The sequence below is a fragment of the Schistocerca americana genome, chromosome 6 (genome assembly GCF_021461395.2).
Source record: "Schistocerca americana isolate TAMUIC-IGC-003095 chromosome 6, iqSchAmer2.1, whole genome shotgun sequence".
Taxonomy (NCBI): domain Eukaryota; kingdom Metazoa; phylum Arthropoda; class Insecta; order Orthoptera; family Acrididae; genus Schistocerca; species Schistocerca americana.
Genome location: NC_060124.1, coordinates 331667970 through 331812148, shown reverse-complemented (window position 1 = coordinate 331812148; position 144179 = coordinate 331667970). Strand labels below are relative to the sequence as shown.

The window sequence follows — 144179 nt, the reverse complement described above, 5'->3', positions numbered from 1 at the left end:
TGGTAAGACAGAGATTTAGGAACCAGGTATTAAATTGTACGACATTTCCAGGGGCAGATGTGGACTCTGAGCACAATCTATTGGTTATGAACAGTAGATTAAAACTGAAGAAACTGCAAAAAGTTGGGAATTTAAGGAGATGGGACCTGGATAAACTTAAAGAACCAGAGGTTGTACAGAGTTTCAGGGAGAGCATAAGGGAACAATTGACAGGAATGGGGGAAAGAAGTACAGTAGAAGAAGAATGGGTAGCTCTGAGGGATGAAGTAGTGAAGGCAGCAGAGGATCAAGTAGGTAAAAGACGAGGGCTAGTAGAAATCTTTGGGTAACAGAAGAAATATTGAACTTAATTGACGAAAGGCGAAAATATAAAAATACAGTAAATGAAGCAGGCAAAAAGGAATACAGACGTCTCAAAAATGAGATCGACAGGAAGTGCAAAATGGCTAAGCAGGGATGGCTAGAGGACAGTTGTAAGGATGTAGAGGCTTATCTCACTAGGGGTAAGATAGATACTGCCTACAGGAAAATTAAAGAGACCTTCGGAGAAAAGAGAACCACTTGTATGAATATCAAGAGCTCAGATGGAAACCCAGTTCTAAGCAAAGAAGGGAAAGCAGAAAGGTGGAAGGAGTATATAGAGGGTCTATACAAGGGCGATGTACCTGAGGACAATGTTATGGAAATGGAAGAGGATGTAGATGAATATGAAATGGGAGATACGATACTGCGTGAAGAGTTTGACAGAGCACTGAAAGACCTGAGTCGAAACAAGGCCCCGGGAGTAGACAACATTCCATTAGAACTACTGACGGCCTTGGGAGAGCCAGTACTGACAAAACTCTACCATCTGGTGAGCAAGATATACGAGACAGGCGAAATACCCTCAGACTTCAAGAAGAATATAATAATTCCAATCCCAAAGAAAGCAGGTGTTGACAGATGTGAAAATTACCGAAGTATCAGTTTAATAAGTCACAGCTGCAAAATACTAACGCGAATTCTTTACAGACGAATGCAAAAACTAGTAGAAGCCGATCTCGGGGAAGATCAATTTGGATTCCGTAGAAATATTGGAACACGTGAGGCAATACTGACCTTACGACTTATCTTAGAAGAAAGATTAAGGAAAGGCAAACCTACATTTCTAGCATTTGTAGACTTAGAGAAAGCTTTTGACAATGTTAACTGGAATAGTCTCTTTCAAATTCTAAAGATGGCAGGGGTAAAATACAGGGAGCGAAAGGCTATTTACAACTTGTAGAGAAACCAGATGGCAGTTATAAGAGTCGAGGGGTATGAAAGGGAAGCAGTGGTTGGGAAGGGAGTGAGACAGGGTTGTACCCTATCCCCGATGTTATCCAATCTGTATATTGAGCAAGCAGTAAAGGAAACAAAAGAAAAATTCGGAGTAGGTATTAAAATCCACGGAGAAGAAATAAAAACTCTGAGGTCCGCCGATGACATTGTAATTCTATCAGAGACAGCAAAGGACTTGGAACAGCAGTTGAACAGAATGGACAGTGTCTTGAAAGGAGGATATAAGATGAACATCAACAAAATCAAAACGAGGATAATGGAATGTAGTCGAATTAAGTCGGGTGATGCTGAGGCAATTAGATTAGGAAATGAGACACTTAAAGTAGTAAAGGAGTTTTGCTATTTGGGGAGCAAAATAACTGATGATGTTCGAAGTAGAGAGGATATAAAATGTAGACTGGCAATGGCAAGGAAAGCGTTTCTGAAGAAGAGAAATTTGTTAACATCCAGTATTGATTTAAGTGTCAGGAAGTCGTTTCTGAAACTATTTGTATGGAGTATAGCCATGTATGGAAGTGAAACATGGACGATAAATAGTTTGGACAAGAAGAGAATAGAAGCTTTCGAAATGTGGTGCTACAGAAGAATGCTGAAGATTAAATGGGTAGATCACATAACTAATGATGAAGTATTGAATAGAATTGGGGATTGGGGAGGAGTATGTGGCACAACTTGACAAAAAGAAGGGACCGGTTAGTAGGACATGTTCTGAGGCATCAAGGGATCACAAATTTAGCATTGGAGGGCAGCGTGGAGGGTAAAAATCGTAGAGGGAGACCAAGAGATGAATACACTAAGCAGATTCAGAAGGATGTGGGTTGTAGTAAGTACTGGGAGATGAAGAAGCTTGCACAGGATAGGGTAGCATGGAGAGCTGCATCAAACCAGTCTCAGGACTGAAGACCACAACAACAACAACAACGCTTCCAATCGTGACACCAGCAGTATAGCGGAGAGAACCAGTTTAGGGATTTTATAGCGCTTTAAAAAGAAATATAAACTTAGTAGACCTGTAGTGGTTGGAAATTCAGTAATTGTGACGGTATAATTTCATGTCGAAATTTGAAATACCAACTACGATTTTATATATCACCGCTTCCAATCGTGACTTAAAATAGCAATAGGTTTGGATTATTTAATAAAATTTCTCGTCAAAAACGTAGTACTGTTGTTTATGCCCGCAAACTAATGTGCAGTGTCAGTCTTTTCTATGTTGACTAGTGTAAAACTGTGTGAAGCAAATTGTTTGAATGCCTACATTAGCGATTTAATTAATATTTCCTGTGGCACATCTTCTGAAGCAACATTTGTGACATCTTTAAGATGAGATATTCCGCACCAGATTTAATATCTTATGAAGCAGTTGGTGAAGTGTACTACAAGAAAGTGCAGCAGGAAGACTGGGACAGTTTAGAGTCCATGGCGGAATGAAATATCCCATGCTAGTTCCCATGTCATCCGAAAAGCAAACTACAGCTCTTTCTCTCTCTCTTTCTTTGTGTGCGGCGATCTTTTTTTTTTATATATATTTCTAGCCAGTCTGCTACTAGTTTTGTGACATCACCAATTTGTGCGTCCGCCTTATATTTCCTACATCACGATCATGTGACCGAAAATTAATTGTTTAGTAACTTCAGCAGTCTTTCAGGATAGATACCAGTCAGGTGTTTGCTTTGGAAGGAAGTCATCTCTCACGAGTGCTGGTATCCGACAGGTTCATTCATGCATGCAGAAACAGGAAGTGACCACTTGGGATGGCAGCCGACAACCGATAGCAGTGCGGAGAGCCCGACGCTGCTTCCAAGTCGCTCCAGCACATCCTGACTTGGGCAGCCTACGTGGATGGCGATACGCGAGAAAGTTTTTTTAGATATGTTTAAGGGATCTGAGACGGCGTAAATATGTGCTTCCTTACACGATCGCAATGTAAAAGCGCCATAATTGTTTAAATATTTTATACACCACCTTGTATCCCGTAAATTTTTTAAATAAACAATATTCCACACATACTCTAAATTGTTTAAACAACATTCCATATACTGCAGACGATTCCCAGACAAATTCTTTAAATAAATAATAAATTACACTGAAGAGCCAAAGAAACTGGTACACCTGCCTAATATCATGTAGGGCTCCCGTGAGCACGCAGAAGTGTCGCAACACAATGTGACATGGACGCGACTAATGTCTGAAGTAGTGATGGAGGGAACTGACACCACGAATCCTGCAGGGCTGTCCATAAATCCGCGAGAGTACGAGGGTTGGAGATCTCATCTGAACAGCACGTTGCGAGGCAGCCCAGATACGCTCAATAATGTTCATGTCTGGAGAGTTTGGTGGCCAGCGGAAGTGTTTAAACTCAGAAGAGTCTCCCTGGAGCCCTCTGTAGCAATTCTGGACGTGTGGGCTGTCGTATTATCCTGCCGGAATTGCCCAAGTCCATCGGAATGCACAATGGACAAGAATGGATGTAGGTCATCAGACAGGATCCTTATGTACGTACGTGTCACCTGTCAGAGTAGTATATAGATGTATCAGGGGTCCCTTATCACTCCAACTGCAGACGTCCCACACCTTGACAGAGCCTCCACCAGCTTGAACATGATCTCTCTGTTGACAGATGGTGGGTCATGGATTCATGAGGTTGTCACCATACCCATACACATCAATACGCACAATACGTTTTGAAACGAGACTCGTCTGACCAGGCAACATGTTTCCGATCATCAACAGTCCAATGTCGGTGTTGATGGGCCCAGTGCCGCGCGGGATTAGCCAAGCGGTCTAGGGCGCTGCAGTCATAGACTGTGCAGCTGGTCCCGGCGGAGATTCGAGTCCTCCCTCGGGCATAGGTGTGTGTGTTTGTCCTTAGGATAATTTAGGTGAAGTAGTGTGTACGCTTAGGGACTGATGACCTTAGCAGTTAAGTCCTATAAGATTTCACGGGCCCAGTCGCGTCGCAAAGCTCTGTGACATGCAGACATCAACGGTACATGAGTAGGCCTTCAGCTCCAGAAGCCCATATTGAAGATGTTTCGTTGAATGGTTTATATGCCGACACTTGTTGAAACCTGCAGCAATTTGCGGAAGGGTTGCACTTCTGTCACATTAAACGATTCTCTTCAGTCGTCGTTGGTCCCGTTCTTGTAGGATCTTTTTCGGGCCGCTGCGATGTCGGAGATTTGATGTTTTTCCGGATTCCTGATATTCACAGTACACTCGTGAATTGGTCGTACGGGAAAATCCACGTTTCATTGCTACCTCAGAGATGCAGCGCCCCATCGCTCTTGCGGCGAAGTTCAAACTAATTTAAGTCTTGATAACCTGCCAATGTAGCAGCAGTAACCGATCTAACAATTGCACCAGACACTTGTTGTGTTATATGTGCATTGCCGACTGCAGCACCGTGTTCTGCCTGTTTACATATCTCTGTATTTGAATACGCATACCTATACCAGTTTCCTTGGGCTTCAGTGTATATTCCATACACTGCCTTGTATCTCATAAACTGTTTAAATAAACAATATTTTACACATTGTCTAAATTATTTAAACAATATTCCATATACTGCAATCGATTTCCCACCAAGTTCTTTAAATAAATAAATGAATCATCTATATTTCATATACCACCTCGTACTTTATAAATTGGTTAAATAAACAATATTCCATACATTGTCTAAATTGTTTAAACAATAATCCATAGACTGCAATCGATTTCCCGCCAAATGGCCAATCAACTGAGCCATTTTCTCTCTAATTTCCAGGTGGGTGAGGGGAGAGGAAGGGCTGGGGATTTTCCACAGGATGAGGGGTTAACGAATTGGTCGATTTAACTAATTAGTCAATCAAACTGATATCAAAAGTGTGCTTTTATCGGCGACGGGAGTTCCCAGAGGTGTAGGGGGGTCGAGGTGGAGCATTAGGTGTTTCGTGGAAAACCACGTAATTGAACAATAGGTTAAGGACCTGTTAATCAAAAAGGGCAGATTAGCCTAAGGGGGTCATGATCTTATTAGCACAACGATACGTCAAGAACCTGTCAATCGAAAACAGAACTACAGGTATACTCTGAATGTATACTTTCCCTTGATAAAGCAACCCGTATTGTGGGGTCATATCCCCCTTACGCTACCATTCGTGGTCCCATATAAGTAGCCGCCCTTTCGGATAAGCAATCGCCGATAAGGCCTTATAATGGCACGCTCACCGTTCGTGACACGTTTCTCTCTCTCACTGCCCCACTATCTGTCAACAACCTGCCTCCAACCCTCTGTAACCAAAGAGTCAACTACCAGGAGACCAAAGTGGAAAACAGATTGCGCCTGTAAGCAAAGATATAACAGCTCGGAATACGAGCCAATACAGCTCAACACCAAAGTAAAATAGCACTCTAAAGATACAAAAAAATCTGTATTATTTATCAAAATACGTAAAGGTTTGTTCTATAACGGTACAAAAGACACACAGCTCATTATTAGTAATACTATTCTAACTTACAGGTTTACATACACTTGAGAACAGTTGCAGTTCAGTCTCTCTACCCACTTGGTGCAAGGCACAATGGACCACAGAATTAAATGTACAGTTTTTTCCAATATTCAAATTGTATATATTCTGTAACAGCACTTATCACAAGTACCTCATGCGAGATGCAAAATGAAGGTTCCTACGCTTGCAACAACCCACTTTCAATTACATTTCAGGGCCTTCCAACTACCCACTTTTAACTGCTATTAAAAATACACAAATCGAAAGCAAATAAATAACTGTTTTCTGGATGTAATTCATATGCAAAAATTTAGTACAAGAACATTTTTTTCTTTTTCGCTACCCTGACAAAAATACTAAAAAAGTCTCATACTTTTGATAATCTCTGTGTATCTTTTGGATGGTTATTCTGAAAATTATTTGAAAGTAGATAGTTGAGTAACCAACTCTAGTTTCTTCCAGGTTACCAGAGAGTTAGAACGGGCTCCTACATGAACCTCTATTTGTTGGTACAGTCCCAACCGCGATGCACTGTTCACTTGATAAAATATGCTGGTACAAAGTACAAATTGGTGCAGAACTTAGGAAAACCGCTGTCAGAACGTGTCCATTGAGTCATCACTCATGTAGAATAGAATGCCTGACAAAACTGCAGCCGGCCGGAGTGGCCGTGCGGTTCTAGGCGCTACAGTCTGCAGCCGATCGACCGCTACGGTCGCAGGTTCGAATCCTGCCTCGGGCATGGATGTGTGTGATGTCCTTAGGTTAGTTAGGTTTAATTAGTTCTAAGCTCTAGGCGACTGATGACCTCAGAAGTTAAGTCGCAAAAGTCGGAGCCATTTGAACCATTTGAACAAAACTGCAAGTGTTTCGATGGCAGAAGGATTTATCGGAAGGCTGGGATGCCGGCGATGGTGAAGTTTGCTTTGGACGTCCTTCAGCATCTTGGATGAAGACAGTGTGACTTGTGAACATGAACTTTGGAACACAGACGGTAGAATGAATGTTCGATTTACAACTCATACTCCATTGTCCACAAGGCTGTAACCAACAACTGCAGAAAAAAACGTGTTAGCAGATCTGGACCGAAAATTTTAACTGACGACCACAAATCCCACCAAATTCTGGTTGCGTAGAACTACTGAAACTGCATATAAATGATGCTACATTTCTATCAATGTTGTGGCAGGAGATGAGTCGTAGGTTTTAGAATTTGGACCTGAAATGATGAGACAAAGCTTCAGGTGGCATACCTCGTAGTCACCTTACCTCAAGAAGACACATGTGAGCAAATCCAAAGTGAAAGCAATACTCACTGCCGTTTTAGATGCTAGTGGTATGGTCCATAATTGAGTTTTCACCTACTGGACAGACTGTCAATGATACATTTTAAGTGGAAATGGTCAAAAGGCTGGAAGAAAAGGGTTGCAGACTTTTAGATCTCACAGCGCCATTTCCTAGAAGCTCCACCAAAACGTGAGCCCAGCCACACTTCCTCCTTAGTGAAGGATTATATTATAAAAGATAACTTGGCAATGCTGCCCCAGGCTACCCCCTCCCCCCTTTCCCCCCACCGCCCTCCGCAGTCTCGACCTTTTCGCAACAAACGTCTGTTTCTGTTCCCCTACTTGGGACATCCTTAAAACCATCGACAAATATATTGGCTAGCAGGAGGGTCCTATTCTGCAGAATTTTGATGTATTGTACTGTCCTGACCAGTAAATAATTTTTCTGGACTTACTGACATCACTTTCTGGACCAGCTTCGTATAAACGATAGGGTTCTTATTGGGGAATGTAATGTTGCTATATATCACAGAAGCTTGTGAGATCCAGGCGATCCATAGCACAAGGTCAGAATAACTCGACGTTACAGCTGGAGAACTGAGGAAAAAGAGAAATCCAATTCCAGAATGAGATTTTCACTCTGCAGCGGAGTGTGCGCTAATATGAAACTTCCTGGCAGATTAAAACTGTGCGCCCGACCGAGACTCGAACTCGGGACCATGCCTTTCGCGGGCAAGTGCTCTACCATATGAGCTTCGGTAGCTCAGATGGTTGAGCACTTGCCCGCGAAAGGCAAGGTCCCGAGTTCGAGTCTCGGTCGGGCACACAGTTTTAATCTGCCAGGAAGTTTCAGAAATCCAATTACTTACTGCCTTCAGGCGGGAATGGACTAAGGATAGGAGGACACATGCTCATTTATATGGTCGAAATCGGTAACAATTATTTAAGACTAAAGTAACTGACTCCAGTTACCAAGAATCATAGTGTAACTTCTAGCTTTTCATCAGCTGATACTGCTCTAGTTCGTATCCTGCTTTTAATTTATTTTCTCAGTTGTAGTGAGCAGCCAGAGAAAATGGTCTGCATACATTTTTGTTAGTTACTTAGTTTCATATTCCATGAATCATTTGTATGACTAATTGTAACGATGTGGAACAAGTCATCTCACAACTGCTTTAAAACATTTTTTTAAATACGGATGCGAGCTAGTGATTGCTACCCACCACCTTTACAGCTTACAAAAACAGAAATTCTTCTATAGAATAGAAGGAGTTGTTAAGATGGAACTGATTCGGTTTGTTCTCAAATTTTGCCTTGCTGTCTGTCAGTCATTTTATATCACAGGGATCAAAAATTTGGTTAGCAGCAGTGTGCACCACTTTTGTGATAAACAAGACCCTAATGTGGACTTATTTTCTTCGTATAGTAATTATTCTGTCAGAAAAAAGCAATTAACCTAGAGTATTGAAATTTTGGGAATACATTTATCTAGGTAACATATTTAAGTCATTAACATAGCAATATCACAGATTAATGTAAGTGCGAGATACGTCATTACAAATGTGAAATGCTGGCACACTGATAACCGCCAAAAGTTGAATGATAGCATTCAAACGTGCATGCAATTGTGTTGTACAGGTGCCAGATGTCTGTTTGTGGGATGGACTTCCATGCCTGTTCCACTTGGTCGGTCAATACATGGACGGTTAACGCTGTTTGTGGATGATGCTGGAGTTGTCTTCCGATAATGTCCCGCATGTGTTCAATTGGAGACGGATCTGATGATCGAACAGGCCAAGGAAACATGTCGGCACTCTGTAGAGCACGTTGAGTTGCAACAGCGGTACGTGGGCAAGCGTTATTCTGTGGGCAAACACCCCCTGGAATGCTGTCATGAATATCAGCACAACAGGTCGAATCACCAGACTGATGTACAAATTCGGTGTCAGGGGGCTTTGACTAATCATTAGAGCGTTCCTGCTGTCGTACAAAATCGCACACCAGACCATAACTCCAGGTGTAGTTCCAGTGTGTCTAGCTCGCAGTGAGGTTGGTTCCAGGCCCTCAGCTGACTGTCTTTTAACTGTCAAAAGTCCATCACTGGCTCCAAGGCAGAACGAGCTTTCATTGGAAAACACAACAGACCTCCACTTCGCCCTCCAATGAGCTCTCACATGACACCACTCAAATCGCAAATGGTGGTAGTTTAGGGTCATCGGCATGCGCGCTACAGGGCGTCTGGCTCGGAACTTTCCTTGAAGTAACCGATTTTTTATAGTTCATTGTGTCACTGTGGTACCAACTGCTACTCAAAGTGCTGCTGCAGGTGCAGTATGTCACCCCAAAGCCATACGCCGAATATCATGGTCTTCCCTCTCGGTAGTGCCGCGTGATCACCGCTGCCAGCAGTTATGTACAGTGGCTGTATTACTACCATTTCTTTCTGCAGTATTGCAGAAGGAACATCCAGCTTCTCGTAGCCCTGTTACAGGACGTCATTCAACTCACAATCAGTAGGTACTGATAATGGCGTCTTCGTCGCCTTAAAGGCATTCTTGACTAACATCAGCTCATCACGTCCAATCTCAAGGTAACTAACACTCACGACCATTACTGCATGTATTTAAAGACAACGTCGTTTACATTCTCAAAGTAGCATTACTAGAGCCACTGTTATGCAAGTGGCGCGAAATATGAATAAACACCATTTTTCAGATGCGGAAACCCACCTATCAACTTTCGTTTATGTCACACACTCCTTCTTGGTGTTGCAATTTTTTTCCATCAGTGTATGTTCCTTATGACATCCAGTAGATTATTTACAACAAACTTCATGGAGGAATAAATATACTGTGAAGCAACGGTACAAATGTCTATCTCCTTACTAAATGTCTACAAGATGATTGTGGGTGAGCACACATATTATTTTTACAGCATGTTTTTTGGGCAATGAAGAATTTTTTCCTTATAGGTGAGTTACTCCAGAATGCTGAACGAAAATATGCAAAATATGTCAACTTACTAATTTGTCTCTCCCCAAGATTTTCAGTGGCTCATAGCATAAATGTGGCTGAACTAAGTTGTTATGGAAGTTCCAAAACATGTTATTTCCCAGTTTCCAGTTAAAATTTTATCAATGTGGACACCAAAGAATTTTGAGTTTTCCACCCTATTTATTACTTGCTTTCCATATTTGATACTTACCTTTGGTTTAGTACCTCTAGATGTATGGAACTGTATATGTTGTGTCTTTCTGCGACTGAGAGTGATGCCATTCACAGAAAACAGTGAATAATACTTTTAAGAACGTTATTTGCCATTTCTTGTATTGCTGTATGTATCTTTGACTTCATTACAATATGAGCCTCCTCTGCAAGAAGAATTAATTTGGCCTGTTGTGTATTGTTTAGACATATATATGAAGTAGTGGTGGATCTAAGATAGAGCCTTATGGAACCCTATAAGTTACTTTCTGCAGTGAAGAATCTTCCCTGTCTACATTGATTCAGTTATTAAGTACAACTTTCTGCTTTCTTTTGGCTTGATATGACATTATCGATCACACCTCCTCAGTCTCATTAAATGATTTGTATCAGTAGCACCTGAAAGAGGAATTGGTTAACACTTTGTGTTAGCATCTGCAGTTATTTCCCTCAGTAGTTACTTGTATGCTTTTTGTCTTGTAGACAATTGAACACTGTTGCAAAACACAAGTAATTGTTACTGTTATCTACAAGATAACTGTGTTTCATAATGATTCATCTGCATTGGAATCACTCAGAAAGCAGAGGATGTTAAAATACCACAAACTTGGCTATTATGTTTCATTCTCCCCAGCGCCAGATCGAATAGATTTCTTTACTTTGCTTAGCTTTTTGTGGTAAACAGTCTGCAACGAATTTATTTTTTATTACTATTCCCTGTTTGCTGTAAGGCCAACTGTTGTAACTCCTCTATTAAAGAAATATAAGCAGTTGCCTTCTTATCTCGGTTGCTGTATTCTTTGCTCTTAATTTTCCACAAACTTGCAAATCACATCCTTTTATTTCTGTTAAGATAACATTTCTGTTGTATGAGACGTCGTCTGGTGCAAGGTACTTCTTCACAAACTATAATGTTACAACAGAATATGGTATTACACATTTAACTTACATAGTTGTCCATTGACAGTTGTGTATTTTTCAGCTTATAATGCACAGCAGTTAGTTCACATTATAATTAATTATTAAATCGTTTACCCTATTACATATGAATTCCTCAATGTTATAGAAGCTCTTTCCTTTTAGTCATCATTCCAGAACCATTTGAAATTTATAGTGAGACAGTTCTTTAACACTTTGTGGTATCTTATTCAGGGACACCATGCCAATTTGTGAATATTTATTTTTAGTCTTGTACAGCCTAGTCCAGGAGAACTTATAAGGTTTATGTTCCTGGTTTCGTAAGTATGGACATACTTTTATATATGTCTGCATTCTCTTTGGCATAAATAAGACTCTGGAATACGTTCAAGCTGGGAACAGTAAGTATTTTGTATTCAGTGATGTATTGTTTGCATGATGTTGTGTTTTGCTGACCAAAATGCATATTATTACTTTCTTGTGCCAGAGGAAGACTTTCGTAGCTCAAGTTGGGTTTGCCCAAAGTATTAGCCCACAGTTCAAATGCATATGGAAAAATGCATAATACGTCATCAGGATGAGGCCTTGATTGACAAAGCTTTTCAATTTTGTTATCAAGTGTGCTGCTCTAGATAACTAACTGTAATTTTTTTCTATCTGGGCATTCCAATGTGTCTTATTATCGAGATGGATGCCTAACAATTTTACTGACTTTTCCCTGAGATTGTGCACATCAATATCAAGATTCCTGGGGGAGACTATAATTATATAGCCGGCCGGAGTGGCCGTGCGGTTCTGGGCGCTACAGTCTGGAACCGAGCGGCCGCTGCGGTCGCAGGTTCGAATCCTGCCTCGGGCATGGATGTGTGTGAAGTCCTTAGGTTAGTTAGGTTTAATTAGTTCTAAGTTCTAGGCGACTGATGACCTCAGAAGTTAAGTCACATAGTGCTCAGAACCATTTGAACCATTTTTATAATTATATAGAATTCATTTCAAAATCCATATTGGGCGCTGTTTCAGAAGTTTTTACTTTCAAAACATCATTCAGTTAAGAAACTTCCTGGCAGATTAAAACTGTGTGCCCGACCGAGACTCGAACTCGGGACCTTTGCCTTTCGCGGGCAAGTGCTCCCGAGTTCGAGTCTCGGTCGGGCACACAGTTTTAATCTGCCAGGAAGTTTCATATCAGCGCACACTCCGCTGCAGAGTGAAAATCTCATTCTGGAAACATCCCCCAGGCTGTGGCTAAGCCATGTCTCCGCAATATCCTTTCTTTCAGGAGTGCTAGTTCTGCAAGGTTCGCAGGAGAGCTTCTGTAAAGTTTGGAAGGTAGGAGACGAGATACTGGCAGAAGTAAAGCTGTGAGGACCGGGCGTGAGTCGTGCTTCGGTAGCTCAGATGGTAGAGCACTTGCCCGCGAAAGGCAAAGGTCCCGAGCTCGAGTCTCGGTCGGGCACGCAGTTTTAATCTGCCAGGAAGTTTCATATCAGCGCACACTCTGCTGGAGAGTGAAAATCTAATTCTGGAAACATCCCCCAGGCTGTGGCTAAGCCATGTCTCCGCAATATCCTTTCTTTCAGGAGTGCTAGTTCTGCAAGGTTCGCAGGAGAGCTTCTGTAAAGTTTGGAAGGTAGGAGACGAGATACTGGCAGAAGTAAAGCTGTGAGGACCGGGCGTGAGTCGTGCTTCGGTAGCTCAGATGGTAGAGCACTTGCCCGCGAAAGGCAAAGGTCCCGAGTTCGAACCTCGGTCGGGCACACAGTTTTAATCTGCCAGGAAGTTTCATATCAGCGCACACTCCGCTGCAGAGTGAAAATCTCATTCTGGAAACATCCCCCAGGCTGTGGCTAAGCCATGTCTCCGCAATATCCTTTCTTTCAGGAGTGCTAGTTCTGCAAGGTTCGCAGGAGAGCTTCTGTAAAGTTTGGAAGGTAGGAGACGAGATACTGGCAGAAGTAAAGCTGTGAGGACCGGGCGTGAGTCGTGCTTCGGTAGCTCAGATGGTAGAGCACTTGCCCGCGAAAGGCAAAGGTCCCGAGTTCGAGCCTCGGTCGGGCACACAGTTTTAATCTGCCAGGAAGTTTCATATCAGCGCACACTCCGCTGCTGAGTGAAAATCTCATTCTGGAATCGTTCAGTTAGTTTTTACTATGGCTTCAATAGCTTTAGATACTATTGGCATTATTGCAATAGGCCTACAGTTTTCAGTTGTTTCTGTCCCCTTTTCTTTATAAAGAGAAAATGTTGTGGTTAACTTCAATACATCTTTTTAGGACATGGTTGACAGATTGTATTTTTGATATTTTCAAGGATAGAGTTAGACAGCTCTTAGATATCTTCCCATTCTACAAATGTTGGCTCGGAGACTAAGGCTATTATATCCTTAGGGTACATAGTTTTCCATTGAAACGACTCTAAACCGATGTTAGCTCCATCTTTCTGAGAAACAAGCAGTCTGTTTGTGTTTATGTGTTTACTACTGGTCTTGACTTCATCTGTAATAAGAAATTACTTATGAAGTAATTATTAAGCTCATCTGAATTTGAGGGAGTGGGTAATTTTTCTTAGTGGCCCTAGTTTCTATTTTAATTACATTCCAAGCTGTATCTATTTGTCACTGGACTTAAGAACATAATAAATGATTGCCCTTTTCCTTAGCAACAATTAGCTCTCTCCTGCATCTTTTTTTGTTTGTTATAAGCAGATTTATAGTGAATATCTACGCAGGATTTCTTATATGCGCTCTTAGTAGGATCCCTAATCTATGGGACTAAGGTGTATACCAACTAAGGGAACCTTTTTTCTGCTTCTTTGTATATAACCAATTCGATTTTGTTTTGAGTGGTCAAAACTCAATAAATATATTTACAATAATGTATAGAAAGCACTCAAATGCCATAATAAGTGTGCCAATTTGCATCACAGTGGAATTCCAATCTGCACTCCTACTGCCATGTGTCACATTTATTACATATGTGTCATTTAGCTGCCTCATGCCCTGGGTTCTTTTCTTTCTTCAAGAACTTTACTGTGTCCATTTAGTTTTAGAAATATGCCATCATGGTCAGACAGAATGGGCTTCACAACATCCAAGGCAACATTCTTTCGCACAAACTTGTGATAACATTATCTATTCATGTTTTGTGTTTTGTGAATCTACTGTTGAAACAGAAGAAATTTTGCGATCTAACAGATGGTTAGTTTCAAAATCAAGGACATTTACATGTGTATCAATATAACTGAAAATAAGAATTTTATATGTATAGTATCTAAGTAAAAACATTAAAAATTTCTCTATATGGTCCACTGTAACTTTTGAGTCAGTACTGGAAGTGCAGTATATGGATACCACAATAACCAGACATTCAGGGAACTGAAAAACCGTAGCTTAAAATTCTCTTTCTTGAATTATCTCCTTAACATCTATTACATTTTAAGTTTTACACAGGCTTTCAGAAGTATACCTTTGACAAGTGCGCGTACACCTCCTTTCCTCACACAGGATCTAAAATAAGCAGTTGCTAATCTGTAGTCATCAGGAATGTACAACTGGCTTTCTTTTTTGTGAGCCAGTGTGCATTGAGGCACAGAACATCACAATGTAACTCTTCTAAAAACAGCTCCCATGCAGGCAATTTATTTAGTATTAAGTTTATGTATATGTGGAAGAAAGAAAGAAATTAATTATTCTTATCTGATATACTTATTTCAAATTTTGCATTACACAGTAGTAACTGCTCAAGATGTTTGCTTTCACAATTATCAGTTTTTGAATATTCTATTTCACACCTCAAAATACAGTCAGTATTTTGGAACAAATTCTGTGGCCTTTACAGTTCAGTAACTTTGGCAATGAACTCTCTATAGATCTGACATTTGAAACTTCACTGTGCACCAAAGACGAAAAACACTAGACTGATCAAACAGCTGACTCAAACTGCACAGATGTGGTTGATGCCCAAAGATTTGACGTATTTTGCTCAAATGTCCAACTCCAACGAGTGTAACTTTAAACTTCTTGTCCAACTCCAACTTCAAGGTTTATGCACGTCTTATCCGCGCAAATCTCCTGTTCAAGTGTAATGATCTGTTTGTGCAGACGTAATGTGCACAGAAATTTGAGCAGACAGATCGTTCTGTGTGTATGGACCGTGAGTGAACGTCAACTTCAAGCTGGTTTCACAAACACTTATAGTGTGACACCTCAGCTTGTGCCATTCTGCAGCAGTAGGGATGGGCAAAAAATTGCGCATCTGTTACAAACCACAGAAGTCACAACAGATATCACAATAACAACTTTACAGAATCTGGCTGTGATTACAGTCACAACTAAAAGTCGCAAATAGCAACTAAAAGTAGCATTTAACATACAACACCGTGCGCTGTCTGTTGGCTGAAGTTCATACTACTGTCTTTCATTGTGACACACTATCAAGTATAAACACTGCGATTTCTGTGACAAATTGCAACCATATACTAACATACTTATTGTTACCCACTGTGATAGCAGCACGCCAAGTGGTCAGCAAGTGACACTTCTGAAAATGTTATTGGATGGGAATGCATACTGTACACATGTTGAATAACCGATGTCTCCGCCAGATGTTCACGTCGTTCTCGCACGATATTTTTACGGCATAACTCGCTGTCTCCTTCAGGTGCTACCCAAGAATGGTCCTTGGGTGGATCGAGTTGAGTGTCTCGTCCTCGGTCCGCGCCCACCATGCGCGACTCCAATGGTCCTCTCTGGTCTCTGGTGTTCCGACCGCCGTACGCTCCCGGCTCGGCCGCTCTCTACGGTCGCATATCCCCACAGGCTATCGCCCACATCCCTTGCTTCGAGAGTGTGAACAAATACCACGTTCTCTGGGAAGTGGACGACGATGATGAGACGATCGTCACCCCAGGTGGCCAAATACTACAGCAACCGCCACCTGGCGATACACAACTGCACCCCCAAGTGATACAAACATCCACACACCAACAGACCAACAAAACTACCTGCAGGTCGGCGCACACGATGACAGCTCGACTCCCGACATCGAGGGCAACAATGGCACACCGGCGGTGAAGAAGACCGAATTAACCCTAATAGCGTACAACCCATAGTAGTGTATAAGCTAGACAGATACACAAAACTTAACAAAGCAATTAAAAGCAAAATAGCCGGACCACTAAAGGCCACCTCCAAGGGGATTCAGTAAAGTATCATTTTGCACCCCTGGAAGACTACTATGCCGCAGTAGCCTTCCTAAGAGAAAAGGATGTGCTGCATTTCCATCACCAACCTCTCGATAAAAGGGAACTAAATGTGGTCATTCATGGTGTCCCTACCGAGGTCCTGGAGGAGGTGCTGAAAGGGGCCCTCATAGAGGAAGGCTTTTGGTTGTCCTACATTCACTAGTTTAAAAAACGGGCGCCGAAGTGGGGAAGGCTCATAGGGGAACCAACATATAAAGTCACCCTCCCTGGAGGCTCGGGTGGAGAGAGGATATATAAACTGTGGTTCGTCCTTTGTACAGAAGTGATAGTGGAAAATTACAGATCCAAATCAGGTCAGCCACAGCGCCACTGCTGCCAGCACCTGACGCACACGGCAAGCTATTGCAACATGCCAGCCAGGTGCGTCAAATACGCGGGTGTCCACACCACAAAACACTGCAAAAAAAAAAACCTCCAAACGAGTCACCAAAACGCGTACTATGTGGAGAAGACCGTCTGGCATCCTGGAAGGGCTACCCAGAGCACCAAAAATACATCAATCAATCCAGACAGCCGACAGGGAGACATCTCCTACAGCATAAGCCGTCAAAGAACAAATCACAAAGACAAAACACACGGAAAGAGCGTAAAGTTGGCGAAACACGAGTGGGACAGAGCTACCACAAACTCCACCCAAGAACCCATGAACACGCTCGAAACACATCCAGATTACACACATGCAAACACAGACAAGCTGCTATATGCAAGAAACAATCCAAACAGCAGCAAAGATGGTGAGCAGGCAGGGTGGGGCAGAAAAGCCACCACCCGAGTAATGCACACCAGACACACACGAAAAAGAGGGCACACGCACTAAACACACAAGACCACAGTGTCTACTTTTCCTTCTGGGGCAACAGGTCCATCCAGACATTGCCGCAGCAAACACTAACACACCAACACCATGCTGCTGCTCCTCGTGGAGGCAAGTAGCACCACTATAGTGGCTGGCACGAAAATAGGGCTTTAAGGTCATCTCTCCATCTTACAGTTTTGCCAGTTTTTTTATAGTGATAATTTCAAATGTTCGTAAGAACTCAAAAACAAATATGAATTCCATTTTTAGTCTAGAATATGATGGAGTACTTTCCAAAAGAAAATTCTCACTAGCTGCCAGGAAAAAAAATGAAAACTAACGTTACAAGAAATTTTGGAGGAAATTAATTTTCTACTTCAACCTGTGGTAGTGGCAGATTCACTAATGTAATTGGATCGAAAAAAAAATATATGAACATCCTCGACGTTTACAGATGAATATACTGTGTCTTTTATTTCGGAAACGTAAAAGTATTCTGAGATAAAAAATAAAATATTATAAGAGGTGTGAAAAGGTGCCGACTGTGTAGCGAAGAATGTAGTCGCTGATGAATTTTCCTTATGTAGGACTGTGAAGAAACTTCTGCGAGAAAGTTGTTAAGAAAATTACAAAATTATTTTTGGTAACATTTCGAACATCATTATTGTATCGTATCAGGTACAGAGGCAAATTACTTCCACGATATTCCGTGCGCAGACCCGCGCAATTCGTTGTAGGCTGTCGCCAAGAGTTTTGCTCAGATGGCTTGCTTTAATTAATATGAGCGAGAATATTCCCTACTTCCCAAAAATATTTTACTGGCTACTAATACATATCCTTCGTCATTGCATCTATCACTCAAAACGCCAATATACTGTACGCTACGCAAAAGTAATCGTAGTTATTTTGAAGCCAATATTTTCACTGAATTCGAGCAAAATATATGTTCGAAAGGGTTTTGTGAAACCCAAGTTTTATCTAAATTTGCTGTAAGCCTATTATTCTCAGCAAGGAATATGTGCTTGGTACACAAATACCTCGTTCTTGCTACTGCAACGTCCTTGTCTTGTATTACAAATTTCGTCCATCATTACAGTTTCTTAATTAAAAACCAAGTGGGCGGAGAAGACACTGCATTGAAGTGACTGGCCAGGATAATCAATTTTATCACGGACATTACCCTGCATTTCTCTAGCCATCGGATATTATCCTTCGTCATAGTAAATACAATACAAATCTGCGTTTTAGCTTTTTGTAAAATATTTGACGATATCATGGATTTCTATGCTCTTCTGAGAGAATCGCAATAGGTGCTGGGACAGTTCTGATGTTACTGTACTGTTTATATATACAGTCGATACAGAAGCACCACAACATTTTGTCATTTTATGAACTGCATTGCCCTTACTACGAAACAGGCAGTAAATCCTTCTATGAAAATAGGAGTTAAATATCGATACAGATTTTTAGAAAAAACGGTTCTTAATTAATGCAGAATTGACAATATTACATTTTAATACTGGCAGCAGGCAGCGGCCGTGACCTTGAGGACTCTACTTTCGTGCCGGCCACTCTAGTCACAGAAAAAATAAAACCACCACAAACAAAAACCACCACAAACAAACATCACACATAACAATGTAAGACAGTCATACAGAAACGTTACATCGACGAGAGAAACAACACAAGAACACCCAGCCATAGAAAACAAAACCGACAAGGGGCTGCTCGTAGACGCCCTGCGGGAAACAATTAACATAATCCCTGCCCACGAGCAGGACTTAAATATAGCCTCAACAATACTGAAAACAGCAAGTGCTCTCCATCAGACGTCGGGTAAGACGGAAAAAGCACAAACCATACTACAGGGTCTGCTCAGAGCGTTCACATAAAGATGGAGCAACAAGGCAGAAAAATCACAGACACAACACTTTGCATAAGGAATGCAAGTGGTATAAAAAACATAAAGGTAGAGTTACAAACTTTCCTATCAGACGACAATGTGGACATTCTGTTAGTTTCCGAAAGACACCCCAGTCCTGTAATACTTTCAAACTGTGGAACATGACAGCATACTGAACCGGTAGGCAAAACCAAAGTGGAGGTGGTACAGCCGTGTTCCTAAAGCAAACAACACCGCACGATGTTGTGTTAGCGCCTCCAGTGCAGGACATTGAACTCAGAAAGAGGCAAACTGACGGTGGGGGCAGTATACCTAGCTCCAAACCGGCAGCTGCTGGAGGAACACCTGAGAGAAATCTTCGAAAGGGCTGCGCTCGGCGGGGATTTAAACGCGGAAAATCGCGCGTGAAATTCCCGCACGACAAATTCAAAGGCACAAAGCTGCTGCAGCTGGAGCACACCTTCCACTACATCGTCCATGGCCCTGACGACGCGACAAACATTCCGATCGCGGCAGCGCACAGACCGCATGTCCTGGACATGCTGCTGACCAAAAACATCGGAGATGACGTCACGCTAGACACGAACCAGGACATAACATATGATTACAAACCTGTACTTGTCAGGTTCCGCAGGATAAAATCCCTCTCAAAATTTACGATCAAAGACATCCAGATGGATGGGAACAATATCGCAGAATCCTAACAGACACAACTGACCCTACACAGGACCTTTTATCAGAGGAAAAGCTGGACGATGCTGTCGAATACCTCACAACAAAGATACAGGCGACTGTTAAACGCAACAAAATAACGACGGTTCTGTCGAACCGACGCGAATCTGAACTGCCCTCGCTACTGCGGGAACTCCAGTGCTAGAAAAACAGGCACAGAAGGCTGTGGCAGAGAAGTAGAGACCCGCATGCGTGGAGGGAGATGAACATACTCAACATGCTGGCAACACTGCGCCGACGCGGACTCTTCGAGTATTTGCTGCAATAAATAATTATAAAAGCGTTGTTATTAAGCTCTTTTAAACGTTTACAGTTGTTATAAATATAATCTAAGTGTTGTTAAATTTGAGGAAGTGTTAGTGAAGTATAAAATAAGATAAAACGGGGTAAGAAGCGTATTTTTCTTATCGCGCCTGTAGCATGAATCCTAGGTCTAATTACACGCGCCCGAATCGTTAAGTAAGCAGTGAATTAAACTTATAGGTAAACGTTTCCAGTTGGTATATGTTGTGTACATAGTTCCACGAAGTCAGCGCGTACACAACTTTCCCAATAGAGCGCGCCCCCCTAAGCACAACAGCGCAGGCGCAGCGTTCGTCCGTCTCCGCACTATGAGATGGCGCTATCTTAGAGACGGACCAAATTCTGCTTCCGCCGATCCGCGTATAAATATGTAACGCAGCCAATGAGATTGCTGCTAATGTAGAACCTTTTCTCCTCGCGGATCGCACTTGCGCGGTGGTACCTGAACGCTCGAGGTATTATAACGAATGTACAGACCTCCGATTAGTCAGTCTGCATTAGTCTGTAGTCAAGTTTCAGTCTGCACCTAATAAGATTACCATATTCCTATACACAGCCATGAAGATAAATGTATAGACACTTTTGTCGAGTATCAGAGATATGTGAGAATAAGATTAACGTACCAAGACCAAAGGAACTTCAGATTGTCAATTGTAAATAGCATCCAGAACCAAGTTAAGTTATTTCTATGCTTTTTATTATTTTAATAAATGTGTGTGAAAATTAATCAAGTTCTGTTTAAAGTTGGTCACCGTCAATCTGCTACTCTAAGCGTGCAAGTGGCATTTCTATCGTCTGACCTAACGGCAGAAGATAAACACGCCACGATAAGACCACGAGACATATTGCTGCACTCCCCTACTTCGTTAGAGTGACAAGTCAAATAATCTGATGGTGTGTGTACCGAAGGTCTTACAGTATGCACACCACAGTATAAATATAATATAAGTGTTGTTACATTAGTGGAAGTGTTAGTGAAGTGTTAAAGAAGATTGAACGGAGTAAGAAGTTTATTTTCCTTCTCGCACCTATAGCACGGTTTTCAGGCTTAATTTCACACACGTGTATCGTAAGTAAACAGTGACTTAAACTTATATGTAACCACCAGTTTTTTTTATTCAGTACTCTTTCAATTTATTTATATCTCCATGAATAGTTTCTAGGGTCCTTTGTTTACATTTTAGTCAGTACTTAAATTAGTTTATAAGATTTCTGTTTTTAGCATGAGTGAGAAGTGTGTGACATGCCATAGGATCGTTAGTTCCGGGGTGTGGTGCGATGGGTGCTGTAGTTTCTGTCATTGGGGCGAATGTAGTGGCGTGGGAAATGGGGACATAAATGAGGCTCACCAGTGGTATTGTAGGATTTGCAGTAGAGATAGGAAAATACTAGAACAGGAAGGGAAAATTGCAGCTCTTCAAGCTGGCTTAGACAAGGCAAGGGAGGATCTGGACAGGTTAAAGAGGGAGAAGGGTGAACAAAGGTGGGAAGTGGCAACAGGTAATAGGGTGAACAGGCAAAGGAGAGCATCAGACGGCTTTGGATTAAAACAGTTTTGATCTGCCAGGAAGTTTCATATCAGCGCACACTCCGCTGCAGAGTGAAAATCTCATTCTGGAAACATCCCCCAGGCTGTGGCTAAGCCATGTCTCCGCAATATCCTTTCTTTCAGGAGTGCTAGTTCTGCAAGGTTCGCAGGAGAGTTTCTGTAAAGTTTGGAAGGTAGGAGACGATATACTGGCTGAAGTAAAGCTGTGAGGACCGGGCGTGAGTCGTGCTTCGGTAGCTCAGATGGTAGAGCACTTGCCCGCGAAAGGCAAAGGTCCCGATTTCGAGTCTCGGTCGGGCACACAGTTTTAATCTGCCAGGAAGTTTCAGAATCAATAAATGTCTCAAATGGTTCAAATGGCTCTGAGCACTATGGGACTTAACTTCTAAGGTCATCAGTCCCCTAGAACTTAGAACTTCTTAAACCTAACTAACCTAAGGACATCACACACATCCATGCCCAAGGTAGGATTCGAACCTGCGACTGTAGCGGTCGCGCGGTTCCAGACTGTAGCGCCTGGTACCACCCGGCCACTCTGGCCGGCAATAAATGTCTCACAAACGACGAAACTATTAGACAGGTATAATTCGGGTTCCAGAAAATCTCTGCAGAGCTACAAATCCTACAACTCATTGAACACACAACACGCAACTTCAACTTCACAAACTCAACAGCAGCAGTTTTCCTCGAATAGGGAAAAGGCTAATGACAAGGTATGACATGAGAATTTAGTTTTCAAAATCAAACACCACACCACTATCCCCGATGTGTACACAAAACTGACAGACAGTTTTCTGACAGATCGGACATTCCTCATTGAGGTAGATGGAAAACGCTCCTCAATAAAGCCCCTGAGGGCTGTCATCCCCCAGGGGTCTATTTTATAACCCATCTTGTTCAACATTTACACAAATGACATTCCCTGTCGTCGCATGCCAGAATTGCCCAATTTGCGGACAACACAGCCTTCTACACCAGTGCAGTGTAAATGCACTGTATAAAAAACTAGAAATCATGCGAAATAACTGTAGACAGTTAAGAGGCATAAGTATAGTAAGACCTAGGACATGGCATAGACAGAGGGCGCCATGCCTCATTATTCAAAATCCAATAGATTAAGTTATTAAAGAACCATAAACAGATAGTTGTATAATATGTAAAATCAAAAATTGTCCAGCAACAAGTTCCATCCTGGAAGTGTAGATAAACCAAAGTGTGCAAAAGCAAAGTTTTCCCATGACTGTATATCTGCTCTTTCCCAAAAGGATACATCAACAATGACTGAAAGTGTCACCTGATGTTGATTTAGGGTAAATTCAGTTGTACCATGCACACCAGTGCGTCAAAACTAATGTTAAGGATCTGTGTTAGTATAGAGCAAAAGTGTAGTTAGTCTAGCCCTCCCCTGCCCCCTCTGTTGACTGTTCGGTCACACTAAATCAGATAGATTGAGATCTATAAATCTTAGAAAACTACAAGAAACTAAACAGGAATGAAAAAGGAGAGCATAGGTGCAGACCAGCTCTATGCCTATGCTTGTATGACGTCCGTTACCAGCAATGTGCCTCCTCCAGGTGGGACAAACAGCGCCTTGCCGACAGCTGTCAGTACGACAACGGCGGCTGTCCAGGTAACAGTGAGCAAAACGCACACCTGGCTACTGACTGGTGCAACAAAGTGAAACCAAGCAGTGGGCAATGGCATCCACAGCACCCACAGCACAGTACCTCACACCCCTTTCCCATGCCTCGTCAGTTGAGGATGGTTGGGAGCCGAAAGCCCTGATTGCTCCTACCACAGCCTCAAATTCCAACAATTTGTAAATAAAAACGAATCCCAGAGCAAAACAAATACAAGCGACACACAAATACACTTGGATTTGTCAAAGCTACACACCACGATACGGCAAAAAAAGGTTATTATCTGTGGTGTTTCAAAGCCAATGCGTAATGTCTGGTGCTCCGTCACGTGGCTGTTTACTTGGTCTCCACTTCTGTTTCTTGCTGGGCCTTCCGTACATGGTCCGTGTCGGATGTTCCGTCGCGGTCCGCGCCCCCAGGAGCGGCTCCAAAGGTGTTCTCTGGCCGCTGGTGTTCAACAGCCGTCTGTTCCCAGCTTGACCATCCTCTGGGGTTGTGGTCGTCATCTGAGGTGAGTCAAACCAGACCTTTATGTCTGGTGCTCCGTCTCATGACTGTTTTCTCGGTCTGCACTTCCGTTTCTTTCCAAAATCTCGCAGTGTCCTACATTGAGTTTTCAGAAGCTCAAACTCAGAGCTGAGCTGGAATCCAGTGTCAAAATTGATGAGATTCTCCGGGACATTTATCTCGATGGATTCTTTTATGACACTGTCCCAGTATCTTGGGGTCTGTTCGGTAATCTTGGTGTCCTTGTAGTTAATCGAGAGGTCAAGTTCTAGACTGTGCTCCACTATGGCTGATTTTGTTACCTGTCTGAGTCTGGTGTGCCTGTGGTGTTCTTTAAACCTGATGTCCACAGCCTTCGTGATCTGGCCGATGTATGACATACCACACTGGCCTGGGATGTTGTAAATACCTGGCTTGCGTAGCCCCAGGTCATCCTTTACATTCCCCATCATCGTCCCAATTTTAGTGGGTCGGCAGAATACGCAATCCATGACACGTTTCATGAGAATTCTGCTGATCATGGCAGAGATTGGTCCAGCATAGGACAGGTATGCCATCTTTGTCACTGCTTCTGGTTCTTCTTCAGGATCCTGTGGCTGACTGGCAGGTTGAAGAGCCTTCTGGATGTCTCTAGAGGAAAACCCATTTTTGCTGAACACCGATTATAAGTGTTCTATTTCCGTAGCCAAACTAGAGTTTTGAGCATTCCGTTCTTCTGTGCCCAATGGTGCCAGCTATCAGCTCGCCGGTATAAGCCAGTGTAAGTAGGTCTGTGATACACACTGTACTCAAATGTGCCATCTGCCTTCCTCTTGACTAGTACATCCAGGATTGGGAGTTGTCCATCTTTCTCCAGTTCCATAATGAATTTTATACTGAGATGGCTTGAGTTCAGATGTTCCAGAAAATCATCTAGCTTCTCCCTACCATGTAGCCAGATGACAAAGGTATCATAAAAATACCTGAAGAAGCACTTGGGTGGCTGATATGTGGTTGATGTAAGTGCCTCCTCTTCAAACCTTTTCATAAAGAGGTTCGCCACCACTGGTGATACAGGGCTACTCATCGCTCCCACCCCCATCCCCCCGTCCCTTTCCATTCGCACATAAAATTGACCTCAATGTAGGAAGTACGTCGAGGTTAGTACATGTCTGAAGAAGTCGAGGAAAGCCCCACCCAACTTCTCTCCCACAAGATGAAGTGAGTCATGTGGATGATACCTTTGTCATCTCGCCTGAGGTTATGCAAGCCAGGTATTTACCAATGTGGGATGTCATACATCGATCAGACCACCAGGACTGTGGATATCAGGTGTAAAAAACACCAGAGGCACACCAGACTCAGACAGACAACAAAATCAGCTATAGTGAAGCACTGTCTAGAACTTCGTCACTCGGTTAACTGCAGTGACACCAAGATTACTGCATAGACCCCAAGATACTGGGACACTGACATAAAACAATCCATCGAGATAGAGGTCAGAGAAAATCTCATCAACTGTGACACTGGATACCAACTCAGCACCGCCTGGGATCCAGTTCTTGAGCTTCTGAAAACTCAACGTAGGACACTTCGAGATTTCGAAAGAAACAGAAGTGCAGACCGAGGAAACAGACATGATAGAGAACACTAGATAGACATTACAGGTCGGATTTGACACACCTCAGATAACGAGAGTGACTCCAGAGGGCGGCCGAGCCGGAAGCGGACGGCAGTCGGAACACCGGCGACCAGAGAGGACCGTTTGAAGTGCCTGGCGGGCGCGGACCGCGGAAAGAGCACTTGACACGGCGCGGACCGATTACGGAGCATCCAGGCATAAATATTGAACTCTCGCCACCCAAGGACGATTCTTGGGTAGCAACTGAAGAAGACAGCGAGTTATGCCGTCGAAATATTGTGCGAGAACGACACGAACACCTGGCAGAGATCCCGATTATTCAACATGCCAACAGATCGCTGTGAAAGCCTGAAGAATCACATGAATACTGTAGTTTATATCGATTTGTAACATCGTTATTACAATAGATAGCGTAGGCAGTGCCGTAAAAATCGACAATAACTAAACAAAAGGCACCACATTTGTCATTCTCTAATTCCCTAATGACTTTGGGAGGGATAAAACGGTACCTTACAAGTCACTTTATTTTCGATTCTGTTTTAGCGCATAGATATTTACCGAAGGATGTCGTTTTCCTTTAATAGCCAAAATTTGCCAGTAAGAACCAGAAGACCTGATCCTTTGCAGAAAGACGCCATATATCTACCCAACAATGCAATGTTTTGTGCTCTACACTTTCTGCCAAATCTGTGAATGTGGAACGTAGGAAACCTGTATGGAATGTAATACCTGCACTGTCCATCGTGCCAAATCTGCCAAAACACCTGTAACTGAAGGGAAAACTATAGAGGCATGATAGAAAAGTGCCAAAGGAATAAGTTTATTTTCCAACACAGATGAAACCAAGTCCACAATTTTAATAAAATGGAATACCTGCAGCCATCCTTTCGATAGCTAACTGTTACAGTGATTCAATACAGCATCTTCAGGCCATAAATGATGCTGGGGGAGTGAACGCCAATCGTACACAAGATTCCATCAGTTCCCAATATCTGTGAACTGGTTTCCATAGACTACTATAACAAAAACTTTGTGTCTGCAACATCAACTTGTAAATAATGTGAAGAACACTGAAACAATTTAAAATCAGACATGGTAAATTAGTCTAAATTAAAACTGAGTGAAAGTCCAAATCAGCAACAGTTATTTATTGCCGTTTCACTGTATGACGACTGGTTTCATACCCTGGAGATATATCTTCAGGTCATATAAAACTAATATTTCATGTGCCACGAAAACAATAGATAGGAATGCTTCGGATCGAATGCCCATCTACCATTTCATCCAGAGTTTTACTGAGGAGTGACATGTTTTTGTGCCCATTTGTACCTTGGAATTCATAGCACATGAGGTATTAGTTTTATATGACCGGAAGATATACCTCCTGGGTATGAAACTGGTCGACATACAGTGCACATACAATGAACAGCTATTGCAGATTTGGACTTTAACTCAATTTTCATAAAAGTTTACCATCCTCAATTTTAAATTGTTTGATTGTCCTTCACATTATGTACAGTTCATAGATGTTGGCCACTGATGAAATCTTGTATACAATAGCGCACAACCCCTTTGCGTAATTTACAGCATGAAGATGTGCTAGATCACGGAAACTGGTAGCTATATAATAAATAACATCGAAGGGATGGCTGCAGGTGTGACATTTAGTTACGTAACTGAAGTCACTCAAAGCTTCAATCAGAAGGACTGACATACAAAAAAAATTCCAGAATTGTTGCTGCATCTGAATCACCAATGGCAAGAATCTTCAACATATTCCTTTTTGAAGTAAAGGTAATTACACTTACAAAAACATTCATGTATTAGAAACTCGAGTCTTGTGTAAGAATGGGCAAATCACAAAAAAAATTTTAAATATCAATAAAAGTACCAAGAATGGGCAAATCATCAGACTCCACAAAAAAATTTTAAATATCAATAAAAGTACCTATCGTGATAAGAACAGGCAACAACACTAGTATGTGCTCCTTATGCATGAAATATGTGTTTATATTGTTTTGTTCTCAGCGGAGCGAGCTGCAATTATATACATTTTCGAACTTTCGAATATGTTCATGAATAAGTTGTAGCTTATGTCATCGAATCAGTGAGATTCCGCTCTTTTTACATTTATTTCCCGATAATTCATGACTCTTGGTACTTTACTAATCCATGGTATGCAAATATATAACCACTATGTCATTAATTAAGTACATAAATAATTAAAAACAAAGTGTCCTTACAATGCAAATGGCTGCCTGCTTCCTCACCACTTGGAGCCATAATGTCACTTTAGCTGTCAAATGGTAAAAACTTTTTCTCCAGTGAGTGTCATGACTGTATGTATTAGAATGTGTTGCAACTAGAAGTCGCAAGTAACAACTAAAAACCGCAGTTAACATTCAGTACAATGTGCTTTCAGTTGAACGACGTTCGTAATTCATTCCTAGACCATTGTATCTCACAGTATGGATGTATAACTTCCTTATTGTCCAAGAAATGAACCTAGAAGCTAATTTACTCCAAGAAAAATTTTATACTTGTTTCAGAATTGGTGCAGCAAACGAATGTGAATGCCAAATAAAGGTTTTGCTAGTCCTAGAGAAAGCCTATGATCATGTATGACAATCCAGTCTCATTTTCAAATTTCTGACATATGCACTTCCAGTTAACTATGTCTACCTTATTGCCACCTTCCTATCTAATAGCCCACCCCCTGTCACTGTTAACAATACCAATTCCTGTACCTTCCATCGCTCTGCAGGAGTGCCCCAAGGCTCCATTCTCTCTCCTCCCCTTTATCTCCTCTGCACTGCCAATTTGCCCAACCCCCCCCCCCCAGTCCACTGCCTTCAGTATGCTGATGACACCACTTTCCTCACTCTCTACCCTAAATTCCTGAAGTCCCAACGATCCCTCCAAACCCGCCTCAACAATTTACCTCCTAGGTTAACCAGTGGCTCCTCAAAATCAACCCCTCCAAAACCCAGGCAATAATTCTAGGGTGAAGCACCATCTACTTCTTCCTCAATGACTTCTACCATCCCATTTATGACCATCCTATCCAGCTAACTAACACACTAAAGTATCTTGGACTAACCTCATCTACTAACTATCCAACAACATACTAAAACTACCAACAGACCAAACTTGGGGATTACACCCCTCTACTGTTCTCCACACTTAAAAATTCCTGATATGGCCCATCCTCTGCTGTTCAAATATTGTATGCACCAAAGTTCTATAAGTTCCTCCAAATCCTCAAACATCATGCACTCTGCCTTGCTTTCCACACCTGGATCCACTACGATCTCATCAAAGTCCCATCCCTTCTCACCCACATTGAACACTTCTACACCCCCTATACTGTTTGCAAACTAGATTCCAATCACCCCATTGTCTCCCCTCACATCACCAAACCTAATATGCTGCCAATCCATCACAAACATATCCCTATGTCCCTACACCTACAAACACTCCACATCATACCCAATGTAACTTTAACCAACTTCCTCTCCCAGAAAATGAGATTCACCACAATATTTATCCATCCTACCAATTTTAGCTGTTCCCCACCTATCCCATTCCTCATCAGGGCTCCCCCCCCCCCCCATCTATCCCCATTCCTTTCCTACTGAAAATAATGCCCTAAGCACACAATAAGCACACAACACACTACTCCTCACCCTCTGTCTTTCCCACCAACTGTATTTCTCACTATACACCTCAATTCCTACCTTTCATCTCCATTCTTCTTTCCTACCTATCAGACCCGTTTCTTTCTACCCACGCTCCTCAAACCTATGGAACTCGCTCTCTCCTCCAGTAATACTTATACCCCTTGTACAGGTCCTTCAGATATTCAGTGAACGTGCAGTGCTTCAGTGTTTTGTCAGAATATTTTTACCCTCCTGTGATATGTTTTCAAAATGTATATATTTCCGTTTTTTAACTATTTGTCTTTGATTTTTACTTGAAAATAGAAAACAGCCACAAATTTTGTTTGTATGTTCTCGTTACAATTTTTGTAACTCGCTTGGCTGAAGGGCAGAGAATTGAACCACTGACAGCCCACCTCCCACCCATATGGGGTGAGATGGTTGAAATAGAAAAAAATAAAATAAAATAAAAAAGGTTGTGCTAGTAGACATACTTACAGTGTAATCTGGATTTTCGTGAAGTATTTAAACACACTTATTTAAAAAAACTAAAGCTGCAGGGTAATTTCAGAATACACTAGATAATGGGCAAGGCTCCAATGACTATTTTGACGCATATTACCAATTATCATACATGAACTACTAAAAATGCAATCTGGGGCCTACTATGTAATTTTTAGCTAATTTTTAATAACTATATTCACAAGACAGATTCTTTTTTTCTGACAGTACAATACACTGTTAAACTTTTGTGTGTATTTTAAAATATTGCATTAAAACTATTCCCTATGTCAACTTTTAACTCTAATGTCAGTACTGTCAATAATGTTTTCACTTGCACACTGTCAACCTTATAACATGCGACTTTCAACCTAAACAAGATACTACAGGTCAGTCTGTTATCACAACCAATGTTTCAGGGTGGGAGGAAAAGATGGACAAATATCGCGTTCTAGCAAATATTTATCAATAACTACATGGTTGAAGATGTTGTGGTATGGGATGGCTTTAAAAGAGGGGAGAAGGAGATGTTCATTATTCACTCACAGCATATTCCACATTTACTTATGATCCCTTTCAAATCATGTAATGTCTCAATTGCTAATATTTCCAGTAATGAAAACATCTGAGTGGGGGGAGATTTCACATTTTGCATAAACGACCTCACTTAGAAACTAAGCTCACTTCTGACGAAGACGGTCTAAAGACTGTGAAATCTTCTCCAATTCTGCTCTCTATGATGTTTTGAATTACCACTACACTGAGTGACTGAAAACGTGGTTCAGATACCTGTGAATATTATAATGTGGTGAGAATCTGTATTCTAACCGTCAACTCTTACTGTGTGTTAACTTGTGTTATGTCTCAGTACACAGTTTTAATACTTTCTCTCTTATTCCTTAATACAAAATTAAAGCCAAAGGGAGAACAAATATAAAACATACTTACTACTGACTGTTTTGCTGAGAGGAAATTTTTTCTGTGATCAAGCATAACTTTCGTATATTATGTGACAACTGAGGAAGAATCGTCACAAATATTAACAATACCATCTTACATAAGTTTTTGTCAGTTGGGATACTGGAAGGTTAACCTTAGGTCCTGACAAGTAATCACCTTTACAAGCGAGAACATGTTTCTTGGTTTTATTGACACAGTTCACTTCTTACATGCGACTAATAACAATGTAACATCTACATCATCTACGGTGATAAATCGCAAAAATCATAGAAGTGGCAGAAATAGCATTGGTGGAGAGCAGAGAGATACAAGTTGTTAATTCGTTATCGAAAAGCAGCATTCACAGAAATCAGTGATATTGGTAAATCGCAGTTTAAGCCCATCCCTATTCTGCAGTGACACTATGACCTGCCATTCACACAGGATGCCACAAATTCTATGTAGCAGCACAGCTTTCCGTATGGTGTTAACTGAAATTGCATGGATGGGTATTAATGTTATAAGCCGAACCCACACACGTATCTAACGTGGGCTACAGCTTGTGGCTTTCTGTGGTAGCACCGTGAGCTACCGTTCACACAGGACGCCACAAATTCTGTGTTGTTGCACAACTTTCAATATGGCATAAATCGAAATTTATGGGCGTATATGAACGTTATAATGCAGGCTATGTCATTAGTGCTGTGACAAGAGTTAAATGGTAGATTCGAAAATAGATTTCGCACAGATACAAGACAGGGACCACAAACGCAGTTGCAAAAGTAATAACATTCTAAGGTGAAAATGTCGTCTGCTATGGCAAACTAACCACCACCTGGCGTGTAGATATCGTCTGCAGACGCCTTACTTTTGTAAGATTTTAGAACCTTATTGTAGGCTACTTACTGGTTGATGAAGGCATATCGAATAACTAATTTTTAGTTTAACAGCTACCACATCATACTTGGGGGCTATTTTCTACGAACAATTCACGATTTATACAGTGCTTTGCCTCACAAATCACAAAGTTTATACAACTCTCTTTTTTGACTGCATATTAACTTCATTTATTTACTCATCTAAAAATCTTTCAAAATTGTGGGATAGATGTATATCATTGGTTTGCAAATGTTGCACACACACACACACACACACACACAAATTTACAGAAAATTAAAACATAGGTTGTTGTTCTGCAGAAGCTACGAAAATGTACCGCCAACTGTTGTTTTTAATTTTTTCAGTAATGAAATGAAAACACACTAAAATCGAATGGAGTACAGCAGCAATTGCTCCACAATAGCTGTGACAGTGTGGCAGAACGTTGGTGTTTTGAAATATAGCCACCAGGGGCCAGTGGTGGAAGAAAAGTGGTGTAATAAAGTAAAGCCGAATTGAACGTTTTGTAGCATTACAAAAATTGCACCTCTTAAGTTGCGCTAGTGAAAAGAGAGAGTTCTCTCAAGCTATTGCAGTATGCCACTAGCTGTGACACTTTTCTTACGTGTGTGAACCCAGCTTCACCGTCGTAACTAGAGACCGGATTATATGCATTACAAAAACCTTAAAATATGCATGAAAATGCTTAAAAATGCATGAAAAGTGTTAAAATATGCAAGGGCAAACAATGAAAAAACATGGTAACTACTGTGTGCACTATATCTCAAAGTCTAACCTGTGCGTATCAATTACGAGAAAGAACGCCAGCCATGCGAAAAATCGGTCATTTAGAAAGCTGATATCATTTTCTGAATACTTTCTGGTACGGGTTAGGAAGGGCGCCATTCTGGGATTATTTTCTAAAAATTTGCAAAATAGGGATGCATACAGTATTTCAAGAATCGTTCCTTCTTTGCTACTGTTGTCGGTAACAAGCAGATGGGATGCGAGTGTGTCGCAGCGAAACAATCGATATGCACAGGACCTACTTCGAAATATTTCGCACGCAGAGGGGCACACTCAAAAACTCCGTAATGCTTTATTTAAAAAACAACATACAATCACGAATTTTTTTGAACAGCATTAACTTTTAATTAATATTATTGGACCAAAGCATCATTTACAATTTATTTTACATTTCTCTACTATTGTAAACATAAGCAACCAATTTCTGTTCCAGATGTTCGGTAGTAAGATTGTGTCTTCGAGCACTCAAAACGTTTTTATAAGCAGAAAAGAATCGTTCTACAACAACTGAGGTAACTCAGTAGTATTTGAATTTGGGTGATATGCTGACACTCATTGTTTCTGGTAAAACTGTACCTGTCCCATTAATAAAACTATCGATTTAGCACAAGGTTCAAAGCCTGAGTTATTGTTTATAATGTTTTCAAACGTTTCTTGGGAATACCTCCAGCAATGAAGAGTTCACTAGAAAAATTTTATATTATAGATATATATAGATTAATTCAACGCCAAACTTTGAGTTTCAAGCTTTTTAATAGTTGCATGTATCTGGGGAAAAATGAGTACCAATCACAGCAACGTCTTTTTTGATACTGGAATCATTAAAAGCTTCCTTGCACTGGCAAACTGCCAAAGCCTCTGCACTATCGAAGTCGTTTACTACCCCTCTAATGGCCTTTGAATGTTCATTGTAAAACAACATAGCTTCGACCCACGTACCCCAACGAGCTACCACTGGTTTGGGAGGGAAAGGCAAATTTGGTAGTTTTCTTTATAGGTCTTGATGCGAGCAGAAGCCTTTAAAAACACTTTCTTTATGGATGAAATCAGTTTATTTACATTCACAAACGTGGAACATACTTCTTTAGCAAGGCGATGCACACCATGAGCAAAGCACATCACATGGATCAAATTGCTTATAGTTGGCTCAGTACACCATCTCTCATCCCGATGCATTAGAAGCCATCAGTCATTGTCACGAGGACGACACCCAAGATTGACCTAGCATCTCTTCCTCTATCGAAGTCGGGAACTGGAACTCTCACAGTACGGGCCTTTTCCACTGTTGGAAAGCAGCGATCTGAACACTGCCGCATTTTTTTGTACTTGTTCTTCTAAGCACTTCTATGCTTCAGTTCTGCGTTTTTCAATAGCACGAATTGTCTCGTCTAAATCAGTCGGGCAGTTGTCGTTACTGTCAGGAATATTTTCTTTCTCTCTGTTCTCAACCTCTGTTCCTGTTGGTACGTTATCCTCTTGCAATAGAGATTTACTTTGATCGTTATGCTGCAACGTTTCGGTCCCTGTCTCACTGCTAACATTCACTTGATTAATTTCATTTTCAAGTTCATCCTCAGAGTGAAGATTCATCGGTGCCTCAGGAGGTAAACTTGTTGAAGACGAACCACGTTTAGGAAGGCAGCCAAACATCGCTTGGTACAGAGATTTTTTAATTCCAAAATGTATAGCGCTATTCTTTATTAGCTGCACAAATCTTAATGCACACCTCCACTCCATGGTGTTGTGCTCCTGTGCCCATGTCGTTAGCATATTTTCTATGTCTATGCTGCCTTGGCTCTGACTGTGTCTGGGTTTACCGAGTACAATCTTAAAATTGGTCCATAGTTCAGGTAAGTTGCTCATTATTTTGTTGATGAACTCTCTACCATTGTCAGACTGCAGTATTGAGGGGATGCCTAACAATGTAAAAATGTCAACCCCAAGATGATAATGTCAGTAATGTTATCACATACCTCTTCAGCTGTTTTGGACTTCAGTGGCCTGAGAACAACGAATTTAGTGAGGCGGTCCTCATAAACCATTACGAATTTGCAATCTCCACCTTGTTGCGATTGGAAGTCAATGAGATCAACTTGACATCTGGAATTTAGCTTCTTGAATAGTATTGGCTTCACTACTATTCCTTTTTTCTGACCTTTTTGCTTTTGTAAACAAGGCTCACACAAACTACAATAAATTTGTATATCTCTGTATGTTATATTGCAGAACTTTGACTTCAAGCATTTCATCATTCGGTCATGCCCACCATGCCCAGTCATTACATGAGTGTCATGCAGGATATCACACAGTTCTTCTTCATAAACACAGTATTTAGTCTTACAGTCTTCAGTTATAGGTTGTATTAACTTGGTTACTCCATTCATTTCCAGCACTTCATATCTCTTTAAGAACTTGTAGTCATTGCCTTCCAGATTTTAGTGATTTAGCCTTTCTGATAAGTGACTCGTACCTTTCTCTGTCCATGAAGAAAGAATTATAACTGAGATTTCCCCATTTCACTCTAAGACGTTCGTAGAAGTTCACTGATTCAGCCATAGCTGCACTGATGTGAATCATAACTGCACTACTGTGTACCATAACTGCACTGCTGTATAACATAACAATAACGAGCAGACGACAATTACACTCATGCTGATGCGTGGTGTAATTGTTGGACGCAGCGTTAATAACTCGGGAGCAGTGATGGTATACCTTCACTAGTGGATAATATGCTACTGTATTTTGCCTAGCCGAGTATAGTGATGGTACACCTTCATTAGTAGATGTGTTTTTTTCAGTTTATGGTAAGCTCTCACTGATCACTTTAGTGATAGTGTACATTCATTAGGGAAGGTTTACCTTCCCTGATATTCCACTTCCACTGTAACACATGCACAGATATCTGAGCAGACAGAGCATTGCGTGTTGACTGGCCTTTAATATTATCTTCGGGACAATTTAAAGTACTTATCTAATGTAATCTAATGTATTTGCTGGTTCTGCATTTTTCTAGTTGTCACATGAGTGGGGCGCCCTGTATTCATGTGTGGGAGTCACGCTAGTGAAGATTGTTTTTAACTGTAACAGAAACAATAATCATTTTATTTTACATATAACTGGTTCCGACCTTGGTAATAGCCACCAGTCTTAACATGTATGTGGTTTTATTTCTTGGAACTGGACAGTCTGGTGACAGTAAGATGAGTGAAGGCATCAAGAACGTATCTATGACCTGCACATTCAGGGAGAGAGAGAGAGAGAGAGAGAGAGAGATAGAGAGAGAGAGAGAGAGAGAGAGAGAGAGAGTGAGTGAGAGAGAGAGGTGGAAGTGGGTGGGGGCAACCATTGTTAATTTTCCGTTAAATGACGAAATAGTTTGGAAATAATCAAGACAATAATCTCTAGGTATACTTGCTACTGTTCAATGACCATTACATTTTCTGTCTTTCTTCAATCTGGTACTGAATTAATTCAGCTGTCTCTCTGGCGGGACTGTTTTTTTTTCTGGTGTGATGGTGTGGGAGGGCATCTGTAGTTTGAACTTTCTGAACTAATTCGCAGGTTTATTTATTTATTTAATCGTGTCTGAGCTACATCTGTAATTAATTAATGCGCTATATACACTAGATTACAAATACAAGTAAATGATAGTTATTCATTCATATGTATATTCATGATCTTCACATATTGTAAGTCGTCATTATTGTCTAAAGCAAGGCTCATATCTCTCTCCAGTGTTCGGCACACTTCACTGCAGCGTCGTTGGCCAACCACAGGTCTTGGAAAGTGCATGGGGCCAGCAAAGATGGACAGGTCAGCAGGTGTGTCATGGTTTGTTTTCCTCCACATTGGCAGGGCTCTTCTTCGGCATATCACCACTTGATCAGGTTTCCTGTGATCTTCCCATTTGACATCTAAGTCTATTTAGGCTGTTCCAGACTCTCCATTCCAATTGTGATCCAGCAGGAAGTTTTTCTTTAATGTTCCAACTTTTCAGACTGCCTTTATCCAATTTCTGTTTCCACATTGATTCTCTAGTTGTAGACTGACTTTCGGTTAGTGGACGTTCAACTTTTATGAAGTCTTTCCTAGATTTAAGTCTTGCCTCCGCTGGCTGATGTGCGTACAGGGGATGTCTTCTATCTTCGCACTGCCTGCTTCGTTCGGCCATCGCCAACGTTTGCCGTCTGATCTGTGAGGGGGGGGGGGGGCTATTCCAGAACATATATAAAGGAGATCACGGTTTGTAGGCTCCAGGCATCCCATGATTAATCGACATGAGGCATTCAGCGCTGTGTCTAGCTTCTGAGCATGTGTCGCAGGTGGAGCGGAGCAAGCACGTCCCATACACCGTCTCCCCGCACTTTGACATCTGAGGGGCGTGTGAGGCGTTGCGAGAAAATACGCCACTGTTATGCTTACTGATTTGCTATGGCTATGGCACGACAATGACTTCTTGACTACAGTACGCAAAGGTATTGTAAGATCGTCAATGTTGGCAGCGTCCGGACACAAAACACTCGTGGTCGATTTCTGACTTCTACCGCCGTCAGCCGATCCAGAACTAGGGAGCTTCCGTTCAGGCCGTTGTGAACAAATCGACGAATTCAAATTTTAACTCATTGAAACAAACAGTATCCTCTGCCCAAAGCTGGTTACGCACTTGCATTTACTAATTTATGTTTGTAAATGTCAGGTGTTAGTACGCATAGTTTTTTAATCAAAATGCTTACTCATTAGGTGGATGTATGGCAGGTTGACATACGAAAGCAGAAAAACTAGCGAGGTCATTTGATTCGCCCCTGCTTTGAGGAACTAGAAATTTAGTTGAGCGACACTAGTGTTCTCCACTGGTATACATTATATATAAATTTATTAATATATATATTTCTGATTAATTATTAGGTGATACTTTTAATTTAAAGCTTTTTATCCTACCTCCGTTCCGATGACGTCATGATCATGAACTTTGCACGTTCACCTCAGATGAATGCTATGTAACACAACAATCTCTGCGTCAGGCTGTCGTCAGGTTTATTCATTTGTACTTTGTAGTGAGCTCGATAATCATGGCTGATGGAGTTGTTGCTGGTGGTGAAGTTGAGAATGTGGCTAGTAATGTATTGGTGAATGCAAACGGGGAAATTGTAGATAATGCTCAGACAGAGGGACAAAACGACGTAAGTATATTTTGCAATTGTTCGTGTGTGTAATATACTGTGATGTTGTGAACTAGACTTCAGTGTCATTTGCACACCTGAAAGCATGTGACTCGTCGTGAAAATAAACCAGAAGCTCTTGATTTGTGTGTGTGTGTGTGTGTGTGTGTGTGTGTGTGTGTGTGTGTGTGTGTGTGTTATATACATAAAATAAATAACTGGCACGCCATGGTTGGTGTATTTTTGTACTGTGAACACTAAATACTTGCTTTTGTTTCAGTTTAATGCGCGTGTGAACCAGGAACGGGAGAGATATCAGCCAACAAGATGGGAGTCCTTTTTCGCCATTATTAAATCGCTGATTATTAGGGCACTTATCATATATTTCATAACCTCATTTTTTCGAGCTCCTGCGCAGACACCAGATCCTAATGCTCCAGCGGGGGTTTCTACTAGCCGTAGACCGGCAGTTAATTTGTTTGAGAACGGAACTATTATGGTAAGTTTGCATACTGCAGAACTACCCAGAATAGCATCATTAGTCATAACTCAGTTGCATGATTTTAACTGCAAAGCAACTAACTCCTTTGTGCCAATGTATATTTTGCAAACAACCCATAATAAAACGCTGAGATCCAGTGGTACGTCAAGCCCATCCTCCCGTTCCATGAGAGTCAGTTGTGGGCATTAATAGAGACAGTGACTATTGATATCCCAAACATTTTATCAGCTGTTGCAACCAACCTATCACTGTATTGGCAAACCTTGATTGCTAGTTTGTTTCCTACCTTGAGGGCTCAACTCTCTCTCTCTCTCTCTCTCTCTCTCTCTCTCTCTCTCTCTCTCTCTCTCTCTGTGTGTGTGTGTGTGTGTGTGTGTGTGTGTGTGTGTGCGTGCGTGCGTGCTTGCTACATTCTTCCAGCACCTTGATTTCCACAGTGGAGAATTATTAGATAAGTAACTGGGAGAGTTCTTGAACACTTGAGCAATCGTTGTTCCTCTTTCCTTGCCTATAATCCTTTCTTCACAAAAGTTTTTTCTGTGAACATGCTGCCTTTTAAATAGGTCATCTAGAAGATATAAAATTGGACAGAATACCACTAAACAGATTTTCTTGATCTATTACATGTAAGCAAATCATTACATTCATTTGGTTTGTACTTTTTTGTGATACATTGTGAAAATCCATGGGAGTAGGTTAACATGTTTAAGAAATGGTCCCAGTAGTGACAAGACCACATGGTTCAATCAATTGCAGTGTTTGGTTCACATCTGAATTGGCAATATGAGGTTGTTATTGTGGCTTGCTGGGCAGGTTGAAATCAGCAACATTGTTGTTAGAACAGATTGTGGACCTCAGATATTGAGTCATATGGAAGGCATGAGCTAGATGCTTTGGCATTACTGTGACAACCATAGTTATGTTTTCATATGACTTGCACCATTGGTTTCAAAACAAAATGTTCCCAATAAGTGGATCAAAACTGTATTGAAAGCTAGATGACACTAGTGTAGCAAACGTTGTATGTAATGCCCTGAAAGATGTTTTTGAGGTTGGGTAAATCTGTTTATTTAGAGTAAACATAACTGGGGGTAGCTCCAAAATTGTCAGACCATAAGAAAAGCTGTATATTAAAACTATATCTGTAAGGGCTAGATGCTAGCACACATCAGACTTAATGTGCGCTCTATCTTGGACTGCTGACAAACAACTGGTGTCGGAGTGCCTCCGCCCTCCCATCATTGCAGCAACAACAACAACAACCACCACCAACACACACACACACACACACACACACACACACACACACACACACACCAGTATCAGATTGCCTCCTCCCAAGCTGACCTGCTGTCCCCCACCACACACAAGGGTTGCTGGAGAGCTGCATGCCTTACACTGTATAACTAGCCTGGTCGTAGTTTTGGATGCAGAGCAAGTGTCTTCCTCAACTTGCAATGGACTTTTGATATGTCCGTACTTATATGGTGTTAGGGCGACAAACAAAGTTATGAGGGGTTGGTGTGATACGTGTGTTAAAACTGTTTCATGGTATAAAGTGGAAGTGGTGAAGTTCTGTACCTCATGGACCCCAATGCCTACATGTCCTGACATTACATGTCCTGACATATAGCATGGGAGGCACTCGACTAAGGATAGACACCTGTATATATTTCAATGTTTATGGGGGGAAGCAATCGGAAAAAGTAGTGGGCTCGCATAACTTTTTATATTGGAGGTAAGCAAGATCATAAATTGATAATTTTTAGGGAAGCCTGAATGGTTTGTGATGACACTATGCTGAATGATGTATCATCTTCAATCACAGTGTTATTTAAATGATTGTCAACCACACCTTTGGTAATGATAGTCTGAGCAGGAAGCAAGGTACAGAAGGGATGGAGAACATTGTGCCTCTCTGTGATCGGGTTTAGTCAACCAGACTGTGAGCGAGACTCAACATTCTGCTTGTTAGTTGTTCATTGTAATTCTGTTAGAGACAGCAAAGGACTTGGAAGAGCAGTTGAACAGAATGGATAGTGTCTTGAAAGGAGGATATAAGATGAACATCAACAAAAGCAAAACGAGGATAATGGAATGTAGTCGAATTAAATTGGGTGATGCTGAGGGTATTAGATTAGGAAATGAGACACTTAGAGTAGTAAAGGAGTTTTGCTATTTGGGGAGCAAAATAACTGATGAAGGTTGAAGTAGAGAGGATATAAAATGTAGACTGGCAATGGCAAGGAAAGCGTTTCTGCAGAAGAGAAATTTATTAACATCAAGTATTGATTTAAGTGTCAGGAAGTCGTTTCTGAAGGTATTTGTAGGGAGTGTAGCCATGTATGTAAGTGAAACATGGACGATAAATAGTATGGACAAGAAGAGAACAGAAGCTTTCGAAATGTGGTGCTACATAAGAATGCTGAAGATTAGATGGGTAGATCACATAACTAATGAGGAAGTATTGAATAGGATTGGGGAGAAGAGAAGTTTGTGGCTCAACTTGACCAGTTGATGTTCTGAGGCATCAAGGGATCACCAATTTGGTACTGGAGGGCAGCGTGGAGGGTAAAAATCATAGAGGGAGACCAAGAGATGAATACACTAAGCAGATTCAGAAGGATGTAGGCTGCAGTAGGTACTGGGAGATGAAGAAGCTTGCACAGGATAGAGTAGCATGGAGAGCTGTATCAAACCAGTCTCAGGACTGAAGACGACGACAACAACAACAACAACAACCAAGGATGTAGACTGCAGTAGGTACTGGGAGATGAAGAAGCTTGCACAGGATAGAGTAGCATGGAGAGCTGTATCAAACCAGTCTCAGGACTGAAGACGACGACGACAACAACAACAACAACAACCACCACCGGTCAGGAACAATATTTGTTTCTGGGAAGGTTTAATGTTCTTATGGTAGAACAGCAATTAATAGAGCCCTTCTGTTTATCAAACAGACCCCTGTCAACTGCATTTTAACTTTTAGTGACTTGTGAGCAGTCTCCACGCTATTAATAGATGTTACTCTTGCCACCTGGTAATATTAGCTGTTCGTGACTTTCTCACACCTTAGTCATAATGCCTGCTCAGTTGTTCTGTGCATTCCAAATCATGTGAATGTCCCAAGGAACATACTGACAGACTGTTTGGCTAGAGAAGTGATTAATTGCTCCTACATTTGCTTTGACAATCCCAGGTGTAAATAGAGGCCTCCGCTCACTCAGTGATGGATCATCTGCTGGTCTGCTGATCCTTCTAATAAATTGTGTATTATCAAGAAGGCTACTGCAGCATGGCGCTCTTCCTCCTGTTACTCATGGAAGGAATCCACCATCCTATGTCACCTCCACATTGACCATACAACATTAACCCATAGTTGTATTTTATGTAGTGAGCCACTCCCACATTGCAGTTGCAAGCCTTCTGGATAGCAGGTCTTATCATGATGAAATGCACTCTTCTTCTGGCTCTCCATGCTAAGCAAGTTCTGCTGTATTCTTTGCATCTAATATTAGTGGGCGATTCGACAATTGAATTGGTTCTGTTGTCTCCGTGAAAGTGGTTTTTATTCTTAGATATGTTTTAAACTACCTTTGGGGCAGTGACACGTGTGGTTCGGGTTTGATGTCCCTCAACCCTATCTCCTTTAGCAGCTCCCTTTGTCGTACATATTTTATTCTGTTTTAATTGCTTTTAGATGTGACTTCCCTCTGTTGAATAGTGGGTGCTGGTCCCCCTCTTTAATATTGCGACTATAATGAATCTGGGGTGGGAGGTCTGCAGGAGAGGCAGCTTCAGTCACATGCAGAGCTCTGGGGAACACAAATGTGCTGCATTGTCTCTGTTGAAAGTCCAATTGAAGTCCATTACATTTTTAATCTTCTGACTTTTCCTGTTGTGTATCTCTGTAACTATCTTCATCCTTAACCATTTGAAGATCAGCCACTTGGAAGAATGTCAGACCTAGAAAACTGGCTGTTTATGCCATTATTTAAAGCGTTACTGACACACATGTAATTGACATATCTTCAAGTGTAATACAAAACAAAAAAAAAAAGATTAATTATTTTTCATAGTTCTTTGATAGGTAAAAAATCAAAAATTGTGATTTTTACTTTGTTTCTTTGATGATGGATAAAAAATCTTTAAGTAATGAGACAGGAAGTTTAATCATCCTTCTCAAAAAAAAGTGAGAAGTTATTGACCAGTATCTTTCTCTTGAGCTTTCAAAATTTCTTGCTCACTCAAAAATATAATGTGTTTGTAGCAGAATTATGAAAAATTTGCAAAGCTTAACAAGTTCAAGCACAAATTTGTCAATGTAATCATATTGGTTCAGTCATTTACAACAGCTTTTACAGTCACTGATGTTTCTTTCAAAATAATCCTAGAAATTGGCAACGGAAGGCAGCACCTGTCAAGGGACAGGTTGTGACACATCCACACAGTGTTCTCATAAGGAATGAGACCAGTTTTTGAGCAATAGTTATTTCATGTGCCAAGAAGATTGCTGTCTAAGCTGTACTCAGGTGCAGTCTTTTGAACACAGCATTGAGCCCTGAACTATACTCAGGCTTCATCATCAAAGTGTAACCAGATTGGCGGGCAGTCGGATGCGTGTAGGGTTTCTCCCTCCACAGATGAGCCCCAGGCGGCCCTTCATCGGCGCTGACCTATGTACTGGCCCAATCCATACCATATACTCTTACTCCTTTGTAAATTATTTCTCAGCTCTGTCATCAGTGTTGTCTTCAGTACTTTGATATTGCCACTCCTATTTACCTTCGCCATCCAGTCACATTTCTGGTAAATGTCACTAGCTCCATACAAACAACCCCTTGACCAAGGTACTGATGACCTTGCTGTTTAGTCCATTAGCACCCAACCAGCCCACTAGTCACAGAAATGGTTTACGGTGGAAATAGAAAAGTGTGCTTTTGTCTCTTGATGTAGAAGTGAACATGTCACCAAATGGAAGTCCACTAGCACTGGTGGGTATCTTTTCCACCACCCTCAGCAGAATAATTCGGCATCACGTATGTCAGCCGAGAGCCTTACTGAGTCTGTGATTCAGACAACATTATGGTGGACCTGCAGAAGCTGTGGTGCATCTTTCAAAGTTAATGTTTGCAAGGGAGAACCCATCATTAAAAATCATATTCGCAAAGAACAGGATTGACAAATCAGTAAGTAGAACACCTTTGTATTGTTCTTCTCCTAAGTGCAGGGTGTCACTGACCGTGTTGCAGAAAATTTTTGCTAAGTTGTCATTAAACCAATCTATTGAGGCAACAACAAAGACTTGCTGGGGTCTTCCAAAGAACAAAGAAGGGGGGGGGGGGAGAGTCCTGGGAACACCTGTGATGACGGATCTGGTGGTGCCAGCCCAGCCAGTGGCGGATGCGCAAGTAGTATCAAAGCACCCCAGAAAAGGCCTGCAGCATGTATCAGGGTGCCCGAACCAGGAGGTGAGGCAGGAGAGAGAGACATCCACAAGGGGGGGTGGGTCTGGCCCACCATAGGGACATACTTCGAGGGTGGGATAGGTACTGAGGGAGGCAAAGGCAGTGGAGGTGCAACCCTTGCCTCGGCGCAAGGAGGCAGCTGATTACGGTGGTGCACCATCAGCCCCTCACTGGTGTGCTCCATACACAGGCGGCAGTGGTGTTCCACCAGTCCCTCGTTGGTGCCAACCATACAGAAGCAGCAGCCGCAGGCCATGGCCAGAATCCACTTTGGGCGATGGCCAAGCGCAGACCGTGGAGCGAGGAGCGAATTGCGACGAGGACTACACGGATGGTGGTGGGTTGGCATGAGCAAGTGCAGAAGCATACCTGACTGGCGACCGTAGAGCATCTCAGCTGGACTCGGTCCCTCGCCAGTATAAAAATTCAAGAAATGTGTCAAGGTGTCATCTGTGAAAGATTCCATTACGTACTTCTCCATTTGAACCTTGAACATAGAAGGTCTGAGACAATATGTAGGCTGTTACCCATCCTGACCAAGTAAGACAATCTTTCAGTACAAAAATAGTTTTGAGAGGACCGACGTGGAACAACAGCAGGTAACACACAGAAATTTAGAGAAAGCATCGACGACTATTGAGAAATAGTCCCAAAAAATCGACACGGATGCATTCCCATGAACTCTGCAGTGCGGACCACAGAGAGAGAGCACTGCCTGACAGCAGGCGACGACAAGCCACACAGGCCAAAACACTTGTCAGTGGGTCAATGACTTTATACGAGAGATCCTTCTGGTTGTCAGAGATGGAGGAGGTGAGGCTGTAGGGCACCTGATATCACAACCCTGGGCAACAGCCCATCTTTAACTAAGAGGACAACACCATCAAACACCAAAAGGCAGTGACGCAGGGGGCAAAATAGTTATGTAAGGCATCAGAAAGCCTACCTGGAGGCCTGTCTGGCCAACCATGTTGAAAGAGGTGAACAGCTTGATGCAAATCAGATTAGCAGCAGCAACAACAGCAACGATCTGAGAGCCTGTAATAGGAAACTCATACACTGTATGTTGCGCCTCAACATCTAATTGAAAACGAAGGAGCTCATCCTGATCATGCTGCATGGTAGGCCAAAATGTATTTCATAGTTATAGTGAGACAGAAACAAGACCCAAGGTTGGGGGTGATGTACTGATTTGTCGGGCAATGAAGCAGAAGGATTAAACAATGAAGCCAAGTGCATGTGGTCCGTAATGAGGCAGAAATTAGACTGGTGCAAGAATACATGAAACTTCCTGAAGGCATAGATGATAGCAAGCACTTCCTTTTCCACTTCAGAGTAGCACTGCCAAGCAGACTTGACCATTTTTGACATGTAAGCTATAGGACATTCCGAACCGTCCTCACAGCAATGTGGAAGAACAGCCTGCCTCAGAGGTCGTATTGAGAGGTGTCTGTAGCCAAGACAGAGGTGGCCAGGATGGAAGGAGCAGAATGTGGTTTACATTTTAAAAGCATGAACACACGCTCACAGGCCAGTGACCACTGAAAAATACTGTTGTTGTGAAGCAATTCGCCAAGAAGAGGATAGCCAAATGTGGCTGCATCCGGAATGAATTTTTGATAGTAGACAGTTTTCCCTATAAATGCTTTCTCTGACATTGGAAGGGTGAGGCAGAGCTGTGACAGTGGCAAGGTGATGACATAAAGGTTTTGCACTATTATGAGAAACCTCAAACCCTAGAAATACAATGGATGATTGAAAAAGACAAAGTTGCACGTTATCCCAAAAAAAAAAAAAACACATCGAAAAATCACTTTGTACAGGAGACACTGGGATTGGTACAACCTGAGGAGTCATTTTGAATCCTCATCCAGTGGAACCTGTAAATAGGCTTTAGATGAAACAGTTTTAAAGGAAAACTGGAGCCATGCAAGTTTGGCCAGTAACTGATCCTGACAGGGCAAAGGGTAGGTGTCAGTGATAGATTTGATAGATTGAGCGTTAATAGGAACTTTTGTCACCACAGACATGAAGCTGACCATTCATTTTTATAACAGTCACGAGGGCAGTAGACCACTCACTTGCTGTAGTAGGCTGTATGACCCCCAATGATGTCAGCCTGAATTCTGATTTCACGTGATCAGTTGAGGCCATTGGAATAGGGCAGATACAGGAAAAGTGCGGCTGCCATAGGTTTCAGGGTAATGTAGGCTGTAAAATTAAGTTGCACAACCTAATCCATGTGAAAAAAGAGAGAAACTCAATCACCAAGAATCTAACTGCTGGAAAGGGATCTGGTTGGAAACGAGGTGAGCTACCAGGAAAGTCAAGGAACAAACCGTAGATTTATACAGTGGGAGCTGTAAATTGCCCCAAAATTGGTATACGCTGCTTTTTGTAACTCACAAAACGTCAAGTAACCAGAGACAATGCTAGAGATCATGAGTCCACATGTGTTTGAGAGTTCAACAGTGTCACAGCTACACCCATGTCCACTTATAGTCTGAGCACTTTATCCCTCCCTTGCACTTCAGTAATCAGTTATTGTTATTCTTAAGCTGTCCCCCCCCCCCCCCCCCCCCCCAATCTGAGAACTGACGCCCAATGATCAGGAGCAGGATCTACTGCAGCACTGAAGTGATATCACACAACATCACACAAAGGCTCAATTTGATCACCAGCAATATGAGATATCATGAAAGATTGAACAATATTTAACGCTTAAGCCAAAGACTTTCTTCATAAACTGTAGCCCAAGTTGATGCACCTTGTCAGGAGACAACTGAAGTATGGTGTCACGGATTATAGAATCAGCAGAATTAGCATAGGAATCATGCGCATCAGTAGCAAACTGACATTTGCAACTGAGGCCATGGAGTTCGGCCGCCCAGGCCCAGTAGGACTGGTGGAACTGTTCATGACAGTGGTAGAACTCTACAGGCATTGCAATGACATGAGTTCTTTACGGTGATAATTTGACAAAAACCAACACATTTCTTCGAATGAAAGTGATGCAGGTTCCTGGAGTGGGCCTAACTGGCAAAACAGCTGGTAGACACAAGGAGAAATCCAAGAAAGGAGCAAAGCCTTCCACATATTGCGTCAGTGACACGAAAGGTGTGGAGGTGATGTTGATGCCACTTCTCATAAGTCTTCCAGTCTTCGTACAAGTTGTTGTAAGGGGGAACAGTGGTGGGTACACAGTGGGATAGTTTGTGTAGTCCTTGTGGCAGACAAGTTAGTGATAGCAACTGTATGAGCCTGCTGTGCTTGAGGAGAGTTTTGAGTACTGCCTCTAAGGACAGAGGAACCAAAGGAACAACCAATAAACTGAACACATGGAAGTGAATACCACACTTGTCGCCAATTGTGTAATAATGCTAGACATGACCAATAGTGCGGCCACTATGAACAGAAGTTTATTGATCTATATTGAAGTAAATGACAAATGTAGAAACAGTACAGTAAGCAGTAGAACACAATCTGAGGAGGACTACCAGATGTGCTGTCTTTGTATGGAGGAGGGCTCTGTAGGTGGTCTGGCGAATGTCATGCTGGTGTGCACTGATCTTGTGACCCACCACATGCGGCTTCTGGTGACCAGTCCGTGTAGCTGCCATAAGCGGACTATTTTAAGTGTAGCATGCTGACAGCCCAGTGCTACAGCACGTATCCAAGTGTTGCATACGGGGTCACAGCAAATACCAGAACGTGAAAGCATCTCCCGCTTGATATATCAGCGTTAGCCATTAAATTTCAGTATTAAATTACAATCTGAAAACAAAATCAGCCCCTTCCCCTCCACTACCAACATCCAATCACATTTTTTATTTATGCGCTTTTCAAAGAATTGTTGGGGGAGGAGTGAAGACAGTTCTTTCAGTGTTAGGTCGGTGTTACACGATCAGATTTCTTTAACATAGTTGCTTTGTCACATATTGGACATAATGTAATAGGGAACTTTTGTCAAATACTGTCTTTTGTCAAATTTACTTTATCAGACCTAGCACCTCCTCTTAGATTTGATTAAAAAAGTGATGGTCTTTTGTTTACTGTAATCACCTGGCATGTACATAAACACACTGTGTATTGTGTACATGGATTGGAGAAGCACATTCAAAATGCAAAGGATGCCATATTTCAAAGCTGTAAATATATAAAGGTGTTTTGTAATCTGGTATGAAATAAATGTTTTTCTTTTTTTAGGCAGGAAGTTGTAGAGCAAATTAGAATAGTATGCACTGGTAGATTTGTAGAAGTCAAAACAAGTAAATTTGTAAGACAAGTTAATTGTCAGCACTTATATTTGTTTCTTCATTGAAAAGTGAATTGAAGAACTGAAAATTAGCACAATATGACACATTAATGATACAGAAGTGGTAGCTGAAATTGAACAGGAATTGAGTTTCATGCTAAATGTAGTGGAACATATGCTAGCTGTGAGTTAAGATGTACACATAATGAAGAAAGTGTCAGACATGCTAGAGGACTAAATGTTGCAGCCAAGAAAGAGAATCTTGATAAGATACATGCAAGACAAAGAAGCAAGGAAAAGGCCAAAAAGTCTTTTACCAGAATAAATAGCAGCTAATGGCAAAGAATATAAAAATTGTGCCTAGTTTCGAAAGAAATGAGCCTGAAATCAATAAAGAAATCCGTGTAAAGCCTAAGAAAGTCCTTGATAAGCATGTACATCTATTCACATCTATTCATCAGTTCCTTTTGAATGTTAAACACATCAGATTACTATTAATTTCTCATGTGAAAGGATTTGTGATGATTTGGTTACAACTTGGCTTCTGTGAACTGTATACATCACATTGCACTCAGGGATATTAGTTTAATGACATTTCAAACTGTGTTGAAAAAATCACTCTCTCATTTAGTGACTGGGAACTATGAAGCTAGCAGCATTAAAAAGTAATTTGTTTCCCCGCTTCTTCCATTCATTTTTGCTATCCCAACAGAGATCCTGTTTTCTCAGTACAATGTTTTTCTGTCATTAATGATTCCGTGTTATCTCTGCCAGACGTTTTCTTTGACATTACCATGGCCTTTAACGTGATTTTTATACAGATTTCTGCAAAAAGTGCATCATATTCCTGCTCAAAGTCATTGTCGAAACAAAGCAGAAAACATGGAATATATTCAAAGTTATTTATCATGTCATGTAGTGTTAGTACAGCAAGCAAGATTTTCATGTCAGCGTGTTGGGTCATGTTGTTGTTGTTGTTGTTGTTGTGGTCTTCAGTCCTAAGACTGGTTTGATGCAGCTCTCCATGCTACTCTATCCTGTGCAAGCTTTTTCATCTCCCCGTACCTACTGCAACCTACATCCTTCTGAATCTGCTTAGTGTATTCATCTCTTGGTCTCCCTCTACGATTTTTACCCTCCACGCTGCCCTCCAATACTAAATTGGTGATCCCTTGATGCCTCAGAACATGTCCTACCAACCGATCCCTTCTTCTGGTCAAGTTGAGCCACAAACTTCTCTTCTCCCCAATCCTATTCAATACTTCCTCATTAGTTATGTGATCTACCCATCTAATCTTCAGCATTCTTCTGTAGCACCACATTTCGAAAGCTTCTATTCTCTTCTTGTCCAAACTATTTATCATCCATGTTTCACTTCCATACATGGCTACACTCCATACGAATACTTTCAGAAATGACTTCCTGACACTTAAATCAATACTGGATGTTAACAAATTTCTCTTCTTCAGAAACGCTTTCCTTGCCATTGCCAGCCTACATTTTATATCCTCTCTACTTCGACCATCATCAGTTACTTTGCTCCCCAAATAGCAAAACTCCTTTACTACTTTAAGTGCCTCATTTCCTAATCTAATTCCCTCAGCATCACCCGTCTTAATTAGACTACATTCCATTATCCTTGTTTTGCTTTTGTTGATGTTCATCTTATATCCTCCTTTCAAGACACTGTCCATTCCATTCAACTGCTCTTCCAAGTCCTTTGCTGTCTCTGACAGAATTACAATGTCATCGGCGAACCTCAAAGTTTTTACTTCTTCTCCATGAATTTTAATACCTACTCCGAATTTTTCTTTTGTTTCCTTTACTGCTTGCTCAATGTACAGATTGAACAACATCGGGGAGAGGCTACAACCCTGTCTCACTCCCTTCCCAACCACTGCTTCTCTTTCATGTCCCTCGACTCTTATAACTGCCATCTGGTTTCTGTACAAATTGTAAATAGCCTTTCGCTCCCTGTATTTTACCCCTGCCACCTTTAGAATTTGAAAGAGAGTATTCCAGTCAACATTGTCAAAAGCTTTCTCTAAGTCTACAAATGCTAGAAACGTAGGTTTGCCTTTCCTTAATCTTTCTTCTAAGATAAGTCGTAAGGTCAGTATTGCCTCACGTGTTCCAGTGTTTCTACGGAATCCAAACTGATCTTCCCCGAGGTTGGCTTCTACTAGTTTTTCCATTCGTCTGTAAAGAATTCGTGTTAGTATTTTGCAGCTGTGACTTATTAAGCTGATAGTTCGGTAATTTTCACATCTGTCAACACCTGCTTTCTTTGGGATTGGAATTATTATATTCTTCTTGAAGTCTGAGGGTATTTCGCCTGTTTCATACATCTTGCTCACCAGATGGTAGAGTTTTGTCAGGACTGGCTCTCCCACGGCCGTCAGTAGTTCCAATGGAATATTGTCTACTCCGGGGGCCTTGTTTCGACTCAGGTCTTTCAGTGCTCTGTCAAACTCATCACGCAGTATCGTATCTCCCATTTCATCTTCATCTACATCCTCTTCCATTTCCATAATATTGTCCTCAAGTACATCGCCCTTGTATAGACCCTCTATATACTCCTTCCACCTTTCTGCTTTCCCTTCTTTGCTTAGAACTGGGTTTCCATCTGAGCTCTTGATATTCATACAAGTCGTTCTCTTATCTCCAAAGGTCTCTTTAATTTTCCTGTAGGCGGTATCTATCTTACCCCTAGTGAGATAGGCCTCTACATCCTTACATTTGTCCTCTAGCCATCCCTGCTTAGCCATTTTGCACTTCCTGTCGATCTCATTTTTGAGACGTTTGTATTCCTTTTTGCCTGTTTCACTTACTGCATTTTTATATTTTCTCCTTTCATCAATTAAATTCAATATTTCTTCTGTTACCCAAGGATTTCTACTAGCCCTCGTCTTTTTACCTACTTGATCCTCTGCTGCCTTCACTACTTCATCCCTCAAAGCTACCCATTCTTCTTCTACTGTATTTATTTCCCCCATTCCCGTCAATTGCTCCCTTATGCTCTCCCTGAATCTCTGTACAACCTCTGGTTCTTTTAGTTTATCCAGGTCCCATCTCCTTAAATTCCCACCTTTTTGCAGTTTCTTCAGTTTTAATCTACAGGTCATAACCTATAGATTGTGGTCAGAGTCCACATCTGCCCCTGGAAATGTCTTACAATTTAAAACCTGGTTCCTAAATCTCTGTCTTACCATTATATAATCTATCTGATACCTTTTAGTATCTCCAGGGTTCTTCCAGGTATACAACCTTCTTTCATGATTCTTAAACCAAGTGTTAGTTATGATTATGTTGTGCTCTGTGCAAAATTCTACCAGGCGGCTTCCTCTTTCATTTCTGTCCCCCAATCCATATTCACCTACTATGTTTCCTTCTCTCCCTTTTCCTACACTCGAATTCCAGTCACCCATGACTATTAAATTTTCGTCTCCCTTCACAATCTGAATAATTTCTTTTATTTCATCATACATTTCTTCAATTTCTTCGTCATCTGCAGAGCTAGTTGGCATATAAACTTGTACTACTGTAGTAGGTGTGGGCTTCGTATCTATCTTGGCCACAATAATGCGTTCACTATGCTGTTTGTAGTAGCTTACCCGCATTCCTATTTTCCTATTCATTATTAAACCTACTCCTGCATTACCCCTATTTGATTTTGTGTTTATAACCCTGTAGTCACCTGACCAGAAGTCTTGTTCCTCCTGCCACCGAACTTCACTAATTCCCACTATATCTAACTTCAACCTATCCATTTCCCTTTTTAAATTTTCTAACCTACCTGCCCGATTAAGGGATCTGACATTCCACACTCCGATCCGTAGAACGCCAGTTTTCTTTCTCCTGATAACGACATCCTCTTGAGTAGTCCCCGCCCGGAGATCCGAATGGGGGACTATTTTACCTCCGGAATATTTTACCCAAGAGGACGCCATCATCATGTAATCATACAGTAAAGCTGCATGCCCTCGGGAAAAATTACGGCTGTAGTTTCCCCTTGCTTTCAGCCGTTCGCAGTACCAGCACAGCAAGGCCGTTTTGGTTATTGTTACAAGGCCAGATCAGTCAATCATCCAGACTGTTGCCCTTGCAACTACTGAAAAGGCTGCTGCCCCTCTTCAGGAACCACACGTTTGTCTGGCCTCTCAACAGATACCCCTCCGTTGTGGTTGCACCTACGGTACGGCTATCTGTATCGCTGAGGCACGCAAGCCTCCCCACCAACGGCAAGGTCCATGGTTCATGGGGGGGGGGGGTCATGACCGCCAGTAATATACTTTGCAGTGTTTGGAAGGGTGGGAAAATATACTAAATCACAACCTTAATGACAATCATGATCTGATGATAGTGATTCTGGTAATAGCCTTTCTTCTGTTTGCATTGTATTGCAAACACTTTAATTTAATTTCACTGTCGTTTATTTGTAATAAGCAACTCTTTTTGAAGTTTGCTGTGTCTATAATGAGCTTCGGAAAATCATTGTTAGTTCTGTGTGAAATATGTTAATCCATACTAGGTGTGTAGTCTCAGATTGGTACAACTTGCTGTCAAGACAGTAAAACATTCCTCTCAAGATGCTCCATAACACGACGACACCACCCTCTTTCTCACCCAGAGTGTCACTGAGCTGAGGGGTGATCTTGTTGGCAACAAGCTGTAGGTTTTGTGCCTTTTGTTCTCTGTTTAACCAATATTGTGTTTAAAGTTTTATTTGTAATACTTTTATAATGATTATCATTAATAAGTCTCACATCAGAACACAAGTATCTTTTTAATGTGGTTTCATGAAAGACTTTTGCATATGAGTTTTATTTACACCATTAGACATGGATCAGGACGAAGAGGAGAAACCCCATGCTTGTTTCTGTGTCAGCCTTTTGCCACTGCCTTTGTGATGGATGCTTTGTATGATGTGGAAAGACAAATAGAGCTAATTGCTGTTAGAAAGAAATAAAAACAATAAATAATTTCAGATTTTCAAATGGGTAAAATTTAAATTGTATTAATTTCATATTTTGTACAATGTAAAGAGAATGACAGTAAGAGCAATTTATTCACTTTTTATTACACGTATTTATATCTCGCGGCTGGCAGCATGACGAAATGTGCTGTCAACTCATAACTCCCTTTCCCGCTGTTATCAAAGCTCTCGGCCAAGCTGCCATCACTGTACTTGAGTAATAGTGAAACTTGGATGGCAATATATTCCAGGATGTGGGCTATATGCAACAACAAAAAATACACAAATAAAAGATGGCAATCACAATTCAGTCCAATTCATGAACTTTTCCTCATCCCGCAATCTAGGGATGTCTTTTGGTACTCTCTCTCCAATGGGTCTTTCCGCTGTAATTTATTCTTGTGATTAAAATGACTCTTGGTTTAATGTGATTTATTTCATGTGTTAGAAATTCAACTGTGGATTAATTTTCTTTCTAATTTCATCAAAATGTCACTACTTTGTTCTAAAGCTGATTAAAAGCTGGTGACGTTTTCCCCTGGTATTCTAATACATGAAGAGAGACCAAATTTATCAATTACAAATCACTTGGTATGTCATTAGTGTCTCATAATCAAATAAAATATTGACTTGGGTGCAGACTCAAATAATGAGTTTTGAAGGACAAAATTGTTGCCCCTGAATGTTATTTTTATGTAAAAAGCAGCATAAATGTATGGATATGGCATTACAAACCTATTCAAATACAACAAAAGTTTGTATGTTGATAAAATTTAATGGTATTTCCTCTTGTGCTTCACAAAATTGTCAATTTTTAAGCAAGATGGTTGTTAGAGGCTATTTCAGTATCTCGACTATACCTTGCACTAGGGCCACATGCCAAATGTCATGTGATTGTTTGAGCAAGGTTGATACTATATGATGTGCTTCGGCATATAGGGAAGTTGTGAATTCTGTTCGAATGAAAGTCTTCAAAATAATTTGTATGCAACCTCAATAGCCAGAGCCTTATTTGCAAATGTAAGACAATCTCTGTATTAATCTATTAAACAGCCTAGAAACATTGACCTCAGTAGAAATAGTTTAGTCTGCGAATATAAGATGACCCTGTATTTTTCAAATGACGAATTTGTGAAAAAACCTCGTCTTATCAGGTAAATACAGTATATATCATCTGAACACTGCCGTGGCCCAGGAGTAATTAAATTACCCTGATGAAGGCTAGTTGCAATAATGGACAAAGCATTGGTTTTATAAAAAACAAGATGACAATCACGAACCTGGAAAAGTTTTTAAAGAATTTTCATTTTGTTTCAAACTGTTCATATGCAGAACTTGATCATGCTCTTTTCTTACTTAACTCTTTCCATTTTTCAGGACCTTTATGTCTATGTCTCAGAGCAAGAAACATTCAAAGAGTTTGATGAACCAGATGCACTGATTTGGAAGAAGGAGGGCTTAGTATATGGAGATTGGTATTCAGGTCCCAATGGAGATGGTACATACGTTCACAATACTGAGCTTATTGCATCAGAGGTAATGAAATATCTTGGGCAATTTTCTTGTAGCTGTGTAGTAATAAATTTGGTGATTTCTTCTCCTGATCTAGGCTGTTTACTGCCCACTGTTGAACATCTTGTTTTGTATTTTACATAAACAGTTGCAGAAGTGAAGCAGGTCTGATCAGTGTCACCTGGTTTTTTTTTTTTTTTTTTTTTTTTTTTTTTGTTTTTTTATTATACGTGAACAAATAGAAATTGCTGGATGAAGCAAGAACAAATTTGTGAAAGTAAGAGTTAAGATACACAGTCAGAAAATAGAAATAATTTGCTGATGTCAGAATCGCTGATATGTGTGTAAACAACTGCATCAACTTATAAAACTTTCACCTATCAACAAAATAATATTTACCGAAAGAAGATACCAGATCATGTAAATTAATGTACCCATGTATGTTGAGAGGGTAGATAATGTTTGTGGGTGTACGCTGAACAGGTTGTTTTAATAGACAGTGTGCTATTTCTTGTGGCACATTGTAAGTGGCCTTTTTGCTACTAGAGCAGTAGCTGTGCTCGAAGAGCACTGTTACTAGTTAAGCATTTTTTATTTGTGTACTTTATCATAGTTTTTATTGATCAGAAAATAATTGGTTTTGTTACTGTGATCTGGAAAAATAGTCATAGAATTCATACTACAGGTGTGATCTCTCAGGTTTTCTTGGCATGATTGACTAATAATGTGCTTCTGGGTTGTTTGCTCAGTTGTTTCCATTATATGCTATGCAGAACACCTGGAAGCACACGGTCATACTACAAATGTAAAGAGCACTTACTAAAGGTGTAATTGATCTGTTGATTGAAAGATAAAAAAATACTAAACAGATGTTGGTTTAATATATTTTGTATTTACTAAAAAAAAGTCTCAGAATCTCAAGTATCCATGCTTCTGTGTGTAGCACTATTTTTCTAATTAGATATTTTCATTTTCATTCAAAACATGAACCATGTTTATACCTTACAATAAATGCTATGTTTTCTCTTCTTTTTTAAAGAATGTAAGGAATAATGGATCCTTGTATCTTCACGTATTTCTTACAAGACATGGAAAGCCACCAAACCCAGATTCTAACAAGGCTAGAGCTCAAGTTGCATATAATAGAAAAATGTTGAACAAGTTCAAGAAGTTGCGCTATACGAAGACTCACAATTTATTAACGGGAGAGACAGCAGCCACACCAGAAGAAGTAAAGGTAAGGGAGTCGAAATCTAACCTTTAGAAAAGCATAGTTGGTACTCACCACACAGAGGTGGTGGTGAGCTGCAGATAGGTACAGTGAAAAGACTGCTAAAACATTTAAGCTTTCAGACAAAGAAGTCATCCTTTCGAAACCGTGGGCGCGTGCGCGCGCACACACACACACACACACACACACACACACACACACACACACACACACACACACACACATGGCTACTGTTATTGACAACATTATCAGTTGAAGATAGACTTATTTTTGCTCTTTCATTCACTGTTTTTATAATTTCAAACTGACCTGTTTCAGACAGTGTTGCCCATCTTCAGATCATTTCTCTTAACTCTTTTACTACGAGAAATGATATGAAAATGGATGTCATCACATGAAACCAGTAAGTCTGAAGTAATGAACAACAGATGGAAAATAATCTATTTTCATTCATTCATAGACATAAATTTATGTAGTGAAATACACAAATGAGTGGCTCGGGGGCACACAATGGTAAGCACCAAAATCAGTTTCAAGAATTTACCTACAAATTTGAATAAGTTTTTTTCAAACATTGCTTTTATTCTGTAGTGCGTTTAACATATGTCTTCTTCTACGCAGACATAAATAAAACTGAGAACAGACTAAAACAAATGAAATATACAAAAAGTATTTCATTATGTTCGTATAGATGTGATTTTGTTTTACCAACCACACATCATTAAAAATACATGGTGATAGAAAATTACTTATGAAAACTTACAGCAACTATTCAACACTTTACTCAAACTGCATTGTCATTCATCTCTCTCATCACTGAAGTGTTCTCTGTCTGAAATAGTTAGATTTAGTGACAGGAAAAATCCACGCTGGACTGGAGGTATGTAATTTAAGAGCAACAGGATGTCAAACTTCTTCTTTTCAGTAAGTCTTGGCCCATTGTATTTAAGTTGAAGGATAGAAAGAGGGCATTGCCTTCCACGTTTTCTGAAACTTATTTCATGCCAGATGTCATGACAGAATGTCTCGCTTTATGGATAAAGATGACAGAAATTCTGAGGTCCCCTCCCACATTTCTTAGGTTGACATCTCAACCATCAGCTGTCTGCTTTCTTAAGACAAATGCTTATTTCTAGTGGCCTATTTGAAAGAAATGCTCTCTTTGCATATCGTACACAAAAATGGATTTGTCTTAGTGTACTTTGGATCATATCCAACCACTTATCTGGACTGTACACATCTTGTACTTGCTGGTGAACATAATTTTCAGTTGTTGCGAAATCTCTTTCAGAGGGCAACATTGTGTGCCCACTAACGGGGAAGTGATTTTCAATCACATGAAATCGTCCAGTTGAAATTAGATGCTTCCAAAACTGAACCATGTTCCAGTTCTTATTTTGGCCACAGCAGTTATCGGATATCACAATGAGTCTCTCCTTTTATGTTGTCTTCATCAAAGTCATGTAAAAGGCAGCTTAAAATTTCCTCTGATCCACGGGCAGTAGTAGTCTCATTCCACAAGGGGGAGTGCCCTGTGTTCTTGCCACAGTCAAAAACATTCAGGTTCTGTAACCAAATTTTCCTTTTGTAAAAAGCTGGCCCACATATTCACTAAGGAACTGGGAGAGAGTACTGCAAATTAAAAGTCACAGCATGCAGATTACTGTCTGCTTCTGTCATTTTGTCTGGATTCCAGTGTTAGCCAGCTCAGCCTCTGCGCGACGTTGATGTAATTCCAACTGACACTTGAGACTTGTTTTCAGCTGGGGGTCAACAGTACTCTCAATTTTAAGTTTTAGCGTGTCAAAAGTCTTACACCTATCATTCTTTGGTGGCTTTACTCCTATGTTATATTCTTCAGTGAAAATCTGCCTGTACTTTTCTGCAGGTACAGGATCTCTACTTGTAGAAGACATTCGTGTAGTGATCGTAACAGGAGGCGATTGTTGAGTCTGTGCCCAGGTACAATCTGCCACCATTGTTTGAGCATCTGTAGTGACACTAGCAGTATTTCGATATTTTGTCGATGTGTTCCCTGCCGTGGTTAAAACTTGTTTCAGAGTAAGCATGTGGACACATGGAATGCTTGCCATGTGTCTCCTGGGGTGACATGCTCAATCCAGATGAGATATTCTTCTGTATATTTTCCATGCTACCGTGATTATGATGCAGACCATGATTGGCAAGAAAAGCTTTCTTGCAAACTTTAATATCACTGCCGTCAACTTCTGCATGCTAGGAAATAGTAAAATTTCTCAGATATTCACCAGCTACTTTTTAACAATGTAGGGCAACATTACATTTCATTGCACCAACTAAAAATGCATTTTGAACGTTAAAATCACCTATTTCCCAAAATGTTTTGAATGTTTTCATCACATTTGAATCTCCTACTTTTTCAAAACACTTAAGAGGGCACTGACAATTAGGTCTCTCACTTTTTTTACTTACAGTTTCTCCTTACACGAAACATTCGTCGCCGAAATTACTCCTCTGCTGTTTAATTTTGCACTGAGAATCAAACTTAAGCCTTTTCCGATACGACCTCTTCGTCTCTTTGAGTGCCCCTTCATAACTTGTTTGTGCAGCAATACACTGTTCATTGTTTTGGGCAATACCATCTGATTTGCTATTAATATGTATAACAACAAAAATTGCTATTATTGTTACCATTAATATTATTAAATCTAATAATGTGCCTGAAAAATGTGTGTACACACATCACTTAACCAAAAGCAGTGATTCTAATATAACCTCAAAATTTATGTACTTCAGGAACATATGGTATGTACATGCACTTGCAATTATTTTCATGAAACATACTAAGTACAGTGTCATGTTCAATGTTACCATAATCTCAGTAGTAGTACACGGGTTGTTTTTACTAGCCGCCATTTTCTCTGTCACTTACCTTTATGTTTCCACAACAGACTGACACTAGAGCTTACCAGTAAGCTTTGCCTTGTCATCTGTTGAGTGAATTTAGAATTACAAATAAGTGTATTGCATTGTGCACCTCACAGGAGGGATCAGTAGCAGCCTGTCGCAAAATACACGGTGATGGCGCTTACCATTATGTTCCTGCGAGCTGCTCAAATGTATTGAGCAGGCTCACCTCAGTGCACACTTCTTGTCAAAGTTAGCTGCTCCAGGCAGATGATGGTCTTTGTTGGTGCGGCATGTTTTCACGATTATTACTGAGATAAACTGATACTGCAGTGTTCATTTTTTGCATGCCAGTGTAGAAATTGTCACAGAATCATTTAAGTAAAAAGTCTTTGCAATTTGCAAGTTTTTTTTATATGTAAATGCCAACCTTGGAATTTTCCTTTGTGAAACATTGCATGTGCTAGATTTGTGAGCTGATTTGAAATTATTGATTTGCTTATTTTACCGTTCACTATGCTTCTGCGCAATCTTCCATTGATTGTATGAGTAGTTGTTTGTATTGTGATACATGTGAAATTTTGAACATTTGCGAGTATCCTGATAAAATCGTACTGTAATTGTCAATTGTAAGGTTAAACTTACTTTTGCTCTTGAAATTGTTCTCTAATTTCCTCGTATAGTAAAGTGAGAAATACGTTATTTTGAGAATTTCCACATGCCTACAGAGCTATATTTTTGAGAATTTTTGTAGATGACAAGAGTTATGGATAACTTAATTTGTAGCAAATGAGCATTGGCAATTCCGTTATTGCCATAGAATAGACCATTCCAAATTTCAGTGAATACCAATGCAAGTAAACATACTTTTTTGAGAATTTTCCGAAGTTACCCATTGTCCTGGGCGTTCGTAGTATTACATCGGCATTTGTAAACTAGTTAATACAGCTGATATTGTAACTAACATAGTGTTACATCTAGTTTTTCCTCAAAGAGGAGCAGCCCTATATGTCATCTACAGTTATCGTAAATTAATTCTGTTTTTAAAGTTTGCTAACAACTTTAATTAATCTCAAAACATTTTAGGAAACCTGTAATTTTTACCACAGGTTTTTGTGTTGCCTTAATAGCAATCCCATTTTGTGTATTTGCTTCAGTTCTTGTAGGGAATTAGCAGCTTTTTAGCTCAACAGATTAAAAGATGATAAGTAGACTTAGTTATTTGTTCACTGCTTTGTAATACATTGCAGGAGCCATGATACTGTCCCACAGTTAATGCTGTTCTCGAACATGGGAGAAGTTAGTTGATATTTGTAAGCAGCTGGATATCGCCCAACTACTGTCAAACAAATGGTAGCTGCTGCAAATCGGTGTGTTGAGATAACTTAACTGCAAGTGGCTTGTCAATGGTAGATCTAGGTGTCCTATACAGGGTATACAGGGACCAGGGGGGGACTCAGGGTCTTATATAGATTCCTCTATCCAACAAATTCGAGGTGCTGTTTTTCATGAAACTGAACCAGTGGGACTAAAGTCACCCATTTTGAGAACACCTGCTTTGCCCAGTGTCAAGAGGAGGCAACTGCAAAGTGGTAGAGGTATATTAATTGTTGGCAGTTCAAACTTACAGCGAATAATGGTACCCCTTCGGGAAATTGCAGTAAGGGACATAAGGAACAGCAGGTGCACATACTGTGTATGCCTGGGGGCCTCGTTTGATATACTGAAGAGGCTATTCTGGCAGTCATTAAGTGAGCAGGATGCAACCAACAGCAAATTACAGTGTATGTTGCAACAAACTGTGCCTGTCATCAAGGCTGTGTGCGCTACCCATCAGAGGTTGCTACCCAGTTAACTGACTTTGTAGATTGCACACAAGAGTCTTTTCTTTTTAATTTTTTTTAATGAGGTGACACCATCCAGTCCAGATAATGACAGCTGTAGGAGTATTATATCAAAAAGAGTTGCTCCCTACAGGTGAGAGTATTAAAATTCTAGTTGCCAACTGCCAAAGCATTTGCAACAAATTGCCAGAGTTTGAAGCTCTCCTGAAAACCACTGAAGCTCACAAAAAACTAGATGCAGAAAGCTGGTTGAAACTTGAAATTGACGGCTGTGAGATTTTTGCAAAAAATTTAAGTGTTTTTCAAAAGTGTAGGCTAATGGGAAAAGGAGGTGGTGTATTTGTCATAGTATATAAGAAACTCATATGAGTAGTACCATGGTGTAGTGGTTATGACACTAAACAGTTGAATGGAGGGTTGCAAGTTCAAAACTCTCGTGGACTATACCATTTTAATTTCTATATTCGGTTTGAGTACATTCTAGAAGTATCCACAAATGCCAAGAATCGCCATACTGGAATGTTCTGTAGCTGTATATGTACTGTAAGAGTTCTGGCCAGAGGCAGTTTGCTTCGTGCTCTTTTATGTGCAAGTGCTGAATAAACCTTCGTTAAGTGAAGTTGGTGTTCGTCGTTCATCTGATTACACCTTCTTCTATGTGACATTATTCTAGTGGAGGCTCTGGGTAGTGGAATTTGTGATACTACACATTATCGACGACACAGTGGCTCTCATCAGGACACAACAGTGCAGCCGTTTACGTCGCGAGAAACCAGAGTTCGAACCATATTCAACAGATCGCGATCTACCAAAGACGGAAGACTACGGCGTTACGATGACAGCAACTGTGTGCCACCACATTAGACATCCTTCTGGGTCCTCTGGTGATGATGGCCAAGATCCAAACAAGTGGCTGAAGGTATATGAGTGTATAGCCAAATTTAACAAATGGGATGACACCGTGTGTTTGGCTAATGTATTTTTCTACTTGGAGGGGACTGCCAAGCAATGGTATGAGAACAACAAGTAGTAGTTCACAAGCTAGGAAGTATTCCAGGTGGAACTGCACAAGTATTTCGGCGACACACGACTGAAGTGCATGGCTGAAGATAAATTAAAGTGCAGGGCACAGTGTCCAGGAGAAACTACAGCAATTGACATTCAAGACGTCTTGGAGCTGTGTAAAATAGTGGATCCTAGAATGGAGGAGGAAGATAACGTTGCACATCTCATGAGGGGTGGTGCTGAGGACATGTATCAAGCCCTGCTCCTGAAGGAGGTTTCAACAGCAGATGACTTCATAAAATGGTGCCAGTATATCAAGACAATGCATCAAAAAAGAATTACACGCAAGTAGTTTGAAGGGCTTCCAAATGTCGTATTGATGTCTGTGATGGAGGAAGCAACTGATTTCACAAGTCTTCTTCATCAGATAGTGAGAGAGGAAGTTGAGGGCACTTGGATTGCACGGCAAGCAAAAAACAGAGACGCTTAAAGAGGTCATAAGGGACATAGGTCACCGTCGTCGCGAGCTATCCGCTGGATTACACTCCCCAACATGTCAAAGTCTCCATTGCTGTTTAGAAGCTCCAGCCAATCACTTAACCGCCGCAACCTGGAAAACTAAAGGGTGCGACCTTCCTTGGAGGTAAGGCCACTGAAGAGAAAACTCCTCCGCCATTGATCACTACAAAAATGATAGGAAACTACATTGATATCGTCATGGATGGTTGACCAGCCCAAGCCCTTGTGGACTCTGGAGCACCATATTCAGTCATTTCGGAGAAGTACTGTCGCCAGTTGCAGAAAAACGTATTCGTCGACAACAAAACATCTCTGCTGAAGGTGGCTAATGGGAAATATGTAAAAGCTACAGGAAGATGTACCATTCATGTAGGTATAAGTGGCCATACACAGCCCTTAGAATTTGTCATCTTACAAGAGTGTAGTCATGATGTCATTCTCGGATGGGACTTTTTGAAAGCTTCTCAGTCAGTTATAGATTGTGGTCGCTCGAAGATTATGCTAGACGAGATGAGATATTATGGACAGGAAGATGAACACCCGAGTGTGTGGGGACAGTGTATGCTGGATGAAGTGATCATTCCTGCAGTCAGCGCTAGAAAGGTAACTGTCATGTGTCATGCCATGCATCAACCCATAGATCTTTTAGTGGAATGTAAGAGAAGCATACTGAAGAATAATTTGGTCATCCCGGCCTCTGTTTTCTTGTTTAAGAGTGGATTCAGTGAATTGTGAATAGTTAACTGTTGCCAAGAACTGCAGATCCTTCAAAGACACATGGGTGTAGCTAATGCTGAGCCATTAATTGAAGAACACCTGAGCATCATAGAAACCTCCCATGCCGAGTCTGTGGGCGAAATTAGCGCTACCACTATGAGACAAGATCTTCTAGCTCAACTATCACCAGATGTCACTAAGGAACAACAGAAGAAGCTACTTGCCATTCTTCAAGAGTTCTCTGAATGCTTCAATCCACAGGTGAAGAGCACATTAGACAAATAGACTGTGAAGCATCGGATTAGCACTGGAGACCATCAACCAGTAAGCCAGAGAGCATACAGCGTGTCAGCAATGGAACGTCGAATAATTCACGACGAGGTAGAGAAAATGATGAAGAATGACATCATTCAGCCTTCGCAGAGCCCATGGTCGTCACCAGTGGTCCCCGTCAGGAAGAAGGATGGCAGTTGGCAATTTTGTGTTGATTACAGGAAGCTTAATAAGATAACTAAGGAGGACATTTACCCTCTTCCACAAATTGACGATACACTATTGTCTGAAGGGGGCTAAGTTTTTCTCAACCATGGGCATGTACTCAGGATACTGGCAAATCGAAGTAGATGAGGCTGATCGTGAGAAAACTGCATTAATCACCCCTGAGGACCTGTATGAGTTTAAGGTAATGCCGTTTGGTTTGTGTAAAATGCACCAGCAACTTTTGAACGGATGATGGATAATCTTCTGTCACCTGAAGTGGGCGATATTTATATGACATTATAGTGTTCTCAGAGAAATTTGATGGACACACAAAAAGACTGAGGGCTATTCTTAAGTGTCTCCAACAAAGTGGACTGAAACTTAATTCAAGAAAGTGTCTCTTTGGAGCAAAAGAAATCAAAATACTTGGACATCTTGGGCCAAACGAAGGTATGTGGTCAGACCCAGAAAAGGTGAGATCCATAATGGAATTTCCTATTCCTACATGTATTAGAGATGCGAGAAGTTCCATCAGATTATGTTCTTATTACTGTCGGTGTATCAAAGACTTCTGTATCAAAGACAGGCCACTCCAAGAGTTGTTAAAAGCTGATGCTAAATTTATCTAGGGTGGTGCTCAACAAGTGTCTTTCGATGTGCTGCAAAAAGCTCTGACGACTGACCTGTATTTTGTCTGTATGATGAGAGCACCTATAGAACTACACACAGATGCCAGCAGGTATGGGATCAGTGCTGTTCTGGTGCAGATTTTGGATGGAAAAGAGAAGGTTATAGCCTATGCTTCTAGGACACTTACAAAAGCTGAGAGAAACTACTCAGCTACAGAGAGGGACTGTCCTGTTGTGATCTGGGCCATGTGCAAATTTCGGAAGGCCATTCACAGTTGTTACAGACCATCATTCACTTTGTTGGTTGGCAGGTCTTAAGGATCCAACAGAACGACTCGGCAGGTGGGCACTAGGTCTTCAAGAGTATGACATTACCATAGTGTACAAAAGTGGAAGAAAACACAAAGATGCAGACTGTCTCTCGAGAAACCCTGTGCAAGACCATCAAGACTTGGATGAAGATAGTGACTGTCTCGCTGCACGCCAGGATCTCTCTGCTGAGCAGGACAACGCCAAGATATCTCAAGTTATGCTTGCTTTAAATCGGCCAGAGGATATGAAAGGACAATTTAAGGTAGTTATTGGATTACTTTGCAAGAAAAACTTTGATCCATTTGGAAAGAGGTGGCTATCAGTGATTCCTAAACAGCCGAAGCATTCGAGGTAGCCAAATTCATCATAGAAGAAGTGTTAAAACACGGTGCCCCAAGTTCATTAATTATGGATCGAGGGAAAGTTTTTCAATTGAATGTTGTGATGGATATAAAACGTCGGTGCAACATTACTCATCACATGACTGCCTACCATCTGAAACTAACGGGCTTACTGAACGCCTTAATGAGACCTTGGCCAACATGCTATCTATGTTCGTCATTGTTGAGCAGAGTAACTGGGATGAGGTGCTACCTTTTGTGACGTTTGCCTACAACTCTGCCTAACAAGGCACCACAGGATTTATGCCATTTTTCCTGATGCGTGGGTGTGAGGCAACTACAACAATGGACACAGTGTTTCCGTTACATCCTGATGATGTGGATGACTACATCGTCCAGGTGTTAACCAGATCTGAGGAAGCTTGACAGTTAGCTCGACTCCGCACGCGGCAGGCTCAAGAAAATGATTGTCGAAGGTATGATGCGACCACCAGCCTGGTGACCTCGTCAGAATCTTCACTCTTGTTCAGAAGATTGGTCTGCCGCGAGAAGCTCCTCAGGCGCTAATTTGGACCTTATAAGGTTGTAAGACAGTTGTCTAATGTTACTTATGAAGTTGAAGATTTCAACCCTGATGTAAGACAACGAAAGATTAGAGGTACGGTCCACGTCCTTCAAATGAAGTCCTACAAGGATCCTGCCACCCAGGTATATAGTGTGTGTTCTGGCCGGAGGCAGTTTGCTCCACGCTCTTGTATGTGGAAGTGCTGAATAAACCTTTGTTAAGTGAAGTTAGTGTTCGTCATTCATCTACTTGCACCTTATTCCACGTGACAATATAAACAAAGATAGGAACTGAAGCTGCATGTGAGATTGTTTGGGTGAGACTTAATAGGGATCTGAAAGTAATGCACAATAATTTTTTTTCTCCCAGATATTGCAGGTGTAATTTTGAAATTTCATGACGACATAGTTTGAAGTTTGTTCCACAGATGGTATTTTCTTTTCATGTGCAGCTCTAGTGAGAGAAGTGTTAACCACGAAACAAACATGACACACGTTATTGTCATCAACTAGTGAAGAGCTGCGAAGTGTAGTTAGATATTTGAGAGCTGAAGGTCATAAACAAAGTGAAATTCAGGGGGGGATGACTCTGTGAACTGTAGTAATGTCTTCAGGTGGTTTGCCTCCTTTCAAGAGGACCGTGTGGACCTTAGTGATTTGCCATGCTCTGGGTGGCCAGTAACAGCTGCAAACCTGCAGAATGTCGGAGCTATTGAGGCTACAATTATGATTCACCACCTTGTATAACTGCGAACCTTATCGCAGCAGTTCTTCGTTTCTTATTGTGTGGTGTATGATGTTGTTCATGACACATAGAAATTTCAGAAAGTTAGTGCTTGCTTGGTGCCTAAGAACCCGACAGACAACCACATGGGCCAGGGCCAGTGAATGGTGACAAGCTTGGCGGGCTGAATGTGTTATGCCACAGAAGGACATGTCTTTCTGAAAAGAATTGTCACTGGTGACAAGTCGTGGGTACCCAAAACCTAGCGGGCCTCTGTGGAGTGGAAACATGCTGCTTCCACAATACGAAAAAAATTCAATGTGACTCAGTCTGTTAGGAAAGTGCTTGCAGCAGTGTTCTGAGGTATCCCTGTTGTTTTATTGGTGGACTTTGCTGAACATAGGACCACTAAGAATGCTGCAGCCTACATTAATACTTTGTTGTCATGCCCTTCGTGACAAGCACCACAATATTAATGCTGACAATGCCAAAGTTCATGACAATGCTCACCCCCATGTTGGTGCTCCTGCATCCACCATGAAGTTCAGGACTTGCACCATCAGACTTGCATCTGTTTGGTTCCATGAAGAAATTCCTAGTCGGCCAACACCTGTGACCAGGCGCGGCTCGTGGTTTCTATACTGGGGAAGGCTGCAGCATTTATCGATTGGAGCCAACGTAGACCTCGGGTTACGCTACAGATTAGTCTGACATAAACAACTAAGAGTTCAGGGGGAAGGGGCTGGGTAGATCACTCACTACCTATAATTTTACGTACTGTATCTTCTATAATCAGGTATTAAATATCATTAGAAGCTAACTTCGAGTTAAAATCTTTGGTTAGTGTTTTAATACGTCATCATTACATTTTCTGACATTTTGCAGCAAATCATATGAAAAGACGCGTTTTGGAGAGATCTTTAATGCGATGAATGTTAACTTTGCGACTGCTTAATATTTTTGGTGTTTTCAGTTCTAAACTTAAGACATTCGTTGTGGTTTACCTCCAAAGCTCAAAGTTTACGAGTTCGCATGACGATACTGTGATATTTTGGTGACGTCACAGGTCTTTTGCTGTGATTGGGTGACAGGAGCAATCAGTGCAACTGCCATATTAATTCACATGTCTGAGAAGCGAACGATTTGTATTTATTGTGTATTATGAAAATATGCATGCAAGTGAAATAGTGCACTAAAGATCTCTCCAAAATACGTCATTTTTAGTACAGTTTGTTGTGCTAAAGTACACAAAATGACACTGTAGCGCAACACACTGTACCGGTACCAAAAGTGATTCATTTCGGAAAATGTCATCACATTTATGACTGGCTAAACATGACACTACCCTTTTTTACTCACTTCACGTAATAGGCTAAGTAGGACTTAAAGAAATTACTTATCAATTATGAATGCACATTTGCTTACCTCAATTCATTTGTTTATAGACGAAGTCAGCTCGTCTCCCCTTCTGCGCAGCAAAATGGTCTATGACCATTTCATTGAAATTTGGCCGATTCAGTAATTCTTTTTCTAGGGAACACATTGCAAGCGCACAAAGTCTGTCCTCATTCATAGTGTTGCGCATGAATGTTTTCACTCGCTTTAACATAGAAAGGCAGTGTTCTGCCTCTCCGGTCATCATAGGGAAGGTTACTATTATTTGCAGAAGTTTTACACTTTCAGGAAAAGCTTTAGCCAGATTGTTATCGTAAAGAAAGTTCAACTAGGTCAAAGCACCTGACGCCCTCATAAAATCTTTTCAGCTGTACAACACGTGCAGCTCATGACGTAGATCTGAAGACTGTAAATTGAACAAATTAACAGCTATTTTACGCTCTTTTTCTGGAAAAATCGTTTGATGTTTTGCAAACAGCGATGGATCAAACAGCTGTACAATCGATAAGTGATCATTGAAAGTGAATCTTTCTCTGATCTGAGTTGTGATGACGTCACAAACGTTTCATGCACACACTATTCTTGATTCTGTTAAACGTTCCCATTTTGCAGTTGTTTCTACCTGTTCCCAGTCATCGTCAGTTTCAAGTGAGGCCCTAATTTGCTGGACAGAATCTGAAAAGTGCGATACATCTTCAACAGTTTCCACTGCATCAATATTCCTCTGCTGCAGTTGGTTAAAGAGAATGTCACAATGAGGCATGAGTGTATTAAAAAAATTTAACCAAAAGAGGAAATCTTCATCTTGCAGGAAACCCTTCAGTCCTGTGGCCTTGTTTATTGTATTGTAATCACTGGCATCATCATCAATAATTCTTTCTAGGGACTCAACAATTTCCTTTTGGTATTTGTACACAGTGGTTACATTCCGTAATTTAAAATTCCATCTGATGGACTGAGGACAGGTAGGAATACGCTTCTTCACTGCTTCGTCAAGAATGGCTGTATGGCTAGAAGACCAGGAAAAAAAGGTGGAAATTCCTTCCAAGTTGTTAAAGAAGATCCGCACTTGTTTATTGTCCGTCACACAACGTTCAACAATTAAATTTAACTGATGGGCATAACAGTGAATAAAGTGAGCATTCCTGTACATTTCTCTAATTCTAGTTTGAACTCCACTTTTATGGCCACTCATAACAGGGGGACCGTCGTAACACTGAGCTATCAGTTTTTCAAGTGTTTCATGTACATTCATTTTCTCTAGCTCGTAGAGAACAGCTGCAGTTGCATCTTCTACACTGTGACTTTTTTGGCATGCAAAGGAAATAAATCTTTCATTTATTTGTCCCAGTAGCTCATAGCGAATTATTAGGACCAATTGTGACAAATTTGCACAGTCAGTAGTTTCATCAACTTCTATTGCGAGAAACTTTGCCTTCGACTGTTCACTCCTGATGAGATTGAGGCATACCTCATAAATTGATTCCAGGAGTTCATTTTGAATTGTCTTCGATAGGCCTAAGAAAACACGGTTTTCTGATTTCTCAGTGTGCTGCTTCAAGACGCAGTCCAGTTCTGCCGTAAGACTGACTAATCCTCGAAAAATTCCTGGGTTTTTGGAATCTTCTGTTTCGTCGTGGCACCTTAAGGCAAGCTCGAATTTGCCGCAAAATTTTAACAGTCTGAGTTTACCCAGAATATTCCGATTTTTTGATACATTTTCATTATATATCTTTATATTACGGCGATAAGCACTGTCTAATTGGCACATAATGTCCAGTTTCCCTAGCATTGAAAACTCAATGAAACAATTTAAATGTTTTTCGCTGGAATTATGTTTCTTCACCTTTGCGTGAAAATTCTTTAAATCAGTGATACCAGTTTCAGTCCAGTACTATTTGTAAGAAGACAGGTGAAACAGGAAAATGTATTTTCACTTCACAACCACTCAGCTGTATCATAAATTGCTCTATTATAACTGCGTTTGTATCCTTGCCTAGACTTGCACTGTTTCTGTTCTTGATTGATCGTTAGATCGGGTCTGGGTGCGCCAAGTTTTTACCTATTAAATTGCACACTGAATTCATATTGCGCTGGTTTCACACTCGCGGTATGTCGCAGCAAGTAAAACTCGCTAAAATCTTGAAAAATACACTCCGAAACAGAAACTTGCTTATATCACACAGTATCATCAAAAGCAGTCAGCATCAGCAAGCAAGGAAAGTAAAGTAATGGGACAAATTTCGCGCGCTTTGTCCTCTAATCACTTATGAAACTCTCGCTAGATGGCAGTACTGTTGTTACTGTAGTCCAGTGCACTCTGGCGGGATATTTGCAAACTTACTCTAAATGTGGATAAAATAGCCAATGGCAGAAACAAAACAACTATGTAAAACATTATCAAAACAATAATACTAAACGTCAATTAATGACGCATCGAAGCGTAGTAGAGATGTGCAGAGACAGAGATTGGATAGCGAAGTTTCGGCCACTCAACATTCCTTTATTACATAGATAGTGGAGCGTGAAAAACGTGTGGTGGTTTGTATGACACCCTTAGGCTGCAAGCTCTGAGCCTTCGGGTTGCCCTTAAAGAGCAGTACTATGCAGAAGCCACGCCCCCAAACCGCTACTACATGCAGCTTACGGACATTCCAAGGCGCAGCCTAAACACTACTAACCGTTTGGAAAACATCTATCGATACAAACAGTTCCAAAAACGTTGACAATCATTATTTTAATCAGAATGGGAAATATGCGAAATACGTCCTGATAATTTAAATTATGTAATACGTTCTTGCAAAATTTACTTTAACATGTATTTTGGGGCGGCTCCGCCTCAGAGCCTTTAATTACGAGCCGCGCCTGCCTGTGACATATGCAGAACTGAAATCAGCAGTCCACAGATGGCTATATTCCAGCCAAATGGATCTACAAATGGGGCATATTGAAACTGGTACCACGATTGGAGAAATGCGTTCAAAAAAGTTGGTGACTATGTAGAAAATTATGTAAATGATAAAAGTTCATTTGTGACTGTTGTTTTCCTATTAAACTATTTGCTAATGAAATCATTGTGAGTTACTTTCTGATCTTCTCTCTTCCCTCATAGTATTAGGGGTGGGCATAAAACAACTGGATCCTTCAATTACTCCCCAGATCTAACCAAAACTTTACAGAAAATCTCAGTTTACTTGTACATAAGTTTCCCAGTCATACTGTAATCATCAGTGGAGACTTGAATCATCGTACTATCAGTTGGAAAAATTACAGTTTTGTTAGTAATGAGTGTGGTAAGATACGCTGTAAAACATTACTAAATGCATTCTCTGAAAACTACTTAGAACAGATAGAACACCTCTCAGGATGCGAATGTAGTGGATCTAATGGCAACAAATAGACTTTCCCTCTATGAGAATGTCCACATGAAACTGGTATCAGTGACCATAAGGTTCTAATAGCAGCAATGAATACCAAAATGCAAAGGGCAACTAAAACAAGCAGAAATATGTATATGTTCAGTAAACTAAATAAAATTGGTTGTCCACCTCAGTGACAAACTTGAAACTTTCAGCGCAGGGCAGTAACATATAGTGGTACTAGGCTCGAGTTTAAAAGAACAGCTGACCATTCACTAGGTAGATGTGTTCCCCATAGAATAGTCGATAATGGGAGGGACCCTCCATGGTACATAGTCATTGTAAAGAATCTTCTGAAGAAGCAGAGATTACTGCGTAGTATGTGTAAAACGAAAACATGGGGCTATAGCTAGAGAGATGCTGAATGAATGAAATGTGTTTGGCTTTCAAGGGTGCAGTGCATGAAGCCTTCAGTGAGTACTGTAGCAGAACATTGTCAAATGACATTTCACAAAGTCCAAAGAAATTCTGGTAATGTGTAAAGACTGTTAGTGGCACCAGATTTAATATACAGTCACTTGTGAATGAGAGAGGAACCGTAATTGAGGGAAGCAAAGCAAAAGCTGAAATACTTAACTCTGTTTTCAAAGTTTTTAACACAGGAAAACCCCGGAGAATTGCCCCAATTTAATCCTCGTGCCACACAGAAAAGATAAGTGGTAAAAGTGCAGTGTTGTTCAGAAACAGCGAAACATTACAATTTAACAAATATCTAGGGTCCAGTGGGATCCGTATCAGCTTCTATACTGAATTTGTGGCAGAGTCAGCCCCTCTTCTACCAACAGTTCTTGGAAAAAAGCAGAGCCAAACCTGTCTACAAGAAGGGTAGTAGAAGTGGTCTGCAAAACCAATGTTCTTGATGTCGTTTTGTTGTAGAATGTTAGATCGTATTCGAAGCTCCAACAAAATGTGGTATCTCGAATAGAATGATGTACTCCATGCCAACCAGCATGATTCTGAAAACATTGGTCATGTCTGAAACCCAACTCTCACTCTTCTAACGAGGCGTACTGAAAGCTTTAGATCAAGCCAGTCAGGTAGATGTACTATTTCTTGATTTCTAAAAAGCATTTGACTCAGTGCTTTTTTAGAAGTCAAGAAAAGCATTTGACTCTGTGAGAGAGTGATCGTTATAGGAGACCAAAATGCACATATTGAGACAGATAGAACAGAATATGAGAATGTTATGGGACCCCATGGATATGGTAGAAGAGAGAGAGCCATAAGATAACACGATATGATTGGGATGGATTACAAAAGACTGTAATTGATTGTGTCATCACAGATGAAGATAGGAGTAGAATGGTAACTGATGTCAGAGTAATCCTTAGTGAGAGCCTTGACAGTGATCACCATCTATTAGTAGCGAACCTGAGAATCTTCCATGTGCCAAGAGTACAGAACAAGAAAATGCCAAAAATCAAAGTATGGGAACTCCAGAAGACAGAAAAGAGAGCTGTATATCAGAACCACATAAAATCCCTGTTACCAAGAGATGAAAGGAAAAATGGAGAGGCAGAATGGACCTTACTAAAGTACACATTTTTTAAATGAAGCCACCAAAGTTTGTGGAAATAAATGTATGACGACAATGGAGAAGGAAACACATTTGTGGAATGAAAGTGTGAGAGCAGTAATCGGGGAAAGAGAGGGATCAGAAGAAAAATAAACCAGAGCTTACTAGATATGAGGCGAAGATCAGAAACCTCGAACAAATGTACCAAATCAAGAAACTGGAAGTTAAAAGAACAGTTGCATAAGAAGAGACCAAGGCATGGAAAATATTCACTCAGAAATTGGAGGACAGTAGAGGCAGTAAGAAACTGTTGTACAGCGTTATCAGAGGTAAAAGGAAACCAATGAATACTGTAAAAGCACTAGAAGATGAAAATGGAAACCTGGTTAGGACAGAAAGTGACATGAGAGAAGTCCTGAAAACCATTTTGACCAACTATTAAATAAATCAGTTGAAGAACCAAATGCAGAACTGGAAATCCACACTTACAATGTGGAAACTCCCATCACCTGGACAGAAACAGAGGCAGCCTTAAAATCTATGCCTAAAGGAAAATCTTCAGGTGCAGGTGAAGTGAACACAGACATGTTAAAGGCAGCAGGTATCAAAGGCATACAGTGGCTGCACCGAGTACTCAATGTCTTATGGGCAGATAACAAAATACCTGTGGATTGGAGCAAGTGTGTAATAATTCCCCTGTTTAAAAAAGATAGCAGGTGGAAACCCACCAACTGTGGAGGAATAACCCTGTTGTCTGAAAATAGGTCATAGAAAAGACTGAGAACTATCAGCAAGACCAATATGGTGGTGGTGGCAGTCAACAGAGAAGGACAACCAGCAAGTGTAAAACAAAGACGACCAACTAGAGTGTGTGGACAGTTTTCCTTACCTTGGAAGTGTAATCTCCAGTGATAATTTGGTCAGAAATGAAATCACCAACATAGTACAAAAAGGATCTGAATTGTACCAACAAGTAAGATCACTTTTATGGGATGACTTTATTCCAAAACTGGCCAAACTGATGATGTTTAATAGCTATTTCATACCAATATTGACCTGTGGTATTGAAACATGTACCCTCACAAAAAGAGAATTGTCAAGGCTGCAAGCATCAGATGAAATTTCTTAGGTCCACCATCCAGAAGACCAAAATAGACAAGTTAAAGGATGAGGAAGTGAGGAAAGAAGCTGCAATAAAGACATCCCCATTGATTGAATTGGCGTAAGCAAAACTTGACTTGATTGAGGATTTTTTGATAGGGAGGTCGCAGCATGTTATCTTGTATGAAGATTCATCGTCAGACGTAGACGTAACTTCGGGTGTGCACCAGGGAAATGTGTTGGGACCCTTGCTATTCGTGCTGTATATGAATAAGATTTCAAAGTGGTGCAGAGATTGGCAACTTGGTTTAAATGTTCAGAAATGTAAAATTGTGCCCTTCACAGAATGAAAAACACAGTATCCTATGACTATAATATCAATGGGTCACAGCTGTGATCAGCCAACTCCTAATACCTGGGTGTAACACTTCGTGGGGATATGAAATGGAATGATCACATAGGCTCAGTTGTGGCTAAAGTAGGTGGTATACTTAAGGGCAGCACAAATGGTCACAGGTTTGTTTGACCCATGGGAGTGTGTCAGAGATGCTGAAGAAACAACTGGCAGACTCTTGAAGATAGAAGTAAACTATCCTGAGAAAGCCTGCTTACAAAGTTTCAAGAACCCACTGTTGACACTAGGAATGTACTAAAACTGCTGTGTGTCACTCACGTAGGGAAGAGGCCCTAATAACTGATACAATGGTATGTACCCTCTGTCATGCACTTCAGTCGTTTGCAGAGTGTAGACATAGATGTGCATCAGTGGTAGTCAGTTTAGAAAGTTATTGGACATCATTTGACATTTTTGAGGGCTTCTGCTTCTTTCGAATTATTTCAGTGCCTGTGTGAAACTGCGATTTCAGATAATGGAGGATCAGCTTAGAACTTCCTGTGTACCTAGATTAATGAAACAAAGTGAACAATTTGTTGTAGCTTGTATTGTTTAAATGAGAAACTAAAAGCCGTAACACTATTTTCTCACTACAGCTTTCACTTACATGTTTGTTCACACAAAACATCAGCAAAGTCACAAAGTAAGCACTGAACATTTTAAAAGTTACTGTCTGATAAAGCAGACTCCATTTCTCGAGGGGCATTAGTGCTATTAGTTCCAGGGAACACAGCTTGTCCTATGCTGTCTGTGTTATTGAGTGCCAAAATAGTGCACTTAATCTGTTCTGCTCACTGTGGTGGTGGTAAAGGTATGGTGGCTGAAAATTACGGATTGGATACAGGGCTCAGGTAGTGGTAAGTGTTTATGAAAGTTGACTGAAGCTCCTGACAGGATAAGAGACAAGTTTCAAAATTCCCATTGATGTACCATGCAACTTTTTTGAAACTGTCAGTGAACAATTTTGGAGTAGTTGTTTCCAGCAAGGTAGTGCACGGTAGTTTCATGCCAAATGCTTTAATCTGCTTATTTTCAACCACTACTGGTCACCATTCAAAGGATTTTTAATTGCCCTGTTAGTTCATGTAGCTGTATGAGGCTCAGATTTTATATATATTTCTACTACTGCTTCTAGCTTGTACACTATATGCACTAAAATTTTCATTTGGGAGCCAAAATTTGAAAATTGTTCATGATAACTTCTTAAATATTCTTTATCTATTTACTACGAAAATTTTTGTTTTAAAGTTCATAATACCCACATTTTTACTCCAACAGAAAGCAGAGACAATGAAAGAGGAAATAATATCACACTGGCATCCAAATTTGACTGTGAATGTAGTAACAGATCAAACCAGCTGGATCCAAGGATCTGTTCCACCACCTCTTGATGAATGTAAGTAAATGCTGTGTTGGAAAAAGTTGCAAATAAAATATTCTACAGATTTTTGCTCAAGTAGTTCCTGTTAGGTAATCAGAATTCAGACTCAAAAGCTAAGTGCATTATTCTGTTCGGTCTAGGGAATGATAGGAGGATCAGGCTATGTCCTCTGATTTTCCTCCTCATTATCCAGTCTTAGCAAATTATTGTTTCATGTGTGAAATGGTCTTCACAGTCTTTGAGTGTACTGACCTTGACGGAAGATGGGTGCTAGTTCTTGACAGTTTATACCACATCTGTGGTGGAGTTGCGTACTAAACTTTGTGACATATGCATTTCTTTAACACACTTGTGTACTGCTATTGTTTCTTAGTCCAATATGAATACTGTAATAGAACTCCAGACAGAAATAGCTTTCCAGATAATCTGCAGATGTTGATTGAAGTTTTTACTTTCATATAGTGGTCATTAATGTGATAATGTGTGTGTGTGTGTGTGTGTGTGTGTGTGTGTGTGTGTGTGTGTGTGTGTGTGTAAAATTTCTTACTGTGCAATCATAAGAGTTTGTGGTTTTCTCAAAAACTATCATATCATAAATTTCAGATATTGAATTTCTTCCTGGTGGTGAATATTACAAACCGGTAATATTTTTGAATGAGTTCTGGAACTTGTTAAGAGATTATCAGCCAGTAAACCAGTCAACAAAGTAAGTACCCGTCCTTCCTGGACTTTTTTGTGCTTAAGTAAAAGGTTTAGATATATTTTACTTTCAAGCCGCTATTTATAAGAAGTCCGAAATTAAATTAACTAAGTTGTTTGGTAGTGTGTTGTGTGTCAAGAGGTCTAATAATGGACTAAAATTTGGTTGTAGTTTGCTAGCATGTCTAAAATTTTCTTGGTTCAATTTGGAAGTCACATTGTATTCATAGCATTGACTTGTCTGTTGGAATCCACATAAAACATTCTTGATCCAGCAACCAGCTATTCATCTGGCTACATGTCTGCACATCTGTCATATTTATTACAGTTGTAATATTGTGTTCCAGTACAGTTTACCTGCTAGATTTGATTGTTGTCTTGTATAAATTTGTTTCCTTCTCTTGGTAATTCAAACATGCATCTCTTCATTGTTCACTGAACTGCCCTCAAAAATTTTTGAATTTAAAGCCTATATACCACTATCATAAGTTGGAATATATTTTTAGAAACCACTTTTTGGTAATTAGAGGCACTCCCTGGGCATTTTATTCTTCTGTTTATTTCCTGTCCTGTCCATCCAGTTTTTGTATTACACCTTCTTTAAATCCACAAGCTGATCAACTGGTTCTAAGACTTTGTTATTAATTTGTAAAATTTTATTTTCCATGTGTTAGTCAAACATTATTTTTAGTCTTGATCCGATTTTGGTGTTACCTTAAATCTACTTCCCCCCCCCCCCCCTCCCCCCCCCCCCCCACCGTGTTCTATCTCCCTCTCCTATTCAGCTCCTTGTCATTTTATGCTGTGCACACCTCCCATGCGAGCAGGCAGACATGCTAACCAGTGAGTGTGTGTGTGTGTGTGTGTGTGTGTGTGTGTGTGTGTGTTTGTGTGTGTGTGTGGTGGGAGGGGGGGGGGCATTCCAAGTTAGCTTCTTATTGTTTTCAAAAGTATAAATATTTAAAGTTATTTAGCAGTTTTCTTCATAACGGGCAAACTGTTCATGGGGTTCAGACATTTGTGGATCATTTGACTGTTCTCGTAGTTCTAACAGCTTTGGTTTATTGGTATTTGTTACCATGCAGCAACAAGTATCACCCTTCAGAATTGTTTGGTAACTCCCCTATTGCCGTAGTCCTCCACTTGTTCAAAGTTTTAGTGGAATTTTAGTAATTATTTACAATTGCAAGATTAGATTTTATCATTTCATTTGCTCTGATAATGTACTGTAGGACTTTATCATAAAACTATTCAAGCACAAGTAGAACTTACATGCTAAGACACAATTTTACGTGTAGATTTGAAGGAAAGAAACCGTAGAAATAAACTTTTAATGGTAAAAATACACATAATAATTTGTATCGGGTGAAACCATCATAGTGAAATTTAGTCTGGTATTAATCAGTTGCAATGTTAGTCAGTGACTTCACTGGAGATTGAGTTAATACTTGTGGCATAGCCTAAGGCACATGATGTCTTTCCTTAGCTGTCAGGCTCTATCATCTAGGTGGTGGTGCCTTGAACTATTTCCACTCCTGACTTGTTCTGTTACTTAAGCACAAATTTTTATGATTGTTTCAGTGAATACTTAGTATAATATGGAGAGGAAGTTGATTGGTGTATATTGTGAAGATGAATAGTTACAGTAGTCCTCCAGTTTTGAGAAGTGTCTTCTTCCACAGGCATTCTATAATTAATTTTGAGAGTTTCTTTTGCACTATTTTGCCTTCAGCTTTAATAATTGCTACTGAAATTTCATAATTTCCAGGAACATTTCCTTTCTTCATACCTCCAATCATTTTGTAGTAGATCTGGTCAGCAGATCTGATCAGGTGACAAGTAACTTAGAGAGTCTGTCTAATAAGTTCCTCCCTGGTTGTTTCGGGCAGTACTGTAGGGAGTGACAAGCAACTTTGACCCTAGTTGGAGAAACGAAGGGAGCGGTGATTTGATTGGAGTATGGCTAGTTAGCAGACCTGGTTAAATAGTGAGTAAACTGAAGCTTACGACTAGTGTGCGCTCTCTGGATGTCTTCGTGCTATCATAGGAGGCGATGAGGAAATGAGGGTGATAGTCATTTGACAAAAGCTGTAGTGGATGAATATTGACACTGAGTGTTCTAATAGACTTTGTCTCAGAGAAAAGTGTACAGATTCATGAATTTTTCACATGCATTTTGAGAACAATCTAGGAATATACTGCATTCTCTTGCACTCGGCTTTTATGCGACCTGTACAAAGAAAGCTATACAGCAGTCTTGGAAGCCTATGAGGGGTTGCCTCCCATACTGTGTGACCTTCAAAAAAGCTTTATGTATGATGCAGTAAAGGTTTGTCAGATATACTCTATACAATGATTTGCAACAGAATTTAGGTGTAGATTTAGATGGCAGAAAAACCAACAAAGTGAAATGTTGTAAGTTAATGTGTGTGTGTGTGTGTGTGTGTGTATAATAATTTTTCATGTATATTCTCTTTAATGTTTCAGAGTACTGCCTTTACAGTTAACCTTGCAGCCACTGTCACTTTTCAAATGGCAGTTATACTCATCACAGGCAATGCGCAATCGCTGGCCGTCAATGCTAACTGAAGCTGACGAGGATGATGAGGACCAGGATTCCTTGAAAGAGGCTCTTCTGGAGACATCACCTTATTTGTTGGCTCTTACTGTTATTGTGTCAATCCTGCACAGTGTCTTTGAACTGTTGGCTTTCAAAAATGGTTAGTTCACCCACTCATTGAGTCTGTTATAATTAATACACTCTACAAGTGACTGGTGATATGTAACAAAACAGAATTGCCATGATTAATTGTAATTTGTAGATGACAGTGGCATCCAAAGGAGTAGGACTGACACTCTGGCTTTTGTCTCTGACCAGGAGCTTGAAAGCTGTGACTCTTTTTATGGGAATAAGTGCAGAATTGGGGCTGTCAAACCTTGAAAAGTTGATAGAACTTTTACTTTAATTGGAAGTTTTTAACATTATTGTTACGACCGATAATACACTGTTGCCTCTCTATACTCCACAAACCGCTATGAAGTGCATGACTGAGGATACATCGTTGTACCACATTTGAAGGTTCTTCTCATTCCGTGAGCATATGGAGTGTTAAAAGAGTGATGGCTTAAATACCTGTGTGCACAGTGCAGTTAGTCTAATCTTGTCTTCACAGTCCCTACTGGAGTGCTACAGAAGGGTTTGTGATATATTCCTAGATTTCTCATAATAGTTATTGACATGTTGCAAGTATACTTTTGTGGGATTGATGTTCTTTATGCGACACATTCCCATTTGTTAAATAAAGCTGCTGCATTCGTGGTACCCTCCTTTGTATACATTCAAAATTGCTTGTGGATCTTGTTCGGTGTGGGGCTCACACATGTGAGCAGTATGCCAGGATGGAGTACATGTGTATTTTGTAATCAATCGCCTTTGTAGACTAACTATATTTTTCTTGTATCCTACCAATGAACTTAAATCTACCACCTACTTTACCTATGATTGAGCTTATGTCACCATTCAAGTTCATATCAGTACAAATTGTTACATCCAGATATTTGCAGGAGTTCACTTAATTCTGGTTGTGACGCATTGATAGTGTAGGTCACAGGATACTACATTCTTTTATGTAGTGTGCCCCATCTTCAACTTTTATAGTCCTGTCTTCCTCAGTTGCTTGTAATATTACGGTATATTAATAATTTTTACTTATGGACCGTCTGACAGCAACTGAATAAAACACAATTTTAGTGCCATAAGCGTTTCGCCTTTATTTTCTGCAAGGCATCATCAGTGGCCTACAGGTTGCGTGGACAATTTCGTACATATTACGCTCCTCTTGCATTTTTGGTGTTGTTCTTCTTCTTATGAACGCCAATTTGCGGTTTTTTTCCCCATTCCACAACACTATGCACTGAACGCTTGTTTTAAAACATGCGTTCAGTGCATAGTGTTGTGGAATGGGGAAAAACACTATGCACTGAACGCTTGTTTTAAAACATGCGTTCAGTGCATAGTGTTGTGGAATGGGGAAAAACACTATGCACTGAACGCTTGTTTTAAAACATGCGTTCAGTGCATAGTGTTGTGGAATGGGGAAAAAAACCGCAAATTGGCGTTCATAAGAAGAACAACACCAAAAATGCAAGAGGAGCGTAATATCTAGGAAATTGTCCACGCAACTTGTAGGCCACTGATGATGCCTTATACCGTAATAGTGTGCCCCATTTGAAATAGTTAAAGAGTGTATGCGTACTGTGTGTAGAAAGAGGCTTGAACAATTCTATGCATAGTCCATTGCCTGTCTACATCTCTCCATGTCTGTTGACCTATTAGGAGCCATGTTTGCTTTTTCTCTTGCTCAGTCCATTCTTGCTCCTTTGTATTCGCAACTTACCACTTATCAGTGCATTGTGCAAAGACTATTCAGTATTTATTCTGCAGTTAGACATAGTTTGTAATTAAATAAGTAAAAAAGCTGTTAAACAGGCAGGAGAGAATGATTAAATCATATTGTTGAGATGTTTAGCATAGATGGGTGTCTTAGAGCCATCAGCTACAACTTGAGTGCCCGCAGATGGATGCCAGCAGGCTAGGGTGGGCAAACAGCTTACACATCGGCAGTCTGCCTTACTGGGCTGAAGCCTACAGCATCGTGGGCTTCAACTGAGTGCCTGCGTGCAGGAACAGGCAGGTGGCTCATGCGTGGACAGTCGACAATGCAGACAATAATATTGGGTGACAGTTTTGTAAATTAGTCATTTCTAATTGTCTATCCAAAGCTACAGTATCTGGTGCAACTGAGAACTGACTATTACACAATTTCGTCTTATTTTGTAGACTACCCGAGTCATGAAACCCTGTCTCAAAACTATCATGAAATTGCCCACAGTTTTGTTGATAAGACACTAAGCAATGTCTGTAAATAATTATAGAGAAGAGACGTTTTTTAAACAGAATGTAAAGTTTTCTGTACCTCTCTGCCTTTGTTAGGCATTTTGTCAATGAACGCAATAATTTTATTGCACCCATTAATAATCAGTGTATCCTCCCACTGAAGTGTCGTGTTTAGGTGATTGAAATGTCGTGTACTGCTTTGAGCAGGTGACAGAACAAGTTGTGAATGCAGTGAAATAGGGCTGCCTGGTGGGTAAATAACCACTTGCATCTGCCTAGTTGCCAGGCTGCAGTTTCTTATAGATTTGTGTGTTGAGCAGGGTGTATATTGAGTCAAGTTCCCCTACAATGGAGAAGAAAACCATTGGAAATTAATTGTGGAGTTGAATTTAGTATAAATTCTTAACAGTTACAGAGCTACATATGACATGAACAGAGTATTCTGAGTTTTATAAACAGTGGTCATTCTTCCAGTTTTTATTTGTAACTGGTAGTACAATTGACTTGTTGACAACCATTTACTTTGAAATTTCTGCCACGTAGATAAAGTTGTCATTTTCTCAAGATGTCATCTCAAATTTAAGTTTTTAATGTACTTGTTATTTAAAGTATTTTTATACAGTTATATGTCACAAGACAAAATTATTAATTGCTCTGTATTTATCTATTCTATTTGCTCGTTTAATCTGCCACACAGGACTACTGTTGTTCTGAACATGACTTTAATGCAAGTACCTGTCTCTTTCAGATATTCAGTTCTGGAACAACAGGAAGTCTTTGGAAGGACTCTCAGTTCGATCAGTATTCTTCAATGTATTTCAGTCTCTGATTGTCCTGCTGTATGTTCTGGATAATGACACAAACACTGTTGTGAAATTAAGTTGCTTTGTTGGGCTTGGAATAGAGGTCTGGAAAATACATAAGGTGAGACTTGTTATACTGTGTCAAAACATATTTTCTAGCAGGCTCTAGTGTACTTGTCCAGGCTTCTGTAGGTTTGTTACAATATATTTGATAGTCATGAAAATGTTGTGCCTGTAAGAGATTCAAAATGTAAAAAAAGAGTCTTGTATGTCCTTCAATGATCAGGATAGTCCAATTTTTTTTATTCAACATTACATAATATACTGCTTGCTTTATTTCCTCTTCAGCTCACAGCTGATTTTAAGTGTAATGCTTGAATAATTTAAATGCACTGCCCATTCCTTTTCACTGAAACAGTGACCTCTTTGAACTGTCTTTCTCACTTTTTGTTTGCATTTCAGTCTGCTTAAGCAAAGCTGAAGTTAATTTTTTTGCTTAGGTGTGGAGTACCATTTCTTTCTTTCTTATACAATCTAGAAATGGCGCCAAATTTGTATCTGTTCTTGTTGCAAAAAGATGATGAAATAGCTGCTGCAGCATCACAGTACAAGAAAACGAATTAATTCATTCCCTACTATTTAGGCATAAAACATTTACATTGTTGGATTCAGATAATCATAAATACTGCCTGTATGTATGTTGTGCTGACTGTCCTAATAAGAACTTTTATGTTTCATTAAATTTTTATAATAGCTTTATCGTGCTTTCAGGTCATGGACATAAACATAAACAGAGAGTCTAGAATATTTGGTGTTATTCCACGAATTTCGTTTACGGATAAAGGCTCATATGTTGAATCTAGTACAAAAGAGTACGATATGATGGCATTCAAATACCTTTCATGGGCTTTGTACCCTTTGTTATTTGGATATGCTGTTTATTCTTTGCTGTATCAGGAACATAAAGGATGGTATTCCTTTGTCCTCAACATGTTGTATGGATTCCTTCTCACATTTGGTAAGATAGTTTTTTTTGCTGCATACAAATGGTAATTTATTGTGAAGAACATTAATTAAATTGAGTTTTACATACTTCCTAAATATATGAAAACCATAGAAGGCATAAGGAAAACCAGCCCCGCTTCTCAATAGCCTGGTAGACAATCTACAATTGGATAGTTATTGAGCACGGTCTTGGTTCATGTCAGCTGTAGTTATGATGATTGTCAAAATTTCAAACTTTCAATGCAATAGCTACATAGTTTTCCTGAGTTGTTTTTATTGTAAATTTTTTGATTGATTTATTGTATGTAGTTCGCATTGCATTGTCTGTAGACTGCTGAGTAATACTTGTAAACTAAATCATCATTTCTACTGAGAAGTGTCCCAAATACATATCATTGATCAACTAAATACTTAGACTTAAAAAAAACTGTTTTTTGTATTTATCACATCTTTGATACTCCTGTTTGCATTTTGCAAATATACATTTTGTGAAATTTTTAGATTTATTTAATACTGCATTAGATTTTAACTTGTCAAATGCTTGTTGACAGGTTTCATTATGATGACTCCTCAACTGTTTATCAATTATAAATTGAAGTCTGTTGCACATTTACCTTGGAGAATGTTGTCATACAAGTTCCTTAACACATTTATTGATGACATTTTCGCATTTGTCATCAAAATGCCAACATTGTACAGATTAGGTTGTTTCAGAGATGGTACGTACTGTATACTTCTAAATAATACTTAACATGCTGCCATACTTATACAATGAACCTGTATTTTTATGTGTACGCAAATATCTTATCCTGTTGAATGTAAAGACTGAATCGACACATTATTTGTGAAGAGTTGTTAAACCTGTGTGTGTGTGTGTGTGTGTGTGTGTGTGTGTGTGTGTGTGTGTGTGTGTGTGTAATGAATTAATGAATGAGTTCAGAATTGAAATATGTAAATCATTCCTCGTACTGCTTTGTTACCCTACGGTATTATCCATAATGATGTATTTCGATATTTTAATGTCTCGTAATGACAAGTGTAAGGAATGCAGTAACTTGGTATATACTGTTGAAATTAGTAATTATTATTGTTTGTAGAATCAGATATTTGTTAATATGTTTTGATCACTGGTGTTGGAAGTAATTATGTAAGTAATTTTTGATACGTTACAGATATTGTCTTCTGCATATTCTTGTACCAGCGCTGGATTTATAAGACTGACCCTACGCGGGTAAATGAATTTGGCTTCTCAGCCGAGATGGAAGCTGCTGCATCTTCGCAAGCAAATGGCGTACCTGCAGCTATAGCTGCTACTGCTCAGGAGATGAAGGATCCTTCACAGAAGAAGAAAGATTAGTAAACAGTGGTTAAATGCAATATAAAATACACAGAATGTCTGTTTTTCAAATTTGGTGGCACGTCAGCTCGGAGAGCATATGTTTTATGGGAGGATTGACCAGAATTAATGGCAGTAATGTACAGCAATATTTGAATTATAACTTTTATACATTCGGTTATACCCACAGTTTTTAGTGTTTGTTACAGTGATCATGTAATGATTTAACTAACTATTCCTGAATTGCCCAAAGGGAGGGGGAGGGGGAGTGAGGCATTATATTGCGAGTCACTATGTATTTTCAATTAATTTTGTCAAATTATTTGGCATCCTGTCCACACAGTTGAAAAATTGTCTGTCTGAGAATAAGAAAATTAGTTCATATAATTTTTTGTCTTTATAATAAAAGAAAGTAAGCTTGTCAATTTAAGGTATATTATGCTTTTAAATACAAAAGCAGCTGTGTATTACAAATATGTTTTTGATTATTTGTGGAAATAAAATTGGTTTTAGGTTTATATTTAGAATACTGTATACGTGCGCATATACACATTTTTCAACATTCCAAAAACCTCTTTTACTGTTGTTAGTAAAAAAGTCATAGAATGTTAGGAGAAGGGGAAGGGGGGGGGGGGGAAATTGCATTTATGGACTGTGGGCAGTTGGCTTTGAATTCAGTAGTGTGGTAAATTTGATTTTAAGAACAGTTTGCTGATCTCCATCTTCTCCACCTTATTTTTAGAGATGAATCTCACTTTTCCATGGGAGAAAATTGCAGAGTGATGGAAGAAGAATTATTGTAGAAAAGGGAAGCAGCAAGTGCTACCACTGAATTTGAAAATTTTGTTACAGATTGCAATGAGTACCTTCTTCATACATGACAAAGCTTGCACCATCATGTATGGATTCATTACATATTCTGTGTGGATGTGTTTAAGTTGGTATCACAGTGGAGTGAAGAGTAATCTCAGATAGTGTTTATGAAATATAAGTTGCAAGTAGTTGCTGTACTGTTTATTACTGCAACAAAATACAGTAACAGTGTGCTGAAGGGTGTTATTTTTGTAATTTCTCCAGTCTGTTCTCATTTCTTATAAGTGGGTAGTCTTAAAAGATAATCAGTAAGTGAGTAGTGTCTTTTGGCTAAAAGTTCATCTGATTGTAAGTACATCTTTTTAACTACAAGAAAGATACCAGGGGACTGAAATAGAAAAATAGTGTAGCATTCACAGAAGCCATTGTCTACACAAAATACATTCAGATTTGGTATTTTAATGTTATCACTCCTTTGTGGGAAGCCATAATCTAATTCCTCCACTACCAAATGAACCTCATGTCCTTGTATAATGTAGCAGTGATAATCCTTTTTGTTTTGTTTTTATTCATTGCCATGCAAATAGAACTGCCTTATAAGAATATGGATTGCTTTAAACCTTTGTACAACAGAGGCTGTTTGATAGCAATGACCATCTGTTAAGAAATGTGTTCTCTGAGTTTTGTGGAATGGCAGTGTTCCTATTACAAATGTGCCACAAATGAAATAATTATAGAAGCACTTTTATATGTTTCAATGTAAAGTGCAGTAATGATACTGCGACTTTGTGTTCTGAGAGTGGGCCGTGCAGATAGTGCTTCATACAGCAACAAACAGTGTAGTATGTTGCAAATTGTTACTGCACATATTGGTGCAGACTATTTTAATATAGTTGTTATAACCTGGACGTTTTGTCCAGATTATTTCCCCAGTATTAAGTGACTGCATGAGGAATATATTATATTTAAAATGGTGAAGCATGAAAGTTTTTGTGTGTTTGTGCAGTGGTATATATACTTGTATAATTCCTACAAATTGCATTGAATATCACATACGTTTCATTGTGAATATTATTTAGCTGTGCTTTTTTGTGAATTTCAGAACATTGTGCATTTGTCATTTTATTCATTGCTGTTTTTACCAAAGATATAATCAGGCAATAGGTATGCAAGTACATTTGCCTAATGGTTTCCTGATTTGTAAAAATTTACATATTAAAAAAAAACAGAACTGTCAAATTATGTTAATTGTAAATTCATATGTTGTCTGTCAAACTGTGTAAAATAGATATATTTATTGGTCTGTTTATAGCAGAAGTGAAAAATAAATTCTGCTTCATGTTATATTTTAATCTTCTGGGGGTTTTATTTAATTTCTGCAATACTCTCTCCCCTGTCGCTTTGACTAGCAGCAGTGATAGTCCATATTATTGAATTTTGAAGTGATATTCCTGTCGAGCACATAGTTTTATTTTAAAGTGTATTGTAGTCATAGGCAGAAGAGTGAAACATAATATTATATAAAAGTCTGTTACTGAAGGACGTTATATAAAGGTGAGAAATTGTCATATTGTAGAAACCAAAACTATGTGCAGGTGCAGTAGCTGCAGAAAGGGCAGCATTAAATTTATGGCAGACTGTCTTGGCTGGTGTTAACTTTCTCGGTGAAAATCAGTTTTCTTGGTTTAGGCTGTACTATAAGGCTAAATTTTTGTGCCAGACTTTTGTCATCAACTGTGAGGTACAGCCTCAAAAACTTTGTGGATGTAGGTAACTGCTTCTCAGAGTTAGACATGTTCGACTAGCTGAAACTGCGAACCTGTTTTATCTCCACCTGTATAGCAATGAATAGAGAGTTTGACATGGATTGAGAAATGGGGGAAGGGGGGGGGGGGGTAGGGATTGTTAACACGTTTAACTCGAGCACCCATGTTGTGCCCCTCAGCATCAGGTTATCTGATGATAGCAGCAATGCACATTATACACAATCCAACCATATTAATGTGACCACCCCCCTGTATTACACAGCAATGTGTAATAACCACTTACAAATGGCAGATGGCAGCACTAGCAGTGTGTTTGGGGGGGGGGGGGGGCAGCAGTGCAGTCATTGTTGCAATGCAGAAATGGAGTGATTTATCTGGCATTCAAAAGGGCATGATCACTAGTGTTCGGACCAAGAGTGGAAGCATTTCCGAAACTGCATAATTTGTAAACAGATCACATGCCGCTGTGTTTAAAGTATATCATGCTTGTCAAAATGGCGGTATCCAAAACCAGTGCCAAGATAACTGTGGTGCCCATGGGCCATAGATGACAGATGAACAACAGCTGCAGGGATATGTATATATGAATTGACATGAAACTGTTGAGCAACCGACTGCCTGGGTGAACCCAGGGCTACCAGCAGTGTCTCCTCAACAATCATCCAGTCAGTGTTGCTGCGTATTAGCCTCCACAACAGGTGGCTGGCTCATGCACTCATTCTGACTGCTGTTCTGTGGCAGTGAAGAATGGAATTCACACGCTAATACTGCAGCAGGACATCTGCTGTGAGGTGGTAGATGGCCTTTCCAGATGAATAAAATTTTATGCTCCATCAGACAGATGGCCATTGGTGAAACAGCTGAAAGCAAACACCCTGCAACAATTGTTGGAGGGGTCCAGGGCAGAGAAGTATGTTATGGTCTGGGGAACATTTTTGTGCATTCCTTGTGTGATCTCGTCATTCTGGAAGGCGCAATGGATGGATACAAGTATGCATCTATCCTTCTGGAGTATGTCCACCACTGCATGTAGTCTGTTTTTCCTGGGCGCGATGGTATCTATCAGCAGGACAGTGCAACCTGTTTCCAAGCTTGCAGCATGCGTGTGTGGTTTGAAGAGCACCAGGATGAGTTGACTGTATTCCCCTGGCCATCAAACTCCCCAGATTCAAACCCAATTGAGAATGTGAGACACCACCTCTATCAGGCCATATGTGCCGTGGATCGTCAACTGAGAAATCTAGTGCAGCTGGCCACAGCACTGGAGTTGGCATGGGTGCACATCCCTGTCTGTACCTTCCAGGTCCTCATTGACTTGCTTCATGCTTGTTCTTTCAGTGGTCCGCACTGCAGAAGGTGGTTATTCAGGCTTTTGACAGCTGGTCACTTTAATGTGACTGGACTGTGTATAAGCATGTAATTTCCATTATTCCATCAGGCCTGACAATGTAGTCTAATTAAAATTGTTTATTGTAAGCTGCATGTAGTAGTGTCCTGCAAATTTTTTTGTAATATAATTTGTTCCACGTTCCTAAAGTTATTTATTCTCCTTCTGGCAGCAGCTTGTTTCAGTAGTGCATGGGCTGATTAATTTTCACATTGTGTGTACACATTGGCTGACTTGTGTGCTGGAGGTATGGCTTTTTCTAAAAATTATCAACAGTTTTTGTTTTGCCCTTTTAGTGGAACACCGTATCATCAGAGTGATGTATACTCTTCTCTGGCTTAAGCCACAATTGTCCATTATAGGGGATTGTTTATGTACCTCTATTCACAGGATTTGAAGAGAGGGGTCTGAGTAACTTCTTTATATAACTGTTTACTGAGTATCCACAGAGGAGAACTATACCAACATTCGCACAAGCATAAATCCACAGAACGATGTCTTGGAAAAACACAATGTTTATTACACAATGTTTATTACACAAGGTCAGTTCTTTAGTAATGCTTGTCAGACTGTTGTGTACACTCAACGATTTTCAAAGAATCTGCACTTGATACGCGCTTGTTATCTTTGAAAAATGCCACTGGGAACTTCCAAGACAAATATACAGTTCCAAAGCACAGTCCAGTACCACATAGCAACTAGTCATGATATAACTGAGCGCACACAGTGAATGATACTAGACTCAGCCACAGCAGCTTGCTTACCTTACGGCCATCAGTGGGTCAGACCAAGCAGCATCTTCGTTATTGCTAATGTATGTTGGTGGGGATATTAAATCCTTGAAATTTCAATTGTAATTCTCCCTATGATGCATATTGCCTCCCTTGTAACATATCCCTGCAGTTTCTTGAGTATCTCTGTAATGCTCTTGCACCTATTAAATGAACCCATAAGAAAATGTGCTGGGTTTTATTAGGTCTTGTATCTTTCGTATAACTCGTATTTGACAAGGGTCCCAGATCGCCGAACAGTATGCAAGAATCAGTCGAACGGGTGTCTCATAAGCCACTTACTTTGTGGATCAGTTACATTTCCTTAAGATTCTTTCTATGTGATTCTCATTCTGGCATCTGCTTTTCCTACAATTTGTGTTATATGACCATTCCACTTAAGTCACTGTGGGTAGTTACTCCTAGATATTTTAATGTAGGTACAGTTTTCAGCAGCCTCTCATCAATAGTGTAGTTGTACTGTAGTGGCTTTCTTTTCCTATGTATGTGAAATATGTTAAACTTATTGATGTTCAGAGTCAACTGCCAGAGCCTGCATCATTTATCAATCCTCTGCAGGTCATTCTACAAATCAGTACTGTCTACTCACGTTGCTACTTTGTTATAGAGAACTGCAGCATCTGCGAACTATCTTAAAGAGCTTCAGACGTTTTCTACCAGATCATTCATATACAATGTCATATCCTTGAGGTACTCCATAAATTGCCTTTAAATGTGTCCATTTTGTACTTTCAAGTGTGACCTGTTGAGTTCTGTCTGCAAGAAAATCTCCATTTGCAAATATGGTCCAATACTCGGTAAGTTTGCTTCCCCCCCTCCTCCACCAAATACTAGTGCAGGGCCGTGTCAAGTGCCTTCCAGAAGTCAAGGAATGTGGCATCAGCCTTAGCACTGTTGTCTACAGAGCTATAGCACTGTTGTCTACAGAGCTATGGATCTCGAGGAGGAATAGAGTGAGCTGAGTTTCGCAAGGTTGTGTTTGCAAAAGCCATGTTAATTTTTTATAGAGATGATTTTAGTTCTCCAAAAAGGCATAGTTATTAAGCATAAAACATGTTCCATAATCCTGTAACTGATTGATGTCAACAACATAGGCCTGGAATTTTGTGCATCTGTTCTACAATCCTTTGTTTTCAGTCACTAGGTACCTTCGTTGCTCCAGCAATCTATGATAAACTGCTGCTAGAAGGGAAACAAGTTCTTTCGCTTTACTTTTGTAGAATATTATAGATATGTCATCTGGTCCTGATGCCTTTCCGCTACTAAGTGGAGTTGCTTTACTATCAACAAGGGTTTACTGTAAAGTAATGTCTCTACCTTTGTCGCTCTTCAACAGTTGGCAGCATTGGTATGCGGCATGTACTGGTTTGTTCCGTAGCCTCTTCTCTACAGCTCCAGTTGGCAGGAAGCCTTAGAATTGAACGGTTGTGTTGTTACAGTGTAAAGTATGGAACCCTGTGCAGACGGGCAGTCAATGCAGTTTAAACAACGTGCAGTCATTGAATTCTTGACAGCAGAAGGTGTCACCCCAAAGGAAATTCATCAGAGAATGAAAGCAGTTTATGTTGATTGTGTTAATGAGAGTGCTGTGTGTCTTCATTCTTGTAACACGAGAGGAGTTCCTGGCAAATTTAAAGTCTGTGCACTTTCATTTCAGGAGTCAGCATCCGGGGTACCCATCATGCACAGATCTTTCGATAACCAAGCAAAGCAATAATGTGACCCCCACGTTCTTGTGAAATGCCGATTGTGCTTGCAATTTCTCTCTGAGTGATACGACGATTGTCCTAAATCAGTCTGTCAACATTTCGCTTGTGAAACCCAGTGGTTGCTATCGCAGGACATCCAACTCCTTGTTTGTCACGCAGGTCAGATGTTCCTGCCTCAACATCTTTAAACTTACTTGCCCAACAGCTTGCAGTACTCACATCAACACAATCACCATAAACTGCTTTCATTCTCTGATGAACCTCCTTTGGGGTGACACCTTCTCCTGTCAAGAATTCCATGACTGCATGTTGCTTAAATCACATCAGCCGACCATCTGTGCAGGGTTCCATACTTTATACTGTAACAACACAACCGTTCAATGCTAAGGCTTTCTGCCAGCTGGAGCTGTAGAAAAGAGGCTACAGAACAAGTCAGTACCTGCTGCATACCGAGCGAGGTGTTGCAGTGGTTAGACACTGGACTCACAATGGCGGAGGACGACGGTTCAATCCCGCGTCCGGCCATCCTGATTTAGGTTTTCCGTGATTTTCCTAAATCACTCCAGGCAAATGCCGGGATTGTTCCTCTGAAAGGGCACGGCCAACTTCCTTCCCCATCCTTCCCTAATCCGATGAGACCAATGACCTTGCTGTCTGGTCTCCTTCCCCAAACAACCCAACCCAACCTGCTGCATACCAATGCTACCAACTGTTGAAGAGTGACAAAGGTGGAGGCATTACTTTTCAGTCAACACTCGTACAATTGGTTAGCTCAATATCTGCCATCTCCATGTGCATATGATCATTGAAAGGAGGGATTGTGTTATGGTCTTTAGCATTGAGGTAGGGCAGACTGAGCAACATACTGAAGTGGCTCACAAGATGCCAATAATCTGGATGCCTGTCAACTCTAGTGAGTCTTGGAAGCATAATCAGCAGATAATGAGACAGAACATCAGCTGACTGCTACTTAAGATGACTACTAACAAACTGAGATATGTGAACGGCATTTGAAAAAGCATGCTGAGCTGCCAAATCAACCTCGAAACATTTAGCAGTTTTAAATATTTCAACAGGACTAGGATCAGGCTAGCCAAAAGCTTTAGTGTTGACCTCCCTGTCAAGAACAAGGTGCACGATCACATCCCAAATCAGCTATTCTGCATTCAAAACTTTATTGTTCTAGAGTGTAAAACTGCACTTGGGTGCGAGATCCTGCAAGACAGCTGCCCAAGCATTTGTCCAATATTGTTTGACACTGGTTACACTGAAGTGTACCAATAACAAAGTGTGTCTGCTGGCCATAGTATTCAGTTAAGAGCAGAGAGATCACTGAAAGGCACTTCGTTAGGTTCCAAGAGTAGCTGCAAGTTTCAGATTGCTTCATATAAACAGCCACTAGGAGACAAGAGCAAACCACGTTTCCACTCACTGGAAATATCACACACTGGACAGTGCAAGTCAGAAGTAGGTGTCCCAGCTCCCCAAAACCTCATCGAAGGGGGTGATCTCTTACTAACTTGGTGTTTGTTATTGCTGAGACAAACTGCAGGAGAGCAGACTGCTGAGCCACAAACTTGCTGTTGGAGTGACAGCTGCTGCTGCTGCTGCCACAGTTTCACTAACTTTGCACCCGTAAGGCAGGAGCCGAAGGCAAACACAACACTGTTAACAAAACAGGGTAAGAACTCATCGCCACTAAAGAATCTGCACCTGATGTGTACTCGTAATCTATGAACAAAGCCTACATTGTCATGAGTGGAGCACTGAACAAGCACAGATTACTTAAGGCAGGATGTCAGAGTCCAAAGCATGATCCAATACCGAGTAGCAGCTAGGCACGATACCACTGTGTGCATACAGTGTGTTGTACTAGACAGAGCTGCCGCAGCATGCTTTTCTCGTGGCCATCGAGTCGGACAATGCGTGTCTGCTACCACGCTATTGGCACCTGACTAAGTTTAACTGTAGTGTCTGCTCTGTTGTTGTTGTTGTTGTTGTTGTTAATGTCTGTTGATGGGGATATTACAATATTCTTACAATTTTGTGTTTTATGAATTTGAACGCTGATGAGACCTGTAACAAAACCAGAAACTGATTGCAATGGTTTTATAACAATATAATGCTTTAAAAAACAAAGTAATTTATTTTGTTCTTCAGTTGAAGTTTTCATAATATCAATTGTGGACGCTGGCCAGCTCTGGATGGCAATCAACAAACCAACCTGATGAAAATGTGGCTCTTGTTCTTGGGTTGTTGAATGTTGATTGTCGAAGGAGAGTTTGTCTGTTAGCTGAAACTGAACATTCAAAACATTGTAGAAAAGTGACATCTACACCCAAAGACATCGCCGCTACCTGTCTGCTGCTTCATAGAAATGCACCTAGCAACGTCTCCCTGTGTACTTGAGTTCCTGGAGAAGCATAACGAGACAACACTGTTTCAGCCTCCCTACAGTCCTGACCTCGCTCTGGCCAAGTTCCTTTTGTTACCCGAGGTCAAGAACACCGTTTTGACAGCATTGATGCTATCAAAGTGACTGTGACAACAGTTTTAAAGGAGGTTCCCTTTGAGGACATGTACTGAGCATGGGAGAGTTGGTGGAAAAAATGTGCGGTTGCTTGTGGCAGTACTTTGAAGAATATTAACCCTTGGTACAGATATTATTAATAAATCTTTCTTTTAAATATATTTCATGAATTTTGGGACATACCTTGTATATGTGATAACTCAACAATACACAATAGTTTGAAAAGGCTGTATAATACTTGTGCAACAGATGCCATGTTATGCGAAGACTGTTAATATTGACCTGGTTTCTTGCATAGAAATTTATTTTTAATTCAATCCTATTAGGCATCTCAATCTTACAACAAGGAAAAAAAAAAATAAGTGCTGTAATCTGAATCGTGATCATCTTTTCTTTCCACTGTGCACATTTTACTATTGTCTGTTACGGTGGAGAGAGTTCTTGTATATTTAAAAACATCTTTTTTATGCAGCTATCAGGCTCAGAAAAATTTACAATAATTTGAATTTTTATGGTTAACACCTCATTAATAAGTGTCTAAGGTACTTTAACACGCCTGTTAAGTTTGCTTGCACCACAACATAAACTGATATAGCTTGCAACGGTAGTTTCATTTCTACTTTTGGAAATGAATCTCTTTGAAACAATCTTGAGCAGAGTAGTAGTCTATATTTGCTTCAGATCTGTGACATGTCAGTTGGTGCAATTTCCCTTGATTGTAGTATCCCTGTTATAAATCAACAGTTTTAGGTGGAGTAGTGGACTGATTCATTTGGTTAAGAACTATCTAAATTAAAGTCAGTGATTCTTCAGCTGAAGAATGTATTTCTTCTGCACTTGTTGAAAATAATAATAATAATAATAATAATAATAATTGGTTATCCTGTTGTTTCCACCATGCATCAAACAATTATAACTTTTGATGGCGTGTTTTTACAAGATTTAACTTTTATTACAAATATAAGATTCAAAATTTATCAGATGGAAAATCAGTAGCAGAACCAAACAGTTTCTTCCAAGGTTTTTCTGAAGGAGCAAGGAGCTATTTTGATGCCGACACAATTTTTTTTTTTTCCTTGGCAGAATGCCCTGTTTGCATCTGCCTCAATGTCACAGATGTTGTGGTAGTACTCTAATGGATTGTCAGCTGCTTGGAGAAGTACATAAAAAAACAATTCTGCACTGGAATTACAGAGACTTTGACAAATTTCCTGATGAACTTCACTATGCAGAATGTATAACAGATCTGTATTTAAAAGAGAATCATATCACTACATTGGTTAGTATGAAAGAAAAACAGATGGAAGTTCCGGAAATTGTTGATTTAATATTTGACACTTGAAAGTAATTTTATTTTTAATAGCCCACTTGGATAGGTTCACTGAAGCAGCTAACTGGTTTATACCTGTTTCAAAATAAGCTGAACTTTCTACCACATGAAATAGGTGATTTGTGCAATTTGACTGTTCTTGATGTTGCGCACAACTTCCTGTCTGTGTTGCCAGAAAGTCTTTGCAAATTAAGTAACCTCCAAGAATTGTCTCTCTCCAGGAATAGACTTGTATATTTGCCTAAAGGTATGTTGGTAATTTATTTACTTTTCATTCTGTTTTGTCAGCAGTACCTTACACATTGTAAATTACTACCTTTCCTGTGTGCAACCAGTTTTTTTTTTGTGTAAGGGGGGGGGGGGGGGGGGTAGAACTTTTATTTTTGCTTTTTGTGTTGTTACTGAATACCTGCAAGAGTGACTGTCTGTGATAGTCATATTTTCGTACAACTTATCAAGACTTTTTAAGCGGTTGCTAATGTCTTGTAGTATTTTAGGAAAACATACATGCTAACATAAGTAGCATTGTGCTTACTGCTTTTTTTCATATTTCTATGTTCTTTCTTTTCCCCTCAGTGCTTGGATGCTAAATACTGTTTTAAAGCTGAGTCAGTAAGTGCTTATGAATATTTATTTGTATCCATATTGCACTTCTATGGATAGGATTGACATTCAAAAACATTTTCAGTTTTTTGGTGTATCTCTCTTTGCATTTTTTGATAACTTCTTTAGTCTCTCTGTTGTGACCTACTTCCTTTAATCTGACAGAGGCCCTCTCAGTGTTCAAGATTCTTGGTCTTTTTGAATTCCCTATAGTTGTGTGCAATCTATCTTAAAGTCACATTGTTCACATCTGTGTTTTCTGAAATATCAGCTTGTTGCAAATATTTTGTGCATTTTGAAACAATCTCATTTCTGTTTGAGTTGTAACTTATCCTTGTGATCTGCTGGTCATTGTCAAGTCTGCATATGTGCCCATACAATAGCAGTCATCTCTCTTTAATTAGTGATGTTATTACTTCTATCTTTCTGTATAATTCTTCATTAGGTCTTAATCTTGCCTATCCATAAACCTTCCGTTGCTCATTTTCGTTCTCATTATCCACCATTCCCTTTCTGTCAATGTCTGATGGCTTCCTTTGTCCTCATAGTTAAGGTCTGTGATGCATACACTCCTTCTGGTATAATCAACACAATATCCTGGCTTAACTTTGCTCCAATGCAAAGTGCCTACTTGTAGTTTTTTTATCAAAAGGAAAATTCACTCAAGAAAACAAAGAATTTTATACTGAATTGCTGGTCAATACTTATGTTCAGAAGGTGAAATGTTAAATGCTGCTGGTAGACATATACAAAATTACAAAGACTATGCTAGCTTTTGGAACTATTAAGTCCTGCCTCGGGGAAGAGTTTGGTGTCAGATGATAGCCCCATCTAATTTTAAGACTGTAGCATTGATTGCTTCCTGCTGCAACCTTTTCTCCTGAATCACATCAGCTACATAATTGAATTCCTTGGCCCATGCAATCTTTCCATAGTCATTGTTCCATTTTGGTCTGTTATAGAGGTTTCTCACGTATTTCATTTAGTTGAAGGAAACTTGTAGACCAACTGTCTCAGCTGCTTCCTTTAGATGGCTGAGCTTTCTATTTTGACTTCTGCTTAAGATAGCTATGTCATCAGCAAAGGATGGACAATCAGCATATACTCTTTAATTTGGGACCCAGTCTGAACTGATCACCACCTTCTATTTGGCTCAGTCTCTGTCACCATTCTTGGGTGACTTTTTCCAAAACCTAGTCGAACGATAGAAATTAAGAAAATCCATTACCTTGTCTGCCATGACTCTTGATCTACTGTGATTCTGAGATCTCTGTCACATATTTTACTTTAGTCACAGTGTTCGTGAGCTTTTGTTGTATCCAGTTTCCAGACATATTGCCCACTGCCAGATAAAGGCCTTCTATAGACATCTCTGTGCAGTTAAGTCTTCAGCTATATGCATCCCACTATATTACTGAACGGCTAACGAAGTTCATGGCACCCAGTCACAGTTGCAAGCTGTGTATCTGATGGTTTCCAGGGAATAAAACATCTCGAGGCAGGGTAACTATCCATGCACAAATATCCAGACTATACTCTTCCAGTATTTGAAAATGAGTTCATCAAGTACCTCGATGGTAGTAGCCTCTCAATATATGCCAAGGAGAATGTGCCCATCGATGGAACCGTGACGAATGACTTGCATATGAAGTGGATGAAACTTTCTCCCACTGGTGCTCATATGGTCCCAGCAGTCTCTAAAGCAGAAAAGAACTCATTCAATACAGAAATATATTACCGCAAAATGGATTTCTTAAATCATAGCATGTTAAACTCTCGTTTAACACTGAGGACAAGTCACTCAAATATTTCATCCACAGAAAATCAGGCATTTACGCCATTATTTAAAATTTTACTGGCACATTCGTGTTAGATACATCTTAAAATGGTAATACACTCTAAAAAAGACCAAGTTTCAAGGTTAGTTTTCTATATTTATTTTAGTTCTTTCATAGATTACAAATTATGCAATAATGATGGCAAAAAGAATAATTACATTTTAAAAAAAGGTGTGACGCAAGTTCTCGAGCAATTCCACAGGTAACTGTCTTTACTATGGGAAATGTTGAAATGTTTGACAGAATTTATAGTGCACAGCAGTGAAATTTATAATTGTGCTCGTCAATAATAGTCAATGCTGAAATTTAGAATGATGCTCTTAGGATCCTGTCTGATCAAACCCTCGGGAAAAAAACAGCAAAAAGATTTTGACAATTGGTATCACATGCGAAAGCTTAGCTTTTCTTATGGTTATATATTAATTTAAACCATTAAATTTTTCTATTTGTGTGTTCACTTTACTTAACAATGATGTTGCTATCAGCTCACTTCACGTTTCCTGTGCTCTAAATATCTGCTGTCATTGGCTGGTGAGATCATGTGATATGAGCTATGATTGACTGACAAAAGCACATTGCACTCTTGATTTCAGTGCTTCGGAAGCTACCATCATGTAATTGGTGGAGTTCCCATTTATACTTTTGTAATACTAAAACATTCCTAAAGTGCCAGAATGTTCTATGTCAGTGTATAAATCCTTCACCATTCCAAAGATTGGTAAGTTTTACAGCTCCGAGTGAAAGTATATCATAACCTATCATAGAAAAATGTACTTTCACCTGGAAAAAAGTTTATTTTCACCTCAGAAAGTATATTTTTAACTGGAAAAAAATCCAGGAATTTTTTTCTTGTCTGTATATACGCCTTGAAGATACTTCGATGCCTCGGTAACACTAGGCGTGGTGCAGACCGCACTACACTTCTGCAGCCTTACAAAGGCATGATCCTGTCAAGTCTTGATTATTGGCATCTGGCATATGGTTTGGCATCATCGTGCTCAGCATTGCAGTCTCTGGACCTGATGCGCCACTGTGTGATCTGATCTGCAACAGGAGCCTTTCAAACTACCCCTGTAAACAGCCTACTCACAGAGGCTTGGATCCCTTCACTATAGATCAGGCTCCAACAACAGCTACTCAATTATGCCACCCATGTTCGCAGCTCCCATAATTATCCAGACTACCATGCACTTTTTCCTAGCAGAGAGGTTCACCTTCCTCAACAGAGACCCAAAACTGGAGTCACAGTTCAACTACAGGGTCTCTGCTCTGAACTTGAACTTCCCCATTGTCACTTATTGTCAGAGGGCAATCGCTTATGACCCATGGCATGTACCCCAACCTCAGACCTGTCCAAATTTATGCTTTGGACCAAAAGATTCAGTTGCCCCCATGGTGTTTTGCCACCTGTTCCTGGTTGTCCTTCATAAATTTCCAGGTTTGGAAGTGGTACACACTGATGGCCCAAGAGTTGATGGATGAACCGGTTTCGTGTACACACAAGCAAGATGCAGTGAACTATGTTCTTGCCGAATGGATACAGTGTCTTCACTACTGAATTGGTGGCCATGAAATGAGTTCTTAGCCATGCTCATTCTTGCACTGGCGAGATGCTTCTAATCTGCAGCGACTCCCTGAGCGGGCTCCAAGCTATAGACCAGTGCTACCCTCATCGCTCATCGGTCACAACTACCCAGGATCCTCTTTCTGGCATCCATCAAGTTGGATGGCCAGTTGACTTTGTTTGGATCCTTGAACATGTTGGGATTTCAGGGAATAAACATGATGACTGCTTTGGGGGGGGGGTTCAGAACTGGACCTTCGGTTGACTCTACACCATCAACTGTTGGATGCCTGGAACTCGGAATAGTTCACTCTGGACTCACCCAAAAAAACTGAGGGTAATAAAGGAGAACACAACCATACGGCAGTCTTCCATTTTGCGCTTCTCGCAGGGAATCCACCATACTTTGTCAGCTACACGTTGGCTACACTTGGCTGACATTCTCCGATGTGAGGACGCAACTTACTGTCGCTGTAGTGCCCGCTTGACAGTGGCCCACATCATAATAGACAACCCAAGTATGTCTGCTTTGCGGCAATCTCTTAAACTTCCTGACACATTACTTCTGGTGCTAGTGGATGATGCCAAAATGGCTGACCCAGTTTTGTGTTTCACCCAAGAAGGTGCTTTCTACTCATCTCAGTGAGATGGGGCACTTTGGCCTCATTGACCACCTGAGGGTTTGGAGGAGCACCCCTCAACTGCTCTGGCCCAGGGAGCCCACGGTGGCCCTTGCTTGTTGGTCTGACCTGGCCCCTACCCTTCCCACCGTTTTATTCTCCTTGTTCTTTTATGTCTGCCATTTGTAATGTTTTATCTTTCCCAAACTTTTATCACCTTGTCTGTGCTGCTCCTTTTCTTGGGGCAATGGACAGTGAGGTGGTGCTGGTGGGATGCAATGTGTGTCTTCCACTGCATACCATGCTCTGGGGACCTCCAACTACATTCTGGGCAGAGCAGTTCACCCACCTTACCCCCTCTCACCCCCCCCCCCCCCCCCCCCCACCCCTCCACCCCCTACTTCTTGATTTTATCTCTGCCTCATTATATCCTGCTTACAGTCAGGCTTCCCAGGGTTTGCCTTTTGTATCCTCCTCCTGAGCATTATTCCTGGTTTGATACATATACGATGAAGGGACTGATGACCTTGCAGCTTGCTCACTTTAACTCTAAAAACCAACCAATCTTCCTTTTTAAACCTTCCAAACGTGAGGAAGGTAGTAATAGTTCCAAAAGGTCGGATAGTGTATTCTTTCATGTGTCTACCAGGAGTACTGATGTTTCATTTTCTGAAGACAGGTACTAGCCCACAATTCTGCCTTACAATTTAATAGCTTTTACAAGCAATTTTTTCTATTAATACAAGCAGCTTGCAAGCTTTTCTTTTCAGACACATCTAATACTACATTTTGAAAACATGTAATTAATTGTCTTGCAACTTCCACAAGATTTTCTTGTGAAGGCGAATAATAGCAGGTAGTTTCCTTCAGCTCTAATTTCAAATGAAAAACCATCCTGTCGGAGCACCTTCTGTTTCTTCATACCTTGAATGTCTTTACTAAGTGAGGCGGTAAGACAGTGGAATCATACTCTGGAGGATGACGGGTCAAATAACTATTGGCCATCCAGATTTAGATTTTCTGTTGCTTCTCCAAATCGCATAAGGTGTTTTCTAGAATGGTTCCCTTGAAATGTCTGACCAATTTCTGTGTTCGTCCTTTCCCGATTGGAACTTGTGATCCACATCTAGTGACTTCATCGCGGATGAGCAGTTAAAACCCTGATCTTCCATCCTTTGAATGGCTTTATACACCTCGTGAACATGTTATGTGCAAGGATTACTTTACTGCATATAATAGTAATAATAGATTCAAGGTCATGTACGATGAGTGGTGTCGGATATAAAGTTTTGTACTGGCATATGGCATTGAAACTAATTGTGTTCTTCTATACATTAGCATGAAAATGGTTATAAAAACGTGGTGATTATTTTATCAGTTTTTAAATGATTGCATCATCATTATCTGCATGTGTATCTCCATCCCTGAGAAAACCTATAGTATTAAATGTGTACTTGGTGCAAGAAGTTTGCTTTCGTAATGATGGGAGACACATGAAAAGGTGGCTTGGAGCGTGATATAAGTAGTAGATTTACAACCACACCTGGTATTATATCTCAAATTTCATTATGTTCATGATTAACCATATGTATTTGCCATTCCCCTGTTGAAAGTATACAAACATCCATATGTATTTGCCATTCCCCTGTTGAAAGTATACAAACATTTAAAGAAATCCTGAAATACTTGTAAAATTTTCTCTCTGCTGGTAGGAATTTGCTACTTGCAAACTCAATTGATGAGATGTGGAGTTTACCCAACATACAGTTTTGTTTTGCCTCCTTCATACTTTTATTGTTCTCAATTGTTCCACTTACTAAATTTTTATTGCATCATTTCACAGCTGCTGCTGGTTTAATAAATAATTTTGTTTGGTTCAGCATATTCTCTTGTGAACTTATTGTCATTTACTTGAAACCCTAGCCTCCTTTTTAATAGCAGCCTTGTATCATTTGAGATTTTCCTTTGATTTCTTTGTGCCTGCAACATAATTTGCCATTCAAATTATTTCCTTTACTAAATAACTTCTCCTGTCTTCTATGCAGTATTTGTTTTCTAATACACTGAACTTGTTGTTTGGTGTAATCTGGTACAGCCCTCCCATTGTATAATTCTCATAACCTACATTTCTTTTTTCCTTTTTGGTGGATCTGTTGCTTTTTATTTTTGTATTTATTTTTACTCTGAACCTGGTGGGTCTGTGCTCAACTGCAGTTTTTGAATGAAGCCAACATTTTGATAGAGTAAATGCATTTCATTTAAGCATGCTAATGCAGCACTCATTGCCAGAAATCACTAGGTGCAGTGGCATGCGGTAGAGTGGTGTTTTCCACTTCAGCCAGGAGCAGTTCATAGAGGTACTTAATCAGTTATCATCACTTGCAAGGTACACATATGTTGATGATGATTAAAACTTCAAAAGAACTGTTATGATTTTCCACATAAAAAATCATCTGCACTGACATTGTTTTCATTTCATTTCCAAGAGCACCAAAATTTTAATGTTGTGCTAGAAGACAGAAGGGAATCAACAATTACATCCACATTCTTTGTCCAAGAATGCTCAATAGCAATGGTTTAATCATTATCTTCCTAGCAAGGGAACTCCCCATCACATCCCCCTCACATTTAGTGGTAAGATGGCCCTGTGGATAGCCTGTCAAAAACTGAACACAGATCACGCATGGAAACAGGAAGAAGCAAAATAGAAACAGTGAATGGTCCAAGAACAAGAAGTGCAATGAAAAGCACCATTAAACAGTGATGGCGTCATGGGTAAGTGGTCAAAGTGTTGGATTGCCGAGCTGCCAAGTTGTGTTCAAAACTCCCTCGTACCACTGTCTTTTTTTTTTTTTTTTTCCCCACAACATATGAGCTGTCTGTTCTCTATCTGTAGTCTTGGCAGTTGTCATACTGTACATTTATTATAAAATATGAATCATGTGGTAAGAATATGGCATTGCCACAAGTAAATGTGATGAATAGTGAGAGCAGGTGAGATACCACATAAACATCTCACAGAAATGAAAACAACAAATAAACAGGTTGAACTATGTTACAACAAAGGAATTCAAAAGTCAAGACTTCCAAAATGAAAGCAACAAAAAAATGTTATAAACATATGTTTTGACAGAGCACAGAGAAACCGTGTGATTGTGAAACTGTTGCATTCATTTGTTGCAACTTATGTGACAAACTATTATGCTTTCATCATTTCCTTAAGAGTGATCACATTCACATGCATACAGGCACCTATATCATGCAAGAAGGCATATCTTACTTACCAGTCATACAAATAAGGTGTTGATAAGGTATCAGGGGAGGTTTGAACACGGCTCGCCCATGTAGCAGTCCATCATTGTAACCAATTAACTACAATGTCATTTCTTCTCCCAGCTGCTCAATATTGCACTTCCTGTTCTTGGGCCATGCATTGTTTATATTTTGCTTTTTTTTTCACAGTCCAGTACACCTTCTTCCTGTTGATCTGTGTTCAGTTTTTGACGGGCTGTCCAGTGGGCCCTCTTACCACTAATTCTGAAGGGGGTGTGATATGGAGTTTTCCTCATAAAGTGCAGAAATCATAATGCTGAATGTTTGACATACTTCTGTGAAGTAAACTGAAATTAACAGTTTAACTGTACAGTGTGAAAGTTAGGGAAACAGGCAACACTGTAGAATAACTTTACTATCATTTACAATCTACTTCTCCAAGAAATGATACCATATCACAGTCACCCAGTGGTCATTTCTTAGTACACTGACTAGAAGGAAGGAAGATTAGGGTTAAAGATGTCATCAGAAACTGATCACAAGCTTGGATTGTGGGAGGATAGAGTAGGAATTTGGCTGTGTTTTCTTCAAAGGAACCATCTCAGTATTAGCCTTAAGCAATTTAAGGAAACCATATATTTGACATGAAGTTGAAGATAAGGTTCTTTTCCCTTTTTTAGCCTCTTTTGATGGGTATCTTTGATGCTCCTCTATTTTCTCTTGCCTTCTTTCACTGTAATGACTCACTAATAATTATTAGCAAATTATTATGTCACATTCCATATAGTTTACCTGTTCTACCCTATTGAAAGTAGTGCAGTTGTTCAATATGTAACTTCCATGCTGCATCTGCAAATGTATTCTAATTTTCTGATTTTTGTTCATGGCAATGAAACATGTCATTTAGATAGTTGGTGTTTGTAATTAAAATATCCCACAGTTACATCAGCAGACCTGTACAAAGTAAGATGTCAGTACATTGAAATAATTTAGTGCTTCTTGGTTTTTCAGCCATCCTCATCTGACGATCAGAAGATGCAGCTGAGAAATTTGATTACAAGTAGAATTTATTGTATCCGTCAATGAAAAATGTTCAAGTTTTTCCCCTGCCCATGGTGGCTCCTTGTTCTCCATTTACCAATATTTGTTTATCAGTTGTGTTGCTGCATTCCTGGATGCACATAAGAGTCTTGTTCATTGATGTTTGATCTTATGGAAAGCAACAGACAAATTTTTGTGATTCTTTAACTTCTCCTGGTGTAATTCATGATGTAATTCATTCAGCCAAGTTTTTGACAAAAGTAATATAGGACACTTTTCAGAAGTGGCAAAATGTTTCCAGCTCCTTCTAAACTGTCAAATTCGGACATTGTTTACCACTTATTCTTGTAGGAGGCAAGTCAGTTTGACTGAATGAAAATATTCTGAAACCTTTTTCTCAGCCAACAGCTATTGTCAATCATCAGATACTTATCTTTAATTATCATCATATCGTGTTTGTAGAGTTTCTTAAAACACTTTTTCATGTTTCTTACATATTTCACATTTTTCATATGCCACTTCCCATAAACTCAAATATGACAAACAACTTAATCATTCTGGCTTCTTGTCTGTACATTCTCCTTAGTGCTGCATTCCTGGAAAGTAGTAACATACCTTATTATGAAACATACCAAATTAAGCTGCCAAAAATCATATAGTAGTCTGCCCAATTTTTGAGGTTTGTCATTGTATGACTCAATTATAAACTATTTTAACATCCATGCAGGGCCAGTACATTGGCAGAATAATTGGATTACAAGAATGAATTAGGAATGTTCTTCTTGACTGCATAGTGACTGATAGAACTCTGCTCCTCATTGTTAATAAACCACTGACACTGAGTGTACATGATATCATTCTTAATTGAATTCTGGATGAATTTCAGTTTTCTTCCAAGCACTGTCTTTCATGTTATAGCCATTATACACTGGACTACCAATACCAAAATAAGAAGGAAACTTCAAGACATTTTCAATCAGTTTTTTGTGTTGTTCATCTCTAAGTAACATTTTTGTAGTGAACAATTTCATTAACTGGAATGGTACTGAGTCTACACTTCCACAGACAGTTGTAGATGCACTGCTCTCTGAGCACTGTGACTGACCTCTCATCTCATGTGGCCCATTGCTCGCTGCAGATAGCTGATCTCGCTGAGGGAAGACTGTTGCTAGTTTCCCCAGGAGCAGTAGACAACGTTAGCTGTCATAGTCACTAGTCACATTAAATGAACTGCAGCTTGAGCTGCTATGAGTAGGATGAAGAACAGAAGCTGATGGGACCAAATAATGTATCATCTGGAACGTGAGAAGATACTAGGGTGAAGAGGACCTGGGATTCTTACAGTACTCTTCAACTCTATTATTGATTAAGATACCTGTAAAGGTGAAGGAGATGTGGGTAAGCACCACTCCTTGCTTCAAAATCCACTTTCTCATGCATACAACCAAAATTCTTGAAGGAATTCATCATCTACAAAGCATTCCCACATTTCCTCAAACCAGTGTGTTGTTAAGGGCCACAATACAACATATACAGTTCATGGCTCACATACGATAATAGAAAAATGTTGACATAAAAATCAGTCATTATACCACAATTCCTGGAAGTAAAAAAACATAAATTTAACAGCATCCATCATGATCCTATCTGGAAAGCAATTCATGCTCATAGTGTTCCAGAAGGCTACATTTCCAGGCTACTGTATCATTATGAATGAATGCTGTCCACAGAAAAGTTGGAATTTCACCTCCTTATCTGGTAGATATCTGTCTTTTTAGTTGGTCAGTATGAGGTTACATAATATAGTTTTTGTGGTTGCCTATGTCATGAATTAATTATGATTCGCACCTGCTAATCAGATCTGAATAACAGTGCTTTTGTTCTATTTCTCTGCAATGTCTCCAGTGCTAGAGGCTGAAAGAAAGCTGAATCCTCAAGCTAAATACTGCCCAAGAAAATTTCTTCTTTCAATTATCTATTAAAGTTTCTTTACACAATGGCAGATGACGCCCATCAGATATGTTTACAAATGCCCTGTGTCATTAGATTGCATGGTGTGAATGTTGTTGTTGTTGTTGTCTTCAGTCCTGAGACTGGTTTGATGCAGCTCTCCATGCTAATCTATCCTGTGCAAGCTTCTTCATCTCCCTGTACTTACTGCAACCTACATCCTTCTGAATCTGCTTAGTGTATTCATCTCTTGGTCTCCCTCTACGATTTTTATCCTCCATGCTGCCCTCCAGTGCTAAATTTGTGATCCCTTTATGCCTCAGAACATGTCCTACCAACCGGTCCCTTCTTCTTGTCAAGTTGTGCCACAAACTCCTCTTCTCCCCAATTCTGTCAGTACTTCCTCATTAGTTATGTGATCTACCCATTTAATCTTCAGCATTCTTCTGTAGCACCACATTTCAAAAGCTTCTATTCTCTTCTTGTCCAAACTGTTTATTGCCCATGTTTCACTTACATACATGGCTACACTCCATACAAATACTTTCAGAAACGACTTCCTGACACTTAAATATATATTCGATATTAACAAATTTCTCTTCTTCAGAAACGCTTTCCTTGTCATTGCCAGTCTACATTTTATATCCTCTCTACTTTGACCATCGTCAGTTATTATGCTCCCCAAATAGCAAAACTTCTTTACTACTTTAAGTGTCTCATTTCCTAATGTAATTCCCTCAGCGTCACCCGACTTAATTCGATTACATTCCATTATCCTCGTTTTGCTTTTGTTGATGTTCATTTTATACCCTCCTTTCAAGACAGTATCCATTCCGTTCAACTGCTCTTCCAAGTCCTTTGCTGTCCCTGACAGAATTACAATGTCATCGGCGAACCTCAATGTTTTTATTTCTTCTCCATGGATTTTAATACCTACTCTGAATTTTTCTTTTGTTTCCTTTACTGCTTGCTCAATATACAGATTGAATAACATCGGAGACAGTCTACAACCCTGCCTCACTCCCTTCCCAACTGCTGCCTCCCTTTAATGCCCCTCGACTCTTATAACTGCCATCTGATTTCTGTACAAATTGTAAATAGCCTTTTGCTCCCTGCATTTTACCCCTGCCATCTTTAGAATTTGAAAGAGAGTATTCCAGTCAACATTGTCGAAAGCTTTCTGTAAGTCTACAAATGCTAGAAACATAGGTTTGCCTTTCCTTAATCTATTTTCCAAGACAAGTCATAGGGTCAGTATTGCCTCACGTGTTTCAACATTTCTGCGGAATCCAAACTGATCTTCCCCGAGGTCGACTTCTACCAGTTTTTCCATTCATCTGTAAAGAATTCGCATTAGTATTTTGCAGCTGTGACTTATTAAACTGATAGTTTGGTAATTTTCACATCTGTCAACACCTGCTTTCTTTGGGATTGGGATTATTATATTCTTCTTGAAGTCTGAGGGTATTTTGCCTGTCTCATATGTCTTGCTCACCAGATGGTAGAGTTTTGTCGGGACTGGCTCTCCCAAGTTTTTCAGTAGTTCTAATGGAATGTTGTCTACTCTCGGGGCCTTGTTTCGACTCAGGTCTTTCAGTGCTCTGTCAAACTCTTCACGCAGTATCCTATCTCCCATTTCATCTTCATCTACATCCTCTTCCGCTTCCATAATATTGTCCTCAAGTACATCGCCCTTGTATAGACCCTCTATATACTCCTTCCACCTTTCTGCTTTCCCTTCTTTGCTTAGAACTGGGTTTCCATCTGAGCTCTTGATATTCATACAAGTGGTTCTCTTTTCTCCAAAGGTCTCTTTAAATTTCCTGTAGGCAGTATCTATCTTACCCCTAGTTAGATAAGCCTCTACATCCTTACATTTGTCCTCTAGCCATCCCTGCATAGCCATTTTGCACTTCCTATCGATCTCATTTTTGAGATGTTTGTATTCCTTTTTGCCTGCTTCATTTAGTGCGTTTTTATATTTTCTCCTTTCATCAATTAAATTCAATATTTCTTCTGTTACCCAAGAATTTCTACTAGCCCTTGTCTTTTTACCTGCTTGATCCTCTGCTGCCTTCTCTACTTCATCCGTCAGAGTTACCCATTCTTCTTCTACTGTATTTCTTTCCCCCATACCTGCCAATTGTTCCCTTATGCTCTCCCTGAAACTCTGTACAACCTCTGGTTTAGTCAGTTTATCCAGGTCCCATCTCCTTAAATTGCCACGTTTTTGCAGTTTCTTCAGTTTTAATCTACAGTTCATAACCAATAGATTGTGGTCAGGGTCCACATCTGCCCCTGGAAATGTCTTACAATTTAAAACCTGGTTCCTAAATCTCTGTCTTACCATTATATAATCCATCTGATACCTTCTAGTATCTCCAGGATTCTTCCATGTATACAACCTTCTTTTATGATTCTTGAACCAAGTGTTAACTATGATTAAGTTATGCTCTGTGCAAAACTCTACCAGACAATTTCCTCTTTCATTTCTCTCCCCCAATCCATATTCACCCACTATGTTTCCTTCTCTCCCTTTTCCTACTCTTGAATTCCGATCACCCATGACTATTAAATTTTTGTCTCCCTTCACTATCTGAATAATTTCTTTTATCTCATCATACATTTCATCAATTTCTTCATCATCTGCAGAGCCAGTTGGCATATAAACTTGAACTACCGTAGTAGGCTTGGGCTTCGTGTCTATCTTGGCCACAATAATGCATTCACTATGCTGTTTGTAGTAGCTTACCCACACTCCATTTTTTTTATTCATTATTAAACCTACTCCTGCATTACCCCTATTTGATTTTGTATTTATAACCCTGTATTCACCTTACCAAAAGTCTTGTTCCTCCTGCCACCGAACTTCACTAATTCCCACTATATCTAACTTTAACCTATCCATTTCCCTTTTAAAATTTTCTAACCTACCTGCCCGATGAAGGGATCTGACATTCCATGCTCCGGAACGCCAGTTTTCTTTCTCCTGATAATGACGTCCTCTTGAGTAGTCCCCGCCTGGAGATCCGAATGGGGGACTATTTTACCTCCAGAATATTTTACCCAAGAGGACGCCATCATCATTTAACCACACAGTAAAGCTGCATGCCCTCGGGAAAAATCACGGCTGTAGTTTCCCCTTGCTTTCAGCCGTTCGTAGTACCAGCACAGCAAGGCTGTTTTAGGAAGTGTTACAAGGCCAGATCAGTCAATGATCCAGACTGTTGCCCCTGCAACTTCTGAAAAGGCTGCTGGTGTGAATACAGTCTGACAAAGTGAAACATCAGCGAATGACTGTTTACAAAGTTTTTTGTTGTTGTTTTCTTCTATGACATCACTATTGTTATTGTGAGCAGCATTCTTCCACAACCACAAAACACCTCCAATTCGTGACATCTAACAACAATTGGGCTCACAGCTCATGGGAATGCCAAATTCGTCGTCACATCTGGCAGATATACTGTACGTATGTACCACATATTACCTGCATTTATTAATAGACCATTTCTCCCACAATATGCTGTCTGAAACTTAATTATTAATAAAAAAAATATATCACACTCACCTTTCATCATTTAGAAGAACAGACTGTGTAAACTATCATTTTCCTTAAAATGATGGGTTAGATCTCGTATGCCCCCAATGAGATGAAAGATTATGAGAGTTACTTTCTTTAAATAACTCATAACAACTTCTAATTCCTTTCACATAGTTAACATAACAAATAAATGTTACCACCTTATCTTTTTTAATAATTCTAACATATTTTCAACACAAAAGAGCAAAGCTCTTCTTTTTGTTAATGACTGCTAATCTCTATGCATCTGCCTTGTTTTGTGATTGGCATTACAGAGTGCATGTATGCTGTTAATGTCATTTTAACCTCTATTAATGTACTATATTTTTCTCATGCTTCTTTTATAATTTTAGCTAATAAAAATAAAGTAAAATAAGACACTTATTACTGATTATTAGTGGAATATCTCCACTTTACTTCTTGTAGTAAGATGCATTATTTGCTTCCATGTATTTAAACAGTTGATAGGTACCATTTCATTTTGGTTAACTAATTGTTACATCAATACAATTGCAATACACAAGACTACACATATGAGAGAAATTAAATAATGTTGGTTTTAATTTTCAATCTTACATTATTTTTGTATGTTGCCTCATTATTTTTAATGAAGTAATCCCTGACTAGTTGCTGTGATTTACCCAAGCTTATACTTGGGTCATGTACATTCCTTTTAAATGAACATTGCTTATTGTATCTGGGGAGCTACATATTGTGAGATAATCACAACCCCGCATCATCAGTCACAAATCTCTGACATCTGCTTTTACATTCATGGATGTATGGACACATCTCTTTCACTAATCCGCAAAATCAAGGTAAATCTTCCTATACTTGACTAGTTTGGAGAACTCTTCACAACGGGGAAACAAAATTCATTACCACTCCTTACTTCTGTTAGAACAGCTTAGACACCTTTTTCTGTAGAAAGATACTTCTCAGACACTTACAATCTTTTCAGTGGTGTTCCTTTCAAAATCTTTCCCCCCAGCAAGAAATAGGTCACCCCTTCTATGGATCCACCTAACCTCAGTATAGGCCCTCCCTCCCTTGGGTCAACTAACCTTTTGCCCCACCATACAACTCTTAAAAACTACTCTAAACCTTTCAAAAAAGAAGTGCACTCTCCTTCCCTAGTCATCTATTTGAAGAAATTTCTCCTTGTAGTGTGATTTCACCTGATCTGTTAATATTGCTCATTAATACAACGACCTTGATGCTCTACTCAAATTAGGATCAACTTATTATGTTGTAAACATCAATGAGCAACTAGCTACTTATAATCAAAGATGGTGAGTAAATGTAATTAATATTTGCTTACTAATTAATGTAATTTTATGTCTATGGAAGTTCATAACAGTTTTGGCAGAATAAACATTTCCATGATTCTAATTCTCTGCATCATATGCATGGTTTATATCATTATGATAGGACAGCAGAAGGAAAATTCATTCATAGATGATAGGAAGGTAAGAGCCCAAGCATCTGCTACAGGGAAAACTAAATAGGTAAGACTAAAGCAGTTAATTCAGAACCTGGCAGTTGTCAGTCCGCCAAATCAGCACAGATTGCAGAATCTGCTGAGAATCTACGGTACTTAAATATCATTCCTACCTGTCAGTGGCATTGAAAATGTACCCCAGGGCACGTTTCTGAATGAACCAATTGACAACCACATCTCAGTTTGTTTAGTGTATGCACAAGGTAGAAATATCTGAAATTTCAGTTTAACTTTTCTTGTGTGCTTTTTGATCAACATTTCTTTTTATATTTTTTCTGGAAATCATCTCAAGACTTAAACCCTTCTGGATGGGTGGTTCTTCCATTCAGCCATGGCACCTACCAGTTAACTAAGTGCAAAATCTATTTTCTAAGAATCTTCCCACCTCTTTGGAAAGGATCAAGAGAACACACTCAAAAAATAGGCCTGATGTACTGGTGCTTCAACTGATTCAAATTTAGCAAACTGTTTTGACAAATTTGTCTCATTTCCCAGTTGAAGTTCTTCAATTAAATCGTCTGATAGTCCATTATCTTTAGCCTGTGTCTGCTTAATTTTTGTTTTATTTTCTCCAGTTCCTTACAGTTTTTGAAATTCCACTTCATTTTTAACTAAATCACTGGCAGAGTTAGATGTGCTTAAAGTTGAGTTAATTCTTTCTTGCAGCTTCTGCTCAACTAGTTCATTTATTCATTCCTCGAAATTAGTAAGAGCAGGGTGGGGACTCATGATTACATTCAAATTCTTAGTCTGTTTCAGTACATTCAGTTGCGTAGGTGTCTGAGATTTGCTCGTAACTGTTGTTAAAGTACTATTCTGTAAATTCTTTCATTTGTTAGTTGTCATTATTTAATTCACGAAATTGCAAACTGACCTCATTAAGTATTGAATCACACTGATTGTTCATGTCTGCAGGTAACTCTCCTTTTAAAGTACTTATGGCTATCTGCAATTCTGAAATCTTAGCATTAATATTTTTATTTTCCTGAGATATGAGTTTTTAGGTTGTTGTTTGTCATATCTAGCCTAGCAGACAGTTCATTTTTAGTAGCCTCTAACCTAGCAGATAATTCTTATTTAGTCATTTCTTGTCTGGTACGTACTTCGTCTCTTAGGGTATTATTACTAGATTCTATCTTTGCATTCAGTTCATTTTTTGAGTCTGAATTAGACAACCAATTAATTCTTCCAGTTTTATAAATACTTCTGGTAAACTGTCCATGTTATGGGTAATCACAGGCATACAGCAAATTCAGCACTATGCTTCTAATAAGTATTACCTTAGTCTTGTAGCAATACCAAACCACTAACTTGCACTACTAATTTAAAAAATCCATTCATCATTAAATTGCTCATTGTTGAGCTATTATTCCACAAAAAAATAATAGAAAAACAAATTGTTCATCACAGATACGTCTTGTCTGAATTGTGTAGGCACATGCATCATGGGGACGAGCTGCTAGTGCGAAGGTAACCTGTTGCTTTTCACACCCTGTCAGCATATTTGAATGCATCATCGAAGCGGGAAGGACAGGCAATCATGGCTTGGCTGCATGGAAGGCTGTTACTGATGTGCCAAGGCGAAAGCAGTAACAGTCACAGGTCATACAAACTGACATTGTTGCTCTTCCAACTTGTGAACTTATCAGACTTCTTCCGTGTTGCAATCTGCAGCTGTAGTAATAAAAAACACTGTTAGTTGATTCATGAGCACGAGCACTGTGTTTTAAAAGTGTACACACTGTGACTTATTTGTAGCTGTTGACTCTCATTTTCAAGGACAACAGAATATTACTCCAATTTCTTCTTCATAAATTCCTCAAAAAATCTCTTTTTACTGATCTCTAGCTTGACTATATCACATCCTTCGCTAAGACACAAAAATGACGTGGTTTTTTTAAATGTCTTTTTGGTTTATTAATGGATTGTATGTATTATAATTTCTGTGGTCGCCTATGTCATGAGTTAATTACATTTTGGACTAGCTAATAGATCCAAATAACTGTGCTTCTTTTCTTATTCGTGGACTTCTTTTGCTCTGCAGCACCTTCAGTGCTAGAGACTGAAAGAAAGCTGGAATCCTTCGAAAATCTATGTACTGACCAAGAAAATTTCTTCTTTTAATTATCAATCTATTAAACTTCTTAATACATCAACAGGTAACTTCCTGTTATAATACAGTTGTACACTGAAGCACCAAAGAAACTGGTATAGGCATTTGTATTCAAATACAGAGATATGTAAACAGGCAGAATTCGGTGCTGCAGTTGGCAACACCCTTGCATGTCTGGTGCAGTTGTTAGATTGGTTACTGCTGCTACAATGGCAGGTTATCAAGATTTAAGTGAGGTAGTGATGAAGTGGGGATTGTCGCATATGACCTTTTCCCAAGTATACCACAAATACCAGGAATCCAGCAAAACATCAAATCTCTGACATCACTGTGGCTGGAAAAAGATCCTGCAAGAATGGGACCAATGACGACTGAAGAGAATCATTCAGCATGACAGAAGTGCAATCCTTCCACAAGTTGCTTCAGATTTCAATGCTGAGCCATCAACAAGTGTCAGCATGTGAACCATTCAATGAAACATCATCAGTTTGGGCTTTTGGAGCTGAAGGCCCACTCGCATACCCTTAATGACTGTGCGACACAAAGCTTTACGCCTCAGCTGGGCCCGTCAAAACCAACATTGGACTGTTGATGACTGGAAACATGTTGCCTGGTTGGACAAGTCTTGTTTCAAATTGTCTCAAGTGGATGGACGTGTACGGGTATGCAGACAACCTCATGAATCCATGGAACCTGTATGTGAGCAGGAAATTGTTCATACTGGTGGAGGCTCTGTAATGGTGTGAGGCAAGTGCAATTGGAGTGATATGGGACCCCTGATACATCTAGATACGACTCTGACAGGTGACACATACATAAGCATCCTGTCTGATCACCTGCATCAATTCATGTCCATTGTGCATTCCGACAGACTTGGAAAATTCCAGCAGGACAATGCAACACCCCATGTGTTCAGAACTGCTACAGAGTGACTCCAGGAACACTCTTCTTAAACACTTCTGCTGCCCACCAAACTTGCGAGACGTGGAGATTATTGAGCATATCTGGGATGCCTTGCAACATGCTGTTCAGAAGAGATCTCCACCCCTCATACTCTTATGGATTTATGGACAGCCCTGCAGGATTCATGATGTCATTTCCCTCCAGCACTACTTCAGACATTAGTCGAGTCCATGCCATGTCGTGCTGTGGCACTTCTGTGTGCTCCCGGAGGCCCTACACAATATTAGGCAGGTGTACCAGTTTCTTTGGCTCTTCAATGTATTACAATTGCTTGAGTTACGAATGTCTTGTCTCATTAGACTGCACAACACAAATACAGTTTGACAAAACAAAACATCAGAGATGAGTAATATCAGAACAACTGTTTAAAAACTTAATTTGTTTTTTCTTTTATGCTGTTGCTATTGTTATTGTGAGTGCTGTTCTTCCATGGCCACAATGACCTTCATCTCGTCCTGTATATAAGCTGCCCCCGCATTCCTCATAGTACCTGTAAATATTAATAGAAAATTTTCCCATAATATGCTGTTTGAAACTTGACTATTAATAAAAAGTAAATATTGTTATGATCTTTCATAACAGAAAGTGTATCCTATCATTTCCCCTAAAATGATAGGTAACACCTCAGTGTGAGCCAGAAATTCATTCAGTGTATGTATGCAGTGACAGCAGCTATTGAGATATTCCTTCATCTGATGATATTACATACTAATGATGTGCTTCAAAACTGTACAAATCAGACTCTCAGCAGCAGAAATAATGGCTTTAGTTTAAAGTCAACGAAAATTAGAGCATTGAATATGGACTTTAGACTAACAGCACAATAATTATAAGAACCAACCACTCAGTAACACTGCATAATGTAATTACCTCAGCTCTAATACAAATTCAGCTGGTGAGATACTCCCAGACATTCTACTATGAGTAAATGCTGCTTGGCTAAGATGGGGGCAAGTCATTGCAGAGCTTTGTGACAAGAAATTACCCACTCATTTTAAGGGGCTGTTGATAGATCTGTCACTGGCTCTGTACAGTTCAGAATGATGGGCCCCAACAACAAGATATAAACAAGTACTGCTTGGATCAAAAATGTTGCACTGGTTGACAGGTATCACAAGACTGGAGCATATGAAAAATTAAAATGTAATGGAAGAGAATCACACTTTATATCATATGGGTACATTACCAGACATAAGAACAGATCTGTGGCAAAAAATTCATTAAGATCCAGGAGAAAGTCAACCACATGGCCATTCTAAGAACTTATGGCTAAACAAGATCAAGGGTTACTTGTGAGAGACAGGTCTCAAACTCAAGTTTGGTCCTGAGAGAAAGTTATAGTATAAATCAACCAAGCAAGCAGATCCTGCAGGAATGCAAGACACAGATTAGGAAAGAAGTTTTCTGTGGTGCAGGCATTGTCCGAATTAGGCACTGCATTTACCAATATGACAGAAACCCCACAACATGGTTTTAAATGTCCAAAGCTGATTATATGAACAAGTGAATGAAATAATATAATTTCACTGTTCATTACACACTAAGTGTTCTAAATTTTACTAAACCATTGTGTCCTGTACTGGAAAAAAATTAGGACTACTTACACTCTCCAGTATTTGTTAAGAAATTGGAAAAGCCTCTTTGTACAGAATGGTTTGAAGTCCTATTGACTGCCATTCAGAATTGTGATATACAAATCTTTGGCTATTTCAGATGTCATGTTATTTTGGTTAACATCTTTAGCAACAAAATTAAGATACACTCATAAGCAGCTGACTCATTTCCGGTAACATTTAGCGCCCTCTTTTGCCCTGATGGATGGCCCCCATGAGAGAACAAAAGAAGTGGGGGAACTATCTCAATCCATGTCTGTCCAGCTGCCGACAACAGCTCACTATATGCTTATCAGGAAGGAGGTCAGGTGAGCTGGATAGCCACACAAGTGCCGTCAAGTTATCAGCTGATGTTGATGTAGAATGACCACTAGGAAGCAGAGCTGACATATTTTGTGTCTCACAAAAATGTTTAAATTATAATAACCTCGAATTTGGTATGCAACTCTTCTTGTGGTAAAGTGACAATGCTTTAAGAGTACAAGCTTGAAACTAACCTTTGACACAAGTTCACAGACTGAACAGTGGACACAAATCACATCATCCTGTTCATGATCAGAGAATCTTCGAGTACTACTGAACTGCTCTGAAAATAACATCCTACTTGTACCTACATTGCACAGGTGGCTTTTGCATTGATTTTCTGTAATCAAAAGAGTACTGAAAAAGAGGCACTGACAAGGAAAGACAAACTATGCCAATCGTGAAGTTTCTTCAAAACTTTTTAGAGTAATTTATTACTGTCTGCATCGATTAGCATATTCTTGTACTGTAGCTACACAGTGCAACATAATAAAATGACCGGTTTTATGAAACCCCATAATTGACTACCATTGTGACACTAAAGTTTGAAATTTGGCTCAAAGGCACCTACAACCTACCTCTCTAATGGTGCAAAAGCATGGCATCCTTGTGCTTGGCGACACTTCGAACAGCATGGTGTCGAACTTACACCATTTATTGCCTGAACTGCACGTTTCTGAGCCAGAAAATCCTTTTAGAATAGGAAGAGTTACCCCAAAATATAATACCATACAACATAAGCGAATGAAAATAAGCAAAGTAGACTAATTTTCTTATCGAACGTTCACTTCAGATATTGTTCAAGTAGTAAAAATGGCAGCATTAAGTCTTTGAACAAGATCCTGAACTTGGGTTTTCCATGACAGTTTACTATCTATCTGAAAACCTTGAAATTTGAACTGTTCAGTTTCATGAATTTTATGTGTTGCTACTGACAATTCTCAATTTTTCACAAGCATAACTTTTATTGATGTTAAGTTCACAAGGTTGATGACTGAACAACAAGTGAAAGGTAACAATAACGATGACAGTAAGAGTCTCCTAATTGAGGCAAATGAAAGTTCACATCTAATTTTCCACACATGTTTGTGGTAACACACACACACACACACACACACACACACACACACTAGTAAGAGTCCAATTCAGAGATGAAGACATAATTTTCAGCGGTTGAAGTACACGAGGTTGGCATCTGGAGTGAACTGAACTCTGGGCTGGCTGTAGCCCCTAAATAGCTGTCTCCAGCCACCAGGTTTTGGTGTACTGATACTTCCTGCATACTCTGTGGTGTCATATGGTTTGCCGGCACTCAGTGGCTACCTTGGCTCTGGCATAACACCTCTCCCGCCTCAGAAAAGCTGGTGTGGCACGGGCAACGATGGGGGAGAGAGTACCAATATAGCCCAGTGCCGTAGGCTGATCTGCAGCTAAGTCCTCCTGAAGGAGGCAGTGGAACCCGGCCGCTGGAGAATAGGGTGCCGCCTTCCATGCAAGGCAGCTGGGACACCACAGCGGTTTCGACGCGACGTTGGGCTGGGCAAGCGGCATGAGGACGTGCACGTCGTTCAACCGAGGCGGCACTGAAGAGGGGCTAGGAAGTGGGTTCTGGGGAAGGTCCCGGGTCCAGAGTATGCGGCAGCGTGGGGCTAGCAGTCGGCATCTGCTGGCTATCTCCAGGAAGATCATCCACCAGCTGAGGAGAGGGCATCAACAGAGGCACCAAGGAAGGGACCAGTGATGGGAGAGAGAGGGGAGCCGGCATTTGGGGCTGCAGCTGCTCGAGGAAACGAGGACGCAGTTGGTTGCGGTGACGCGAAACCACCCTGACATCCAGACATACGTGAAACAGTTGTCAACCACAGGGCCGGATAATGAGCCCTGGAAACCAGCTGGGCCAGGGCCCAAAAGTGCAAGTGCGGGGATGGAAAGGAGGGGTAAAGACGTGGTGGATACCATTATCATGGCAGAATTTGGCAAACTCTTGACTGCAGAATTGTGGGCTGTTGTCTGATACCAAGGTGACGAGAAGGCATTCAATAGAAAATATTTTTGATAGGGCCATGATGGTATTCTCTGTGGTGATAGGGGAGCATCAGATAATGAAAGGGAAGTGGGAGTAGGCATCCGTGACAAGTAACCAGTAAGTGCCGAGGAAGGGTCCTGCAATATCCACATGGATGCATTCCCATGGCAGAAAGGGGGCCCGCCAGGATTGGAAGGACCAGCGTGGTGTGGGAAGGGCCTGGGTACACTGCTGACAACCCAAGACCATGCGCTCCATGTCTGCTGTCATGCCTACCCAGAAGACATAGTGACGTGCGAGGGTTTTCGTCGATGAGCGAGGGTTTTCGTCTGGGCAATACCCCAGTGACCTTCATGTAAGACGTGGAGAATCCAGGACTGAAGGGAAGTTGGTACAATCACTCATGGTTTGGTGTCATTTTTTGCATGGAGGAGCACTCTATTGATGGCCACCAGTTGATGGAGAAGAAGAATCGGAGGTCAGCCTGGGTGCAAGGCGGAGGAAGCATTGACCTGCTGCGGAGAACATAGCAGCGCACTAGTTGGAGGAGTGGATCTGCGGTTGTTGCTGCGGCCACCCCCTCAGTTGTGACTGGGAATGCATCCTGTATGTTGTCATCGACCTGAAAAATTAGAAGGTCCGACGAATCAAATGCTGAATCCTGGCCGAAGGGAGCCGAGACATAGCATCGGTGTTGGCATGCTGGGAGGTGGGCCGGAAATGGATGGTGTACCTAAAACGTGAAAGGAATAGGGCCCATCACTGCAGGTGGTGGGAAGTCTTCATGGGTAACTGGGTTGATGGGAAAAATAAGGCCATGAGGGGCATATGATCAGTGCTTAAGTGAAAAGACATACCGTAAAGGTATGGGAGGAATTTGGTACAGGCAAACACGATGGCTAGGGCCTCCTCCTCAATTTGGGAATATGTGCATTGGGCCTCTGTAAGGTATTTAGATATGTACACCACCAGGCATTCCAATCCATCCAGGAGACAGTGCAAAAGGACAGCCCCAACGCCATAGTCTGAGGTGTTTGTAGCCAAGAGGAGAGGAAGAGAGGAGTTATATGGCATGAGACATGCAGCAGAGCGCAACCTCCACTTTAAGGCTTGGAAAGCCGATTCACAAGCTGGGGACCAATGAAAAGGCATGTTCTTTTGGGATAGGTGATGGAGGGGCGCCACAATGTGGGCGGCAGAGGCAATGAACTTTCGATAGTAAGCAGTTTTACCCAGGAAAGACTGCAATTAGTGGATGTCGTGCGGACGAGGAAGGGCCGTTATAGCGGTGGTGTGGGAGGAGGTAGGTGATATGCCATCCTGGGAAATGATGTGACCCAGGTAGAATATAGCAGGCTGAGACAAGGCTGCATCTTAGGCTCACAGTCTGCAGGTGCAGGAACAATTGTCGCAGATGACTGAGATGATCATCCGCGTTACGGCCGGTGATGACGATGTCGTCAAGATAGTTTATACAACCTGGCACATTCCGAAAGAGCTGTTCCAAGTAATACTGAAAGATGGCCAGTGCACTAGCGATGCCATATATGAGGCAGTTCAACCGGAACAGTGCAAACAGTGTGTTGATGACGGCCAAGTGAGTAGAAGGCTCATCTAAACGTAATTGGAGGTAGGCCTCGGCAAGATCGATCTTCGAAAAAAATTGTCCCCCTGTGAGGTAGGAGAACAGGTCCTTGGGCCACGGGAGAAGATAGTCTTCAACCTGTAGCTGAGGGTTAACCGTAGCCTTGAAGTCGCCACAAACTCGAAGATGCCCATCTGGTCTCTTGAGGACGACCTAGGGTGTTGCCCACGAACTGTGATGGACTGAAGTGACGACTCCCTCCATGGTGAGGTGGTCCATTTCTTGTTGAAGAGGCTGCTGAAGGGCGTGGGGAACCTGCTGGGCCTGGAAGTACTCCAGGCGGGGAGACTGTTTCAGCTGGAGCAACGCATGAAAATCTTGAGCACAGCCGACGCCTGGCGAGGAGAGGTCCTGGAATTCTGTGCACAAGGTATTGACTGGTGGGAACAGAACCTGGGAAGACACCAGATGAAAATTGTTGTCGATGGCAAAGTCAAGGCCCGGAAGGCTTCCAACCCGAAGAGATCCACCGTGTCCGCATTGTTGACCACAAGGAAGGTAACTTCTCAGCGAACCAATTTATACATGACGGAAGTCATGAACTGACCCAAGAGGGTGATCGCTTGCTTATTCTAAGTAAGGAGACGCTGAGGTGTGGGCGCTAGGGGGGTCGCCCAAATCTTTGCATTAGAGGAATAGATGATCAGTGAGACCGCTGCTCCGGTATCCACCTGCATCTGCAGCGGCCAAACATTGACCTCAGCATCGGTCATCAGCTTGGAAGATCCTGAAAACTGCACCTGGTTGATATCCATGGGTATAGGCCCCCAACGGTCATTGCCCAGATGAGGAGGGGGCTGCCGAGATCGGCAGACTGAACTGACCTGTCAGGGCAGTCTTCCCATGCATGGTTCTTAAAGCATCCTTGGCAGGATGGTAGCCAGAGGGGCTGGCGGAACTGGTGAGAGCGTAGGGGCCTCTGTGCACCGACGGTCTGCGCTGGACCTGCGGAGCCGTCTGAGGGCATGAAGTCCTGGACAGGGCGACTGCCCTGTTGATGCTGTGCAGAACAGGATAGTTGGTGCCACTCATCAGAATGGATGGCGGCAACAACTTCGACCTCCGCCAGCAATGTGATGGGTTCCAAGGCATCGTGCTCGCTGAGGGTCACCACTTCCGCCCAGGATTCCAAATGCTTGTTGGTCCCCATAGAGACTTCTTACTTGAATGCTAAATCAATGATCTGGTCCAGAGTAGGAAAGCCGCCTCAGGGGTGGCCTGGATGAGGTGGTCATGGACCATTTCGTCTGTGTAGGATTCTTTGGAGACTCGTGTGTTGAAGTGACATTTCCAGCTTAGACCTTGCAGTTCTGGTGCCCACTGGCAATAGGATTGGCCAGCCTTCTTGCGACACTGGTAAAATTCTACACTGGCAGCCAACACTTGGAACCTTCATTGGTAGTAAGCTGCGAGAACCTCACAAATCTGGAAGAATTGGAGGTTGAAGGTGGAGTTTCATCAAGAGAACACATACACTTTGGACTGGTTCCAGAACAAAATGTAGGAATGATGAGCAGCCTATTGGACAACCTGGTGGATTTGAAAATCCTGCTGGAGCCACTTCTTGTATGTTTCCCAGTCTTCAGCATCCTCATTGAAAGCCGGAAATGGCAGGGGCGGCAGAACCGGGCGGTTTTGCAAGACTTCCGTAAATAAACATTCATGTGTATCCTGAGATTTCTTGAAAAACTGTTGAAAACCTTGTAGTAAGTCGTGCACACTTTGGAGCAGCTGCTGAAGTACAACTTCCATCATGAGGAAGACACACATAGGCACCAACTCGTCGCCACTTGTGTTGTGACTGACAATATGCAATTTTTCACAAACACAACTTTTACTGATGTAAGTTCACAAGGTTGATGACTGAACAACAAATGAAAGGTAACAATAACAATGCCAGTAAAAGTCTCCTAATTAAGGCAAACAAAAGCTCACTTCTAATTTTCCACAAAGGTTCGTGGTAATACACACTAGTAAGAGTCCAATTCAGAGATGAAGACGTAATCTTCAGCGGTCGAAGTACACAAGGTCGGCATCCGGAGTGTACTGAACTTCAGGGCTGGTTCTAGCCCCTAAATAGCTGTCTCTGGCCAATCAGGTTTTGGCGTAGTGATACTTCCCACAGGCCATGGCTCGAGCTTCCCCTGCAGGAAGTAGTGCTCGGAATGTCTGTTTCCATTACCTTGTATGTAAATAACTGGTGTTTACCATGGTGCTTTTGGTATGCCTTGGACATATACAACCTCATCCTCTGTGGTGTAATACAGGTTGCTGGCCGTCAGGGGCTACCTTGGCTCTGGGATAACAATATGCCCATTCTGTGAAATTAAAATGCTAGGTTTTGTTGAATTGTGTGTTAGAAACTGTAAAGACAGAGTCGTACTGTGATTTAGCATTAGTCTATTTTCTACAAGCCACAAACTTATGTCATGAACTGTACTATTTGAAACAGCCAGTGTTGCACACAACACCCTTTACTACCAAACTAATGTCTTTGGCAAACAGAAATGTTTTAGAATTACCTGTAAAACTAGAGGGCATATCATTTATATAAATAAGGAACAGGAGTGGCCCCAACACTGATCCATGGGGCACTCCCCATTTGACTGTACCCCACTCAGACCCTACATCACAGCCATTCTGAACACTGTGAATAATGACCTTTTACTGTCTGTTGTTAAAGTAAGAGGTGAACCAATTGTGAGCTACTCACTGTATTCCATAATGGTCCAACTTCTGGAGCAATATTTTGTGATCAACACAATCAAACGCCTTAATTAAATCAAAAAATATGCCTACAGTTCAAAACCTTTAGTTTCACCCCTCTAGTATCTCACAGAGAAAAGAGAATATAATATTTTCTGTTGTTAAATAACTTCTGAAGCCGAACTGTACATTTGATAGCAAATTATGTGATATAAAATGATTAATTACCCTTACATGCACAGCCTTTTCAATAACTTTAGCAAACACCGATGGCATAGAAATAAGTCTAAAATTGTTTACCTTATGCCTTTCTCCCTTTTTATACCACGGCTTTACTACTGAGTACAGCACTGGCCTTGCCGCAGTGGATACACACGTTCCCGTCAGACCCCCGAAGTTAAGTGCTGTTGGGTGTGGCTGGCACTTGGATGGGTGACCATCCGGGCTGCCATGCACTGTTGCCATTTTTCAGGGTGCACTCAGCCTCCTGATGCCAATTGAAGAGCTACTCCACCAAATAAGAGTGGCTCCGCTCAGAGAAAACCATCGTAACGACCGGGAGAGCAGTGTGCTGACCACACTCCTCAGCTGAGGATGACACGGCGCTCAGATGGTCCCAATGAGCCGCTTGTGGTCTGAAGACAGAGTGCTTTTTTTTACTACTGAGTATTTTAATTGTTGGGGAAACTGACCATTCTTAAAGGAAAAATTACAAATATGGCTAAGCACAAGGCCAAAATGTGCAGCACAGTACTTTAGTATTCTGCTAGGCACTTCATCATGTCCATAAGAGTCCCTAGTCTTCAGTGATTTAATTATTGACTCAATGTCCACCTTGTCAGTATCACAGAGAAGTATTTCAGACACCAGTCTCAGAAAGGCACTTTGCAAGAGATTTATGAGTTTCCCTGTAGAAACTAAGTTTTATTTAATTAACCAGTAATGATCAGAAAATGATAGTTTAATACCGTACATATATCTGACTTATCAGTAACAGAAATATTTTTACTATGAACTGACTTTATATTGTCGACCTTGTGCTGCTGACCAGACACTTCCTTCACAACTGACCATATAGTTTTAATTTTATCCTGTGAATTAGCTATTCTATTTGTGTACCACATACTCTTTGCCTTCCTAATAAAATTTTAAGCACCTTACAATACTGTTTGTAATGGGTTACTGTAGCTTGATTGTGATTACTTCTAACATTTTGATACAATTCCTGCTTTGTTCTACATGATATCTTTGTCCCACTAGTCAGCCACCCAGGCTGCCATTTACTGCTAGTACCCCATTTAGAATGTTCTAGTGGAAAGCAACTCTCAAAGAGCATGAGAAATGTGTCAAGGAAAACATTACATTTGTCATCTATGTTATCAGCACTACAAGTATCCTGCCACTCTTGTTCCTTAATAAGGCTTCAAAAACTCTCTATTGCCACTGGATTAGCTTTCCTACATAGTTTGTAATTATATGTGACATTTGTTTGAATTGTTTTTGCTGCCTCTGTGATGGAAGTCAGAACTGCAACACCGAGCACTGAAATCATGCAGTTTTGTTATAGGTAGCTGGGGAAAACAGTTCAGACACACCACCACTCAGAAAAAGGCCTTAGGAGATGGCACGAAGGGCATCAGTAAAACCACTCCTTCCCTTGGGATGTTAATTCCCACACATTTCACAGTTGAAAACATCAGTTTGCAATGCGGTCAGCAGCAGGATAATATTCTTGACAGTTTTGACACTGCTGACACCTCCTGCATGCTTCAGCCCTTTTCTAAGAACATCATGGGCCAGCAACCCAATTGAATGTGATTGCTCCCCTTTGGAGTGCAGTGTGACCACAATTTTTGCTCTGGTGTACTGGGTGACACTGCTGGGGAACATTCAAAACCATTTGACAAAATATGAACTGGATCTGAAGCAGAAAAGGGTTCTTATGATTTGTCAGCCCTCCTGTTTCATGTCCTCAGTGGTATGATTCTGGAGTGGTGCAAGATTGTGTGAATGCCTCTGCGAAGGAGGCCAGAACCATGACATCTGGTGTTGAAATCATGAGGTCTTTTAATGGGTGGTCAAGGAAAACATTTCATACACACTGCTGTAAAGGATCAAAATGAATACAATACCAAAGGGTCCGTCTAAGAGCACCCAGTTTGGCAATTCGCTTGGTGGCACCCACCTACATTTATTGAGAATTTTAAAAATGCGCCTTTACAGAGAAAACCTGTGAAGTAGCCCTAGGCACCTGCAGGCAGGAACCTTCTGACACCCCTCCAATGTCAGTTGCCTGCCTGCAGGTGCCTAGGGCTACTTCACAGGTTTTCTCTGTAAAGATGCATTTTTAAAATTCTCAATTAATGTGGGCAGGTGCCACCGAGGGTCTTGCTGAACTAAGCAGTTGTTAGCCCAAAATGTCCTTAGGGAAGGGCTGAAGTATCCAGGAGATATTAGCAGTATCAACAACTTTCAAGAACATTGTCCTGTTGCTCATCGCACTACCAACTGTCACTTTCAACCACAAAGTGTGTGGGAATCAGCACCACAAGGGGCATAGTAGTTTCACTGACACAATTTGTGCCATTCCCTAAGGCCTTGTCGTTTTGATCCTCTGCAGCAGTGTGTCTGAAATGTTTTCCTCGGCCAATCATTAAAAAGACCTCATGATTTCAACACTGGATGTCATGCTTCTGACCTCCTTTCCACAGGCAGAAGAAGGGGTTAAATATGGGTAAGAGGGGGTGTCATGACCTTTTCATCATGTAACATATCTACAGTGCCATCGAGCAGAACCATGGTGAACCCACCTTACACCTTACATTTTTTTTCTTTTTTTTTCCCATGTGTTGACATCTTGCTGTTTAAAGTGTTGCCAAGCTTGAGTGTAACATCACAGGGTGCCAAGCTTTGGCACCATTGCAGAGGAAGGTTGTAAATACCTTTGAGTCAAATTTCAAACTTATGCATCACAATGGGAGACAATCATGAGGTTTTGAAAAAGTGGTCCTTTAACACCTTCTTGATGGTCTACTAGTAGTTTACTTCCATTTGGACCTGACTTTTTTCAACTTGAACTGAAACTAAATGACTCAACAATGCAACATATACTCTGAAAAAAAACACCACCATATCAATATAATTTTGACATGATGCCACAGTAGCATGTACACACTGCCAGGATAAACAGTGACATTATGGTAACCAAACCAGCAGGGAACATGTGTCTATATTGAAAATTGTTGTTTTCCAGTTTTCATTCATATTCTGAATGGTATATTTCATATTTTGATCTTTTTTGTTGATGTTTTTATAAAATATATATAAAAATGTCAAAAAAATCTTTTTATTTTTACTTTTAATGAGATACTTCTCTATTCAGGTTGACACATAAGAACTTTAGAAAACTCGAGTCAAATAATAACTGATAGAAATAATATATTTATTATATAGGGGAATAGTTATATGGACCCACACAACTGCAAATACATAAAAATAGAACATTACATCTATATTCAAAAATCTGAATTTCAAAATCTGAATGAATATATACAAGAATTATAAAGTACTGACAACATATACATAATTTATATAGACGTATAATAATGAAGAAACAGAATTATAAAATAGCACATGTGATTTTCCTACAGTTTCAAAACAAAAAAGTAATAACAACAATGAAAAGGCTAGTGCTTATAGTACTCCATAAAGTAGGGAGGGCAAAACCAAATTTATCCACTCTTTTTCTTCCTGTCCATGCAATTTTTACTGCAGGATTTTCTTGTTCTGGGAGCAAATTTGAAACAATGGCCAGCTGGAAATCGTGAAGATTGATTTTTTCTGTGACACACTTCAGGTATAAATAGTGCGCATTTTCCAACATGAGATGAAATGCATGAAGTCCAGCATTCTTATATCATTTCAATGTCTTGTGGGAAATGGGATAACAGGCAAGCATTTCATTGCTACTGCCAATCCCTTTCACATATTTTTCGCATTGGGCAATCATCTTTGATGGAGATTCCAAGGTGAGTTCTTGTGTCCACCATTTTTCCTCTGAATTCCTTGGATATGGCCAGCATTTCCCATTTGTCCTTCCATTTACAAACATATATGCCATATTCTTTGAAACATGAAACTGACTTTCTTTTTTCCAATTTCATCGCAACAATTTCTTGTGGATCACCCACCCGATTGGAGTCACGAGTACCAGTGCAGAATCCTTCCCCCCCCCCCCCCCCCCTATCCACTTTTGAAGTGTGATCCTTTCCTCCTATAAAGGGTTCTCAGCACCACTGTATAATTGGAGTTAATTTATAAGCCCATTAGGATCAGCTAACATGCACGGTTTCATCTCAGATTTATGGCACTTCCCCTGTTTGTACTGGCAAAACCTAAGACTTCCTCTTCAACGGAACATGACTCATCTGTCAAGAGGTTTTTCCATGGATAACAGATTTTCTCCATGCTGTTATCAAAATTATCTATCACTGGCACAATTTGTTTGTTAGATGGCATTCCACAATAATTTCTGGCAAAATGTAGGCTTCTCGTCTGTAAGTATTTAGTGATGTACAATCTAAATTGATAGTGTGTTTTCCAATAATCCTTCACCCTATTCATCTGCACAAACACTATGAAAATATTACGCCCAAAAACATTTTCATTTCTTCGAAGGTGGTATCTTTCCAAGAAATTATATAACATGCTCATTTTCACTGTTGAAAAACACTTCCAAGGCAAAAGCATTTGTCTCTTCCACTATTTAAACAAGTATTGGGTAACTAACAAGAAGAAAAATAATATTGGTGTGATAGGGAAGGGGGTCTCCAAAAGTCCTAGAGAACCAGTAAATGATATCTCCCTCCTATTATCTGGTGGTTCCTCACTCCATTTGTCTTCAGGAAGACAAATGGGTGATATGGGGACCTGGTGGTGTTGAGAAACTGTGCAAGGTTTTGAAGCCTCATTACTGGGCCCTGCCACTGCTGTCAGATTAGCACCTGGTACTTCAGTAGCACCAGGTATGTCTGTAGCACAGGGTACACCTTGAAAGTTTGCAGGTTCTGCTTCATCCTCATCTGAATTTGATTCATCTTATAATAATTCTAGCTCATCATCTGTCCATTTTCCAAACTCTAAGTAGTTAATGACTTCATCTGCAGTGTAGGTTTTTCTCTTTCTGCTTCCAGATGGCCTGATAAATGGACTCGCCAACATATAAAAAATGGAAAAGAAGAAAAATATTAAATATTGCCCCCAGGAAATATTATTTATAGAAAAATTAGAACATGACCATTATTTAGTTACAAAGGAAAGCAAAATCTCATTAGTGAACATCGGTCAGCTAATGGGAGAAATAACAACAGTTTTATTTATTTTTAGCAAATTTTTACTCTGATAACAGAATGGGGGAGGGGGGGGGGGGCGATGTTCTTGAGGACAATATTATGGAAATGGAAGAGAATGTAGATGAAGATTAAGTAGGAGATATGATACTGCATGAAGAGTTTGACAGAGCACTGAAAGACCTAAGTCGAAACATGGCGGGAGTAGACAATATTCCATTAGAACTACTGAAAGCCTTGGGAGAGCCAGGCCTAACAAATCTCTACCATCTAGTGAGCAAGATGTATGAGATGGGTGAAATACCCTCACACTTCAAGAAGAATATAATAATTCCAATCCCAAAGAAAGCAGGTGCTGACAGATGTGAAAATTACCGAACTATCAGTTTAATAATCCACGGCTGCAAAATACTAACAAGAATTCTTTATAGACAAATGGAAAAACTGGTAGAAGCCAACCTCGGGGAAGATCAGTTTGGATTCCACAGAAATGTTGGAACACGTGAGGCAATACTGACCCTACGACTTATCTTAGAAGATAGATTAAGAAAAGGTAAACCTACGTTTCTAGCATTTGTAGACTTGGAGAAAGCTTTTGACAATGTTAACTGGAATACTCTGTTTCAAATTCTGAAGGTGGCAGGGTAAAATACAGGGAGCAAAAGGCTATTTACAATTTGTACAGAAACCAGAAGGCAGTTATAAGAGTCAAGGGGCATGAAAGGGAAGCAGTGGTTGGAAAGGGAGTGAGACAGGGTTGTAGCCTATGCTTGATGCTATTCAATCTGAATATTGCACAAGCAGTAAAGAAAACAAAAGAAAAATTTGGAGTAGGAATTAAAATCCATGGAGAAGAAATAAAAACTTTGAGGTTCGCTGATGACATTGTAATTCTGTCAGAAACAGCAAAGGACCTGGAAGAGCAGCTGAACGGAATGGACAGTGTCTTGAAAGGAGGATATAAGATGAACATCAACAAAAGCAAAACGAGGATAATGGAATGTAGTCGAATTAAATAGGGTAATTCTGCGCAAATTAGATTAGGAAGTGAGACACTTAAAGCAGTAAATGAGTTTTGCTATTTGGGGTGCAAAATAACTGATGATGGTCGAAGTAGAGAGGATATAAAATGTAGACTGGCAATGGCAAGGAAAGCGTTTCTGAAGAAGAGAAATTTGTTAACATCGAGTATAGATTTAAGTGTCAGGAAATCGTTTCTGAAAGTGTTTGAATGGAGTGTGGCCATGTATGTAAGTGAAACGTGGATGATAAATAGTTTAGACAAGAAGAGAATAGAAGCTTTCTAAATGTGGTGCTACAGAAGAATGGGTAGACCACATAACTAATGAGGAGGTATTGAATAGAATTGGAGAGAAGAGAAATTTGTTGCACAACTTGACTAGAAGAAGGGATCGGCTGGTAGAGCATATTCTGAGGCATCAAAGGATCACCAATTTAGTATTAGAGGGCAGCATGGAGGGTAAAAATTGTAGAGGGAGACCAAGAGATGAATATACTAAACGGATTCAGAAGGATGTAGGTTGCAGTAGGTACTGGGATATGAAGAAGCTTGCATAGGACAGAGTAGCATGGAGAGCTGCATCAAACCAGTCTCTGGACTGAAGACCACAACAATAACAACAGAACATGCCCAAAGAACTCGTTTATTCACTGATGGAAAACATCCACAGAAATGAAAATACAAACATGAAATGACACTGTGTTTTGTAAAATACCTAGAACAGGTAAGGGCATAGCCAGAAATGTTTTGACACACCCTCCCTTCCCCTGCCCCTTCCCCCCACCCCCAATTTCATTAAAAGGCCCAGGTACCTCTGCAAAAAATCTTGTGTATGTCCTTGACAAATCGATTTTATCAAATAAATTAAATCATAACTTACCTTTGTGAACAAAAAGAAAAATATCAAATATCAAAATGCTACTTTGATAAAGATGAAATTTTGATGTGCTGGAACAAATTCATTTCACACTACAACTCATGGACGAACCAGTCTAAATGACAGCAAAACATCTGCTGAGAGCCTGACCAGAGTGTCACTTTTAACCTACAAACCAGGCTGAGTGTACAAGCCTTGGCACTTTGAAGGTCGATGATGCCACACAAGCGTGCACCATCCAGTAGGCAAGGCGGCCCTCATGCCCTGATGGTGCGAGCTGTCATGAACGTGGTAATTGTTGCACAGTGTAGTTCTCAACTGACAAAACTCCTAGGCAACCAGATTGTATGTAAAGCTTTGAACATAGCTGCTAAGGTTCAGTGACCGTGTCAGAATTATATTACAACAAATAAGCCCTCGGTCACAAATATTAAGTCAAAATTGACCAGGTTTCGACACTACTATGAGCGTCGTCTTCAGAATTAAACTAACTGTTCTAAAACATAATATGTATATAAGACATTAATAAACTAAAGTGTGTACTGACTGGAAGGAGATGCAGTACTTACAAGTCACATTCTAAAAAAATCTAAGACTTGTAAGTACTGCATCTCCTTCCAGTCAGTACACACTTTAGTTTAATAATGTCTTATATACCTATTATGTTTTAGAACAGTTAGTCTAATTCTGAAGACGACGCTCATAGTAGTGTCGAAACCTGGTCAATTTTGACTTAATATTTGTGACCGAGGGCTTATTTGTTCTAATATAATTGCATGTAAAGCTTTGAAAAGCTTGTTTTGCAGTACCAAAGATGTTGGAGAATAACAGTGGCATGGGGAAAACTCACTGTGAATTGTGTGACCTTTGTGGGTCTTCAGAATCGAATTAAGAAACAATATGGCACTGAGCATCTAAGGAAAACTATACGAAGTGCATGGTAAGAGTGGCTTGTCTTGTAATTAGCCATAAGACAATGACGAGCACATAAGAGAAAATATTTGAAGATTGTTAGTCCACTATTAGTCTACATTATGAAATTTCCACTGGTGAAATAGATAATGTTGCACAAATTTTTTACAGAGGGATTTTGTCCAAGCTGAACACAAATACATTGTTGACAGATGATCACAAAACATTTAATGTGGGTAGTTTACAAACATTCTCTCCCTTGATCCTTGTGGTCCTCATCTTATCCCAGCGATTAGCAGATCATCATACAACACTTTCCAATTATAGAGAAGTGTTGGAAACTTTCTCAACTGACAAGACTCCCTGCCAACCAAAATCAATGGAGAGTCTTTTTAAAGCTTGTTTTGCAGTACCAAAGATTTTGGAGAATGATGAGGACAATGGGCAAAGAAAAAGGTATCTTTCTTTGTGGAGTCTAATAAATTTTTCACTTGTGCTGTTTTCTAGCCAGTAAGCCCACACTTTTGACATATGTTTTGTAAGTTTACATTTTCTGCCATAAGCAGGCTCTGATGTCTTCTCTGAACATATGAAAACTGAGGTGAGTCTCCTAATCTTTTAAACTGTTGAATGGTACAGTTTTGTGTGCATCTCTTCTCTGTGAATGGCCAACGAATTTCATTTTGACTGTTTATTCCAGATTCTCTTTCCTTCAACTTTTTTTAATCTCATTATGTACAATTTAACTTGAATTTGTCAGCTTATCATTTTGGGGTTACGTGTTTCAGATTTAGGTCAACTCACCTCTCTTCGCTGCCTTCTTGTTGATGGAAACCACTTATCACATTTGCCTAATAGTATTGGGCAACTGTCACAACTACAGTGCTTAAATGTGTCCAGTAATTTTCTGAAGTGGCTTCCAATGGTAACACTTCCTGCTGGATGTGAACTGGATGTCAGCAATAATACGACTCTCACATTTTTGCCTGCAGAGATGCTGACTCTTCTCCCAAGGATAAAATTGGATGGGTACATAGAGGCTTCGTTAACATGACAGCTATTAACAGTTTTATGATAAAAGTCCCAGGTCTTTTCTTCAAGGTCAAAAATGACATTTTTTAAAAGAAATCCCTTTTCCTATGAAAAGTAATTATGTGCCATGGAAATCTGAAGGCATGGGAGAGTAAGAAACATAGCAATCAGTGGAAACTGCATGTGTGTATTAACTGTGGTTCAACTCCTAAAAATCTTTATTATTTTGTCAAACATTTCATTTTATTTCAATTTTAATATTAAAACTATTGTATGTAACGAAACACTTAACTTCCTTTGCATGTAAAGTTACAATCTGAAGTTGTAATCCACAATATTTCTCCCTTAAATGCATGTCTATAAGAAGGAAATCAGTGTTAGCACAGTTCATCACCAATTTTTGTGAATTTTAAGAAGTGTAATTTTCACAAAAGGGAAACGGTGTCAGTGTATATAGTCATTTTCAATGTATCCTTCAAAAACAAGGAAATATCTTTATCAGTTAAATCACCCCCATTACCTACACAACTGTAAATTTTTATTATGTACACTACACTAAATTTTTAACAACTTCTTTGTCTAGGACAATTGATACACATCCACTCATACCTCTTTCTGAAGACATACAATGCAAAGTAGTGCCATATTTTCAGTAACTGTAGTCTAAAAGTACACACAGATATATTTTGAGGAGACTGCAACTTTCATCCCTCATATTACTACTAGGTTCATACCCTTGTTGTTGCTCTAGTTGCAAGACTTTTCTTAAGCACATTCTTAACATTAATTACTCCTGCCTCATTGCTAGGAAGACCTGCTTAACTCATCAAAAGGAGTGTTACTCGTGATACCTATGCCTCGTGTTAGCTGACATACAACAGAGTGTCAGCTTTCTTTGTCAGCTTGATGACCACTAAACTATTAGTAACAATTAACGGACAAGAATAGTGTGTCTATACTGCTAATACTCAATGTTGTAATAGAGACAAAACTATAATGGGATACCTGTGATTCTGATGCCAGCTACACAATGTGTGTGAATTGGATTGTGTGTTCCAGCATCCCAGAACTCGATCTCCTGCCATGGATCAGGCCTCAATTTACATGCAGGTCGTCATCACATTTGCACTTTCACTCCCCTATTTCTGCAATCATTTTTATTAATTTTTTATTACAAGTCCATCTTCTTATTTTTGTGTCATCTTTTCATTTTCTCTGACACTATCCAACTGATAGTCACAAATGCTTTTAATTCTATTTTATTCCAGTCTTATTTATGATTTATTAGCTGCACTATGGATATGTATAATGTTTCATTTATGTCTGTTGTTAGAAATTCATCAAGGGTTTCCTTCTTGTATAGCTCTGCTATACAGGGTGTTACAAAAAGGTATGGCCAAACTTTCAGGAAACATTCCTCACACACAAAGAAAGAAAATATGTTATGTGGACATGTGTCCGGAAACGCTTACTTTCCATGTTAGAGCTCATTTTATTACTTCTCTTCAAATCACATTAATCATGGAATGGAAACACACAGCAACAGAACATACCAGTGTGACTTCAAACACTTTGTTACAGGAAATGTTCAAAATGTCCTCCGTTAGTGAGGATACATGCATACACCCTCAGTCGCATGGAATCCCTGATGCGCCGATGCAGCCCTGGAGAATGGCGTATTGTATCACAGCCATCCACAATACGAGCACGGAGAGTCTCTACATCTGGTACCGGGGTTGCGTAGACAAGAGCTTTCAAATGCCCCCATAAATGAAAGTCAAGAGGGTTGAGGTCAGGAGAGCGTGGAGGCCATGGAATTGGTCCGCCTCTACCAATCCATCGGTCACCGAATCTGTTGTTGAGAAGCGTACGAACACTTCGACTGAAATGTGCAGTAGCTCCATCGTGCATGAACCACATGTTGTGTCGTACTTGTAAAGGCACATGTTCTAGCAGCACAGGTAGAGTATCCCGTATGAAATCATGATAACGTGTTCCATTGAGTGTAGGTGGAAGAATATGGGGCCCAATCATGACATCACCAACACTGCCTGCCCAAACGTTCACAGAAAATCTGTGTTGATGACGTGATTGCACAATTGCATGTGGATTCTCGTCAGCCCTCACATGTTGATTGTGAAAATTTACAATTTGATCACGTTGGAATGAAGCCTCATCCGTAGAGAGAACATTTGCGCTAAAATGAGGATTGACACATTGTTGGATGAACCATTCGCAGAAGTGTACCCGTGGAGGCCAATCAGCTGCTGATAGTGCCTGCACACACTGTACATGGTACGAAAACAACTGGTTCTCTCGTAGCACTCTCCATACAGTGACATGGTCAACGTTACCTTGTACAGCAGCAACTTGTCTGATGCTGACATTAGGGTTATCGTCAACTGCACGAAGAATTGCCTCGCCCATTGCAGGTGTCCTCGTTGTTCTAGGTCTTCCCCAGTTGCGAGTCATAGGCTGGAATGTTCCGTGCTCCCGAAGACGCCAATCAATTGCTTCGAACGTCTTCCTGTCGGGACACCTTCGTTCTGGAAATTTGTCTAGATACAAACGTACTGCGCCATGGCTATTGCCCCGTGCTAATCCATACATCAAGTGGGCATCTGCCAACTCCACATTTGTAAACATTGCACTGACTGCAAAACCTGTTGATGCTACGTACTGATGTGTTTGATGCTAGTACTGTATAGAGCAATGAGTCGCATGTCAACACAAGCACCGAAGTCAACATTACCTTCCTTCAACTGGGCCAACTGGCGGTGAATCGAGGAAGTACAGTACATACTGATGAAACTAAAATGAGCTCTAACATGGAAATTAAGTGTTTCCGGACACATGTCCACATAACATCTTTTCTTTATTTGTGTGTGAGGAATGTTTCCTGAAAGTTTGGCTGTACCTTCTTGTAACAGCCTGTATTTCTTCTGACTCAGGGTTCTGACTGAGGTGCTTCATTAAGTCCTAAACAGTGTAGCTTCCTCCTACTATTCTTTCTGTACTGAATGGAGGAGCCTCAGATTTCAAAAAGCTAGCATTTTGTCATATTTTTTAATCTCATATTATTGAATTTTGGTAAAATTTTCACTACAGGTCTATATTTAATGTTTTATTTCATGTGTCATTCACCTGTGTTTTATGTAGTATTTGTGAAAATATAGTCAAAATATATTCTCTGGGCAGGTGCTGCCAGGAATGGCGCTATGTGCTGAAAGGACCAAGACTCCTAATACAGCAGCAAAACAGCAGCTTTGCAAGTATTAGCTTGCCACTGCCCGCTCCAATGCTGGGCTGCTGTCGATGCCAGTGTTCCCATCCACAGGCTCCACCACTCCAGGAAATTTGCCTTAGGAAACTACACAGCATGTTCACAGGTAGAAGAAAGTGTGTGCATGGCATGAAAGCTTGAATAGTAAAAGTAATGTACTAGTCCTATACAATGCGGTTGTACAAGAAAATAACGGCAATGCAAAATCACAAATTATGAACATGCTTTGCATTGTATTGTTCTTACAAAATTTTATGCTTGTTATTCTTCATTAGAATGATCATCTCATTAGCAACTAACACTATTGAGGGTTAAAGTACATAAAGAATGTGAATTTAAAAATGCTTGAAGAAGTTTCTGCAATATTCTTATGTTCATGTTTGCTGCATAAATACTTTATTTAATTTACCTCTGTTGCACCAGAAGGGAAATTCTGTAGGACAACAGAGAGTCAAAATATCCAGAATAAGGCAGCATCCTGGTCTTCAAATTAACATAGTGAAAGATACTTCTAATAACAAAATATGCTGAACCTAGCTCCTTGATCAGTCCTTCTGTGTGTTGACTCCATTTCAGCTTGTTATCCAGCTGGATCCTGAGGAGCTTTATGCAAAGTGTTTTGTTTAGTGTGTGCCCATTATACCTATTCCTGATAACAACAGGTAATTTTATTTGTTTGAAATTCTACAGTATTGTCTTTATGATATTAAGACTAAAGCCATTTGGAATTAACCAGTTGTTGGCTTGTGAAGCTGTCACCTGAGTTGGTTTGGTAGAGTTTGGCATCAGCTGATATTAGTTTTAAGAGTCCTTTCAAGTCATTAGAAGATCATTTATGTAGATTAAGGACAAGAATAACACAGTAATGAAAAGGATAACACGTCTGCTGATATTCCAGCTATCTTTCTGTTTTCCACTAGTGACTTTACAAGGTCATCAATTTTATTTAAGGTACTTTTGTATTCTGAGAGAATATACTTAATGAGTATTCTTCATAATTCTTAATTTTGTCCAAACTTAAGTGTTTTGCTTTGCTAGTAGCTCTCTGAAATGTAACTATATGCTCTTTGCAACATTGCCTTTTCAAATAATTTTTCCCTAAAAAACGCCCAGCAAAACCACTGGAAATCACACAGACCGGATGGACCCTGCTTTGATCAAATGAGATGTTTTTGAAAAACAGAGGGTGGAAGTAAGCTTTCGCCAGAGGCATTATAATGCAGACTATTGCCATATATAAAATGACTAACAAGGAGACCATGCCTACTTGCCACTGGCTTTGTCCAAATTTATGATATATCCAGGATTTGGCTAGAAAAGCAAGCAACAGAAGTGAGTGCTCCAGCTGGTCAAGCATCATGAAAAAATGACGTTTTTGGCACTGGTTGTGCAAGACATGAGTGATTTATGTTAGTGTAGTTTTCAGGGAGTGCTCTTGCAGAGTGGAAAGAGTGCAGAATGGTAAGCTGAGGATTGTGTGATTGACTCTGTACGGAATCTCTAATTAAAAAGAGAGAGAGAGAGAGAGAGAGAGAGAGAGAGAGAGAAAACTGCAAACAAACCTAGATAATGCTAAGCATATTATATTTGATGTGATGAAACATTATGTACAGGAGAACAAATTGCTTATGTTAACCGACTCATGAGGAGGACAAACGAAGTTACAGTTGCATGATGAGATATTTCAAGATGAAGGATTGTCATTCTGCAATACTGAAGTGATTCCCCCACTCCTAAATGTAATCTTCTAATGGGCAGTCCTGTGATGTCCAATTTTATCTTCATCTGAAGAATATGATGAAAATGCTTCAAAATTGCTCTTATCTTGTCAAGAGAGGAAAAAGAATCACATCCCAAGAAGACTGCATCAAAATACACTTTCCAGAATGAGATTTTCACTCTGCAGCGGAGTGTGCACTGATATGAAACTTCCTGGCAGATTAAAACTGTGTGCTGGACCGAGAATCGAACTCAGGACCTTTGCCTTTTGTGGGCAAGTGCTCTACCAACTGAGCTACCCAAGCATGACTCACGTCCCATCTTCACAGATTTACTTCTGCCACTTCTTACACTTTGTTGTATGCACCTCAACAAAAGTTTGCAAAATCATAGAGTTTGCCGCCAATGGCTTTTTAAGTTTGTACAGCACCTTATTAACAAAATAAACATAATTCCTTCTGAAAACAAGAACAATTTTGGACAATTACAAAAAAACATTACAAAACAAAGCATGCTCTCTCAAAGTACACATCTTTAACACAAAAACAGTGAAAATCTTTATCTCCTGGTGGTGATTAACAGTCTGTAGTAGTGAGTATTTCCTCCCTGCACATGGGTGAGTTCTTCCACTCTGCGAGGCATGCTCTAGATGAGACCATCAAGTTTATCCTGGGGTATGAGGTCCCACTCCTCAATGGCAGCTTCAGTAAGGTCCTGAAGATTGTCAATGTGCAACGGCCACCTTCAACAGGCCCCATACATGCCCAACTGCATTCATATCTGGGGACTGTGCTGGCCAATGCATTCAGTTGATGTTGCATGTTTGAAGATACCAAGACAGTGCTGGAGTATGTTGCAGTCTTGCATTGTCATCAACTAGGATGAAGTTATCACCAACTTCATGTCTGTAGGGCATTACAGTTATTTGTAGGACCTTTTGGAGGTATCGGGAGCCAGTTGATTTGCTGCCATCATGAATTAGAGGCATCCACTGTCCCATCACTATTGCCACCCAAAATATTACGCTTCCAACTGCGAATGAATGGACTTCCTGAACATATCAATGTCCCTGGTGTTGTCCAGCATTTCTCCAAACTCTAACTCGTATAGTGTCAGGTCGCAAACCAATCCTGTTCTTGTCAGAAAACATGACATTACTCTGTTCCGCAATGGTCCAATGTTGATGTGCAAGAGCCCAGGTCCTTTGATTGCACCGGTTCCATGGGTTCTGTGCAAAACTTTTCAATGCTCTTCTGGAATGAAGACCACCCCATTGCAATCACCTATGTCCTATTCGGTCTGAGATATGAATTCCCATTGCCTGGGAGAAGTCATTTCCAATATTTCTGGCAGTTGATGTTGGATGCCTGTGGGCCAACATTTGGAGGAAATGATCCTGCATTGGTGTTATCACACGAGGAAGACCACTGTGAGATCTATTGTTCACATTTTCCATCTCTCTGTACTCCACACCTTAGACACACCACTTTGAGTGACATGTAACAGATTGGCAACATCTTGCTGTGTATGACCTGCTGAAAAGCCATTATCGTGACTCTGTCAAAGTGTTGTATGCCTGTACATGGCATGTTACCACAGTGCTGAACAGAAAGTGAATGAAGTTGTTGACACTGGACTGCTCGTAGTGTGCTGCTGTGGCAGTGGTAAGTTTATGAGACTGGGAAATGGCTACAAAGTATGCCAGTAGTAAACACTGTCCAATATTAGAGGATAATCCATGAAGTGCCTAGGTCAATGAGACCTCTAAGTATCGTAGACCACATTTTACAATAGTATTCCAGACTTTTGTTGAGCAGTGTACATCACCAGCTATCCACACCAGTATTTGACGAAATGATACATAAATATGATTTGCTGCCAAACTGTGTGATGAGAGAGAATCTTTTACAAATGTAAACCAAGTTTATTGTTGAATAGAAACTTGAGATCAACCATATAATTTTAAAAACGTGGTGTTTAACATGTGTGCAAGATACCAAGCAAATTATCGCTTTCCCAGTTTTTATGCTGAATGTCCCTCAGTATGTGTAAACCTTACATTGTAAAATAATAAAAGTATCTAATTTTATATATGAAGTTCTCATGTACGGCTTACAATCCCTTCCTTGAATTTTATGTGCAATCCCAAATTTTCCTTTGCTTTTCTTGTATGACAATATTAATAAATACAATATATTGAGCATTATTTTGATCTATTTGCATTGTAAGTAACATAAAAATTGAAAATAAAAACATTTCTACAAGACGACTGCAACTCATGACACTCAGATTACCATCCTGTGCTCTTCCTGGTGCGCCAACCACCACCTGTTAACTACGAAAACATAAATGGCACATGCCTTGCCAGGTCTGCGCCAAAAATGCAATTTTTTCTAAATGCTTAGCTATCTGGAGTTCCTAATTTTCTTACTTTCTGTTCTGCCCCAGAATTGCATATACCACAAATCTGGTGAAATCTGTGATCACAAGTAAGAATGGTCTCCTTTTTAAATGTGGGGTGACTCATTAGTCACACCCCTGACCCTCCTGCTTCGAGTGACTGTCCAACTTCATTTGACATATGGCACAGAAAACTTCATTCAGGGCTTTGTGTACCACTTAAAGAGTGATATGATTTCACATTAGTGTGAAGATCATCATAAGCAATGTACTTGATGTCAACCTCAGAGCATGCTTGAGGTTGTGGTCCAAACTGTTCCCAGTACCCTAAGGACATTCATTAACTAAATTATAGGTAACAATGATGAGCCCAGTGCTTGGCTTGGAATACCAGTGACCTGGTAATTATCAACCAATGACATCTGCACCAGATATGGCATTTCTCTCCCACAATTATTACTTAGAACTACAATGTTTGTGGTCTTCTTAACCATTTTCTTTCTAAACTTATCTTACTTCTCATGCCTTGCACTGTCCACATGCCTCTACACTTACTGTGTTGTGTATGTAATTGCTATTACTGCAAATTGTAGCTCACAACTGTGCTAACTCAGCCTATGTAACAGCCAAATGAGCTCAGAGTTTCAAGTTTTGCTGCTCTTTCTCCAGTATGATGTAGTGACAGCTGAAATCAGTTCTTCTTCCCCCTAGCATTTATCCTGTCCAGGATCCCTTGCTCACTGCGAATCATATTGTCATAACAATCATTATAGTTCATAAACAATTCAAGATATTGAAACAAGGTCTTTTTGCAAATGATAGCAAATATGAAAGTCTATGTTACACAATAAATAATTCAATTTTTTATATATATGATATAGAAGCAAGTCATCTGCAGAAGTGAGATGTCAGTGGCTCAGGATCCATACAGGTATCCATAGCACTGTAAGAAAACACAAGCAGTGTATGTATTCACATCCACACACCTGGGGAACGGAGTAGCAGGGCATGTATGCACACCCACAACAGTGAAAGGGTTAGAATCCATTTCAGGCAAAGAACTATCCATTTCAAAAAACTCATAAATTGCCCCTCTTTAAATGATAGTTGTGAAACTGGTGTTGTCTTTCTTGATTTAAGTAGACCTATTGCTTGCCTTTCATTAGTACATTTTAGTATATTACTGACACATTACACCAAAAGTAAAGTCATCCACCTGTATTTGCAGATGTGGAGGGTTCCAGACTCACAGAGCCTGCAGCCTTATGTGCCCACTGTGGTGTCCCTGTTTATCTAGTTGGAGCAGCACGAATCTGGCTGTGCAGTGACGTGGAGCCTTTGCTGGTGATGGAGCTTCACTGTAGTGTATACTGTGCACGCTCATGCAGCACAATATTAACCCCAGAACTCAATTTTCAATGCTGTACTTACACAGGATATCCTAAAAATTGTGACTGCTTTTCAAGAAACATCATACAACACTTTTAAAATGAATACAGTGGTGATACATTTGGTGTTGTGCACAGGAATTTCACAGATAAATAAAGTCATGATAACATTCTAATATTTCTCAAGAATACAGAGTTGTCATACAGAGAGAAATACTATGTTTATATTATTTGCATATGGAGTTCAGGAGCAATGACTGTTTAAACACCCCTATGCATATTGTAATTAGTTGACTCTCCTCATAGCACCTACAGGAGTGGTAAGTAAGAGATTGTGATATATTCTGAGATTTGTCACTTAATGATGGATCTTGACACTTTGCAAGCATGTTTTCATACAATAATTCTGGTTTTTCAGCATCTCCATAACTTCCTTCTGTGAGTTAAACACACTAGTCGCACTTAGTGCCTTGTTTGTATACATCCAATACTCCCTTTAGTCCTATTTCATATAGCTCCTACACATTTGTGTAATATTCTAGAACAGGTCAAACAAACATTTTGTAAGCAATCTCATTTGTAGGCTGATTGCATTTTCCCAGTATTCTACCAATGGCATGAAGTCTGCCACTTGCTTCATCTATTAATGAGACTATGAGATAACTCTATTTCATATCCCTTCAAATGTTTCCACCCACGTATTTGCATGAATTCACAGATTCCAACTGTGACTCTTTTTCATTTTGCCAAGTATACAGTTTTACATATCTGAGCACTTAAAGCAAGTTGCTCATCTTTGTGCCATTTTGAAGTCTTATTAAAATCTGACTGAACATTTGTCTCAATTTTTTCAGGTAGTACTCCATCATAGATAAATTCATTATCTGCAAAATGTCTTTCAATATCACTGATCTTTAACATGCAACATAAACAGTGAGGAAGGCTTCCAACACACTTTCCTTGGACGTACCTGCAGTTACCTCTACATCTCTGGATGACTTTCCATCCAAGATAGCATGCAGTGTTCCACCTACGTAGAAATCCTCAAGCCAGTCAAATTTATTTCATACTCATATAATTATACTTTCTTTAATAATCAGAGATGTGTTACTAAATCCAATACTTTTTGGAACTCAAGAAATAATGCTCAAATCAAACAATGGAAACTCCTGTTTGGAATTACAACACTGTAAGGAATATGATAAGATAGCTACTCATCTTAAATATTACCTGTTGAGTTGCAGATAGGCACAGAGAAAAGACTGATATACATGCAACTACCAGCCAAAGCCTTTCACAGTAAAGAAAACACACACAAAAGCAAGCACATCTCATGCACACTTGCCGTACCACCAGCAGTTCTGAATTCCACTTGACTCTCTTGATCTGTCACACTCAGTGTCGTGAGGAAAATGTGAGTTGGTCTTCACATGACAAATGTTTTTAGAATCCCTCCTGGTTGTCATGGAGGTGGAGCAGGTCATTCCGTTCAAGATACCTCATTATGTCTGAGCTCCAAATATATTCTACAACAAATGGATGTCAAGGATATTGGATGGTAGTTTTGTAGATCACTTCTGCTACACTTCTTTATTTGTGTGGGGTACCTTCTTCCAATTTCTGTTAAGTATACTAATAACCAATTCCAACTAGCTGTAATTTATTCAAATTGATAATTGTGGGACTCACTTTTATATTGTAAAGGATGTCCCAGGAGGAATGATCAGTATTCAGGGATATGATAGGAATGATTATCTGAAGCCAAAAAGTATAGTAAGCATAGGCACTAAACCCATAACTTAAGAGCTGTGAGCACTTGTTCTGTAGAAAAGAAATGTTTCACAATATGAAAGATAAACAAGTGCTGATAGGATATTAAGAGACACACAACTACTTTGAAAAAAGGCTGTTTTCATCTAATACTTCAAATTAAACTTTTACTTATCTTTACACAGAACACTATCAGTTTTCTATATACTTGTAACGTTACAATCTTTTTAAAGTGCACATTAATATTAACTGAAATTTACGTATTCCAAGTCCTAATTTTCTGATACAATGTTAACTTAGTTTTTGAATACCAGGAGATTTCCTGTATCCTGCTGATATCTATGGCAATCTGTTAATGACTTTTGCACCAGAATATAAAACCCCATTCTGAATCCTAAGCAGGGATGCATAGTGATAATATATGTTAGTCAGTTACAGTGTTCAAAATATATGTTAGATATTGCCAAAACTATAATACGTAACATTGTCATCCAGAAATACATTATGATGTCAGTTTGTAATGTAATTCTAGGAGAAACAGTCAATGTTTCTACGACAAGGGTACAGCATGTGCATGCAGCCTATGGCAACCGTGTCATCTGTAAAAATTGCAGAACTTGTGCTGCATGTCATTAAGTGTGTTGTGTTGCTTCAGGATGGTTTGGATTGCATTAACATTCAGTCCGAGACTCCATATAGTCACGCTAATTGACCAGGAAAAGAGACAGACAGACATCACAGAGAATTTTGTTGTGAGACAAAGTGATGTCTCCAGAATCTGGAACAAGTTTCTAGCAACAGAAATAGCTGAGGATGATCAAAGAAGTGGCCGCAGAAGAAAAATAACAGGTATGGTGGAATGATATCTGCGTACAACAACAAGCAGAAACCCTTCAACACAGCTCTACACATCTACAGCAGTAGTTCTAAATAGTTAAGTGACAGCACAAATGATACGATAAAGGCTACATGTGCAGGGACCTCTCAAGGCTCCTCCTCTAAATTTTGTTTGGAGAGGGGCTCATGTGACATGGGCACGAAACCATTCTTTGTAGATTAGCCGCCAGTGGGACACACACACTTTTCTGATGAGACTCCTATCAGTCTCCACCCTCACAACACTGATATACTTATGTGGAGGCAATGAGGACAATGTTTGTGCCCATGTTATCAAGGCTATTCAGTCATGTTTTGGGGTGCAATCATGAGTGGCTACAGGACACTCCCTTGTGCCAATACAGGACGACTGGTGTGAAGTATCGGAATGACATCCTTAAACACATCACATTGTAGCTCCAAATGGGGAACATATGGGAGTGGGATTCACACTCACTGATGACAATGTATGCTCTCATCCTCAATCTTGTGCAGACTTTCCTACTGGAGCATAGAATCAGTCGGATGGAGCAGCCTCATTCGCTGGATCTCACTGCATTGATAATGCCTTCATCATGCTAAAATGAGCTGTTTACAATCATCCTGTCCCACCAGAGACCTCACATGCCATCATAAGCCAGTGTGGAGGCACCGGACAAAATCCCACAGGCTTATCTCAACAATCTACTAAGTAGTACGCCAAAACAACATTCAAAACTGTCTCCAATTATGAGATGGTCCGTTTGGTTCGAAAACAATGTGTTATGCAAGGCAACAGCTGGAAAAGAAACTGTAATGTTTGCAGTCGAATCTTTTGTAAGGTTTTGTTTTTCTTTGTTGTGTGTTTTTATCAGGTGAAAGTGTGTTTAGTTTTTTTCCTTTTTTCTTTTTAATATAACATTACCTCACAGAACAAAATCAGTTTTTCCCCTAAATATTTATAACAAAGCTATATGCAACATTTATTTTGACCACTGTAGTTAGTTGCATGTTCCATGGATCATTTGCACAGTATATCTAATGATGTGGAACAAGTCATTTATATTCATATCACAAATTATTTGTAAATATGGCTACATGATAATCATTTGCAAGTGTTTCTTGTTAAGTACACATATATGAGATAGTAATTCCTACTCACCACCTTATACACATTACAAGTAATAGAAATTATTCTACAGAACTGTCAAGATGAAAGTTTTTTCCAGTTTGTTTTCAAATTTTACTTTGCTGCCTGTCAGACATTTTATATCACTGGATGAGCGATAAAAACAATTTTGGTTGCAGTATAGAGCACCCCCTTTTTGTGCTAAAGACAACGTCAGTGTGGAGTAATGAATGTCACTGTTTCTTCTGATATTGCAATTGTGTACATCATTGTTCCTTTTGAACTGCAGTGGGTTATATACAACAAACTTTATGAGGGAATAAATACACTGTGAAACAGTAGTCAGAATGCCAACTCCTTAAACAGATGTCTACAAGATGATCATGTGTGAGCATCACATAATATTCTTACAGCACATTTTTGAGCAAGGAAGACTTTCTTTCTTAAAGATGAGTTACCACAGAACATTATTCCCTATGACATTACTGAACAAAAATGTGCACAGTATGTCAGCTGTTTTCTCTCTTCCCAAGATCTGCAAAGATTCTATGTACAAAAATGTGGCTGAACTACATTGTTTTAGGCATCTCAACATGCGCCGTTTCCAGTTTAAACTCTCATCAATTTGGACACCTAAGAAGTTTGATACTGGGAGATGAAGAAGCTTCCACAGGATAGAGTAACATGGAGAGCTGCATCAAACCAGTCTCAGGACTGAACAACAACAACAAAGTAGTTTGAAGTTTCCACCCTACTTATTATTTCCTCACCATGTGTTACACTAGTGTAGTACCTCTAGATGTGTGGACTTGTTTGTTTGAGTAAAACTTCGTTAACACGAATCCAAAGGGACCGAAAAATCAGGAATTCGTGTTAAGTGAAAAACACAAATTTTAATAAGTATACATGTACAGCAGTACACTAATGTGTAATACACTACACTATGAATCACATTATTGTAGACTTATAACACTATAAAGTGATTGTACAATTACAAGTACTCATAAATTATGTACGTTATTTCTTGGAAAAAATTTGGTCATGGTTCGCTGATGTTCATGGGAACGATAATATTTTGTAATTTAACAACCAATTGTAATGATAGCGTCCGTAAACCCAGCAGTGACATCAGATGTTGAAGCGAAGCGTTCTAAACAGTCCAAGGCTGTAAACATCTCCTGACGTGTAGGTGGAATGGTATTTGTATTCTCTTCCTCTTCACTTTCTTCTCATGGCCCTTCTTGCGCCTCCTTCACAGCTTTTGGCACATCTGATTCCACAGAAGCACATATGACAACATCGTCATCTACACTAATGAATTCTTCGAAACTAATCCCAGGGTTCGCAACGTCCTGCAGAACTGTCCATTCATCAGATGAAGTGGCATCTTCTAACT

General features: G+C 40.1%; 3 protein-coding genes across 3 annotated transcripts; 2 read left to right on the top strand and 1 right to left on the bottom strand.

The window, feature by feature from the left end:
* Window positions 1-33659: 33659 nt before the first annotated feature.
* Window positions 33660-34357, bottom strand: LOC124620118 (KRAB-A domain-containing protein 2-like). The gene is made up of 2 exons (XM_047146789.1): window positions 34289-34357; window positions 33660-34211 (listed from the first exon to the last, which is right to left on the bottom strand). Exons 1-2 carry the CDS (start codon window positions 34355-34357, stop codon window positions 33660-33662), a joined length of 621 nt encoding a protein of 206 aa, XP_047002745.1.
* Window positions 34358-37333: 2976 nt separating this feature from the next.
* LOC124619260 (cleft lip and palate transmembrane protein 1 homolog) lies at window positions 37334-85549 on the top strand. Its single transcript, XM_047145525.1, has 11 exons — window positions 37334-37495; window positions 37755-37973; window positions 54052-54210; window positions 55226-55423; window positions 74542-74659; window positions 75248-75350; window positions 77831-78063; window positions 80989-81164; window positions 81815-82061; window positions 82600-82767; window positions 83221-85549. The coding sequence occupies exons 1-11, from the start codon at window positions 37385-37387 to the stop codon at window positions 83403-83405; spliced, it is 1917 nt and encodes a 638-aa protein (XP_047001481.1). The 5' UTR covers window positions 37334-37384; the 3' UTR covers window positions 83406-85549.
* A 7908-nt stretch (window positions 85550-93457) lies between these two features.
* On the top strand, window positions 93458-139205 carry LOC124619647 (leucine-rich repeat-containing protein 1-like). Its single transcript, XM_047146177.1, has 5 exons — window positions 93458-93659; window positions 93744-93957; window positions 129996-130236; window positions 133438-133628; window positions 138870-139205. Exons 1-5 carry the CDS (start codon window positions 93465-93467, stop codon window positions 139127-139129), a joined length of 1101 nt encoding a protein of 366 aa, XP_047002133.1. The 5' UTR covers window positions 93458-93464; the 3' UTR covers window positions 139130-139205.
* Window positions 139206-144179: the final 4974 nt, after the last annotated feature.

Bases quoted from the DNA above. Each gene is read 5' to 3' on its own strand.
- LOC124620118 (XM_047146789.1), bottom strand. From the start codon at position 34,357: ATGGTTTATGAGGACCGCCTCACTAAATTCGTTGTTCTCAGGCCACTG. The intron at 34,212-34,288 runs GTATGTGATAAC...TCAATACTGCAG, and splicing joins AGTCCAAAACAGCTGAAGAG to TCTGACAATGGTAGAGAGTT.
- LOC124619260 (XM_047145525.1), top strand. From the start codon at position 37,385: ATGGCTGATGGAGTTGTTGCTGGTGGTGAAGTTGAGAATGTGGCTAGT. The intron at 37,974-54,051 runs GTAAGTTTGCAT...TCCATTTTTCAG, and splicing joins TTGAGAACGGAACTATTATG to GACCTTTATGTCTATGTCTC. The intron at 75,351-77,830 runs GTAAGTACCCGT...TTAATGTTTCAG, and splicing joins CCAGTAAACCAGTCAACAAA to AGTACTGCCTTTACAGTTAA.
- LOC124619647 (XM_047146177.1), top strand. From the start codon at position 93,465: ATGCCCTGTTTGCATCTGCCTCAATGTCACAGATGTTGTGGTAGTACT. The intron at 130,237-133,437 runs GTACATAGAGGC...TTCTCTGGGCAG, and splicing joins CCAAGGATAAAATTGGATGG to GTGCTGCCAGGAATGGCGCT. The intron at 133,629-138,869 runs GTAGAAGAAAGT...CTGTATTTGCAG, and splicing joins ACTACACAGCATGTTCACAG to ATGTGGAGGGTTCCAGACTC.